Consider the following 144,179-nt stretch of genomic DNA (forward strand, 5'->3'; position numbering starts at 1 on the left):
TTAGAATAAGGGTTTCAGTATGAGCATTATTGGATTCATTTCATGGATGTTGTTTAGTTTATTTTTTGCAAGATAGTTGTATGGATGAAGATATGGATCATTGTACTCTCTTTTTTTGAATCATTCAATAAAAATCTAATAAGAAGAATAATTTGAAAAGGTTTTCCCCATAGTGGAGTTTTCGCTGGTCTCTGACCAATCCTGGTGTCTCTATGTGTGAATTCTTTTCTTCCATTGTTCCTTTATGTTCTGCTGCATTGATGATGATGCTATTGTACTTTCTACATAATTGCATATTTTTCTAAATAATGATGTAAATATGAATAATGTTATGATGTTATGGGGTGAATTTAATGTGTAAATGAAGGAATTCCATTATCAAAGCAAAGAACAATATAACCATAAAAAAAAAAATTAACATGTGGATCAATCTAAAACATTGTGAAAAGTGGTCCACAACAAGTTGAAGAAGGAGGTGGGTGCCTCCACCTAGGTTGGATCCTCAATCAGGTTGAATCCTAAAACAAGTTGACACTTACACATTTTTGAGGTTGGTGCCTACAAATATATGTAATCAAATTGAAGAAGACAAATTTTTTTGTGGTTTTCTCCCATAAGGGTTTTCATGTAAAATATGGTGTTCTCATATGTTGATGTGATGATTTTTACTTGATGCACAATTTTATTCACTGTTATGATGCACGTAATTTTCTAATGCATTTCTTTATATTCAATTATTGATGAATGTGATTTTGAAATGTTGAATTTTCCTTTACACTGATTGACCCCCCCTCCCAATGTGTAGCAAGTGGGATTAGAGCAATTTCTTTCAAGAACAATTAATCACTGAAAGATTAATCTGAGGAAAGATGGCCTCTATCAGATCATTAGGAAAGGCTCCTCAATTTGGCAGATCAACTATGCTTTCACGAAGATAATAATGGAAACTTACATCATATCTTTGGGAGTAGATGCTTGGGAAATTGTAGAGAATAATTATCAAGTTCATAATACTCCACCCACTGATGTAACTGATAAGGCTCTCTATACATCCAATGCAATAGCTAAGCATGCCATCTTTAGTGGTTTATCAGATACCAAATTTTCCAAAGTGATGCATTGCAAGTTATCCCATCATCTATGGAACAAGCTTGAAAGTTGTTATGAAGAGGACAAAAAGTGAAGGAAGCCAAATTATAAAATTACAAGGGACAATTTGAAAGTTTTAAAATGGAAGAGGATGAGAATATCACTTCATAATTTCCTTGAGTAGACAATGTTTTTAACTCTATCATAGATCTTGGTGAAGAAGTCAAAGAAATTGATATTGTTCGAAAAATACTAAGATCAGTTCCTTCAAGATTGAAACCCAAAGTATCTACCCTGAAAAGTTGTTAGATATGGGAAAGTTGAGCATGGTTATGCTTCATGGAACACTCACAACATATGAACTAAGGACAAAAAAGGAAAAATCTAGAATAAACGAAGCAAAATTTAAAGCAGTAAATGAAGGAAGTAAGCATGGAGATAAAAAAGAATCAAGTCATAAATCGTATGAAGAAGAAGCCAATTTCATTATAAAGCTAAAGAAGGAAATTGGAAAATTTAAAGGTAAGAATATGACATTATGCTTCTAAATGTCGTCATGCAAAAATGAATGATAGCGATGATGAAGTGAAATTCAAGTTTATGGATCATAAGAAAAGATGAAATGACAAAAATAAAAGCTTCTTCTCAAAGGAAGAAAGTGATTACGAGAGAAATGAAATTATGACTGATGATGAAGGAGGTGAGATATTTTTCTTAGCTGAAGCAAAATAAATTGAAGCATAATTAGATTATTAAGGAGAACACATAAGTGCATTTAAAGAAATAAAATCTCTTATAAAGATGGTGAATCATCTAGAACAAAAACTACAAAATAAAGATTAAGATGCAGATTCCATTGTGTCTCTCAAAGTCAAACTAGAAGAAGCCAAATGGATAAAGGAGTTTATGTCAGAACAACTGAATAAAAATGAATAAAATCCATTGGTGAATGCTTATTTAAGAATGTAATTACTTGAAATGAAACTTGAAGAAGTAATATTATGTAGGCATGATGATTCATGAGGAAGAGGTCATTGATAAAATAGATAAATAAACTTATTTGCAAGGAAAGTATAATGGTAGTTGTATAACAAGAATCATGTATAGGCAAAGAGCTTATGGAAAAGGAGAGTAGACCATCCATCTCTAAAACATGTTCACAATCAAATAAACAATTAAACATCATTCGATCCAACATCCATTGAAAGAATAAATTGAGAAGTCTAAGGAAGCTAAGGAATTCAGGAGTAGATATTGGGACATTTGTAGCCAATCAAAGGTTTGTGTAGGATGAGATCAAAGGAGTCATTGAAATGATATAAGATGCATGAGGAATATGATTATAGCAATAAGTATTTACAAGATGAGAAGTTATAGATAGGGGGAGATTCACATGACATGGAAGCATATTCTCAGGAGAGGAATTATTTTACAAGAATATCAAGTCCACTTGAAGATACAAGAACAATTATGCATCATGGATAAGAAATCACCATTAGAATATTCCTTTCCCATTAATGTCAAAGGGGGAGAGAGAGCATACATTGAAGAAATATGAAGATTTTGGTGAGAAATCAAACACTGAAGAAGAGAGAGAGAATATTGAGGAAGAAAAGTAGGCTCAAGAAGGAAGAGTTTCACAATCAACATGATTGGGGGAGTTCCCAATAGCATGTCAGGGGGGTTCCAAATAATATGATAAGGGAAGTTCATTTCCATTAGTGTATGGTGGTGTTGCCATCAATTAACAAGGGGGATATTTTTTACCATAATGTCATCATTGATGACAACCATTGTCATTGATGTTGAAAGGGAAGTATAAGGAAGCAACAATGAATCAAAGGAAGCAATATGCCATCTCAATGATCTTGTCTTATGATGTCTAAGTGCCTCTAAGTCTAGTGATTTTTTGGTGAATTTATGATGCTTAAATGAATATATGGATGGTATGGTTGGATAGTCCTCTTCAAGGAATTTCCAATGATATATCACAATTGGAAAAACTCCTGTATGAGAAGTTATGATAGTTTGAAGTTGGCAAATGAAATGATGACAAAAACACCAAATTTTAGTAAAAACACCAAATTGGTTAAAATCTATGCATCTCTTAGAATGAATTGGGATTCACATAAGGAATCAGTGACAGTGGATGATAAACTAGCATGATGATTAACAAGTTAAATATCACACATCTTTCGATAGATATAAAGGCTATGATTAAGTGGAGGAAGATCTACAGTCAAAAAAGCACAAACTTGTGCACCCTTTAATGACAAGTGCACCCCCAGATAGGTATGACACATTAGATTGTTGATGATGTCAAAATGGAGTAGTAATAACATGACACATCAACATGATCATGTTAGAAAATCATGTTGGACCAGTGATAGTGTGACATGTTAGTAGGATGACATCAACGTTGAATTTTTGTAGCATAGAGAGATAACCCCACATGGTAGAGAGGTCTCAAAGGCAAATAAAGAAAATTATTTATTTATTTATTTCTGGAGTGCAAGTCGTCCTAGCCAAGTGAAGGGGTGTCCCTTGGCTTATTTTATTCCATTTTATGAGTATAAATACATGATTTTACATTTCATTTTGATCACCAAGCAAGTGAGTTTTTTCTTCATCTTTCTGAGGGTAGCAAGGAGATGCAACCAAGCATAAGGAGGCCAAGTTAGAAGGAAGCAAGTGAGAGGGCTACAACAAGAGAGAGGGATGTAGGAAGAAAGATGATTGCAAGTTGTAGGGCCATAGGGATTGCAAGCTTGTTTGACTAGAACATTGACCCGCATTGAATTTTGATTTGTTTGACTAGTTTGACCAATATTTGACCATCCTTTACTAGCTAAAGTTTGAACAGGTTTGACTAGTAGTTTGATGATCCGAATTGGATCCATGAAGAAGAGTTACCAAGGAACCATGACTGTATCAGGTCAGGATAGGCTTCAAAGAATTAAGAGCAACGATCAGAAACACCTCTAAACAGTGGTAGTTAGCAGCCAGCGTGGAACGACGAGGACCTCGATCAAAGCATGCTGACCGAGGCCCATGGAGACTATGTAGGAGGCGAAACTAGCCCTTGGGAAGCCCAGATTGAGAAAAGGAGGCAGTTTTTGATGCGTGATTAGTGCTTAATGCTAATCGCACATCACTGGGAAAAACCCCTCGAGAAGGAGAGGCCCCGAAGCGCTTGGTCACATGGAAGCCGGGAAAACCGTGGAGAAAAGCGCTAAAGGCTAAAAGCGGGACCCGCGCTCCAAAACTGGAGGTATTTATTGGGGGCACCCTTAAGCAGTAAGTGGAATTGGAGAAAAGTGAGCGATTCCACTCAGCGCTCGACGTGTGGCAAGCAGAGGAGAGAGAAAACTGGCACTCATCGCGCGCTAACAGTTGAGCAAGTCAATTGCACGAAATGAGCGAATGGCGTCGGATCTGGGGGCTCTAGATCTAATGGCTAAGATCGCACCCGATGGGAGAACCAGATTTAATAGGGGATTAAGCTGCGATATATAAGGATTTGAGGTCCGATTTGACCACTAAGGTGGTGGATGACTCGTTCCACAATGTAACCGAAACACCGAACTAACAAGGAAGAGCAGGTGCAGTTCGTAGGAGGACAAGTGGCCACTCCTTATGAGCCGTTGATGAAGACACAAAGACAGGGAACTCCAAGCGAGAAATAGCAGGCGACTCAATAGGGGATGGAAGGGTAAACAAGTAGTCATGAGACAAAGTGGCTTTAAACCATGAACACATAGAAAACAAAACACCAGAGGAAGAAAGAACAGAAAGAAGAAGACGAAGACAGAGAATGAAGAGACAATGAAGCAAAAAGTAGAAAGAGAGAGAGCCGAGCTGACCTGCAGCATAAGGTAGCATCGAGCCATCCCTGAGAGGATCTGTCAGGGAACTGAGCACCACATTGGGCTCCTACCATTGAAGACTAGAGAGGTTAAGAGCTGGTAGGGAAAAGAGTCTGTGCACTCTAGTGGCTTGGGGAATCCAAGAACCACCTTGCCAAGCAATTCTATTTCAGGAGACTTAGTTTGAGCTCCTCATTGTAATTCTCTGCTTTAAAGACACAATAAAAGAAGGCCACCACTGAAAGCTGGATCAGAGACGTAGCCCTAGAGGATAGGGTTAACTCCTTATTAATTTTTTGTGTTCTTGTATTTGCTTGTTGTGTTTCTATGCTATTTTCTATTTCCAGTGTCTATGTATTTTGCAATCTGATCGATCCGTTGCCTAAAATAACATGGACACACACCAGCACATGAGTTTGTAATACCTTCATTTAATAATTCTTTAACTGAGGTCACTCAAGGGTGATTTTCAAATCATTTGACTTGAATATTGGTACAAATTTCTAGAACAAATTATTGATTTATAAACCTTGCTAAAAAATGATTTATCCTAACGAAAATTTGCTGGGTTTTCTTCCAAGGTTGGGTTACCCAAGGTAAAAGTATTGTCTCTATTGTGCATGGTTGTATTTCTATGATATTTACTATTTTCGCTACATTTATATTGATCTTTTTTGTGTATAATTGCTCAATGATTTTAATGGCATGAGATAAACTCATTGAAGATCATTAGGTAGTAATTATCAGATGAAAAAACTATTTTTCTACTACTCACCTCGTAAATTTAACATGGTATCAAAGACTTCTTGAAAGAGAAGTCATTGAAGTCAACTTAAGAGATAAGTGTCCAATAACCTGATTGGATTTTTAATCTCTTATCAAAATGTGCCAAGTCTTAGAATAGAAGATAGGTTTTATGAGCTTCAAGAACATGTGAAGGAAGTAATTATAGAGCTAAAGGTAATTGAGGAGAAATCCAAGCATAAGAAGAGGTCAAAGGAATATCTCTTTGTCTCCACCCTTTTAGGCACTATTGATAGTGATGTTTGGTATGTGGACAATTTTGTTTCTAGGAACATAACATTTTTTTGGGATTCTCTCTTCGATTTGACAGAGAGGAAAGAATATCCACACTAATGGGATGACCAACCTAGGAATTGGATCATAAGAAGAAAAATAAGAAGGATGTGTCAAAGGTTGACTGCTTCATCTATCAAAATTTTGGACATTATGCCTCCTAGTATCCTTAGAATAAAAGGAAGGAAACAAACCATGCATCGACAACCAATTTTAATGACGATCATGATGAGTTTCCACCTTAGAATAAGTCAAAGAAATTATCCCTTCAGGATCTACTTCCAATAATGTTTTTGGACAAGGCATATCATAGGTTTCTAAGTCTCTTACATTTTTTTTTTCGAAGAAAAATTATAATTTTTATTCAACCTAAAAATAAGGAACAAAATTACATTCTGAAGATGTTGCAAAGAATTCAATCATGTCAGCCTATCAGTTGATGCATACTAAAAGAAAAAACTATAAAAAATTACATAAATTATCCAAGTCTAAGTGTGATAAAAGTCACTTGGCTTCCCCCTTTTTCCTTTCTTTTTCTCCACCTTTTTCCAAATTCATTGTTTAGGAGTGGTTGTCACTATTTCCAATTGAATATCATCTGTCTTCAGGGGGACTTATTTTTCCGAGCCTGAGCTCTTAGATACATGGGATATTTTTATGCCCCACCGATTCCTTTCCCATGATAATTTCCACTATTTGTTGTTTTGATACAATGGGCTCTACTGGTTCAATTCCTTTCTAGCTATGGGTTTTTTATCCTAATTGATTCCCAACACCTCCATTTTGATGGCCACCAAGTTGCGTCTGTGCATCTATGTTTGTTGGATCTCCCATGGACTCTTCTTTTTTGTCTTTAGAAACATTAGGAAACTACCATCCCCTAGGTTGAGAGGCTTGCCTCCTTTTCACTTTTGGGAGCCTTTTTTATTGTGGTCAATTGTTTTGCAAGTGTCCTGTTTTAAAATAGGTTTGACATCTAAAAGATATATTCTCATAATATAACATCTGTGTCCAATGAAGGTTTTCATGATTTAGAAGAATACGATCAAGAAGACCTTTGCTAAGTGCTATCACTACACAGATTCTAAATACGATGAAGAAGACGTTTGCTAAGTTCTATCACTACACATATTCTCGCAAATGCGAAGATACCTTTTATTGTTCTATCCATATCCATTTTCTTGAATTTTCCCAAAGTGTTTATGATGTTATGTAGAACCTACTAGTGCCAGAAAGGAAGAGGGAGGTTTGGTAACCTCACCCATACCAGCATTATTGTTACCATCATGGTTGTAGCATCAAACTTTGGGAACCATGGGGTGATACAAAGTTCGGCTTTACCCCAAAACCATGGTCCTTCGTTTAGGAATTTTTCCATATCTTGCTATGTATCAAACTGTACTATAAAATATCCTTTTGAGAACAAGTAGAGATTATAATTTGATGTCCAAGAGGAAAATATACACTCATATAGCTCTTCAGATCTCATCCATAAACCATTAAACCGACATATTAATGACTTAGTTTTTATGTCAGAAAAATATGATTTCACCTCTAGGGTTTTTACATCCATAGTTGGTGCCTTTTCCATTTGCTCGACCATGTAAGGCCCTGATAGATTTTGGAGCTGACCAATAGGTGCAACAAAATTCCCTTTGAAAATTGTCTATTAGATTTTTTAGAATTTGTGTTAGGGTTTCTGAAATCTGTAGCCCCCCCTCACAACCTGAGATGTAATATTATAGTAGAGTCCTTAGCCACACTAAAATATTTCAATTGGTGGGAATCCTGGAGCACTTTCCCTTCATAAATCAAAACTTGGAGTGTTTCTAGTATTCCTAAATCACTTTGAATTCTTTTCTTCAAATATTTCACTAGATCCAAGCCCCAGATCCATCAGATGGCTGCCTTCCCATTTATATTTTTGAGGAAGATCTAATTTTTTTTCGCCCTCTAATAGTCCTTTGTCTAGATCTGAGGTTTTGAGATAGAGTCGGTGCCTCTTAGACAAAAAATATGGATATAAATGCTTAGGGTTTTCAATTTTGAAAGTTGGATCCATGTAATGTTTTAGATCATTGTGGATTTGTCCACCAACAATGACATACACAAAGTGAAGAGCCTTTGCACATAAAAGAAAATGAGTTGGAGTCTCGTCCTGACCCTGTCCATGTAGATCCATGTACAAACATAAGGTCCTCGATCTAGCCCATGCAAGAGATTGAAATTCATCTCTAAAGAGTTGACGCATCTGTGCCACCCAAGAGAGAAAAAAACCCTTGGTAATATAGGTTTCCTCATTCGTCATCAGATCTATACATACTGATTTTAAAGGAGGCCAGCCATAGACACAATCTGGTATAAAATGCTTGCAAATCTCCCCCATAACTACATACGATCCATAGCGGGGGTTTTGCATATCATTATGGAGATAGAGATTTGACCCTGTACTGCAATCACTGTCCACCTGAAAATAATAAATGTTGAGAGACCTCCGTTGTGATCCCTTAATCCCTACTGCATAATTGTATTAGGCAGTGACACCTATGCAAAGTGCCAAAACCATAGCAGATCTTGATGTTGAGTTCCAAAACTGCCTTTCCCTCAAGCAACTTTCTCATCCTTCTTTCTTTGCTTTTCCATGAAAAATGCATCCTTATCATAAAAAAAACCATTACACACTACCTCAAGGAGTATATTTCAGTGATTTACATGTTATACTGTTATGTTTGCTATTTGAATAGGTTTTTGTCTTTCAACTACGGAACACAGCCACATTCCGTAGCTAATCGGCTGTTCCACAGCCATTTCCATGTTTTTGGAGGTTCTCAGTGTCAAGAGAGGAAAAGGACTACATGGGTAGCTTGGAAAACATCAGGGCATGGATCATATCCTATTCATCCAGCCTAGATCGATGAAGAAGACCCCGGTCAAAGGAAAGTCAAACCAAGAAACCTATGGCAAATGGGACTTTGTTTTGCACACATTTCTCAGAGATAGGAATTCGAAGCAGTTTCCTGAGGCCATAGACTTCATCTTCCACCTGCACAAATAGAATCCAACAACCACTATTAGAAGATTTATGTTTCCAAGCAACTGAGGACAAGAATTCCGCATACTGACCTGTCTGAGGTTTTTGCTCTAGCTTGTTTCTCTCTTCAAAACAGTTGTATATTTCTCCATAAATACCAGCATGTAGAATGCAGAACGAAAAAAAAAAAGTTTTTGTTTATGTATGGAGTTTAGATTTCCTCTTTGTAAACTAAAGAACTCATTCTCTGTTTTAATATAAAAACTCTGTTTCAATGGATACCTGAAGCTTTTGTGAAGTGTTGATTCCGTGCTGAGAATCCGAGACCTTTGCAGAGGGCCCCTGCATTGCCCCTGCGTTGGTCAAGGGTAGATTTTATTTCTGTTTTGTCTTTCATAGTTCAATTGTAAATTCACTGTGTTTTTCCATAATGTTTATAATCATTTTCTAACTCTGTTTATAATGCAACTTGTGTCATCTTTTCACTAACTCAGAGTAGTTTTATTTCAGCGCAGAATAGTTCTTTGGTTTTCACTGCTTTCTAGTTTCTTACCAGTAGCTTTAAGTTGATGTCAGTAGCATAAATTGATTCATTTCATTTGCTGTTCATTAGTTTTTTTAGATTTTGAATTAAGTTGTTCAATGCCATTTTCTTATTAGTTTAGTAACTCATGTTATAAATGAATATTTCCAAAAGCCCTTTCAGTTGATGGTTAATCTTAAAACTAAGTGGTGAAATGTTTCATTTATGAATGAGTCTTTCTCTACATTTTTATGTTTACTTTTCTTAGAATAATGAAGAATGAAATCTCTCAAAATGCTATCACAAGGAGGTATCTCTCCCTAAATTGTGTAGCAGAGTGACAAAAATACTTAATTTAGCCTTGCTTTCATGATAGAATAGTTGCAACTTCATTTTCAATTATAGTTTTTCACTTAGTTTAGTTGCAATTCCATCTTCAGTTGTTCATTAGGTTTTGATTCTGCAATAGATTAGATAGTAGTGGTAATCTTATTTCCAGTATTTCGTTTTTGGTTTATCATAGATAGTTGCAATCTCATTTCTCATTTAAGCTTTGGTTTTGTAATTGAGTAGATAGTAGTTTTAAGTCGTTTCAGTTCATATTTTGGAAACAATCATAATAGCAAGAAGAGAAGCTCTGGTTTCATTTTCTTGTTTAAAACTTTACTTCCAAATTTGGCTTAAAGCACTTTTAGCTCTCATTTCATTTCTCTAGATTCTTAGCAGCAGTAGATTAAGATTTTGTAGATTACATTGCTGAACATTAGGAATCAAAATAGAAAAACCCCAAAACAAACATAAACTCAAAAATCGTGAGGTAAGAAGGGTCATCTAGCACATATAGTGCACTACACTTCATCAATTTACGATACCCAGATTGATAATTTATGTAGCAAATTAGGACACTAAATTGACTGAAAATTTTGGCGCCATTTCTAGGTAAGTGTAACTAGGCAGCCATATTTCTTACATTCATAAAAAAAACAACAAAACAAAAACAATGACATGCATAGAGAAAGAGATTCTAGGGGTAGATTTATAGCTAGGGGCAGAAGTTCAATTCCCACAACTCCATCTACTCCACCAAGAATTAGAAAAGATACACTTCCATCCCAGACTCATACTCCCAGCCATAGGATTCCTGGAATTCAAGGGGCAGAAATTCAATCCGAAGATTCTCCTACTTCATCCACCAAAACAGTCCTAGGAGAGAAAACCTTTTTCACCTCCACAGGGGAGCTTATCGTAGTTGAAGAACTAGGAATACCTAGTAAGGAAGAAAAATTAGGAACTCCCTCTCATAGTCCATTAATAGAAGAACCAGAGGAAGAGGAAATAACCTTGCAGGTTGAGTCCTATACTGACTTTGAAGAAACTATAATGGCAGAAGAAGAACAAGATGGAGAATTCTCACTATTTGGAGGAGGGGGTAGAGGGAGAGGTAGAGGAAACAATGGAGGAGGTAGAGGTAATAATGGAGGAGGCAAAGGAAATAGGGAAGGACATAAATAATTTGGATTCCCTATAGTAGATGAGGAAACAAATACAACAATGAAAAACATTTCACCATCTGTCCTCCCAAACTTTTATGGGTTGAGAAGTGAGGATCTTGAAACATTTTTGTTTGAGTTTGAAGTCTTATGCAGAACCTACGACTATCTAGAAGACTCTCAAAAACTCAAATTGTTCCCTTCAACACTAAAAGGGGCTGGTTTGAAATGGTTTATGGGATTAGTCACTCAATCCATTAGAACTTGGAATGACATGAAACATGCATTTTTCGATAGATACTTGGATTATTGTATGCCTACCAATCATAAGGATGGAGTGTTCAAATTGATGCAAAAGGAAGATGAAAACTTAGAGGATTTGATTGAGAGATTCAACTATAATTTGTAAAGAGAAAAAATGAACAATCTAGATGAAGAAAATTTGAAAGCTATTTTACTAAAGGTCATTAAAGATGAATGGATAGATATTATTAACATGATGGAGAAGGGAGATATCTCTCAACTTCCATTGAGTGACATAGCAGAACTATGTGTCCATCTCTCAAGAGGGAAATCTAAAACTAGGAAAGGACCAAGAGATCCTTCTCTTGTTAGAGCAAACAAATCTGCAACCAGATCTGTAAGTAGGGCAGAAATTAGCAATATGCTTGATGAGTTTAAAATTGATATTTTAGGGAGCCTTAGTGAGCAGCTAGACACCCTCAAAATCCAAAACAAGTAGAAAATAGAGGCTGATGCTTTAGCCATATTTTGTCCAAAATGCAGAAAGAAACATGCTCTAAGGGAATGCCCTTTAGATGCAAAAATTGTAGAAACTTGTATGATTTGTTCAGAAAGTCATGAGACCAAGGGCCGTCCTTCAATCCCAGGTCTTAAGGCTGTCTTTCAAGAAGAAACAGTCCCAAATCCTACATAACCTCTTTGTTTTGTTGCAAGAAAACCTTGGCAGGGGCCACAAAATCAAGAATTTAACAAGCCAATGTACTTTTAGCCCCCACCAAACTGGAATTCTTGGCAGCAACCTTGGCCTCAACCTCAAACTCAGTATCAATCTCAACCATGGGCACAAGGGGTACATAATCCTTATGGGATATTTTCTCAATACTATCAATATCCTCCATCTTATCAGAGCTATTCTCCCCCACAAAATCAGTAGCAAAATCAACAACCACAGCTTCCAAATAAAAACCCTCACCTTTCATTGCCATTTCCACAACAACCTCCACAACAAAGTCAAAATCCTCAACTCTTACTTCCATTTAAACAAAAAACAAATCAACTACCAACCCAACCATTGCCAAACCCCAATAATAAAAACTCTCAAAATGCTTACATAGTAGAAGGACAACAATTTCCTACTTACATGATTGCTCCTCTAGATCTTAATGATGTTCGACTTATATCTGGTAGGATATTAGAAAAGGAAAAACCTTCTATAGTCATTCAAGAACAATATGCTTCTCAGGAGGATTCTCTAAAATTCAATAAAAGTTTTGAGGGAACATCCCTCCAAAACCAAACCATTGAAAAATGAAAAAAAAAAGAGTCAATAAACACAACTCCTATCATTGAGCAACCAACATCTACTTCTACACCTCCTTTTCCTGAGAGATTACAAATTGATAGAGGAGTAGAAAAACATATCTTATTACCCAATTATGACTTCCTAGATGAATTGAAGAATGTTCTCAAAATTCCTTTGTTACAAGCCATTAGAGAAATTCCAATTCTAGCTAAGACAATAAAGGAGTTGAGCATCAAAAGACTAGGAAGAAAACCAAGAGAAACAAAAAGAATTCACCTGGTAGGAAAGATAGCAGATATCATGATGGGAAAGATTGCCATGCAGAAATATGTGGATCTAGGAAGTCCAATTGTCAAGACACATATAAATGGGATTAAAATTCCAAACACATTGATTGACTTAGGGGCAACAATAAACATTATGAGTAGACAAACTATGGAGCAGCTTAAACTTCCTAACCTTCTTTACACACCTACCTTACTACAACTTGTAGATAGATCAGTAATCAAACCAGATGGTGTGCTAGAAGACATTTAAGTCTCCTTAGATTCTTGGGAATGTCCTGTTGATTTCATGATTTTAACTCTCAAGAATAATCTAGGAGGACACCCACTCATATTAGGAAGACCTTGGTTGGCCACAGCTGATGCTTTTATTAGTTGTAGATCTGGTGATATGTACATTTCTGATGGTAATTCAACAAAGAAATTTACTTTGTATCCTCCAGCAAAAGAAATCACATAAATAGATGACAAGGAATGGATCGATGATGAAGATGTTATTCAACCTATCTTTACCATATCAGAAATTAGTGAAGATAGTAAAATTTTGAACACATTAGAAAATTTTGAAACATCTTCAGAATATGATCATGCACAATTCCAAGAAAAATCTAATGTTGAATATTTTTCATCTAGGTAGATGTCTCTCTATTCTATGGAAGCGTTTGGTAGCTCTACAATTGAAATTTTTCCAAGTAGGACATTGAACATAAACAAAAATTTGGAGAAACTACAACAAGAAGAGCTAACCAAAATATTACAAAAGCATTCTACTGCATTTGCATGGGAGTATACCGACATGAAAGGTATTGATCCTAAGACTTGTATCCATCATATATATATTGAGGAAAACAGTAGCCCAATCAGACAACCTCAAAGAAGAATTAATCCAAATCTTAGGGAGATTGTGAAAGAAGAGCTCCAAAAATTACTCAATGTAAAATTCATTTACTCAATCTCAGATAGCCAATGGGTTCCTCCTTTGGTAATTGTGCCTAAAAAGAAAGGTAAATGGAGGGTGTGCATTGATTATCAAGAATTGAATAATGAAACATTGAAAGATCACTTTCCCTTGCCCTTTATAGATCAGGTATTAGATACATTAGTAGGTAAAAAGTATTTCTCATTCTTGGATGGTTTTAGTGGTTATAATCAAATTCATGTAGCACTTGAGGATCAGGATAAAACCACATTTACTTCTCCATGGGGAACTTTTACCTATCGAGTGCTTCCTTTTGGGTTATGTAATGCACCAACAACATTCCAAAGAGAAGTACTAGGAATTTTTTCTGATCTAATACATGATTGTGTAGAGGTATATATGGATGATTTTACAGTCTATGGTAACACATTTGAAGAATATTTGGAAAATTTGGAAAAAGTCCTTAAAAGATGTAAGGAAACAAACCTTTCACTAAGCCATGAAAAATTCTTTATGATGTTTACAGAGGGTATTATTTTAGGGCATCACATTTTAGGAGATGGGATTAAAGTGGACAAATCAAATGTTGAAGTCATCTCTAAGTTACCAATTCCAAATTGCCAAAAAGATGTTAGAAGTTTTCTAGGATTTACAGGATATTATAGAAGGTTTATAGAAAACTTTACCAAAGAAGCATCCCCACTCTTCAAATTGCTTACAAAATATTGTGAATTCAAGTGGAATCCTGATTGCCAACTAGCATTTGAAACCTTGAAAGCAAAAATATCTGAAGCACCTATCTTAAGAGGACCAAACTGGAAACTTCATTTCCATATTTCTACAAATGCTTCAGATACAACTCTAGGAGCTGTATTGGGACAAAAATATTTGATTCCTTATGCCATTTACTACACAAGTAAAAATTTGACTCCCACGGAGTTGAATTATACTGTGACTAAAAAGAATTCTTAGTTGTTGTTCATGCAATTAACAAGCTTAGACACTATATAACAGGCTATGGAACTTTTGTTCATACAGATCACTCTGTAATTAGATATTTGATGAATAAATCTATTACTAATGGCAGAGTTACAAGATGGATTTTACTTTTGCAAGAATTCAACATTACTGTGCAAGATAGACTTGGAAAACAAAACACAGTTGCTGATTTCTTGTCTAGGATTCAAAATATAAAAGAAGACACTCCAGTTGAGGATAAGTTTCCTGATGAATATCTATTTGTAGTAACTACTTAAACTCATTGGTTTGCAGATGTTGCTAACTACATGGTTACAGGGAAGTTACCTTCACATTTATTTCCTAGAGAGAAAAGAAAGATTATTCAAGATAGTGCAAGATATTCGTGGATCACTAATGAATTGTATAAAATAGGGCCAGATCTTATGATCAGAAGGTGTGTTAGGGAAGATGAAATGCCTGATATTCTCAAAGCATGTCATGATGAGCCGTGTGGTGGACACTTTGTGGACAAAAGAACAACCTATAAAATCCTTTCTTTAGGATATTATTGGCCATCCATCTTCAAAGATGCTAAAGAATATGTCAAAAGGTGTGACAACTGCCAAAGGGTAGGGAAACCTTCCCCCTCAAATGAAATGCCATTACAACCTCAGGTACTTATCGAACCCTTTGAAAAATGGGCTTTAGACTTTATTGGACCTATTAATCCTCCATCCAAGAAGAAAAAGTATATATTGGTATGCACTGATTATGTCACCAAATGGGTAGAAGACGAAGCATTACTTTCTGCTAATGAAAAATCTGTAGTTAGTTTTCTTTTTGAGGATATTTTTATTCGCTTTGGTGTTCCAAGAGAAATTATGACAGATCAGGGAGCTCAATTCACATCCAACATGATGGAGAGGCTTACGGAAGAGTACAATATCAAGCATAGGAAATCCACTCCCTATCATCCATAAGAAAATGGTCAAGTGGAGTCTACAAATAAAGTGATTGAAGGAATCCTCACCGAGACTGTGCATCTACATAGAAGAGATTGGGAAAAAAGACTTCTTGAAGCCTAGTGGGCCTATAGAACTACATGGAGGAACACAACAGGACATACACCCTATGAACTTGTTTATGGAAATCATGTCTTGTTCCCAATAGAGTCCCAAGTCAAAACTTTCAAGATGGCAGTCTAGTTGGGGATGGATTTATCGGAAGCTCAAAAGCATAGACTAGAGCAGTTAAATGAACTTGATGAAATTAGACAAGAGGTTGTTCAAAGAACTGGTATAGTTTAGCAACAGAGAGCTAAGTGGCATGACAAGTACATCAAGGACAAGAAGTTTCAAGAAGTTTCAAGAGGGAGATTGGGCATTGTTATTTGATTCAAAGTTTAAGGATTTTCAAGGAAAGTTTCAAACTCATTGGCTTGGGCCATATGAGATTGAAATTTTTTTCAATAATGGAGCAGTAAGAATTAGAATAATAGACGAGAATAAAACTCCTCTCCTTGTGAATGGTCATAGGTTGAAAATTTATCAAAAGCCAATCTCAAAGGAGGAGTTCATCAAGATCTTTCAAAATAATTCTGAAATGAAGTTGGTGAAGAAGAATCCTTCTTCTCCACCAACTTAGTCTTTGTTCTTTTAATCATATCTAAAAAAGAAAATAAAAAAAATTGTATAAGGTTGAAAACCAATCACTGATTGGCAGGCTTATATAGAAAATACATGGTGAAAATTAGAAGACTCTGACACCCTATATTTTCCAAAAAAATGGTGACTCATTATGCATTATGAAAAATTCATTGTTTTATTTCATTTCATTCTGTTTTACTTCTGCAAGTTTCACTTCACTCCACTACCATATTCCACCAATAAATTTTTCTTCTCCAACATTTCTTCCATCTCCATTCTTCATTTTTTCATTTTGTCATATTTTCACCCACACAACCATCTCCATTTCATTCATTCACAAAGTCACATTTTATTCTTTGTTTTACGTTCCGCAGTTGTTCTCATTCCATAGCTAATCTTGTTCTGCAGCCAATCTAACTCTGCAGCAACAGTTTGATCATCAGTTCAAGAATAAAGAGGCCAGTTCATAATAAATTTCATATGCAGGTAATGGAGGAGAGAACAACTTTTGAAGACCTATCACATCTAAGCACCTGAGGAAGCAAACAACGAAACAGTAGCAAGCGAAGGTATGGTTCTAGTGGTAAGAACTAAAACTTATTTCAAAAAGCAATATGAAACATAGATTGTATGACTCGTATAATCACGCTACTCCTTGATTTATCATTATGAGATTTGATTGCCGTGATGATTCCACCACACCTTCCGACTTTAATGCCCAATAGTCTAATGATGCAATCTCCATTTTTGACTCGTACTTAACTGTACTTCTCCAGCACACCTGTTAAACAACTAGATTCATGACATAACCCATTTGAATACGACTCTTCAAAACCTTATTGTTCATTTATTACACCGAGTTTCTCTCTTATACTTCCGCAACCTTCTTGTGTATACAAACACTCTGTTACATTGAGCACACAGTCATTCTATTTTCGTATTCTTTGTGTATAGAAGTGACTCTGCTTTTCACACAGTTTACGTGTGCAGCCACTCCATTTCATATATCTTCTGCACACTCTATTTTCACGCATACAACTTCTCTATTTTCATATACCCTGTATGTACAACCATTTTATTTCATGCTCATAGTCTCTGTCATTTCATCCCCGTATTCATAGCTATCTTTGCTTCCATATACTAGTTGTTCCATTGCCGTATACATAGTCTTCTTTATGCAGTCACTTCATTTCTCAACAATGAAGGGAATTTGGAAAAATAATAGAGAACATAAGTGATGGGTCTCATTGTCAGAATTGAACCCATAGGAGTGAAGTACACAGAAGGTTATCATCAGTTGAAAGGAATTTTGAAGAAAGATGGTTGGTTGAGTTTCATTGAGAAATTCAATGGTCACCATAAAGAAATCACCAAATCATTTGCTAGATCATTTGATGGAATGGACGTGGAGATTGGTGACATAAAGTTTACAGTGACCGAGTATTTTATTGCTGAAGCAACCGAGCTACCAAGAGTAGGAGAGAGGTGGTTCAAGAATAAAGAATTTCATGATGAAACTTGGAAAGTCATTCTCCAAAATCCAGTATGGACACTTTAGTTTTTAGGAGAGGAATTCCCATCTCTGCATTTAAGGGTAAATGGAGTAGCATGTTATTTTTGTAAAAATTTATTACATGCGAGGGAATATTTGGTTCCATGTATGTATATCACATAAGACTGTTGATGAATTTTCTTGAAAACAGAACCCTCAATCTCCCATTTTTCCTGTTGAATAGTTTGAGGAGAATGGTCACTACTGTTAAGAAGAAAATGGAAGCCATAGAAACCAATCTTTATCACCATGGTCTAGTAAAAATTTTAGTTGAATATCACTTAAAGAGTGTAGGAGACACATGGGAGAAATTTTTGATCAGAAACTTTTTCCAAGATGCACTAGAATTTCCTGAGGGAAGTTCTGTAAAAAAGAATAGGAGAAGGAAAACCAGTCTTACCATTCAAAACACTCCTGAAACTTCAGCATAGAAAAACAGTGAAGAAGAGCCCATCTCTGAAACATTAATAGAGATCATAAAGCAGACAAAACAGAGGAGAAAGATGAAAGAAAAATTTGAGGAAATCCATAAAAATACTCCTGAACCTTCATCAGAGAATGAACAATTACTTTCTGAGATATTAGTCAACATCAGGGATTAGTTCAAGAAACAAAAGGAGAAGGGGAAAAGAAGACATGTTATAGAGGAAGAAATCATAGGCTCCCAAAGTTTGAGGAGAAGTTCTAGACTTAAGGGCAAAGTGAAGAAAGCAAAATCAAAAGAGACTCAGTTCATAGATTTGGGGGAAGAAACTCCAACTCAGTCCCAAGACAATATCTCATATGAGCAGAGCCCACAACACTCTCCTCAACAAAACTTTGAAAGCAACCCAAAGAGAACCTCTCTAGGAATTGATCCAATCCAACAATAGATTTATGATTACATTGAGTCACTAGAGAAAAAGAATACATCAGTGGATCAAGGAACTTCATCCAACCCTGAGCAGCCAGCCACATCACAAGAGACTTTGACTAGCTCACTTAAGCAGGAAATCTATGAGCTAGAGGTTCTAAATAGGCACATCTAGAGGGAAAATGAAGCCTTAAAAGAACAAAACAAGTTGGATAAGATTATCCATGATAACACTATGCTTCATTTGGGTCTATGGCACAAGAAGAACAAAAAACTAAAAAGGAAAAACAAGAAGCTAAACAGGGCTCTCTTTAACGTCAAGTATAGACTTCTCATGAGGAAGCCTAGGATGGCAGTTGCAGCAAAGAAAAGCAAGAAGAGGTTGGATGTTTTGGCTGAACTCTAAGAGAAAATGCAGTAAGAGTAGAGAGTTCACAATTTTGATTGCATGGGGACATGCAATAGTCTCGCAGTGGGGGTATGTTGAGTTCCAAAACTGCCTTTCCCTTAAGCAACTTTCTCATCCTTCTTTCTTTGTTTTTCCATGAAAAATGAATCCTTATCATCAGAAAAACCATTACACATTGCCTCAAGGAGTATATTTCAGTGATTTACATGTTATACTGTTATGTTTTCTATTTTAATAGGTTTTTGTTTTTCAGCTACGGAACACAGCCACATTCCGCAGATAATCAGCTGTTCCGCAACCATTTCCATGCTTTTGTAGGTTCCAGGTGTCAAGAGAGGAAAAGGACTACATGGGTAGGTTGGAAAACATTAGGGCATGGATCATATCCTATTCATCTGGACTAGATTGATGAAGAAGACCTTGGTCAAAGGAAAGTCAAACCAAGAAACCTATGGCAAACATGACTCTGTTTTGCACACGTTTCTCAGAGATAGGGATCCAAAGTTGTTTCCTAAGGCCACGAAATTCATCTGCCACTTGCACAAATAGAATCCAACAACAATTATTAGAAGATTTATGTTTCCAAGCAACCGAGGACAAGAATTCCGCATACTTACCTGTCTATGTGTTTTGCTGTAGCTTGTTTCTCTCTTCAAAATAGTTGTATATTTCTCTATAAATACCAACATGTAGAACGTAGAATGAAAAAAAAAGGTTTTTGCTTATGTATTGAGTTAATATTTCCTCTCTGTAAACTGAAGAACTCGTTCTCTATTTTAATATAAAAACTCTATTTCAATGGATACCTGAAGCTTTTGTGAAGTGTTGATTTCGTGCTGAGAATCTGAGACCTTTGCAAAGGGCCCCTGCGTTGGTCAAGGGTAGATTTTATTTCAGTTTTGTCTTTCATAGTTCAATTGTAAATTCACTGTGTTTTTCCATAATGTTTATAATCATTTTCTAACTCTATTTATAATGCAGCTTGTGTCATCTTTTCACTAACTCAGAGTAGTTTTATCTCAGTGTAGAATAGTTCTTTGGTTTTCATTGCTTTCTAGTTTCTTACCGGTAGCTTTAAGTTGATGTCAGTAGCATAAATTGATTCATTTCATTTGCTATTCATTAGTTTTTTAAAATTTTGAATTAAGCTGTTCAATGCCATTCTCTTATTAGTTTAGTAACTCATGTTATAAATGAATATTTCCAAAAGCCCTTTCAGTTGATGGTTAATCTTAAAACTAAGTGGTGAAATGTTTCATTTATGAATGAGTCTTTCTCTACATTTTTATGTTTACTTTTCTTAGAATAATGAAGAATGAAATCTCTCAAAATGCTATCACAAGGAGGTAGTTCTCCCTAAATTGTGTAGCAGAGTGACAAAAATACTTCATTTAGCCTTTCTTTCATAATAGAATAGTTGCAACTTCATTTTCAATTATATTTTTTCACTTAGTTTAGTTGCAATTCCATCTTCAGTTGTTCATTAAGTTTTGATTCTGCAATAGATTAGACAGTAGTGGTAATCTTATTTCCAGTATTTCATTTTTGGTTTATCATAGATAGCTGCAATCTCATTTTCTCATTTAAGATTTGGTTTTGTAATTGAGTAGATAGTAGTTTTAAGTCCTTTCAGTTCATATTTTGGAAATAATCATAATAGCAAGAAGAGAAGCTCTGTTTTCATTTTCTTGTTTAAAACCTTACTTCCAAATCTGGCTTAAAGCACTTTTAGCTCTCATTTCATTTCTCTAGATTCTTAGCAGCAGTAGATTAAGATTTTGTAGATTAAATTGCAGAACATTAGGAATCAAAAGAGCAAAACCCCAAAACAAACATAAACTCAAAAATAGTGAGGTAAGAAGGGTCATCTAGCACATATTGTGCACTACACTTCATCAGTTTACGATACCCGGATTGATAATTTATGTAGCAATTTAGGACACTAAATTGACTGAACACTTGACAACACCAAATTCCCCTAATGGCTTGACTCTTTTACATATTTGTCAGAGAGGAAGCTGACAATTCTCTACAATCCTTAGATCAAGAGATAATTACTTTATATTTTTCTCCCTTGATGATTATTATTATTTTTATTTTTTAGGTCAACCTCTTGTCCTTGTATTTTGTGCTTGGTTCTAATTTTTTTCCTTCCATGGCCTCTTGAGTGGAGTTTTTCAAAAAGAAAAAATTGTGGATACTTCCAATGTAATGATTCATGTAGTAGATGGAAACATCGAGAAGTACAAAGAAAATTTTGTGTCAAGAGTGTTCTCCCAAAAAGAGGGTGTGGACTATGAGGAATTCTTTGCTCTAGTAGCTAGATGGTCAAGTTCTTGTATGGCCTAATGGCTTAAGCATATACTTAGCAATAGTGATGATGTTCGAGAGGGAGGATTGTACATATGGTTAGGACATCCAAACCATGCTAGATAGCTAGAAGAACTTCCATTTCCAAGGAAGTAGATAGTGAGGTAGAGTGAAAGGACCAATCTTCCAAGATGATGTCATGGGTTGAGATTGTCAGACTAGATGCTCAGAAATATGAGGTCTCTAGGAGTAGCTGCCTTCTATGAGGGGACCATGATAGGTAGATGGATATGATTTAGTGACAAAGGGAGCAACAGTGGTAGAGGAGGAAACCATGATTTCCATAGGAGGATCTAATTTAGTGTTAAAGGGAGAACCTAGTTAGAGTGACCAAAAAGAAACTATTTTTATGGATCCAGTGAAGGAAGCTAAGCAATTTATGGTTGAGCCAAGACATGCAATGAAGTATGTGTTGAGGTACCTACGTGGTACTGTTAGACATGGTTTGAAATATGTCTCAGGTGGTGAAGCGAGGCTACAAGGATTGGATCAGGAGTGTGGGGAACAAAAAGAGCACCTTAGGGTGTTTCTGTAGCTTGGGATTGACTATGATTTCCTGGTTTAGTAGGAAGTAGAATTCTATTGCACTCAATACAACAAAGACAAAGTATGTTGGGCCCAACCCAACTTGGCCTAGATTTTGATGAAGACTCTGCATTTTGGGGAGCAGAGTGTGAAGTAAAGGATGAATAGAGCACGAAGTGGACTGCGCAGTGGAGCAGAAAGTGGACTGCGTAGTAGATATACCATGCAGTATATGGGTTTCGAAGCAGGTTGAAGCCCCTCCATTTTTGTAAAAGAATAATATTTTGTATATCATGAATGGTTTTCAGACCATAGTAGCTTGTATTAGGAGCATCCATAGTATATGGACTGTGGTATTGCGATGATATATCCCTCGATGTAATAGTATATATAGGGATGAATAATAAAGAAGAGGGCAACCTAGTCTTGAAGAATCACATCATGTGTTGAATGGTTGTATCTTTGTGAATTGGGGTTTTGGGCAAGAAAGCGAGGCTCTACAGCTGAGTGCGCAGAGGCCTAAGTCTGCAGTTAAGTGCATAGATTGCCTGTAGCTGAGTGTACAGGCCAAGAACTGGTTGTTGTACAAATTCTATTATAAGAAACAATTCTTGTGGGAGTAGTCCCACATTGGGATGAACCATGATAAAATCTGTGTCTTCATGTGTATCTTTTCTATTTGTTGTAGCATAAAATTTTTACTACAGTTGCATTTTATTACAACAAAGTAATGATTAAGGGTTTATATGATATGTTTTAAATGATGATTGTAATGTGAAGTAATCTATGCATGTTAAGTATCATAAAACATTAAAATACCACATTGCATCATCCCTCAAGGTTGCAGAAACATGGTTCTTTATCCTCCCATAGTCACTTCAGGTGAGACTGTGAGCTGCTTGTAGGTCATTGCCGAAAGGGCCAATGATTGGGGGTTTTGTTGGTACACAGTAAAGATTCAAACCTGGGCCAGCCCAACCTAAAAACCAACAAATGGTTCCTTTGCTGGGAACAAGATCTGTTTGAGGGATATGTTTATGTGGCATTTGTCGAAGAAAGAAATTTGAGATTGGGTAGAACAAAAGGAATGAGAATTTGCAGATCAGGAGAATAGAAGCCCTCATCTGTCATTTGAAAGGTGGTTATAGAAGTATCTTTTTGAAGATCAATACAAAATTTTCTTTGGTTCATTTTATGCAGAACTGTACGAGTGGATATCAAGGTTAACCAAAATAAAAGATTGTTTTAAAGGAGACGAACCTAAGGAGTGGACTCCTGAACTAATAAAACGACTCAAGAACATCAACAATAGGATTTCAAGGGATGTTGATTTTTGAATTGATAGTATCTTGGGAGGATTCATTACTGAGTTCATGGTAGACTTGACTGTGTCCTACAATGAAGCAGAATGACAATTTTTAAAAGGACTGTGAGGTAAGTACTTGAGTGATCTAGATTTAAACAGGAACACTAAAAATTACAGAGATAACCATAAACACAGAGATGCAGTGGAAATAATACTTCATTTCATTAATGTAAAATACTGAAATATGCTTACAAACAGAAATGGAAATACACCATCTAAGGCGATGGTAGCTTATCTCTGAGAAGAGATGTGGCGGCTACATGCCTCTAAACTCAACTAAAATGAGGCTCAAGGGCCTTTTTATTATTGAACAATAAGAACAAACCCTAAACAACCAAAACCCTAACTTGAGGAGATGTAACACCAAGAGTTTATGGGCCTCGTTGGGGTGAGTTGGACAACCAACTTCCTGGGGTTGTGACTTGGTCATATTATCTCCGTTTGATGCGCATGATAACTCATTGGAAATATATCTCTGAGGACTACGACGGAAAATATGATTTTCGACAAAAAACCGCTAGCAATAGTTTTCCAAAAAAACATTGTTTAGGGCCTCAAAACGGCTCCAGAAGTTTAGGACCCGAAAAACTGCTAAAAATAGTAAACTGTGATACAATTAAGGAAACTGAAAAATTGAAAGAAGAAATGGTGGGGATCCAAGTGGAATTGGTGGGTGGCCACCAATATCCACTTGGATCATTCCTCCCTCGGTCCCCATTGTGTTTAGTTCCTCCATGAGATGAGGAAACTTCCACTGAACTTGGTCCCTAGTGAGCCACTTGCCCTGGTGAAGGAGTTGGCCTGCTTTGACAACTCGATATAGTTGGATATTCTGCTAGCAAGTGTGATTGATCTATGTCTCCATGATCTAATTAGTTTCAGCTTGTTCCATGCAATTTGGATTTAACTCTGTGGGTGTGAGCTATTTTGCAATGTCGGATGTGTCTAGTAATGGTGGAAAGTATGGCCGAAGGCAGTCCACATTGAACACTGGGTGCAGGCCAATGAATGAGGGAATGATGAGCACAAATGCATTGTCTTCCATAGCCTTGATAATGGTGTAAGGACCATATCGGAGTGGTCAGAGTTTTCGATAAGCTTTGGTAAGGCGCTCATTTTGCAAATGCAACCAGACTTTGTCGTCCACTTGAAACTTGTGTGGCACTCGATGTTGATCATGTCGCCGCTTGTACTTGGCATTTGATTTCTCCAGAATATCATGGACCTGCTAGAAAATATGTTAGATGTGCTCAATGAAGTTGTTTGCCTTATCTGTTTCGGACTGGACATGAGCTGAATCTGTGTGAGTAGCTGCAAATGGCATGACCACATTAATGGGATAGAGTGGCTGGAATCCCAAGCCCACTTGAAAAGGGTTGTGGCCAGTTGAGCTGTGGAGAGCCCAATTGTAGTTGTGCTAAACATAGGGGATGCTCTCGTCCCATGTGCATGGATGCTTTGAGTTGTATATGCGCAGAATGTGTACAATCATCTTGTTGACAACCTCTGTTTGGCCATCAGTTTGAGGATGGAAGGTTGTGGACTTAGTGAGTTTGGTGTCCATCATTGACCAGAGACTAGACCAAAATGTACTGAGGAACCTACTATCCCGATCTAAGATGATAGACTGTGGGATCCCAAAGTGCACCCACACTTGTTCAAAGAAGAGTTTAGCAGTGGCTTCAGCTGTGATATTCTTCTTGCAGGCCACCATAATGGTCATCTTCGAGAACCTGTTGACGACCACAAAAACACAGCCATTTCCATGCTTAGTGGAAGGAAGGCTTGAGATGTAATCCATGGAGATGGATTCCCAAGGTCGACTAGGGGTAGGCAGTGAGGTATAGAGGCCTTGCTTCTTGATGGTCGGTTTGGAAATGGCGTAGGTAGTGCATGATCTGGATATTATGTTGGTGAGTGTGATTGATCTCTGTGTCCATGATCCGATCAGTTGCAACTTGTTCCATGCAATCTGGATTTAACTCTGTGGGTGTGAGCTATTTTGCAATGTCGGATGTGTCTATTAATGTTGGAAAGTATGGTCAAAGGCAGTCCACATTGAACACTGGGTGCAAGCCAAGGAATGGGGGAATGCTGAGCTCAAATGCATTGTCTCCCATAGCCTTGGTAATGGTGTAAGGACCATATTGGAGTGGTCTGAGTTTCCGATAGGCTCCGGTAAGGCGTTCCTTTTGCAAATGCAACCAAACTTTGTCACCCACCTGAAACTTGTGTGGCAACCAATGTTGATCATGTTGCTACTTGTACTTGGCATTTGATTTCTCCAGAATGTCATGGACCTACTGGAAAATATGTTAGAAGTGCTCAATGAAGTTGTTTGCCTTATCTGTTTTGTACTGGACATGAGCCGAATTTGCGTGAGTAGCTACAAATGGCATGACCACATCAATGGGACAGTGTAGCTGGAATCTCAAGCCCACCTAAAAAGGGTTGTGGCCAATTGAGTTGTGGAGAGCCCGATTGTAGCTGTGCTAAACATAGGGGAGGCTCTCGTCCCATGTGTGTGGATGCTTTGAGTTCTACATGCGCAGAATGTGTACGATCATCCTGTTGACAACCTCTGTGTGGCCATCAGTTTGGGGATGGAAGGCTATGGGCTTAGTGAGTTTGGTGTCCATCATTGACCAGAGACTGGACCAAAATGTACTGAGGAAGGAAGGCCTGACATGTAATCCAAGGAGATGGATTCCTAAGGTCAACCAGGGGTAGGCAACGGGGTATAGAGGCCTTGCTTCTTGATAGTCGGTTTGGAAATGGCGTAGGTAGTGCATGATTTGATGTACTTCCCGACATCTTGTCGAAGATTCAACCAATAGAAATACTTCTGCAGTACTGCCACCATTTTCTCGACCCCGAAATGCCTAGCAGCTCGATTGTAGTGTGCTTCCCAAATCATCTTGGCACACTCGCTTGAAGGAATAAAAAGGTGACCTAGGTGGCATAACAGGGCATCCTGGAGGTGAAAATATGGAACATGATGACCCTCCAAGATTGTCTGGTATGCGTGGCCGAATTTTGGATCGCTTTTGTAGAGAAGTGGCCAATCAGAAGTCTCATGCCCACAAGAGTTGAGCACAGTGGTTAATGCCATGATCGGTGGTCAACCGAGGCAATCTACGACATTATTGGTGCTACCCTTCTTATACTTGATATTCAAATGGAACTATTATAGGTATGTGGACCACTTCTGATGGCGATCATTCTGCAATTTCCCTTGGGTCTATATGAACTATAGGGGTCGGTGGTCTGTGTGGATGACCATTTCTTTCCCCAAAATGTAATGCTTCCATTGTCGGCAGGCCTGCACAATGGAATCCATCTCTTGTCATAAGTGGGATACTTCCGGACTGTGTCTGAATGTGTCTCAATGTGATATGCCACTGGATGCCCGTGTTAAGTAAGGACTGCCCCAATAACATAGTCAGAGGCATCTGTCTCAACCTCAAATGGTTGTTGCAAGTCTGGTAATGCGAGTACTGGTGTTGAACATAGGCGATCTTTCAACTCTGTGAATGCCTTCTATTGAGATTCAGACCAAAATAAATTTTCTTTCGCTCCTCCCTTGGTGACTTGACTCAAGAACCAAGTGATATGAGAAAATCCCAACACGAACTTGCGGTAGAAGTTGGCAAGACCTAGAAAGCTGTAGAGCTTTGTCAGAGTGGTTGGAGAGGGCCAATCCCGAATGATTTGGATCTTGGTTGGATCCACATGCACCCCTTGTTCATCAATAATGTATCCCAGAAACTGAACCTAGGTCATGCCAAAAGTGCATTTCTCCAAATTGGCACATAACTTGTGTTGTCGCAGTGTTTGGAGAACCTGTCGGATGTGGTGGAGGTGCTCTTCCCAACTCTGGCTGAAGATCAAGATGTCATCCAAGTATACAACTACAAATGAGTTGGTGAATGGATGCAAGATGTCATCCATTAGCCTCATGAAGGTTGCAGGAGCATTCATCAATCTGAAAGGCATAACCAACCATTCGAAAAGGCCCTCCTTCGCTTTGAAGGCAGTCTTCCACACATCGGAGGGTTCGATTAGTACCTGGTGATATCTTGACTTCAAATTGATCTTGCTAAGATATTTTTCCCCCTTTAGTTGGTCCATGAGGTCATCAATCCGTGGTATCGGGTACTTATTATAGATAGTGATCTTGTTCAGCCCCCGATAGTCAATACAGAGTCTCCAAGTCCCATCCTTCTTCTGTACTAACATGATCGAGCTCCCAAAGGGTGATGAACTCAGACAAATGTGACCTTTCTATAGCAGCTCCTGAATCTAACTCTTGATTTCATCGTTCTCCAGAATGGAGCACCAATAGATTAGTCCATTGGGCAGCAGTGCATCTGGGTTAAATCGATGGATTGCTTGACCTGACAGTGCAAATGAACCCCTACAGGGGAGGTGAAGATGTCCTCGTACTCCTTCATGACCTTGTCCATCTGTAGTTGTCGTAAGAAGGGGCCCTGTCTGGAGGTCATGGCCACCGTCTTCTTCTTTCCTTGAGGGCATATCATTAGGAAAAAAAAAATTCCCAGTTTGGAAATAAACTTACTACATTGTTTTGCAGTAACCAAAGAGATGGCGGTAGGTGGTGCTACCTCTGGTATCCTGTACAACTTATTTCCCAAAGTAACAATAACAACATGGGGCCTTGATTCATACACAACATATCGCTTCCACAAGTATGGTTGTCCTAATAATACATCACAAACTTCAAGGGGAGCAATGTCACACAATACCTCATCCGTGAAGGGCTTGATGTTGTATGGAAGGTGACACTGCTGGCTCACGCGAAGATCCCGTCCTTGGTGAAGCCACCCGATAGTGTACGGTTGTGGATGTGCTGTGGTCGGTAAGCCCAACCGCTTCATGACCTTTGCTGAAATGAGGTTCTTTTGGCTCCCGTTGTCTACAATGAACTATAGCGGGGAGTCTTTTACCCACATCTAGGAGTGGAAGAGATGCTCCTCCTCCTCTGGATCTTCAGGTTCCTCCTTCTGGATCTTTGTTGTAGCAAGTGTGGCGTTGGGCTCCGCATTGATAATCTGCTTCCCTTTGTCATTCCCCTTGTCGGGTTCTGACTCAGAGTTGGAACATGCATCTGATTCTAAAACCTTTAGCTCAGCCACTAGTGACTGCTTGGCCCGACACTCACTTGTGTTGTGAGTGGAGCTCTTGTGGAACTCAGACCACTTTCTTGTATCTTTTTTCGGATTCGCATCAATGTTCTTTGCTTACAGCTTTGGTGGGTTGTCTTGGGCTACCCCGTCTTGGCTTTGTCCTTTGTTCTGCAGTTTGGGGTTACCTTTCCCTTGCTTTGGCTTAACAGATCCAAAGTCTCACTTCTTTTGTTTAAACTATTGCTAGACCTTGACGGCATATCAGTATGCCGTGCCGAGCAAGAAGATGTTTAGGAATTCTATTTCTTCCTAGATTGTTTTTATGCAGGTAGCCATAGTATTTGATTACCAAATCCTTCTCCGAATCCTTGATACCCAACTTTGTGCGAAGGGTATGGAAAATATTGGTAAACTCCGGCACGTCTTGGTCCCTTCCTTGTCGCAACGTGGTCCACTATATGTATTGATCCTCATAGCTTTCGATAGGGTAGTACTACTTCTTGATGGCATCCCAGAATGAATTCCAAGTGGGTGCAGCTAAAAATAGTGAGCCTGTACTTTCATCCTTCTGCTCGCAGTAGGTTTCCCACTAGTCCTTGACGTCGAGGGTTGCTTTGAGAAGAGTGAAAATAATCTTTTCCCGACTGGAAAAATCATGAACAGAAAAATAACCCTCTAGCATATTTAACCATTTATTGACGACATCTACGTCTATCTGACCCTCAAATATGGGGATTTCAAAATCAACTTGTACCTTAAATGGTGTGGCATTTCTAGAGTAGCTGTTGGAAGCCGATGCATTGCCCCTGGGTAGCCGCTGAAGGATCTCAGTAAAGTTGTCCATCATCGCATTCCTTTGTCGCTCGAGGGTTTCTTTGAGCAAGATTTTGATAGGATCTCTTGCCCCCTCGTCTTTCTTTTCATCCACCATGGGAGGCCGTCGGGATTTGTGAGGTTGGTCTTGCAAAGGTTCAACCAGTTCAAGTCCTAACTCATTATATCCCGACCTCGTTGGGGACATGCAAAGAAAAGCAGAGAAAAAAAACAGACCGCTTTGATACCACTAATCCATATTTAAACCGGAACGCAACAAATTACAAAGATAACCATAAACACAGAGATGCAGTGGAAATAACACTTCATTTCATTAATGTAAAATACTGAAATATACTTACAAACATAAATGGAAATACACCAACTAGGGTGATGATAGCTTATCTCTAAGAAGAGATGTGGTGGTTACATGCCTCTGAACTTAGCTACAATGAGGCTCAAGGCCCTTTTTATTATTGAACAATAAGAACAACCCTAAACAACCAAAACCTTAACCTGAGGAGATGTAACACCAAGAGTTTACGTTATAGATCTGACCTACAAATATATGAAATGATACCAATATACCCAATAACTGTAAATAATCACCAAAAATAACAAGATCTGAAGATAGACAAAAATGCTTCTTTATTGATCAAACCCTTAAGGTAGGGCAACACCATACATTCATTCCTTAGGGAAGGAGAGCACTCCACAAGCCATATGCTTTTCCATACAATAATCCTTCACATCTCTCAATGGGGAGTCTCTAGCCTCTATAGAGGCCTCATACATACAATACCATGGGTCATTACTGTTAGTGTGGGTATCTTCATCGCTCCATCAGTGATCAAATTTCTCTTTTTGCGTGCATTTTAGGTGTCCCATCTGATCAGCTGCATTCCATTAGGTCATGGATCATTTGATGGTAGTGGTTCATTATCAAATTTCCCTCATGATTTTTACCTGCTGGCTTGTTTTCACAAATTCAGGTCATCTGTTGTCATTTTTATTTCATTACACTTGCATAAGTCATTTTAGGGTTTTCAGGTCTCATTATGTCTAGGGTTTGCCACCATGGTCTTCAAAAGCTCAATAAAATGTCAGCAGGCACATGAGGATGTTTAATAAATTCATAAAATCACAAATTCTACTGATGATTTTCTCCATAAAGGGTTTTTACCTCAAAACTCTGTTTTGAGGTGAAAACAGGGTTTTTCCATTTCATGTACAAATTTTATGTAATTTTATTGTTTTCATATGTAATAAAGCATCATCTACAGCCCTGGGTCACCTTGCCAAACTCCAACACTCCAGCTACTGCAAAGAGACAAACAAATCCAAGCATTAGTCCATCAAATGACAAAACAAAGAGCCAAACTGCAAAAACAAGGTTTTTAAAAGCAAAGTGAAAAGCAACTTTAGAAAGTGGGTTTTCTAAATGAAAAATTAAAGTCAGTTGTATATAAAGGGATCATTTGTGTTAGAAAACTTCATTTGTGCTAAAGGTGAGAGAGAATAAGAAGAAAATCGTGTTTGAGGAGAGAAAGGACAAAATTTGCAGCAAAGTTCAAGTTTTTTCTTGGCGCGACGCACTGGGCGCAGGAATTACAAAGGATTTTCAACAGGTGTGGTGCACCTGCCAGGCACTACACACCTGGGCGTTGGCGCGGTGCACCAGTCAGCCAAGCTCAAAACTCATCCCATCGATTTTCCAAGCCTATAAATTTTGCAAATAACATCTGTTCAAGTAAGTACATCCTCCCATTTTCCATAGTAAGAGGTTTTGTCATCCTTGATGGTGATTTGAATGGTGAAAAATCAAACCCTAGTTGCTTCAAAGTTGTCATTCAAAACTGTCTAAGGTTTTGTCATTCTTGATGTTTTTACTCCCTTGTATGATTTTCCCACATCCAATCCCCCTGCACTAAATTACCCTAATTCCCTTTTCCCAAACCCTATCATTCCATAAAAACCCTACTGCTATCATCAAAACTCTCCTTTGCACTTATACTCTTAGTCAACCCTTTTATCCCCAAAAGAGAAACAACAATCACCCTATATTTAAGAAAATCTCTTCATACCCATCATCCTACACTCTACATTTGCAATTATGGATAGATTCAGCTTATCTAAGGGATGAAGAAACTGTCAGTGATTCTTTCCAATAGGTTCATGTCACCATTCAACTGAGTGTACTATCATTCAAAGGGTTGTCATCATCATGTCAGGTTCCAATGGCCTAGGTAAGGTTCATTTCCCTCTCCTAGGGTTTTGAAGGTAATTTCTCTTGGATGGTTAAATCATCAACAAAACTTGTATCCTGATGTTCATACACCTTCCCCTATCCTTAATGTACCTTATTAAACACTTCCCATCATTGATATCGCTCAAATTTCTCATTTTCACACAAACCCTAGTTTCTTGCTACAATTTGACAATTTCTAGGCTAGGCCTGTGTTTTTCCCTTTTGGACCCTTTCCCCTCACTCAATATTTGAAACTCCACTTTCCCCTACTTCCTAACATCCCTCCCTACTTCTCAAATTTTTCTCAAGAATTTAGAAGCCCCTTAACCCTTTCTTTTCACTTCATTTTGACAAATCCCATGTTCCACACATCGGGATAGGTTTTACTCAAATGATGTTTCTGAGCAAGGAAAAATGAATTTGGAAAAACTGAGAAAGGTTTTTGTCCACAATAGGCCATGGAAGAAAAATGTTCTTCACTTTTTACACAGGTGTCATGGTTGTAGAGAAATGTAAAAAATAAAGTTGTCTCAGGAGGGTTGCTGCACCTCTGGAGTGGCCTTGGGAAAATCAAGATTTCTCCTAGCTTGGTTGGCCAAATGACTTGCTTGATGAGTCAAATGATAACTGGACACAAAGATATTTCCAATGAACTATCATGAGCTCAATTTGGAGTTGAGGAAGACCTTCAAAAGTTGACTGCAATAGCACTCTGCCTTTAGGCAACCTCATTTTTGCACATTTTGACCGGTCTTGGGAGATTTGACTTTTGATAGGGAAAATGAACTCCAAATTGAAAAATTAAAGTTGTGTTGGAAACTCAATAATATTTTCAACGAGCTATCATGCACCAAATTTGGACACCGGGAAGACCTCCAAAGCTTGATCTGAAAACGGAGCTACGCACAAAATCAGTGGCGCTACGCATAGAAATTTTTAACACAGGCTTTTCCGGCAGGTGCGTAGCACCACCCGGCGTTCGCTTTTGATGGGGACCTCCATTTGAATAAAACTTGGCATTTTTGGATTCCTTATGAAAAGTTATGCATGCTTAGAAATTACTAGGAAATTTTGACAAGTTTTGGACCTCCAAAAGGGCCAAAAACACCCAAAAAATGCCCTTTTTGCCCCTTTTTGGCCACATAGGAAGCAATTTTGGAGGGGCAAATGGACTCCAAATCAAAAGATTCAAGTTTTTCCAAAAAGTAGACTCACAGGAATTTCCAACGAGCTATCCTACACCTAATTTGGACCTCAGGAAGCCTTCCAAAAATAGCTTCGAAAAGGCGCTAAGCACAGGAAAAAATGGTGCTACGCACAGGATGAAAAAGTGCCAATTTTGCCTGTTTGCTCAAAATTTCGCCTAGTTTTCTTCTAGTTTGACTTTTTCTCTCTTATGGTCAAATTCATGATGTGACATGATGTAAATTGATGTACTATGATGTAAAAATGATAAAAATTGACTTGATAAGGTAGATACATCAGTTGTAGGTGGTTTAGAGTTGAATGAATAAGTTTCCTGGGTTTTAGAGGCAAGCTATTCCACTGCCTATTTTTGTGTTCCTAGTTTAGATATGGTTGAAACCACCCCTATTCTCATGGATTTTACCCCTAATGGATAGCACAGGTGGTTTGGAGGTCGATATGATGTGTTTTTTAGTCATTTGTAAAGGTTGGACTCTTGTGAATGCTTTGAACACTATTATACATCATCTCTGCAGTTTGGCAAGGAAATAGACTAGGGTTTGCAGCATTTTGTGGGATTCTTGTGGCAAGGTGACTTAGTATTGTTTTTCCTTCTGTGATTCAAGTTATCATATGTTTATGTGTGCCATTATCTCTCTCTTTTCTGCTTAACTAAATGAATCAAGTATAAAGGTGGAAATCATTGATGTTGCAGTGCTCTACCTTAGGGTTTCATTAGTTTTACATGTTTTATACTGTTTGAAGAGGACTCATGACACATTCATGCCCTCTCCAACTCCTCACTAGTCTCAAGACTTATCATTACACCTAATCTGAAGTACTAAATCATTTGTCTACCTCGCCCCATAGAAAGCTCTGCAAGACTGAGTTCATTCCCTGGACCCAAAAATGCCTTTCACATTTGATCCAGCAATCAACTATTAAACTCAATCAAACTCCTCTGAGCATATACCTAGCCTAAAATTAGTCTTTACATTAGTCATCTTAAGCCTCATTTGCTAAATTTTCCTGAGATTGATAAGGAGAGAGCCCTCTCCTGACCTGGTAGGGCTAGCTACTAGGTTAAGCATGGTTTGATGTTACCCTAGACCTGCCTTTCTTAGCCTGAGGTGGATTTAGGCAATAACAATTACCATGGTTCCCTCAATACCATCTATATAATACCATGGTCTTATTATATTATTGCTAACTACTTTTGGTCCCTTCCATGATACGGGTTAACCACTTTATTTATTATTATGGCCCATCCCATACTATCCCCCCTAGGTATACTACAGTTTATGGGCCAACTTCCTGGTGTCGTGACTTGGTCATATTATCTCCATTTGACGCGCATGATAGCCCATTAGATAGATATCTCCGAGGAATATGATGGAAAATGCAATTTTCAGCAAAAATCGCTAGCGATAGATTTCCAAAAAAACGTAATTTAGGGCCTCAAAACGGCTCTGGAAGTTTAGGACCCGAAAAACTACTAAAAATAGTAAACTATGCTACAATTAAGGAAACTGAAAAAACTGAAAGAAGCAATGGTGGGGGTCCAAGTGGAATTGGCGAGTGGCCACCAATATCCACCTGGATCATTGAGATCTCTGAAACTCTAGATTAAGATGCTTTGTGTCAAAAGGGAGTTTTACGAATGCAATTAGATTATTAGTTTACTTATATTTTGGAGAAGATCCGAAGAAGAGATTGGAAAAACTCGAAGGGGGAAAAGATATAGTATAGACGCTAGAAAGATATCTCGTGGCCAAAATTTGAAGGCTTTCATAGAAATTAACTATAGCCCTCTTTTGAGTGAATTTGAAAGTGAAGAAAGCCTCCCTGAAAACCCCGAAGTAACTCCATAGTATTCAACTTTCCAGCCTGAAAGTTTGTCGAAGCCAGAATCAAGTAATAATCAGGGTGTTTTTGGTTTTCCCCATCCCCTACCCCCTACTTCTTGTCCCCATTCCTTTATGAATCCCCCTCCACCTCCAACAACAAATATGGCCAATGATATTAAGTTGCTTGTTTTTAAAGGAACTGGATCAGAAGATCCAAAACAATTCTGGTTTTTATGCGAAGCAGTATGGACAACGAAGCAGGTCCATGATGAAAATATAAAGAAAGTGCAACTCGTCATGACATTCTAAGATAGAGCATTGACATGGTACATGAAGTATTAGTGCAATCAGATCATATCATTCATAAATATTAAAATAACATTCGTAAAATAATTTTAGAAGTCGAAGTCTGAATCATAATGTATCACAAAGTTAAAGGAGATCAAATAAAGGCCTACTGAGTCTGTTTGGGAATTTGACCAGAGATTCAAAGTATTATTGGATCAGGTGAGCTTTGACATAGCTCCATAACAATATAAGGAATGGTTCATAGTTGCGCTGCTACCACATATCGGATTTCCTTTGATGCAAAAGAAGATATAAACTCAAGTCGAAGCTCTAGAGATTGTGATGAAATTAGAGGCTTCGCCTATAGGAGATACCAATGAAGGTATGCAATAGATTCAGAGTCAACTGGAAAATTTGACTTTGCAGTTACAAGATATGAATAAAAGTAAAGAAGTCATAGAATAAGTGTGGTGTACGAAGTGCAAATTAGAAGGCCACACTAAAGAACAATGTCCTCTCTTCAGAAATTACATGGATAGTGGAGCACCGAATCATTTAAATGCTGGATCCAACCTATGGTGTGAGATATGAAAAACTAGAGGCAAACATAGATCATAAGATTATTATTTATTGCAAAAATATGTGCAGACTCCCAGGAACTTATATTACAAGTTCTGTAAATCGGTAGGACATGATGAGAACCATTATCGAGCTTATGAACTAATGATGGAGCACAATGTTGACACTTATAGAATGCAAGCGGAAGAACATGGACATGAGGATAATGGACAACACAATATTCGAGGTGGTTATCAAGGAAGAGGTCAAGGTGGCGGAGCTGGTCAAGGACATGGACATATTATTTGCTATAACTGTGGCCAACTAGGACACTTTGCAAGAGATTGTCAGAATCCCACTACGACATGTAAGTATTGTAAAGATTTTGACCATGTAATCGAAGAATGTCTGGTACTTATGGAAAAAATGCAAGAAAATAGAAACTAGTAGCTGACATAGAATATTAAGATGGTAACTACCGAAAGGAGAACTAATGATGCTCGAATCAATATTGCTACTAGAAGTGGAGTTGCGACCAGTGATGAAAAAGTAAATGAAAAGAAGGAATTTTAAATTGCATGGCTTAGAAAGATTGCTGAAAAAAATCTTGTCTTTGATATGCAGAAGGAAAAAGAGTTGTTTATGGAAGAAAAGTGAAGCTTTATGGATGCTGGAGCTTTGACATTTAGTGCACAGACGAAATAGAAAACTAACTGCGACATAGCATCAACTTCAACATGAAAACAAGATTTGATAGAAGATCAGGAGTCAATGAACCAAGAAGGTATTTAAAAATATTTCCTGCAAACTTGTATGAAGTTATTAAGAGATTAAAAGGTTGTAGAAGGACTTCAGGAATTCATATATTCATGCGCATCTAAGGAAATACCGTGAAGTGAGTTGCACGTAGTTAATAATTTTCATCAGTAGAAGAGAACATGAAGAGAAATGAGGCTTAGTGCACATATAGGAGACTATGAGATGGATCAAGCTATTTTAGATCTAGGATCTGAAGCTAATGTTGTGACGAAGTAGACATGGGAGTTAATCGGTAAGCTGAAGTTACAGTGGTCACCTATTAAGCTAAGGATGGAAAATCAATAGAATATCTTCCCCTTAGGAAGACTATTAGGTGTGACAATGGACATTGAAGGAGTTCGTACTACTGCTGATTTTGAAGTAATAGGAATTGTGGATGATAATAACCCCTATCCCGCATTGCTTGGACTTGATTGTGAATTTTATAACATGGATATGATCAATATAAATAAGAGACAAATGATATTTAAAGGGAATAATAGGAGGGTAATTGTTCCCTTGGATCCATCAAAAGGAGCAAGGTATCCAAAGCCAGTTAGAGAAGAATACTGTGCAGTTGATATAGATAATATCTATCAATTGACAACAAAGGAACATGATTTTGTTAACCCTACTTTAGAAGGCAAGTTAAATTGGGAGATTGATAGTTCTTATGCATCAGACTTAAAAGAAGAATTTGAGAATTGGAAAAACAAGCTACATGAAGTATCTACAAGGCTCCATGAAAGAGTTACTAAATCATAATAAGATTGTCTTTCAGATTAATCACATTCTTGAGATTTGGTCGACGTTTCGAACTAAGTAATGTGATTCATCCTCAGGACAAAGGTACTGAGGATGAATCACATTAGTTGGTTCGAAACGTCGACCAAATATGTCCTGAGGATGAATCACATTAATTGGTTCGAAACATTGACCAAATCTCAAGAATGTGATTAATCCGAAAGATAATCTTATTATCAATATGGTTCACAAAAGTCTAAGATCTAAAGTTACCAAATAAGTTCGTTGCATGACATCTGAGGTATGTAACCTGCCTTCTTATGATGGCTTAGGTGATGTGAATTTTTTTCCTTATAATTATGGAGAACATGTTCCATAAAGTCAAAGATTGTTAACCTTGGATATAGCCCTAAAAGCTACTCCTGTTAGATGGTGGGGTACACATAAGAAGAATATAGAAGGTTGACAGGAATGTCGAAGGTTGATGTGGATAATATTTGGTCAGAAAAACACAGAGATAGAGCTGAAATATGATGGTGAAACCAGTGCCAGGGAGCATATCCGGTTATGTACTACAACATGGAAGGAGATTCCACAACAAGAATGGGTACATGGTTTTATTCATACATTGGAAAATTTTCCTCAAAATTGGTACTTGAAAACAGAGTTTCGACATGCTACTGCGAGCTGGGCAGATATGGTTGATCAGTTTATATTGACATTTAGCTTTGAAGATGATTGCCCATATATAGATTCAACCCTTCAGATAGTTAAGAAGAAGATCTTTGAAAATACAACTCCAAGGACATGGCAACAACAAGATTGGGCTATGCAGATAGAACATGCACTAGAATGCTACAACCTTATTGCAAAAGAAGAAGAAGATCCTCACAACATTGACATAGAAGAATAAGAAGGACACAACGAAGTAAATGGATATGAGCCAAAGATACCAGATATAACAAAGCTAGTAAAGACAAAAAAGGTGAATATAAGATCAGAAGAGGAACCAAAGTTTACAACTATAGGAGATTATTGGGATAAAGAAACAATCAACAAGGTTACATAATTGCTTCATGAATATAAAGAGCTATTTCCCACTAAATTATTAGAAATGAAGGGTATAGTAGGAGATTTAGGAGATATGAAGATCCCATTTAAGCCTGATACGAAGCCAGTCAAGCAAAGACATTTCAAGATGTTTACAAATCATTTTGCATTAAAGTATTTGGTTAATAAGCCTGTTTTAGGAGGGAATATTTGTATATGGTTATTGTTGTTCTAGGAATATGATTTTGAAATTGTTGTTAAGCCAGGAAGACTGAATGCAGGACCTAATCATTTGTCAAGATTGGAAACAGGTGAAGAACCAACCAGTATAGAAGATAATCTCCATGATGCGCAACTATTTGCAATCAAAATTGCATATGATCATTTTGTAGACATTATTTAGTTTTTTAACATAGGAATGACTCCTTCAAAATATACTACGAAGCAGAAGAAAGAATTAGTGGTGAAGGCAACTGATTTTTCATTAATAGCAGGACACTTATATAAGATGGGACCAGATGAGATACTGCATAGGTATGTTCCTGAACATGAAAGACAAATCATTCTAATAGAGGCTCATGAGGGTGCAACTGGTGGACATTATGTAGGAAAAGCTACTGCGCAAAAGATTTTGAGAGCAGGATTGTGGTGGCCTACACTACATAGAGATGAAAAGGAGTATTGCAGAGCTTGTGATGTGTGCCAAAGAACAGGAAAACCTTCAAGAAGGGATGAGATGCCACTGGTACCACAAGTTACATTACAAGATTTTGATAAATGGGCTATTGATTTTGTTGGACCTATCAATCCACCTAGAAAGAGGACTAGTGTGAGGTACATAATTACTACACCTAATTATTTGACAAGATGGGTAGAAGCATAACTCGTAAGAGATTGCAGTGCAAATACTACTGCAAAGTTCATTTTTGAATACATACTATCTAGATTTTGGTGTCCAAAGAACTTGATGAGTGACCAAGGTTCACATTTCCCGAACAAGACTATTGAAGCATTGACTGAGGAATTTCAAGTTTATCATAAAAAAAGTACTCCTTATCACCCTTAGGCCAATGGAATTGTGGAAGCATTTAACAAGATTTTGGAGAATGCATTGACTAAGGTATGCAATGTAAACAAGATGACTGGGACCTTAGAATTCTAGCAATATTATGAGCTTATAGAACTACATGCAAGAAGTTGATAGTCCAAACACTCTTTAGGTTAGTTTATGGGCAAGAAGCTTTCATGCCCATGGAATACATTATCCCTAGCTTAAGAATTGCAACCTTTACAAATATGGAAAACCCTGACATAATAGAGGAAAGAATGTCGCAGTTGATTGCTTTGGAAGAAGACAAATTTATAGCAGGATTCCATTAGCAAGTACAAAAATCAAGGGAAAAGGCCTGGCATGATAGGCATATTAAACAAAAGAAGTTCCAGGTAGGAGACCTTGTTCTCCTCTATGACAGTAAATTTGTGAATTTCCTAGTTAGGCCCATATGTTATCAAGTATATTAATGATGGAGGCACAGTTCAGTTAGTGAAGTTAAATGGAGACTTGATTCAAGGAAAAGTAAATGGAAGTAGGTTGAAGTTGTATAGGGACAACTTTGCCCCATGCAACTTCGCTCTCAGGAAGGAAGGACAAAAGTCTTAGTGCCACTTGCAGTTGAAAGTGGACACTTCGACGTAGGAAATAACTTCACCACAGTATGGAGTATGTCAAATTTCGTAGAATCCACGACAAAAAATGGGATGTGCACTGCAGTGTGTAATGCGTCGAAGTTCACCAGAAAACAGAAATATGACCATTAAAAGGGAAAAATACGCGAAAATTTACATTTATGAGGACAAATTGGCAAAATCTAAGTATAGATATGCAATTAATGAGCAAATATGAATGCAATATGGAGAAAATCAAATATAATGATGGGGTTCAAAGTGTAGAATTATTATAAATAATATGCCTCCCACCTAGATTAACAACTTTGCTAAATTAACAGCTCAAGTGTTCATAGTGTGAATAAATTTTAGAGAATTTCCACATGAACGTTCTATTGACTGAAGAATTTGTGCGTATATTCTAGGAAAGACGCGTAGGAGTCATGGAAGTAGCCGCCGCAACAACCTTTGGTACACCCACAACATCAACTCAGATGCCCGCAGTAGAAACACCCATAGTGGCATCACCATCACCGTAAAAATAGAGGAGATCCCTGAGAAAGAGTATGGCTAAGGAAGTGAGAAGAAAGAAAAAACAAGATAAGAAACCCACTAAACCTTAGCAAAAACCTAAGCCAGTCAAAGACAGTGAAGAAGAAGTGGAGGAGATACAGGCAAAGGAGGGTGGTGCAATATTTTTATCATCCCTACCACCATACATTCCGTTGAGGAAACCAAATGTCAAACTTGTAAAGGAATCAAAAGATGCGAAGTATGGCACATTTACACCCTTTTTGCCAGAAGAAATACCCTTTAAAGGTGAAGTTTTAGGAAATATTCCGCAGCTCAAGTTCACGGATTATGATTTTAACGACAGGAAGAAGTACCCTCAGTTCACGCCAGACTGATATTTGAAATAGGTGCACTACATGGACAACATAGTGACAAGGCCAGAGCCATAACAATGGGTGAACAGGTTGGTGTAGTTAGGACTGCTGAATATGTTGAACATGCTGCACTTCGATAGAAGTACAATGAGCACAATGTGTGTGAGGCAGTTTCTCGTGCTGATGCATGATGGAAATTTATGGTTGGGGAATAAAATTCCCATAGACCTTATGCTAATATGGAGGATCACAAGATTTCCATACAAAGGATGGAACCTTGTGGAGGAGTTCATTGGAAAGGACCAGGACCATGCTATAGTAGAAAGTATGAAGAAAAATTTCGGGCTAGTAAAAGGAAAGAGGAGCTACGGCATAAATTTGATCAGTGATCAAGCAGTTCACTTCACGACGCACAATTTGGTTGAGAAGATTATGAGGAAATGCCACGTGAATGAAGTTCATGTGTCGGTGGTGTCATTACTTGTGTAGTGTGCCAACAAGGTTCAATATAATTGGGATGGATACCTATGCAAGGAGTTCCTAGACGAATGCAGCGAGGTCCAAGAGAAAGGTACAACTTTCCACTATGCTTGGTTGATTTTGATTATTGCTATGTTGGCGTGGAGAGAACCAAAGGAGTTGTAGTTCCCTCAGGCACCTACAAATACATACCAAGTCGCGAGGTATGCTTCACTATGGTTTACCACCAATGTGTCACATGCATAAGAGAACATAATATTTTTTGTAATGTACCACATGGATTTACACATTCTAGTAAACCAACATCCCTGACTCTCGCCGAGCTTATACGAGAAATATATCTCTGTGGCGAAGTTTAAAGCAGATTTTCACAAGGTGTACATACAGGCGCGTAGGGATGAAAAGAAGAAATGACATACCTTTGCCATATATGGTGAAGACAATCTTGCGGCACAGATACAAGAATGGCCTGAAGAATGGATGACCCCACTGGAAGTAACATGAGACAATGAAACATAAGGAGAAGAGGTGGACACTTTGCAACATGGCGAAGCTAGTGGAAAAGATAAGGAGCAGGATGAACATGAGTCAGAGGGGGAATAGCTACATGATGAGGGTAAGTAGGATCCTCTTGAGGGAGATGAGCAGACTAAGGAGACAGAAAAGGAAGAAACATAAAAAATTACCACAGAGAAAAGGAAGGTAGAGGGCGAAGCCACCTCAAAGAAAAAGAAGAAGCAGAAGGACGACAAGATGAAGGATCTCATGATCCTTTCTAAAGAAGACTTAGATCAAATTGGTGGCAGGATATAAGAAGAAACAAGAGAATCCTGGAATAAAGTTGAAGATCGCTACGATGCACTTTTGACCAATGTTGTAGAGCAGATCACAGAACTAAAGATACTGGCACAAATGGTCAGACAACCTGCACAAATAGAGGAAAGGGTTGGAGTAGAAAGGCTGATAGAGCCTATGATTGTAGTGAGGCTAGCACAGATACCTGTAGGAGCCTTACAATTTGAATCTGCCAAACTGCAACAACATGGTAAAGAATGGAAGCACATCGACATGAACATTGTAGCGTTGCCACTGCCAAGATTACACAAGATGCACATGGAGATAATTGAAGAACTGAAGCTACGAGAGAAACACACATCATAGCTGAATATATAGGTCGAAAAAGAGCAAGCTACGCTGTGGCAAAAGATCGAGTAGGTGAGTGAAGAAAATGATCAAATGGAAGAGAAATTCCAAAAGATCAAGTAGGTGGTCGAAGCCACATGTAAAGAGATTCTAGAAATTGATGTCCGAGAAGAAGAGCTAGTAGAAGAAAAGGTCGTGAAGCTCGGCCTTGTAGTGAAGGGGTATAAGGACAAAATTGCCAAAGTGCAATTCAAGTATGAAATGCAGATTAGTGAGATATAAATGAAGCTGCATCCAACTATGCCACAAGAAGTAAGGTATCAAAGGGAGACTGACCTAAATACTATAATGGCCAACATCTCCGCAACATTAGCAGATTATGGGAAGTTGTTAGATGAAAGTTTGTAAATTTGGACTTCATTGCAGGAAGATCCAAATGTATAGAAGCTGTAGGAAGAAATACAACAAAAGCAATAATAGTTAGAAGAGATTCATGAATCTACGAATACCTTACCAATCTCGCAGAGGCTAGTGAAAATCAATGAGAGTATGACCCTCCAAAATAACATTGAGGAACTAAAGAAGGAGGAGTATATTTTGATAGAAAGGACTCAACCTTGGTAGGATGAGGCCCTTTAGTTATCATAGGAAGAGGATGAGAAACTTCAGAAGCTTTAACAAAGGGAAACAATGTTGGTGCAGAAGGCTGTAGAACATGTGATAGAAACACTGTTGGAGGAAGCACACAACAAGGACAAACAAGTGACAAAAGCTTTGCAACAATTCAATCAGGCATACAAAAACATCATAGGAAAAATCAGAGGCAAAGTAGTTGAGTGACTTGGGATGAGTCACATGTGAGTGTTGGGGACCTGTTGGGTGCAACCTAACTTGGCCTAGATTTTGATGAAGACTTCGCATTTTGGAGAGCAGAGTGAGAAGTAACGAATGTAGCGGAGCGCGAAGTGGATTGCGTAGTGGAGCGCAAAGTGGACCGAATAGTAGATGTATTGCATGGTATATGGGCTTCGAAGTGGGTTGAAGCCCCTCCCTTTTTGTAAAAGAATACTATTTTGTATATGATGAATGGTTTTCAGACCATAGTAGCTTGTATTAGGAGCGTCCATAGTATATGGATTGTGGTATTGCAATGATATATCCCTCGATGTAATAGTATATATAAGGATGAATAATAAAGAAGAGGACAACCTAGTCTTGAAGAATCACATCATGTGTTGAATGGTTGTATCCTTGGGAATTGGGGTTTTGGGAAAGAGGGCAAGGCTCTGTAGCCAAGTGTGTAGAGGCCTAAGTCCGCAGTTGAGTGCGTGGAGTGTCTGCAGCTGAGTACGCATGCTAAGAACTGGTTGTTGTACAAATTCTCTATTATAAGCAACAATTCTTATGGACATAGTCCCACATTGGGATGAACCATGGTAAAATTTGTGTCTTCATGTGTATCTTTGCTTATTATCTGTTGTAACATAACAATTTTATTACAGTGGCATTTTAGTACAGAGAAGCAATGATTAAGGGTTTATATGATATGTTTTAAGTGATGAATGTAATGTGGCGAAGTAATGCTAAGTAATATATGCATGTTAAGAATAAGGAAACATACAAATACCACATTGCATCATCCATCAAGGCTACAAAAACTTGGTTCTACATCCTCTCATAGTCACTTCAGGTGAGACTATGATCTGCTTGCAGGTTGCTGCTGAAAGGGCCAGTGACTCGGGGTTTTATTGGTGCGCAATAAAGATTCGAACCTGGATCAACCCAACCTAAAAACAAACAAATTATATCACAACTAATGTTGTAAAATGAAAACAATGTGGCTTTGGAAGCTACTTACAAGGTTATTTGATCAAGTCAAATCACATTGAGATCAAATATCTCTTCATCCAAGACATGGTTCAGAAGGGAGTAGGTTAGCTCCAATACATATCCATAGAAGAGTAGATTGCAGACATTCTCACCAAGCCTTTGTTTAGAGGGAAGTTTGTATACTTCATAAATAAGGTTGGCATGATGCAGAATCTCTCCCTCTTCTAGAGGGAGTGTTGATGTATTTGCAAGATTGGGAAAACCGTCTCTTGATAAGCCAAAAAGACTTAACTGAGTCATGCTGATTTGACTAGGGGAGATGGACATATTCACATGAGAAGCCAAAAGGACTTGGTTTGGTTATTTGACCATAGGTGAATGGCTTAGGGAAATTGGAGGATTGGACAAATATTCTCCTGAGAAGCCAGAAGGGCTTATCTTAGTCATGTTGATTTGACCAGAGGAGATAGATGAAATTCACCTCAGAATCCATAAAGGAATTTGCCTGGGTCATGCTGATTTGTATAGGGGTGAATGGTCTAAATGTAGATCCTCTCCTGAGAAGCCAAATAGACTTGGTTGGGTTATGATGATTTGACTAGAGGAGATTGATATATTTACTTAAGAAGACATGAAGGACTTTGGTGAGGCCGTGCTAATTTGGCCAAGGGTAACTGACCCAGGATACTCACATTTCCTATGCCAAGATGGAGATCTATAGACGTGCATGTCGGGAGTGACATTTCCTACTCTAGGATAGAGCGATGGAGTGATATTTTCTTTATTATTTACTATTTATTTACTATTACTATCTTTTCTTTATTGTTTAATTTTTATTTACTTATATTTTAATATTATATTATATTATTTATTATTATTAGGGGCATTACAAGTATAGGTTATACATACTTGTGATTATTTTAGACTTGATTCTAGAGAGTTTTGGGTAGTGGCTTGCAGGCTAGCCCTGAAAATGTGGCTTTGAATCTGCAACCACAATCTCTTAACTAAGAAATCTCGACTGTAGTTGCATGGAGGAAAGCCTGCGTGTGTGGATGGAGCCTTTTGGCCGCATGCACAACTTGGAATGTGTGTGGCTGGGCTGAGAGGTCAGGTAAAAATATAGTTCCAGTTTAAGGTAAGATCATCAGTGGATGTTGTATGACATCTAGGTAGTTTGGTGTCCCTAGGAGGTTGTAGTAAGTTTCAAGATGATAGACGCCACTTCCATAACTGGAACTTGGTTGTTTGATCATGCATAGTAACTCTCGTCTCATGTTTACTCTAGTGAGCTTGTTAAAGCAAGTAAATGTGGGGTGAGGTGTTACACATGATTTGTGTCTTTTCACATTCAATTAAGTGATATATTTGAGTTGAATCCAGTGTTATGTATGTCATTGGTTTAATTAAGAGTCTTGTTTTGGTTTCAACCATGACAAATCTTAATATGAGACTGAATTTGATGATAATCAATTCATCATAATAGATTGTAGTTAGTAGGATCGTTAATTCTTGACCACAGGTGTGTGAGAAGGTTGCTTATATAGCTTGCTTGTCTATTTGATGAAATTTTATGCTTTAATGCATGGTTGTGACATGATGAGAGATTTGGAACAAGTTGTTGCTTGCACTACCTAACACTACCACTCTAGATGAACATAGTGCAAGGATTACTAGACTCAAAGATTCATAAGCTGGGCATGTGTACTTGATAAGAATGAAATTACTACTTTTGTAAGTGAAGATAGGCTCTTAAGATAATTTATTAAGATATATATGGACCTATATGTCATCAACTTCTTTGACATGTATCATTTATTATGTTTCATTTATTGAGGATTCCTCCAAAAAGACTTGGATTTACTTTATGACAATCAAGGATGAAGTATTTAGTAAGTTTCAAGAGTTTAAAACCTCGTGGAGAGTCAAATAGGCAAAAGGGTCAAATTTTAAGTTTCAAGAATGGAGAAGGTACAACCCCAAGGACTTCGATGGATTTTGTATGGAAGCATGAATCAAGAGGTAGTTGATAACTCCTTATGACTTGTAATAGAATAGGGTTGCAAAGAGGAAGAATTGGTTCATCATGGAGCTATCAAAGGCTATTATACTTGGACTTGGATTTTATCGTGTTTTTTTAAGCAAAGGTGTACAATATAATTGTGTACATTTTGAATTAATATCCTCATATGGCATTAAAAGATGAGACACCAGAAGAAGCCTTTACAAGTGAGAAAGAACATGTATATCAATTATTTGTATTTGGTTCTCTTGATTATAATATTCACGTGCTTGATGAGGAGATAAATATGTTTGAACCTTGTAGTAACAAGGGTATTTTAGTTGGCATTGTGAAACATGCATGGCTTAAAAAAACTATATTTTAGTGCAATGTAAGATAATGGTAGCTAGGGATGTAAAATTTGATGAGGATGGATGGTCCTCAAGTTCCAGGGAAGTTCCGAGGAACCTCCCATATAGATTATGGAAAGTAAGAAGGTGGTTGATCTGAAGTCTAATCTAGAAGATAAATTATAACCAAATTCAAATCAACAAGATCCTAGTTTAGATGGAGGGGGATTTTACCACTAATGTATGCTAGGAAGGTGAGATGGCTTATCAAGACATTTAAGGAACTAGAGAAACTAAGATGACCTAGCTCTAGTTTTTGGGTAAGTCATCAATTTAGAAGATATTGTTTTTATGTTGCATTAATGTCATCTATCATTGATGCATAAAATTTTAGTTTTGAGGACGGTAATGGAGAACAAGAACAACAATATGCAGTTGAAAAGTATAATTCCATGTCAAAGAATGACGTATGGTAGATTATGTTGAGACCAATGGGGAAATATATGACCGAGTTTAGGTGGATGTTCAAGATTAGGCATGAATGAAATGGGAGTAGAGAGAAGTACAAAGTCAATTTGTAAGTAGAGAATTCTTTGAGAAAGAGGGGTTGACTATGATGAGACTTTTTCCTCTAGTTGTAAGATATGCTTCTAACATTGCCATCATATATGTTGTTGGCCTTTATACAAGATGGGTGTAAATACCACGTTTGTAAATGGTGTGTTTGAAGAGGAAATATATATTAAGCAACTAAGAGACTTACACACACTATATGCATGGTACTCATGAATTGATAAATACTTATTGAATTTCGACAATTGTCATACGTACTAAGCCATTACAAAATTTGCTCTCATCATAATGTCACTTAGAGACAATATTCATAAACACAAAGCCATGACAACAATATTTCTCATCATTAAGTGGGGGAGATAATAATCATTCTACCCAACTGTACAAGATAATCACAATTATAATAAGTTTTGTATGATTCCTTACATATTTTATGAATAACATGCTTATACTTTTAACTAATTTGTAATCAAACTCATACCAATTTATTAAAAGGTTCTTCATGATATGTTGAAATATTGAAGAGCATAATTCAATATAGCATATAGTACTTAATAAACAAAAAATTATTACTATAGAAATTTATAAATTGAAAGTAAGAGATAGGCAAGGAAAATTACTTCAAATTCTTACTAAAATTCAAAATTATATAGATCTTTTCTATTCAATCTTTATGTATTATATACATTAAACTAAAACAAAATACAAAGTATATGATTTATTTTGAAAAAGTATTATTTTATTATATATATATATACATAATAGTTGGCAAATGTTGATAAATATTATTCTATATTAAACATCAAAACACTTATTTCACAATACATACATCTCACATTGTAATGATAAAAAAAAAAAAATCATAAAAAATCAACTTTCAAAATAAAAACACAACTAAATTATAAAATTATTTTAAATTATTATTATTGATTATAAAAATATTATAGTATGACTTAAACATACAACCATAGAAATTCACCCAATTTTATTATAAAGATTTTTAATTTATACATAAACTTTGCAACAATATTATTGGTCAATATCTTAACTTATCAATATCACATGTTCAAAAAATCATTTCATGACATTGGTTCATATAACATTTGTATTTTCATTAATCAATTTAATTGAAAAGATAGAAAAAGTATGACTATTTTTTAAGATAAATCACAATTTTTATTATAACTATTATTTAAAATTAAATCCCTATCATCATAATTATTAATAATTAAATTAAAAATTAAAAAACTTTAGCAGTTTGAAGAATTCTGTGGTGCAATATTTGGGATTGAGAGATTAGAAATTACACATCTTATTAGATTTTGAATCTAGAACAAGATTCATCTTCAGTACTGAATCTACCTCCTAAAGATAAGTCTTGTTCTAAACTCGAAATGTAAATCAAATCTCTCACTCCCTAAAAAACACCTTTTAAATCTAAAACCAGATTCATCTTCACTGAATCTACCTCCTAAAGATAATCTTGTTCTAAACTCAATGTAAATCGGATCTCTCACTCCCTAAAATCCTTATTATTTTTAATTCAACTAGCCTTGACAATTTTTATTAATAATATAATAAAAAATATAAAAAACTGTATTACGTTGTATTCAAGTACACCTCACAGACAGCATAAGCATGTAAATAAATCATTTTAATTCAAAATGATCTCCAACAAAGGGGATTTTATTCACAAAATTTGGAACCAACAAACTTTATAAAATTTCGTTTTCACACATAATTTGGAATCAATAAACATTATAAAATTTAGTTTTAGTACGAGGCCTTTAGGCCTTACAGTTCAGAATTTTAATACGTCACCCTCAAATTATTCTATGATTGATTATATTTGTATTTAAAATACTGTGAAATTCATAATATCCAGGCTAATATCCAGGCTGATTACAGTGGCTACCTGTATTATTCTTGGGGTTGAATGTCCATCGCAATGTTTATATGCGAGTGGCCAGGCAGCGACCTGTATTGACAAATGTCTCGTTAGAGCCGGGATGGAGTCACAACGTAGGGTTTGGGATGATTATTATACTGTTTAGAGTCTAGACGCCACTGACTTGTTCGGGAGCCTTTGGGTAGGAGACAGATGTATGGCCCTCTCTCTCAGCATCTTCTTCTGTATCTTGCCAGTACCAGTCTTCGGAAGCTCCGTCAAGAAGACGACAGCCTTGGGAACCATGTAATGCGGCAGCTTCTCTCTGCAGAACGACACAATCTCTTCTTCTTTTATGATCCTGCCATCGTTGTCCTTCGTCTTGATAAAGGCGCAGGGCGTCTCGCCCCACCGGGGGTGGGGCATGGCAACCACGGCTGCCTCGGAAACAACAGGGTGCGTGTACAGAACGGATTCGACCTCCACACTGCTAATGTTTTCTCCACCTGAGATTATGACGTCCTTTGAACGGTCCTTTATCTCCACATACCCGTCCGGATGGACAACGCCAACATCGCCTGTGTGGAACCACCCACCCGCAAAAGCTTCGGCTGTGCTCTCGGGGTCGTGGAGATACCCCTTCATGATGCTGCTGCCTCTCAGCATGATTTCGCCCATGCTCTCTCCATCCCGTGCCACGCTGGACATCGTCACGGGATTCTTCACGTCAAACTGGTCGAGGCTCAACACGCCCACTCCTTGCCGCCCTTTGAGCACACCCCGTTGGGCTGGGGAGAGCTGCGCATCGTCCCATTCGCTCTTCCATTCGCAGGCGAGAGCAGGCCCGGTCGCTTCGGTGAGGCCGTAACCATGTGTGACGAGGAAGCCCATGTCTTCAACCTTAGACAGAATTGCCGGGGCTGGAGGTGCCCCTCCGGTAAGAACATGAATTCTTCCGTGCAAGGGCTGGGGGTGTGGATGGTCGAGGAGGATGTTGAAGACAATAGGCGCGCAGCACAAATGAGTGACATGATGCTCATTTATGGCTCCGTATATCTCCTCTGCAGAGGTATTGCGAATACAGACGTTGGTTCCGCCTCTGGCTGCGACTCCCCATGGGAATGTCCAGCCATTGCAGTGGAACATGGGTAGCGTCCACAGGTAAACTGGCTCTCTCCCCATTTCCCACAGCAGCAGCATAGACATGCTGCTCAGGTATGCTCCTCTGTGGCTGTACACCACTCCTTTTGGAGCCGATGTCGTTCCCGATGTATAATTGAGGGTTATCGATTCCCATTCGTCCGCCGGCTTTACTGGATCGAAACGCGGATCTCCACCTCGAACCAGCTCCTCGTAGGTCCCGCTGATTACCACACCAACTTGATTGCATAATCCAGCAATGTTAGCAGCCGCAAGGCCGTGGTCATGATCATGTATGAGGATCAGACGAGGAATGATGAGAGGCGATTCAAGGAGGGCGAGGGCGTCCTTGGCGAGAGACAGCAACTCGTAGTCGACCAATAAGACCTTGGCGTGGGAATGAGCAAGAATGGTGGCAACGTTGCGAGCGTCTAGGCGCGAATTGATGGTATTGAGAATAGCTCCAGCCATTGGAACGGCGAAATGCGCCTCGTAAAGAGCGGGAACATTGGGTGCCAAGACTGAGACCACATCCCCTTTCTGGATTTCGAGACGATTAACCAGAGACGATGCCACACGTGTGCAACGCTCCGAGGTCTCGGCCCATGTAAAGCGAACACCTCCTTGATCATAGATTATGGACATTCGTTTCGCATACACCACTGCTGCTCTGTGGAGAAATGACAAGGGCGAGAGAGGCACGTAATTCGCCCCATACTTTCCCAGATCTTCCATCGCCCAACGCGAATTACTTCTCTCTCTTAGATTCACGACTTGGGCCGGAGCAAGCTTTGTGGGACAAGGCTATCGTTGCTTAAAGCAAGCCTAAGGGATACACAGAGAGTCTAAGAGAGACGAGCGCGTGAATGAATGAATCAGTCGCACTGGATTTGGTTTTGCGAGTGCGGAGGAAGCTTGACTTTATATTGTCGTAATAATCATTTTTTTAAATTGTCATATTGATTGATATTTGAATATATAAATATAAATATTTTTATTTTTTTTAATAATATCTCTGTCAAACAGAGCGTGGAAGAGATTTAATAAACTTGGGAATGTGTATTTTTTATATTTATGTGTGGGTGGAATTGAAAAAGCATTTCATGTTGGAATGTCATGTTTTTAGAGACATTATCACAATTATCGTACTATGTTAACATCAATTCTTTGGTATTGGTGAGGAAACTGTAAGAAAATTAAGTAAGTTCATCATCAAGTTAACTAAGAAAATGATTAAATTACAAAAAACAAAAAACTATAAAATTAAGAGTCCCATAGACTATTTTTAATCTATCATTAGTTCATTCATATTGATATTTAAATATATAATTATAAATTAATTAATATTTAAATATATAATTATAAAGTAAAAATTTATACTCTTTTACAAAATATCTTTTTAAAATTATAATAATAATCAATTTTTTCCATATCTTTTTAAAATTATAATAATAATCAATTTTTTCCCGTATCTTTTTAAAATTATAATAATAATCCATTTTTTTTCCATATGGATTGATATTTGAATTTATAAATATAAATACTTTTAAATTTTTTAATATATTTTTATTTATTATATAACTGGTTTGATATCTAAATATTTAAATATAATATTTTTAATAAGATTAAATATATTATTTTGACCAATTAATTCTTATGGAGTGATTTGCAAAATTAAATGATTTTAAAATTTAATTTCAAATTATTTATTTATAATTTATAATAATTAATTTAAATTATGTTTTGTAAGTTTATCTCCCGTGGTTGAACTCTTTCTCTAATTCTAAATTATATTTTGTAAGTTTATCTCCCGTGGTTGAACTCTTTCTCTAATTCTAAATTATATTTTGTAAGTTTATCTCCCGTGGTTGAATGGTTCAATATCGAAGAGATTTTGTCTTATTTTAAATTATGTTTTGTAAGTTTATTTCTGTGGTTGGATATTGAAGAGTTTACTTTAGTTTTAAATTATGTTTTCTAATTTTATTTATGTATATCAGGAAGGTTTTTAGGTATTATAAGTTCAGTTAAATTAGATTTTTTTTCCTAATTTTAAATTATGTTTTGTAAGTTATCTTTTTTGTTTTTTTTTTTTTTTTTTCTTAAATTTAAATTATGTTTCGTAAGTTTATCTCTAATGATTGGATATTGAAGAGGTTTTTTAGTTTTAAAATTTATTTTTATTTATTAATTATTTTTTCTATTTTTAAATTATATTTTGTAAGTTTATTTTATGTATTATGAGTTTTTTTGAGGTATTATAAATTTTGTTAAATTAAAAGTTTATTGATATATTAGGAGTTTTTTTAAGATATTATAAATTTTGTTAATTAGAAGTTTATATATATATTAAGAGTTTTTTTTGAAGTATTACAAGTTTTGTTAAATTAAAACAATAGTATGTATATAAATGGTCAAATGTATCAATTTTTCTTTTGTCATTTATGTTTACAATGAATGATGTCTCTAAAATGGATGTAAAAAGTTTTAGTCTACAAACCTATTAAATTAATAAAAAATTCCTTTATACCTATAAAATACATTCAAATCCCTTGATCACCTAATTGGCTAAGATTTTTGATGGTTAAAGTGCACATGTAACCTACTTTTCAAACCTTATTGACTAATTTCTTTTAAATACTACAATGCTCATGAGCATCCTTCACATACATATATTGAGATATTTTAATAAACATCTATGGTGTTAAACATAATGTGTATTCAGTAATTAATATCTTTACTATTAAAATTTGTAAATATTTAATTTCAATAATTATAATAAATGTGAGAGCAATTAATAAAAGAAAAAATAAATATTAATTTAAATATTCATAAATATTAAAATATAGATAATTACTAAAATATAAAATATAAATATTTTTATTTTTAAAATTTGTAAATATTTAATTTTTAAAAATAATAAATTAATATGAATTTAAAAAAATAAAAATAAAAATAATTATAAGTATTAAAATGTTAATAATATTTATTTCAAATTTTGAGAAAAATGATTATTATTATTTTTTATAAATAATATAATGAAATTTGTTATAATATTTTTATTTAATATAAAAAAACTTAAAATAAAAAATCAGAAATAAAACTATTGCGGAAATAAAAATTTATGATTATTAAAAAGGTTCAATTTATTTTTTTAATTAAAATTTTTGAACAACAATGTAATATAATACAAATACATAAAATAATGTTATGCTAATATTCTTTTATATATCTATATATATATATGGTTAATAAATTTTAAATTTTTTTATTATATTTAGTTAAAATGTTTATAAATATATTTAAATGAAATAGTCTAATTTATAGTTGAAATTGTTTTTTTCTTATATTAATCAAAATTTAGTTAAGATTTTTAAAAATTTGGGTTTGAATTTAAGTTGTTTAATTGGTAGAATTGTTCAATTGTTTTCCAGGACGATGCATTCAAAAATGTATTTTAAATAATAAAAAAATTCAGGGCTAGAATGCATCTCTGCTGTTTAAACAATTGAATAGATGAGTTTTTTCACCTTTGAACCACAGTGAATTGAATAATCCTAAAGACAAGCTCTTTATCAATATGGATCATAAAAGCCTAAGATCTAACAAAAATTCACAATCTTACTTGAAACTGTATCCCCAAATATAAACAATAAATTAAATCTCTACTAATTTTTTTTTTTCTCTAGCCATTAAAATTTACATTCAAAATACCTGCAATTTTTTCATCAAATTCCAATATTGTATAAAATCACTTAATTCTGGTCAAAATTCATAATCAAAATGTCTCGCACAAAAATCCTGATCCAACAAATTCCATCATTGCACGAACCATCTCGAAGATTAGGAAATTTGGAGAAACCACTTCGAAGGATAGAAATTTTGCAGAAAGATCAAAGAAGTGGAGGAGGATGAGAAATTGACAGCTGACCTCTCTGGTCATCGCCGTGGAATGGAGTGCGGGCGCAGGCGCAGCGGACCAAGAGAAGTTGAAGATGGAATTCATTGCCGAACGACTCGGCTTTTCATCCCGGCGTGCTTGCAAGATTTTGATGGAGAAACCTTTTGGTCGCCTTTCACTTTATGGTCAAGAATCCATGTTTGAAACTTCTCCACTGTACAGATTATTTCGCTTCCTAGAAACGGTCAAATGTAATTTTTTCTATTCAAAGATGAATATAACGGAAATTCAGACTACTGCTGGTACAATGGAACTACTCAGTCTTAGTCAGAGTTGAATACATAGGTGGGCTGATGCATAATTTGAGGACTTCACTTTTCTCTATTAAATTTTAGAATATTTGAGAATCTATGATCAAATTAAATTCAGCTAATCAAAATTTGAACAATACTATGGAAAATAAATCAGTGAGGACTGTTGTTAGGAACATAATCTATAATGTTTTTGTATATGGGAGAGATTAAAATTAATATACATTTATTTAAATAAAGATCTAACACAAGTAGAGAAAAATCTATTTTTTTTAACACAAGTAGAGAAAAATCTATTTTTTTTAAGAATAATTTTTTCAACTATATAAAATTATACATCATACTCAACTATAAAATAAATTTCTAAATCAATACTCCGTTAATAATGATTTTTCAGAAATAAATTATCTTTATCCTGTGTTACCATTTGCGCACAATCCTAAAATGAGAACGAATAATTTGGGCGAATGTAATTACCATTCGAGGCCTGTATTTCAAACAAAGGCTACTAGATTGGAGAAGTCAAAGCAATAATTAATTTTTGATTATATTAAACAAACCGTTTATGTATCGATTCTAGTGAAAGTGTCTTCTAGAAACAGAGCTTTTAAAAACTTTAATATTATTTACATGGAAACAGAGCTCTAAAAAGCATTAATATTATTGGCATGTGAGCCATTAAAGGAAATCCCTGCTGTAAATGTAAAAATTTCTTAAAAAAATTTATAAATATTCAAATGCGGAAGTTCTTTAATTTTTAATACTTTTATTATTTTATAAAATTATGTATTTTAATATTAATATTATAATAATTATATTATTATTATTTTATAAATGTGAGATTTTTATGTTAAAATCTTAATGGTTTAAATCATTATGTTTATGTATTGGATTTTATTGAAAATAGAAATAAATAAAGTTAAAATTAAATGAAATTATTATTATTTTTAATTGTTTTTGAAACTAACATTTTATATTAATCAAAATCTATTTTACATGGAGTTACAAAGATTTCCATAGTGATCATGGAGGATGCATTAAGACCATAAACTCTAAACTTTAGACTTCATTAGAGTTGAGACTATAGACTCCAAACCTTAGACTTCATTAGAGCCAAGGCCAAAATTGGCCTACAACATTACCCCACATACCCACACAAAGATAGCATACATATTTCCAAAAAAACCATCAACACCCACGACCTTACACCGCAAAGTGTCAGCGCAAAATACATGAAACCAAACTAATTTTTGTTACTCATTTACAAAATAACCAAACCAAGATAATAATCTAGGGCTAAAGTGTTGTAACTTGCCGAAAAACATACAACAAGTGAACTAGAATAACTGCCATATGCCCACCATATTGGGCTAGGACCAACCACGTAGACCAACATGCAACAAGGAATCCATAAGAAATGTCACACACCCATATGAACAAGCCAAGAGCCGACACAAAAATACATCAAACTGCACCTCAACCCACTGTGCTCTCTAATCATTGTTTGAAGAAGAGATGTTTGCCAGAGCCCTCACGTTAGAACTAGGAGGACCCATCAAGTCTCCCACATCTGATTCACATGCTATGTGGCTTTCTACATGAGCCAAAAGAGAGATAATTATATCTAAAAAAAATCGTTGGTTCCTGAGTATCCTCTTGACATCTTCGAGGGATGCAAAGATATTGTACTTCTCCACTTGTTTGTCCCTCAGGACCAAGCCTAGCAGGGTTTTCATTTGCCAATGAAGAGCCACTAAGACAAGCTATTGTTTCTTCTTTTCCCTAGTGTGCCTAGAGTCAAGAACCAATTTGACATATCCTCCATGAGTTTTGAACCTAAGAGGGATTGTCTTTCAATCCCCGCTTGTGTCTCAAACTTATGGATTTATCTGTGTGTTTTCGGCAGAACAACGTTGAAAAAGGTGGCAGCTGAGTCATGTGAAAAAAGACGAGCACCATGTTGCCCTTATTGGGCTTGACCACCACCCCCCTACTTGCTCCTCCCCCTCTGTCTCAATGGCATAGATGAATAAGGGTCGAACTTCCTACAATTGCGATGAGTACCTTTACTTGCAAAAGAACATAAGATTAAACTAGACCCAACACTAACACAACTAGGGAACTAATAGGCTAAATCATCATAGTAACTCTAGGCACTTGACCTAGAATCCATGTATGACCCAACTACTAAGATAAAAGGAGCGAATACCTCCTCCATAGACTTTTCCCCATTAACCATTGAACCCAAAAACGATGAAGAAAGGACCAATGAAATAAAAAACCTAAAGGAGGAAAACCACCCACCAACTTTTATAAACTCAAGCTTATCCCCCCAAATACCATACCAAAACCCACAAAGCATTAGTGAATTTCTTCGAACAAGGCTTACAATCCCAGACTTGTGACTTGAATGTAGACCACTAACCAAGATTCGGAAGAAAATTGACACCAAACCCTGAACTAATACTACAACCCAAAATTTGGTGAGACACAGAGATTCATAACCTAAAACTCTAAGACTAAACACAACTGACTACCAAAAGAAATAGACAAAGAGAAAATAATATAGAACCAGAGAATTCACTCTGCATAAAAGGTTGAGCACCCTCAATGACCCTCTTGGAAAGCAATCCTCTAATGACTGAGCACAAGACCAAACGTCTAGGAAGCCTAATTCTTTCAGGCTAGACATGCGCAAATAAGCATGTTTTCCTCTGATGCTTTCAAAATCATACACTTGCCATATCACGACCCGGATTACACAATCAAGCTTCTATGAGAAGCAAAACTAAGAGGTTGAGGACCATTCCTTGACTACTCTCCATTCACCATCAACTAACATCCCGTCCCTTGAAGCCATTTAATAAACACACTTCGCCATCTGTTAAACTGCATGCGCATGCATGTGAAGTGAAGCCGCGACCTGCCCCTATTAATGCTTAATGGAACTATGGGGCGGTGGGCCTAACCTATGGGGTCCCATTAAATTCAAATTAACACTCCATCCAGGTAAATTAAGTTATTATCATTATTTTATAAAAATATCTATATTCATCTTAACGTTATATTAATTTATGATAAGAATCATATTATAGTTTTGATTACTTTTACTAATTTTTTTTTTTATAATAAGAATAATATTATAGTTTTGATTACTTTTACTAATTCTTTTATTATCATTATCGTTATATCGTTATGTTGGATTTACTCAAAATTAAAAGAAACATATGTAGTAAGTGTTTCCTTTTTCTTTAAATATTTTTTAATAAAAGATAATAATTAAATTGATAAAAATGTGGAAGAAATTAAAAATTAATAATTTAATAAAGGATAACAATTAAATTGATAAAAATTGGAAGAAATTAAAAATTAAAATTATTAAATACTGACGGAAATAAAATTATTGAAACAAATTTTCTAATAAAGAAAAATATTTAAACCAATAAAAATATAAAAATAATTAAATATTGTGAATTGATTAAGTCAGGTTTGTAAAATATATAATATTTTAATAAATTATATTGGAAAAAATATATAAATAAATATAAATACATAAACCTATGATAATAAATTTGAAGCATTTTCAAATGAGTAAATAAATATAAATGCATTAACATAAACATGACACTAATTGAGAAGACGATTAATGAAAGAAAGGTCAAAACATGACACTAATTGAGAAGACGATTAATGAAAGAAAGGTCAAAACAGCGGTTCAATTATACAATTACTGTCCATAAAAAGAAATTTAGAACTAAAACTCTAACACCATCTACAAGTTATCTTAGCAATTTCTATTTACTGTTAAACACACATGGACAGTAAAAACAATAGGAAAGATAAATCAGTGAGTGCTATTTTTATTAACAATTGATTTACATTTATAGTACAATATCTGACTCTTGGGTTTCAGATCCCAAGGTCTCTTGGACTGCTTAGTCTTTTCGGCTTCCACACTAACCCTTTAGGATTAGGTGTCCAACATTCCCCCCCTTAATTCGAAGGGTTATGTATGAGTCCAAGAAAAGAGCTGTAATACAAAATGTGCAAAACATACATGGCAGCACTAGGCTGAATGTGCTCTATGAAATGTTGGTAAAAAGGGCGGTGGTTTAAGGATGACCACCAACACTGGAACGCTTAGTGCAGTTCCCGGAACTCTTCCAAAACTGGCAAGAAACTGAAGTTTTCTGCTAGAGGAAGTGATCCTATTGTTTTAAAGAGGGAAACCTTCAACCATAAAAGGGAGGTCTCACCCCACATAAAAGGTAAAACTTCAACCTGAAAAAGGGAAGTCTCAACCTGTGATGGTTTAAGGATAACCAACAACTCTGGAATGCTTAATGCAATTCCTGGAACTCTTCCAAAACTGGCAAGAAGCTGGAGTCTTCTGCTAGAGGAAGTGTTCTTAATCTGTGATGGTTTAAGGATGACCAACAACTCCGTAATTCCTGGAACTCTTCCAAAACTGGCAAGAAGCTGGAGTCTTCTGCTAGAGGAAGTGTCCAGATTGCCAACTGAAGGCATGTTCAGGCATCTTTGTCTCTGGCTACAACTCTGGATCTGGTATGGCAGGTTGTGGCTCAGGCTCGCTTGATGTGACTTTGAAGCTTGTAGATGACCATCATTTCCCCCCCTGTCAGGTACAAGGTGAGAAGATGGAGAAAACTCAACTGCAAGACTGTTCAATACTCTAGAACAAGTTCTAACATGCGTTTGGAATATCTTCTTGGCTGTTGATGCCCATTGCCAAGAAGCGATCCATCCTAGGTGAATCTTTGTTCTTGCAGGATGTTTGTTTCTGAAGCATCTGTGTGAAGAATGACTGGTTTTATGACAGTGCTTACATGGATGAAGATCAAAACAGTGATCTTTCAGATGGCCAACTCGGTCACAGTGTTGGCATTTCACGATCTGTTGTTGTTGTTGCTGTAGAAGAGGGGCAGAGTCTGAAACAGCTGAAGGTGAACTGTCATGAGGAACAAGTGAACTGTCATAAATGAATCCAACACTCTGAAACTGAATGGGCTTGGCATAGTCTAGAATATGAAAGGACAAGTCCTTGTCATATCCAAGACCAGTTCTGTGCTTGTTGTGGACAAGCTGTTCCCAAGGTCTGATGATGGGCTTGGGAAGTGCAGATTGAGTTTCTGCAGCTGCATGTACACTTGCTGCTTTATTGGGTACTGAATCTGAATGAACTTGAACAATATTGACTTGCTGTTTATGGGAGTCTGCTTCATTGTTCTGAACAGAAACAGGTTCAGAATGATGACTCCACTGCTGTAATTATTCCTGCTGTAGCTGTGATTCAAGCTGCAAAAACTCTATCTTTTCTTGTGCATATTGCAGACATGTTTGAATGTCTGAAAGAGAGGCTTTGTTAATTTTGACTGTGCTGTTAGCAGTGGACATGATTAGAGTTATCAATAATTCTAATATTCTTTCAAGCTTAGCCATTTTTCTACACCTTAAAAATCTCCAAATCCCACAGAAAAATGTAAGCTGCTAAATATCTTCAAGTTGCATAAGAGAGCCCTATAGCTTAAATTGAAAAATCAACCAGAGATATCTTGAAACTGTCAAAATTATACAAATATCACCAGACTTTCAGAGATTCTGTTCTTTAAATTCTGTAGAAATTTCACAGCAAGAATGAGAGGCTCAAAGTCCTTCCAACACAGATACAATAGATATGTTTCACCCTTAAAATGCTCAGGTATACCAAGATACGCTTTGTATGGATGCACAACTAGATGACTTCTTCCTTCTTTGAAATTCGAACTTCAACTACAGGAATGGATTACATATACCTCTGATATATCAACTCGAATAATAACAGAGATTGGAAGCATCTAATATTTCAGTGAAGATTTGCTCAAGAGATTATTAGAGACTGATGAACTAATAACTCCAAACAAATCAATACATCACTGAAGTTTGTGTTGCAACCCTCATGAAGATGGAGAATAGCCTATGCATATTTTGATGCATCTATGCCACTGTTCAACTCCGGGCAGAGCTTCCGTCCTGACATCTCTGTTGATTCATGTACTTCATATAAGGTAACAGCGGGTGGAACTTTACACTTGCTGAGTAATTCGTGTGGAGAGATTATACCCACAGATACACCAGAGTCTATATATTCTCAACCTTCTCTTTTGCTAGCAACAAGTTCAACTTCCGAGGTGGACAAGGAGATCTTGCAGAAGTTAAGTTACACAGCTTCCGACATGGAATCTACTTTGGAGGTGTTTAGTCAATGTAGTGTTATCTAAATTGCTAGTATTAATTGTCAACCTGGGGCTCGTAAGCTGATGAAGTGAAGGTGTACTATATGTACTTAAGCAACCTCTTAGAGCTTTTTATCGTTGGGGGGTGTTGTTTGTGGTTAATTTATCTTCCTAAAATGGAGTGGTGATTTATAAACAGATGAGTGATAGTGTGTGTGGAGTGAATTCTAAATGAGTGAGAGTGTGTGATTAGTGATTGCTAACTACTTGCTTGAAAGGAAATGCTTGAAAGAAATAAATAACTTGAAATAACTTGAAAGCAAAGAACCACTTCCAATGGCACTAGACACCATTCATGCTGCTGCAAATAAAAGAAAAGAAAGTCACTTTTAAAACCAAAGATAATGATTATCTCTCCCTAACTCCCTGCTTCAAACACATAGTGCTGTGTAAAACACGGTTAGGTAGTAGCTCAAGTTGAATTAGAAAAGTGATTAAAAATGAGAAAAATCTACTTTAAAGACTAGTGATAACATTTGCTCTTTCTAACTCTCTACTTCTGCCATATGTACTATGCAAAGTATGATTAGAAAGTAGTGAAAGGTTAGTCTAAAAAGCACTCAAAGCCAACTGTAAGTTAGTGGTATTCTGATCCTTAAAAGATAACAATTTATGATAAAAGATCATTCATGGGTTAGCAGAACTTTGAGAAATAAGACTAAAAATCAGCTATGAAAAGCAAAGGCAGCAACTTGAACCTGTCAACTTCAAATACCATTAGTTTGTAAAGCAAATACATAAACATAAAAACAAATCCCGGGCTAAAAACCTGCAAGGAAGTAATACTGATCAGCTTAAAAGAAAAGAAATCAAATAAATCAAACTATACATGTTTAAAGAAATGTTGAATGAGAAAATAAAGAAATGCTGAACATAAAATACTTTACAGAGGCTAACATGAACAGGGGCCCTCTATTCATTCAGCCACAAGAAGACTTAAGGAACTGAAAGCTTCAAAACAACACTATTTCTATTGCTCCATTTGCAGAAATATACAAAACAGAGTGCTAGAACAACACTATGAAAACAGAGTTTGCAAAAGCTCTTAAAATTATCAGAAGTTCGGAAAGTACAGCAGCTAAAAAGTAAAATAAGCGTACGCAGACGCAAGTATATATAGGCATCTGAAGGATGGCCTAACACGTACAACTAATAACTGAAAAACAACTAACTGTAATGCGTATTTAAGGTTCATTGACACATCATAAGGCTGCGTGGATGAGCTGGAGGTTCTGTCGTCATGGGCAATGAATCCAGTGTTGGATCATGTCCCCTACCACCTGCAAAACGCGGACAAGTCACCATTTGAGCTGACGTGACCTAACAGCTTACAATCACCGTTAAGCTGCCTTTATTTGACCATAACTTGACCAGTTTTGACCGGAGGTACGGATGACGTGGATGGTTGAACAAATGGCACAGGAACCTCGAGCATGTTGATACCTAAGTGCCCATGTGGCTCATTTGGCAAACTGACACGTGGAACCTTGAGTTTAACAAAAAGGCTGCGGGATCATCAGATGGCTGCGGGATCGCTGAATGGCTGCGGGATTGCCAGACAGTTGCGGAATTCCTGCAAGTAAGTCAAAATCTAAACAAAACAGTCACCCATTAGCAAAACTCACTTGATCATGCTTAATGACACCTAATGTAATGATCTGGGTGGTTTTACAGTGAAAATGAGGCAAAAGTGAAGAAAAGATGAGGAAAAATTGAGGGAAATGGTAGACAAGTAGGTGTAGAGTAGAGGCTCTACATACCCCCACTACGAGGGTATTGCATGTCCTCATGCAATGAAAACATAGCTCAATCCACCTGCTGGGATGCCTCTGCTAAGACATCCAATCTCCTCTTCTTCCTCTGTGTGGAGACATTGACTTTTGGTCTCTTGAACATGCATCTGAATTTCAAATTGATTAAGGCTCTGTTTAGCCTTCTACATTTCTTCTTGAGTCTCCTGTTTTTCTTCTGCCACATGCCCATGTGAAGCATGGTGTTATCTTGGATTGCTTTGTCAATATCAGCTTGCTGCTTCATTTTTTCATTTTCCTGCTTAATGTGGCGATTTAGCACCTCAAGTTCATAGATCTCTTGTTTGAGTATATCTATTTGCTGCTCATGAGGTATGATATTACTTGGGCCAGCAGTGTTCTGCTCCAATGTTTCAAAATAGTTGTACACCTCTTGCTGAACTGGGTCAACAATTGGTGACTTTCTTGGACTGTGTTCATGCTCAATTCCAGTTTCAAACTCCGGCTGAAATGGACTGTCCTCCCTTGGAGGAGTAGCTGCATCACGTTGTGGACTATCCTCAAGGTCTGATTTTATAGCACCCTTCTCAGGTGTGCTTAGATCAATGAAAAGTGTCCTTGTGGCTCTCCCTTTATTCTGCAATCTGCTGCTCCTTCTTACATTGGTAACACTCTGTGTTTCTTTTTGTGCCTTTTTCCTTGGTTTTTGCACTTTTACTTTCTTGGAAAGGGCAGTTTTTTCATGGAGTTTGACCAACCTTTGTGCTAAGGGTTGACTATCTTCCTCACTAGAAGTCTCTGGAGTTTGATAAATTTCTTGAACTATGGATTTTCCCTTGTCTTGCTTTTGTTTCTTCCTATTTTCTTTTATCTTCTGGGCAGCTTCTTGGGCAAGTTCTGAGAGGGTTTGTGTGATAATCCCTTGAGCTATTGGATCACTGTCCACAGTAGGTTCAGGCTCCATCTCATGTTCAGAATGATGTATTTCAGTTTCCTCTTCAATCTGTCCTTGGACAGTTCCCTCTAAGATATCAGTTTCAGGGGTATCCTCTTTTCTTTTTCTTCTACTTTTTCTAGGTACAGAGGTTTCTCCAGGTTCTTCAAAATGATTTCTCACAAGAAATTTCTCCCATGTGTCTCGTTTTGCTTTTAATTGTTCCTCCACTAACATCTTAACAAGACTATGATGACAGAGATGTGCTTCAATGTTTCGTGGATTCCTTTGGGCCATGGAGCACATTTTTCTAAGGCTTTGGAATAGAAAGTAGGGAAGATTTATATCATGTTCTCCTTGAAATTGCAGCATAACTTTACCATGATAAACATATAAGACCCCAAATCTCCCTTCACAAGTGAAAATTTTTTGCACTAACAACAGTAAAATTTTCCATTCTTCCTTAACATAAGTGACAGGAATTCCTTTTGTGAAGACACTGGTATCCATACCTGGGTTTTTTAAAATCTGCTTCCATTGTTGATCTTGAACTGAACGGTTTTTAAACCACCTTTCACCGGTTTGTGGGAGAGATGTAGCTTGTGCTATGCTGCCCTCTGAGACTGCAAACGTTAAATCACCCACCTCCACTTGACTGTCTTTATCTCTGAATGACCTTGCAATGGCCTTAGTGACCTCCTTGTGGTAGCCTTTAAATTTCTTGATGCACTGCAGCCAGTTGGCTTTTTGCAACGCCTCCTTAACTTGAGGATATGCTTCCAGGAATTTTGAACCTTCTGGTTCAGCCCTTAAAAGTTTCCCCATTGTCTCTACGGCTCTGTTCTAAGACACGGCTTCAATGGTGGCTTTACACAGTAAATTCTCGGCTCTTTTCCAGAATTTTGTGGAGAGGAGGTTGTATGGCTTCAACAATAGCCTTAGACACGGTGAATTCATGGCTTGAACACAGTGAAATGGTGGATTACAGCTTTAACACAGTGGAACGATGGCTTAACAGTCATAATATAACCGTAACATACGTTCACTGGTTATATGTATTCACTGTTTCTCAGAATTAGCAGAGAGGAAAAACAGAGTATGGTTTATGGAGACAGCGTAGTGAGTGGAACGAAATGAAGGAAATGAGAGAATGGAACAGCGTGAAATGAAGTGTTATGAGCGTAGGAGGGTTTCAAATAGAAACGGCTAGATCCTTAGATTTCGGCTGTAGGTTTACACATGGCTGCGGGATGAGGACTTAGAGAGTCGTAGTACATTAGGCTACGTCACTAGGGTACGAAAGCCTTAATGACAGAAGCAGCCGCAATTGATTTTTAAAATCGTGATAATCAAGGACTGATGGACTTGGGAGATACGTAGATATATGGTCGCATGGTAGGGAAAATGGGTAATCATTACAATTAGTGGCAAAAAGACATAACCCGGCAAACTTTGCGTAACGAAATAACTGTAAGCTTAAGATTAAAACATACCTCAGATCCGCGTTTGGTTTGCCTTTCAATGATTTGCCATTAACCCTTTGTTAACTTATTGCTGTTACATGACTCTTTCCTCCTTGTTATTGGTGATTTTTGAACTGTAAAAATTTCTCAAACAGACTGTGTTTCTTTGTGCAGGTGCAGAGGGCTGCGGAAAGGCTAAACGGCTGCAGAATTGCCAAATAGCTGCGGGAACTGCAATGGTGTCCTCCAGCTGCACAAAATAACCTTAGTTGCCTGAAAAAAAACTTTTATTAATGAAATGAAATGGAATGAATGGATGAATGGGTGGAAAGCAGTGAGGTGAAGTGAGAATGGTTAGATGGAATGAGATGGTGAAATGGAATGGATGAAATGGCGAAATGAGATGAAAGAGAGAGCGAGATTTTTTTTTTTTTTTGGAAAACATGTGGTGTCAGGTGACCCTGATTTTCACCTCAGGTTTTCTGCATGAGACTGCCAATCAGAGATTGGTTTTCAGGCTCATACATTTATTCCTTTTTTTTTTTTTTTTTTTTTTTTTTATTGAAATTGAAAGAAACAGAGATTAGGCTAATGGAGGAGAAGAATTCTTCTCCACCAGCCTTATTTCAGAATCGTCTTGGAACAACTTAACAAAATCCTCTTTTGAGAGTGGCTTGTGGTAAACTTTCAACCGGTGGCCATTCACAATAAAGGGAGTTTGAAGTTCATCAATAGTCTTCATTCTAACTGCTCCATTATTAAAGACTTCATCAATCTCATATGGCCCAAGCCAATGAGTTTGAAATTTTCCCTTGAAGTCCTTAAATTTGGAATCAAACAAGAGTGCCCAATCACCCTCTTGAAACTTCTTTTCTTTGATATGTCGATCATGCCATTTGATTCTTTGGTGCTGAACTAGATCGGTCCTTAGAATTGCATCTTGTCTCATTTCATCTAGTTCATTTAACTGGTTCGTTCTGTGCTTCTGGGCTTCTGATAAGCTCATCCCCAATTGAACTGCTGTCTTGAAGGTCTTGATTTGGAACTCAATGGGGAACAAGACTTCCTTCCCATAAACAAGTTCATAGGGAGAATGTCCTGTGGTGTTCCTCCATGTAGTTCTATAGGCCCTTAAGGCTTCAGGAAGCCTTTCTGCCCAATCTCTTCTATGAAGGTGAACAGTCTTTGTGATGATGCTTTCAAGAACTTTATTTGTAGATTCTACTTGACCATTCGCTTGCGGATGGTATGGAGTAGATGTTCTATGCTTGATATTATACTCCTCCATCAGCTTCTCCATCATCCTTGATGTAAATTGGCTCCCCTGGTCTGTTACAATTTCTCTTGGGACACCAAAACGAGTGAAAATATCCTCAAAAAGAAATTGAACAACTGAATTTTCAGTAGCAGAAGTCAATGCTTTAGCTTCTACCCACTTAGTAACATAATCAGTACAAACCAATATATATCTCTTTTGCTTGGATGGCGGATTGATTGGTCCAACAAAATCTAGAGCCCATTTCTCGAAGGGTTCGATGCATACCTGTGGCTGTAGTGGCATTTCATTTGAAAGAGTTGGTCTCCCAACTCTCTGACAATTGTCACACCTTCTAACATATTGCTTTGCATCCTTTAAGAGAGAAGGCCAATAATATCCTAAAGAAAGGATTTTATAGGCTGTCCTCTTATCAGCAAAGTGTCCGCCACAAGGTTCGTCATGACATGCCTTAAGGATGTCAGGCATTTCATCCTCCCGTACACATCTTCTGATCATAAAATCTGGCCCTGTCTTGAACAATTCATTAGAAATCCAAGAATAATGTGAACTCTCCTGAATGATTTTCCTTTTCTCATTAGGAAATAAATGTAAAGGTAACTTTCCAGTAACTAAATAATTAGCAATATCAACATACCAAGGAGTTTTGGTAGTTACTGCAAACAAACACTCATCTGGAAATTTATCCTCTACAGGAGAATCCTCATTAGTGTTTTGAATTCTAGACAAGAAATCAGCTACTGTGTTCTGTTTACCTGGTCGATCTAACACAGTTATGTTGAATTCTTGTAAAAGCAAAAGCCATCTTGTAACTCTACCATTAGTGACTGGTTTGTTCATGAGGTATCTAATGGCAGAGTGATCAGTATGGACAAAGGTTTCATAGCCGGTTATATAATGTCTAAACTTGTTTATAGCATGAACAACGGCTAGAAATTCCTTTTCAGTAACAGTGTAATTTAACTCAGTAGGAGTCAAATTCTTACTTGTGTAATAAATGGCATAAGGGATCAAATCCTTTTGTCCCAAAACAGCTCCTAAAGCTGTATCTGAAGCATCAGTAGAAATGTGGAAAGGGAGTTTCCAATTTGGACCCCTTAGAATGGGTGCTTCAGATATTCTAGTCTTTAAAGCTTCAAAGGCAGATTGACATTCAGGATCCCACTTAAATTCACAATCTTTAGTAAGGAGTTTGAAAAGAGGGGATGCTATCTTAGTGAAGTTTTCAATAAATCTTCTGTAATAACCAGTAAACCCAAGAAAACTTCTAACATCTTTTTGGCAATTTGGAATGGGTAACTTAGAGATGACTTCGAATTTAGATCTATCAACTTTGATTCCATCTCCTGAAATATGATGTCCTAAAACAATCCCTTCAGTAAACATCATAAAACACTTTTCATGACTTAAAGAAAGATTTGTTTCCTTACATCTTACCAGTACTTTTTCCAAATTTTCCAAAGCTTCTTCAAATGTATTACCATAAACTGTGAAATCATCCATGTATACCTCTACACAATCATGAATCAGATCTGAAAAGATTCCTAGTACAACCCTTTGAAATGTAGCGGGTGCATTGCACAATCCAAAAGGGAGTACTCGGTAGGCAAAAGTTCCCCAAGGACAAGTAAATGTGGTTTTGTCTTGATCTTCAGGTGCTACCTGAATTTGGTTGTAACCACTAAAACCATCCAAGAATGAGAAATACTTTTTACCTGCTAAAGTGTCTAGTACCTGATTAATAAAAGGTAGAGGGAAATGATCCTTTAAGGTTGCCTTGTTCAATTCTCGATAATCAATGCAAAATCTCCATTTACCATTCTTTTTGGGCACTATAACCAAGGGAGAAACCCATTGGCTATCTGAAATGGGGTAAATGAAGTTTACCTTGAGCAATTTCTGAAGTTCTTCTTTCACAATTTCCCTAAGATTTGGATTCATCCGTCTTTGTGGCTGCCTAATAGGTCTGCTGTTTTCTTCAATATAAATGTGATGAATACAAGTCTTAGGGTCGATTCCTTTCATGTCAGTGTATTCCCATGCAAAGGCAGTGGAATGTTTTTGCAACAATTTAGTTAATTCTTCTTGTTGTGGTCTTTCCAAGTTCTTGTTAATGTTTAATGTTTTTCCTGGAAAGATTTCAACTGTAGAACTACCAAATTCTTCCATTGAGAAGAGAGACATCTGTCTAGAGGAGAGATATTCAATGTCTGCATCTAACTGAAACTGTGTAGAGTCATATTCTAAGGGTGTCTCAAAATTTTCTAATGTATTTAGAATTTGACTGTCCTCACTAATCTCAGAGATGGTTAGAACAGGTTGAAGAGTATCCTCATCATCGACCCACTCATCTTCTCCTATTTCTGTTATTGCCTTTGCGGGAGGATACAAGTTGAATTTCTTGGTAGAATTACCATCTGATATATACATGTCTCCAGACCTACAACTTATGAAAGCATCAGCTGTGGCCAGCCAAGGTCTTCCTAAAATAAGAGGATGTCCTCCTAGATTGTTCTTGGGAGTTAAAATCATAAAATCAACTGGATACTCCCAAGAGTCTAGTGAGACTGGAATATCTTCCAATACACCATCAGGTTTGATGATTGATCTATCTGCAAGTTGAGCAAAGTAGGTGTAAAGAGAAGGTTAGGAAGCTTTAACTGATCCATGGTCTGTCTACTCATGATGTTGATAGCGGCTCCTAAGTCAATCAAGGTATTTGGGATTTCAACCCCATTAATATGAGTTTTAACAATAGGACTACCAGGATCCACATACTTTTGCATGGTAATCTTACCCATCATAATGTCTGCAATTTTTCCAACTAGATGTATCCTTTTGGTATCTCTGGTTTTCTTTCCTGTTTTTTTCAAACTCAACTCCTTTATTGTCTTTGTTAGGATGGGAATTTCCTTAATGGCTGTTAACAAGGGAATCTTGATACAGACATTTTTCAATTCATCTAGAAAGTCATAGTCAGGCAACCAAATTTGTTTTTCCACCCCCTTGTCAATTTGTAACCTTTCAGGGAAAGGAGGTGTAGTTGAAGATGTAGGTTGCTCAACTATGGGAGTTGATTCTTTTTCTTTTTCTTGAATGCTTGGGTTTTGAAGGGATGCTTCAGAACCCTTATTGACTTTGAGAGATTCTTCCTCAGAAATGCTTGGTTATTGAGCACTTGTAGAAGGTTGGTCTAGGATTCTACCTGATCTGAGCTGTACCTCATTGAGAGGAACAACCATATAGGTAGGGAATGGTTGACCTTCCATGAGTGGTTGACCTTCCATCACATAAGCATTTTGAGGATTCCTATTATTGGGGTTTGGCTGAGGCTGAGAAGGAAGTTGATTTGGCCTCTGTTGAGATTGTAGCAAGAGTTGAGAATTTTGATTTTGTGGAGGAGGTTGTTGTTGTTGTTGAGGGAATGGCAATGACAATTGTTGACCTTGATTTGGAAGTTGGAGAGCTTGCTGATTCTGAAATGATGGAGGATATTGATAGAATTGAGCAAATCTCGCATAAGGATTTTGCATGCTTTGCAACCATGCTTGAAAAGAATTTTGTGGTTGAGGCCAAGGTTGTTGCCAAGGGTTCCAATTTGGTTGGGATTGAGAATTCATAGAGTTGTTAAACCCTTGATTCTGTTGTCCTTGCCAAGGTCTCCTTGCAATAAAACAAAGAGATTCAAGCGTACTTGGATCTTCTTGAAAGACTGATTTGAGCCCAGGGATTGAAGGACAATCCTTGGTCTCATGGGTTTCTGAACAAATTACACATGTTTCCACAACTTGTGCTTCCAAGGGACATTCCCTTAAAGCATGCTTCTTTCTACACTTCAGGCAAAAGATAGTCATAGCCTCGACTTCTGCTTTTTGTTTATTTTGAATCTTAAGGGTATCAATTTGTTCACTAAGACTCCCTAAGATGTCAGTTTTAAATTCATCCAGCATATTACCGATTTCAGCCCTACTCACTGATCCTGTTGCAGATTTATTTGCCCTAAGGAGAGAAGGATCTCTAGGCCCTTTTTGAGTTTTTGATTTGCCCCTTGAGAGATGGATACAAAGTTCTGCTATATCATTGAGAGAAAGTTGAGAAATATCCCATTTCCCCATCATGTTTAAGATATCTATCCATTCATCCCTAATGGCTTTTAATAAGAGGGCTTTTAAGGTATCTTCATCCAAGGTACTCATTTTTGCTCTTTTTAAGTTATATTGAAATCTCTCAAGTAAATCTTCTAAGATCTCATCTTCTTTTTGCATCATTTTGAAAACCTCGTCCTTGTGATTAGTAGGCATACAATAATCCAAATACCTATCCAAAAATGTCTGTTTCATCTCGTCCCAAGTCCTAATGGATTGAGTGACTAACCCCATAAACCATTTCAAGGCTTGATCCTTTAGTGTTGAAGGGAACAATTTGAGTTTCTGGGAGTCATCCAGGTAGTCATAAGTTCGACACACCACCTCAAACTCAAATAAGAATGTTTCAGGGTCTTCAGTCCTTAACCCATGGAAGTTTGGAAGGACAGATGGTGATATATTTTTCATAGTGGCTCGGGAATCCTCATCAACGATAGGAAACCCAAATGAGTTATCCCCATTTCTATTTCCTCCAATGGGACCTCTACCTCCTCCATTATTATTGTTATTTCCTCCTCCTCCTCTACCTCTACCTCTACCACCTCCTTCTTCCTCTGCCATGATGATTCTCCTAGGGATTTCAAAATCTTCTGGTTCTTCTACAAAGGGTGAATGAGAAGAGATTTCTCCTTCTTCTTCAGGTGAGTCTATTTCCTCAATTACAATTGGTTTTCTTGTAGGAGAAAGAGAAGAGTCTCTTCCTGGTTCAAACTCAATAGAAGGTGTAGGAGAGTCAACTCTTGGCTCTTGAATTTCAGGAATTCTAGGACTAGGAGTTTCAGTTGGAGATAAGGGAGGTGTCTCTTGTCTATCTCTTGAAGCAGATGGACTTGTAAAAATTGAACTTCGAGCTCTAGCTAAAAACCTTCCCCTAGAATCTCTAGCTCTATGCATGTCATTTTTTATTTTTTCTTCAAGTCAAGTTAATAGTTCTTTTTCTGATCTTCCAGTTCACTCTAGGTGCAAGAAGAGAGCATACTCAAGAAACTATCAAATTAATAACTTTCTCTTTTCTGATCCTCCAGATCACCTTGCAGTGCAAGAGGAGAGCATACTTTGATAGGTTATCAACTTCTTTCCTTGAAATTTTTATGTGTTTTTTTTTCTTCTAAGAATATGGCTACTTAATTTCACTTCCCCGGCAACGGCGCCAAAATGTTTAGTCAATTTAGTGTTATCTAAATTGCTAGTATTAATTGTCAACCCGGGGCTCGTAAGCTGATGAAGTGAAGGTGTACTATATGTACTTAAGCAACCTCTTAGAGCTTTTTATCGTTGGGGGGTGTTGTTTGTGGTTAATTTATCTTCCTAAAATGGAGTGGTGATTTATAAACAGATGAGTGATAGTGTGTGTGGAGTGAATTCTAAATGAGTGAGAGTGTGTGATTAGTGATTGCTAACTACTTGCTTGAAAGGAAATGCTTGAAAGAAATAAATAACTTGAAATAACTTGAAAGCAAAGAACCACTTCCAATGGCACTAGACACCATTCATGCTGCTGCAAATAAAAGAAAAGAAAGTCACTTTTAAAACCAAAGATAATGATTATCTCTCCCTAACTCCCTGCTTCAAACACATAGTGCTGTGTAAAACACGGTTAGGTAGTAGCTCAAGTTGAATTAGAAAAGTGATTAAAAATGAGAAAAATCTACTTTAAAGACTAGTGATAACATTTGCTCTTTCTAACTCTCTACTTCTGCCATATGTACTATGCAAAGTATGATTAGAAAGTAGTGAAAGGTTAGTCTAAAAAGCACTCAAAGCCAACTGTAAGTTAGTGGTATTCTGATCCTTAAAAGATAACAATTTATGATAAAAGATCATTCATGGGTTAGCAGAACTTTGAGAAATAAGACTAAAAATCAGCTATGAAAAGCAAAGGCAGCAACTTGAACCCGTCAACTTCAAATACCATTAGTTTGTAAAGCAAATACATAAACATAAAAACAAATCCCGGGCTAAAAACCTGCAAGGAAGTAATACTGATCAGCTTAAAAGAAAAGAAATCAAATAAATCAAACTATACATGTTTAAAGAAATGTTGAATGAGAAAATAAAGAAATGCTGAACATAAAATACTTTACAGAGGCTAACATGAACAGGGGCCCTCTATTCATTCAGCCACAAGAAGACTTAAGGAACTGAAAGCTTCAAAACAACACTGTTTCTATTGCTCCATTTGCAGAAATATACAAAACAGAGTGCTAGAACAGCACTATGAAAACAGAGTTTGCAAAAGCTCTTAAAATTATCACAAGTTCGGAAAGTACAGCAGCTAAAAAGTAAAATAGGCGTACGCAAGTATATATAGGCATCTGAAGGATGGCCTAACACGTACAGCTAATAACTGAAAAACAACTAACTGTAATGCGTATTTAAGGTTCATTGACACATCATAAGGCTGCGTGGATGAGCTGGAGGTTCTGTCGTCATGGGCAATGAATCCAGTGTTGGATCATGTCCCCTACCACCTGCAAAACGCAGACAAGTCACCGTTTGAGCTGACGTGACCTAACAGCTTACAATCACCGTTAAGCTGCCTTTATTTGACCATAACTTGACCAGTTTTGACCGGAGGTACGGATGACGTGGATGGTTGAACAAATGGCACAGGAACCTCGAGCACGTTGATACCTAAGTGCCCATGTGGCTCATTTGGAAAACTGACACGTGGAACCTTGAGTTTAACAAAAAGGCTGCGGGATCATCAGATGGCTGCGGGATCGCTGAATGGCTGCGGGATTGCCAGACAGCTGCGGAATTCCTGCAAGTAAGTCAAAATCTAAACAAAACAGTCACCCATTAGCAAAACTCACTTGATCATGCTTAATGACACCTAATGTAATGATCTGGGTGGTTTTACAGTGAAAATGAGGCAAAAGTGAAGAAAAGATGAGGAAAAACTGAGGGAAATGGTAGACAAGTAGGTGTAGAGTAGAGGCTCTACAGAAGGTCCAATGCATCATGAATGCAGAAAAGTAATATCTGAAGTGGAGCAAAAGATATCAGATCCTAATAAGCAAAACTTTCTAACTCTCTCTTTAGCTAAGCCTAACAGGGAGCAGCAGTCAGTGAAGAAGTCTGACAGCGAAGTGGTTGATTTAGGTGCAGAAAAGCTTTCACTCCAGAATGTGTATCCAACATCATCTCAGGCATGTATTGCTCTGCATTGTGGCACAGAAAGTATGGGTGGTAGTCTGGAATCTTCAAGAAGCATGTCTAAAGAAATAGATTCAGACAAGTGTCCCCATTCACCTAAGGAAAATGGGCAGAAGATACTGTGTACAGATAACTTACAAGAGGAAGAAATCACGGGATTCACAAAGATTATTCCCAGATCAGCAAAAGAAGGGCCAAGTACGCCTCAGCAGCCGGTAAGACATGCCTTCAGTGTTTTGAAATGTGAAGATACACTAGGAAGCACTTTCAGACGGGAGTATAACTCACCATGTGGAAATATGAAGGATAAATCATGCACAGCCAACACCAAAAGTATAACTCACCATGCGGATGGTCAATTCAACGAAGAATTAGATACAAAAACGACCGCATGTCTGTCTCTGGCTAAATATGAAGGATAAATCATGCACAGCCAACACCAAAAGGAGCAGCCGAAAGGCGATCACCAAATGTTGGGACTGAGTCGTTCTTTATTGGTAGCGGTCTTCACACTCTCACGGTCAACTTTAACATATTGTATGCAGAGAAACGACCAACACATTCACGGTCGTCCACTGCGGTCTTCTACTGTGCATTCCTCCAGCAATATGTCATACAATATATAAAGAGCAAGGGGGCCAAGCGTGGAGCGATGAAAGGAGATATCATACTCTGTGTCAACCAACAATGGACAGCGTTCAAGAACGTTCTTCAACGTAGCAGAAGCATTTGGAAATGATGCGTTATGACAGATATGTAGCTCAGCGTTCCAGACAAGAAAAATACACGGAGAAAATTACGTAACAGCGACCGAATAACCTTACTTTGAGTAGCTGAATCCGCCTCTACTTAACAATACCGTTGAGCATACCTCATAACCGCGTGGGGCAGATGCATTCCGTAAATCAATTCCTGGTGGAGTGGACGAGCGGAGTTTCATATGGTGGCCCCAGGGTTGACATTATGTTCTGAAACTTTCCTTCCCTTCTACAAATTCACGAAAACCCTTTCGATAAGAGCATTAATGGGAAGATGGATTTTCTCTGCACAAAATTTTAAACCTGGGCAAAGGATTTTCTTTCAACGACAGTTTGAATCTTCTCTGCGGCTCTCGGATTATGATCTCCAACAAAACAAACGTATGGTGAAAAGCAGCAGCACGACCTTCAATAAAACAAACGTACGGTGAAAAGCAGCAGCACGACCTTCCAAGGAAAGCACAAGCAGATAACTAATCTGGTAATTAAACTGTCTTTCACTTCGAACGATGCCATTAGCAATGATGGGCACGCAATCAAACTCTCCGAGTCTTTGTGGGTCTGCCGATAAATCAACATCCAGCAGAGGAAAACAGGTTTTGTTTGGACATAGACTGTAGCCACGGCAATGGGTTTGCCAGCGGATAAATGGAAGAAGAAGAGCAAGAGCTCTTCATTTCAGGGCGGCAGCAGCTGCAATAGTAGATGTAAACTCCAGGTGTGCACAATCCTATTTATCTGCTTCCTCTTTTTCTCCAACAAATAACATTAACCTCGGGTACTTACACTATAAGCCACATTTCGGGTTACAACCAGATGAACGGTAAGTCTGAGATTCCTGTGGTCTACGTAAACGTTGCAGAAACAAAACCAGAAGGTGTCAGTTCTGCTATGTCAGAACATCAAACGTTTATGGACAGTCGCCTGGCAGACAGAGAGCGCAGGTATAAGGGCAGCGCAAACGCTTCAAAATGACAGCGCTATTCACAATTTTTTTATTTTATTTTATTAATGTACAACGCTCAGACAGGACATGTGGAGCAGGCCAGCGTTCAGAAATAAAACACATATGAGCGTTACAAAGGCAGCGCTGGTGCGCCAGAGAACGTCATGGACTGACTGGCGTTACAAAGGCAGCGCTGGTGTGCCAGAGAAAAGGAGTTACGACTATTCTGAGGACTGGGACCTGTGCTCAAGTCAGAATGACAAAGGCCAGTGCTCAGACCAGTTGCACAAAACTACACAGGCCACACATCATGGCTCTGATACCATGTTAAACACACATGGACAGTAAAAACAATAGGAAAGATAAATCAGTGAGTGCTATTTTTATTAACAATTGATTTACATTTATATTACAATATCTGACTCTTGGGTTTCAGATCCCAAGGTCTCTTGGACTGCTTAGTCTTTTCGGCTTCCACACTAACCCTTTAGGATTAGGTTTCCAACATTTACTATATAGCTTTTTATCTCTCTTGATGATGGCCCTCAATGATGAGGCTTGAAAGGTTTTAGTTAAATAATTATGGATATTGTTATTTTGGAAGCCTTTCTACTTAATATGAATTTTTGCAGGAGTCTAAAATATAAGAAAATATATATTTATGTATAGTTAAATAATTATGGATATTGTTATTTTGGAAGCCTTTTTACTTAATATGAATTTTTGCAAAACTATATATATTTATATATTTATGTATATATGAGAGTGGGAAAAAATAAATTTTAAAGAATTTTTATTTTTTAAAAGCAAATAATTTATAATAATAAAGGATGGTGCTAAATTTTAATATTTTTTTTTAATAAAAATGTTGTATGTTTTATTTCAAAAATAGAGATTTAAAAAATATTTAGGCATAATTGCCATATGAGCTCTGACTAAACACAAATCTATTATATATCTCTTTTTGAACCACAAGATAAAGAGAAGGATTCATATCTAGAATTAAGGAAAATACATCAGAGTGAACAATCTACAAAGCATCCTTGCAAACGAGACATTACCAACAAAACCAAAGATAGAAATCATGAAGAGCATAGAGATTAAGTGGTAAGCATATCATAAATCTACCCAAGAGCCAAAAGCACTCTATATCATCCAACAACCAGTACTAAAAAGACTACTGAGAAAAAAATCTATCGCCATTCCATTCAAATAAAACACACACACAATAATCGAGCACAAATGTAGTCTAGCCTACACCATATCAGTGATGCGTACTAGAGAGAATTCCAAGCAAGTGAAACCAAGAGATATGTTGATAAACCTTTGCGTACCCATAAAAAATATAAAAATCCTCGAAACAAATATCATACTATCCCTTTATTGAAAACATAACTGTCATAACAAGAGTTGAGAACTTAATAGAGCAAACAATAGCCATACTAGCTCCCCAAGAGCCATTCTTAACTAGAGAACCAAAACACGATCATATAATTACTCATGATATGTAGAGGGTATAGTAGGAGCCAAAGAGCTATCGCTTGTTGGAGGGTCTGTCAAATCTCCAAATGTAGAATCACTTAGAAAAAACCCTTCCATTTTTGACAAGCGAACATCTACATTATCCATGCATAAAGACATATTATGAAGCATCTGCTTCATATTCTTTAAAGCTAAGAACAAATTGTAGTTGTTGGACTATTTGTCTCGAAAGACAAGTTGTAACAATGTCATGAGCTGCTGATTAATATCTAAGGAACTCAGGAAATACCACCACTGCTGTCGAAACTTTCCAGGAGCTAGTAACCACTTCTCCTCCTTAGACACTAATTCAGAGTCCGGAAAGTAAGGGTGGCCACTCGCTTCCTTACTCTCCAGAATGAGGATCTCGCGATGTACTTCCAAAGGGACCGCATCGAAAGCAAAAGCTACAGATTTAGAAGCAAAAGGGCACACCCTTTTATAACCATACTGATTAAAACCACCCTTGCAACTGATCATCCTTTGTCTTGGAGGCACGAGGATTGAAGAAAAAAGACACACATGACATTGACTCAACAACCCACACCTAATGAAAATGTGCAAGGATGGAAGCAAAGAACCTTCCAAACTAGACCAAAATACTATAATGTCATCACCTACAGAGCAAACATAAGGACGATCACCCAAAAGGTTGTCCAATTCCCTATATTAAAGACTCATAAATCGCGAAGATAACCAACCAACCTTGAAAACACTTGAGCAAACCAGAAAACAACTGCCACAAAATAATTGGACAAGGGGAATTTCTAGAACAACATAATTTTCATTCCAAAATCCACTATACACAAAAACGTTGCTGTCAAAAGACTCAAGAAAATGTCTGCCACTAAATACAAAAATATTTCAGATGCTGAAGGACTAATTACCCTACAAACCCATTGAATGACCCAAATGAACCTAGATGCCCAAACCTAGAGAACAGGGGGTGCTAGAGACCCTAAGATTATCTTACTACCATATATAGACCCGTAGAAATAACATACTATATAGATCTAGATGATTAAAAGAGAAAGAACTAAATTCAAAAATCGACATGAAATTGAAGATACCAAAAGGCTCACACAATACAAATGCCCAAAGAGCTAAAAAGGTTCCACCAAGCTACTAAGGCACCACCTCCCCAAGAAATACGGACCAAGACTCTGACCAAAAACCACTAAAAATAAAGACTAACACCAAGCTACTAAGACACCACCTCCTCAACAAATACGCACCAAGACTCTTACCAAAAACCACTAAAAATAAAAATTAACACCAAACTACTAAAACACCACCTCCCAAAAAAATACGCACCAAGGCTCTCACCAAAAACCACTAAAAATAAAGACTAAAACAACCACCCTTCCCACCCTTCCCTGGAGACACGCCCCTATCTCATAAACACAAACTTAATCAGAAAATAATGCTACCCTTCTTTACAACGAAAGCAAACACCAAAGAGGACGAGAAGGAATCCTCGCCAACCCGCATGAATAGACTACCTCCTTCCCTAATACTGCCTCGTATATAAATAGAGTTCACGTCGACTTAGGAAATGGCTTTTATTGCCCTCATCAAGTAAAAGGATGAGTTTGATGAGACGATAGTTCACAATTTTTTCGAGAATTTAACACCACTAAAAACATTTGAGCATATCAATAGTTTAATAAAATCCCATTGCGAATGAGAAATAGATAAACTTTTTGGATAATCCACCATAATTGTGCTCATAAAATATATTTCCATGTCAAAAGAATTTAATTATAACATGGAAAGGATAGACCTTGAATCATCGTGGTTATAAGGAACGATGAGATGTTTGGCTTCTCTCACATCCTTGAAAATAATTTCTAATGGTGCCACTAGTTTAAAGTTTTAAACATATGGAGTGATAATTTTATAATCTTATTATGCGGTGGCTATAGTTTAAACATTTTGAATAATGATTTTATTATATTGATAGTTATGATGAAAATTTAATGGGTGGGAAGACAATGTTCTTTCTTTTTCGGTTGTAACATGGCACACATTTGTTGTTTTCTAGAATACAAGCGTGTTTAAGGAATATATTTTTATTTAAAAAAAATTGAAGTTTAATTACATACAACCTAGTGTAGCATGGAGTCCATGTCATTTTAAAAAAAAGTACATTTATTAAACATGCACATGTTTGACGTATGCATTTGTAAAGTGCATTTATTTTCAACACGTGTACATTTTTTTATTAACAATGATGTTATTTTATGTCCAGGAAAGAAATATTAAATTTATTAGGGTAGTGCTAAATTGTAAAGGGTCTTTTCGCCGAGACATAACTGTTTTAAAAAGGAAGAAGATCTCTTGAAATTGTATTAAATTTTTTCATCTTTCTATCTTGTTAGTGAATAATGTTCATCTGGGAAATAGGAGGATGGATAGGAGGGTCGTAGAGCTAGGGTTTTCAGGGTCGTAGGTGTAGAAATTTATGGAACGCTGCAAAGGAGGGAGCTACACTCCTTCCTACAAGCAGGCAATGGCAAGTTGAGGTAAGAAACCATTAGAGAATGTCAGAGAACCTTCAGGAGAAGGGTTAAGGAATACGGAAGAGGAGCAAGGACTAAACAAGTCAAGGGAGAATAACAACAATAAAGAAAGGGAGGAAGAAGACAAGGAACAAGGAGCAAAAATCAAAGCACAAAAGGGGCCATGTAAACCCAAAGCTGAGGTCACACCCAGAGTAGTTTTAAATGATCCTGCTCTGCAGGCGCACAGGGACCACATGCAGACTTATGCTATCATTTGTAAATTCATGGGATTATGGCCCACTGAAAAGGCTTTATAGACATGGATTAAATATAATTGGAAACCAAAAGGAAGCATTGACCTACATCTTGGGTCTAAGGGTTTCTTTACTGTAGTCTTCACAAATATTGAGGACAAAGACAGGGTGTTTGAAGGAGGGCCATACTTCTATGCAGCAGCAGGCCTTTACATGTGGTCGTGGATGATGAATTTTGTCCCTGAGAGAGAAACTTTCACTTCGGTCCCGGTCTAGGTAAGAATCTACTCGCTACCTCTTGATTACTGGCAAACAAAATCGTTATCTACCATAGGAAACAAATTAGGGCGTTTTGTCAAAGCTTCTGAGGCCACCAAAAGGGGAAAGTACACTTCCTTCGCACGAATATGTGTGGAGATGGATCTCTCTGGAGCTCTACCAGATGAGGTCATCTTGGAAGTTTTTGATGAAGAATGGGTGCAAACAGTAGACTATGAACATATTCCTTTCAGATGCCGGAAATGCCATGAGCATGGGCACCTATTTAGAGACTGCCCTCTCAGTAAAATAGAGAACAAAAGTAAAGCAAACACAATGAAAGATACTGAGGGCTTTCACAAAGTGGTTCATAGAGGAAAAGGAGGCAAGAGGGGGCCAAAGCAACATCAAACAGAAGCACCACAGACTAATCTGAATAAGTTCCAAGTACTCGAAGAAGAAGAAGAGATAACAAAAGTAGATCAGGTAATGGAAGGAAGCCTAGTGGAGGAGGAAAAAGAGGGAGATACAGTCCATATTAACAAACAGAAAGAAACTATGCTGAGTGATGCAGAACCAGAGATGGACCAAGAAATGACCCAGAGTGAGATGGAAATGGAGGATCATGAATTACAGGAGATACTTGACAGGGAACACCTAGATCTGGAAGTGTTCTTGAAACAGGGGACCATGAGTGGGGTAGACTCATTACCGCTAGAAGAGTTCAATAGGGTGCAACAACTGTTTCTATGGAAAACTCAGGCTAAAGGGCTGGACAGGCAAAGAAAAAATGAAAGGCAAGGCAACGAGGGTGTGAAAACTATGAAAATCACACTGGGATTAGCACCCTGAAATCCAGGAAAGGAAAGAGGCAGGAAAAAGCAAAATGAGTTATTGATGGAATGTGGAAAGCTAATGATAGATTCAGGTAAGATGAAAGATCTAACTAGCTACTCCTTTATGAATCTTTAATAATGAAATTTACATCTTGGAATATCAGAGGACTAGGTAGTAAAAGAAAACAAAGAATTCTTAGTAATAGAATGAAACAAGAAGCTCCAGATATGATCTTTATCCAGGAAACTAAATGTTCCATTCAAAAAGTAAAAGAAATTCACAACAAATGGCTCAATTGTTTTGAGTTTCTTGAAGTTAAAGCAGATAACACAACAGGGGGCATCCTTACTCTTTGGAACCCCCAAAAGATTGGTATAATAGATGTGGAGGCATCTAGAAATTATTTATCAGTGGTTATACAACCAGTGGGAGACAGGGAGATCTACAGTTAAGCGCGCTTGAGCCAGAGGAGTTCTGGGATGGGTGACCTCCTGGGAAGTCCTGGTTACCGGGTGCAAGCCCCGGAAGTGATGATTGATGCTATGTGATTCGTTCTCCACATTTCACTAGTTTCAATCCCACTTCTTCACCCCTGTGAGCATCACCCGATGCAATGAGTGCTAAGTGAACTATTCAAAAATCATGAGAAATTAGTGAGTTACGACTACCTCTCATGGAAATGGTCATACGTTTGAATGACTTACTTAACGCAGTTGAATCCCAAAAATGATATCTAATATAATGCACTGCGTAAATCCCCCATACTTAAAATTCAAAAAGAGTCAAGGGATCTCTACTTGAATGGTTCATGAGGCACAATACTTGCTAAGGTTTTGCAAATGGGGTAGCAAGCTAAGTGGGCTTGATTGTGGGAAAAACTCCACAGTTAAGCGCGCTTGAGCCAGAGGAGTTCTGGGATGGGTGACCTCCTGGGAAGTCCTGGTTACCGGGTGCAAGCCCCGGAAGTGATGATTGATGCTATGTGATTCGTTCTCCACATTTCACTAGTTTCAATCCCACTTCTTCACCCCTGTGAGCATCACCCGATGCAATGAGTGCTAAGTGAACTATTCAAAAATCATGAGAAATTAGTGAGTTACGACTACCTCTCATGGAAATGGTCATACGTTTGAATGACTTACTTAACGCAGTTGAATCCCAAAAATGATATCTGAGATCTATCTGGTCATGAATGTATATGGCCCTCAAAGAATCGATGACAAACTAAGATTTCTAGGTTCTCTTATGGAGCTAAGAGACAGACATGTTGATGTACCATGGATCTTGTGTGGGGACTTCAACATGATCAAATCACTTTCAGAGAAAAAAGGGGGAACTAGAACTTTAAGCAGAGATTCTACAACTTTTCAAACCTTTATAGATAATATGAAGCTTGTTGACACTGAAATGAGTAATGGCCTTTTTACTTGGAACAATAAAAGAGGAGGAGAATCTCAAGTAGCCTCAAAGTTAGACAGATTCATAATTTCAGAGGAACTTAAGCTCACCAACAAGGAAATGATAGCAAGAATTCTACCCTTTGGAGGCTCGGACCATTGGCCTGTTCAACTTGAGGTTCAGGGAATTGGTACTCCCAAGAACAAACCTTTCAAATTTGAGAATATCTGGCTCACCCACCTGGACTTCATCAGCAACATTTCAAAATGGTGGATAGAAGACCTGCATATTCAGGGCACAAGGATGTTCTAGCTACACAAAATACTGAAGCACATCAAGCTCAGACTTAAAGATTGGAACAAGAATGAATTTGGAAATATTTTTATAGTAAAAAAAGCTGTCGAATATAAAATGCGGGAACTCAATCAAACCCTTATCACAGAAGGCTTTGATAAAGATAGAAATGACCAAGTCACCAAACACCATCAAGACTGGGAGAATTTATGTAAACAAGAGGAAATATTTTGGCGACAAAAATCTAGAGTTCAATGGCTGAAAAAAGGGGAGCGTGACACTAGATTTTTCCACAGATCTACCATAGCGAACATATCCCACAATAGTATCTCTTCGATTAAGGATGAGGGTGGTAATCTTCATAATTCCCACAAAGATATAGAAGATGTGTTAGTTCAACACTTTCATGGAATAGCACAGGAAACTATTTCAGACAGAGAGCAATTTATTAAGGATATAACAGGGCATATTCCTAGAGAGGATAATTTCAATCTCAATAGGCCAGTGACAGAAGAGGAAGTTAGTGAGGTCATAAAAGAAATGCAGAATGGTAAAGCGCTAGGCCCTGATGGTTTCAATGTGGATTTCTTTAAAGCTTGTTGGAATATAGTCAAACAGGATATTCTGAACGTAGTGGAAGATTCCAGGTTGAATAGAACTATTTTAAAGGTGCTCAATACTTCCTTCATCTCCCTAATCCCCAAACAGGATAATTCTCAGACTCCAGATAGGTTTAGACCCATAGCCTTGTGCAATTTGGTTTATAAGATAATATCCAAGGTTGTTGTTGCTAATAGACTCAAACCACTTCTTCCTACTCCAGTTTCTGTGGAGCAATCTGGTTATGTGGAGGGCAAACAAATTCTCAATAACATCATTCAAGCGCATGAGGTGGTGCACTCTTTGATAAGCAATAAGAAGGCTGGAATGATTACGCAATTGGACCTAGCCAAAGCTTATGATAAATTAAATTAGATCTATATAAGGAAGGTCCTTATGGCTTTTGGATTTGATCATAATTGGATTAGATGGGTCATGGCCTTGGTAACTTCTTCCAGCTTCTCAATTCTAGTTAATGGTTCTACCTCCAAGACTTTTACTCCTTCCAGAGGCCTCAGGCAGGGTGATCCGCTCTCACCCTTTCTCTTCATCCTTATGATGGAAGAACTGGGTCGATATATCAAGAATGCGAAAGAAGTTGGTAATATCAAAGGCCTACAACTTTCTGAGACTGGTCAGGCTCTGACTCATCAACAATTTGTTGATGATACTATGCTGCAAGGAATCCCCATAGTTAAAGAAGCTTTAGCGTACAAGCATATCCTGTCTGAATTTTCCATGACTACAGGTATGGAAGTTAATCTCTCCAAATCTAATTTTTTTTCTTTAATACCAATATTGCTATTCAGAAAAATATCTCCAGGATTCTAGGCTTTCAAAGGGATTTCCTTCCCTCCAAATATTTGGGAGTTCCTCTTACTAATAAGCCTTTGCAAAAGGACATTTGGGAGCCAGTGATCAATAATATGTAGGATAAAATCATGAAATGGACCTTTAGATATTTAAACTTGGCTAGCCAGTTAGTGCTTACAAAAGCTTTTCTCCAATCAATTCCTGTCTTCATGCTTTCAAACCTTCCAACTCCAAAAGGAGTGTTGCAACAGTTTAGAACCATTCAAAGAGACTTTCTTTGGGGTAAGGGGGAGGAAAGAAAGAAATGGGCCTTGGTAGCCTAGGAGAAGATATGTAAACCTAAAAAGTATGGGGGACTTGGACTGGATGATCTGGAAATACTGAGTAAAGTTTTAGGGGCGAAATTATGGTGGTGCTGGGTAAAAGAACCAGAGGCATAGTGGGCTAGAATCTAGAAAGAAAAATATGCTAGCAACTGGAAAGATAATGATCTAATAAGGATGTCTGGCATCATAAAGGGCTCACACATCTGGAATAAGGCTTGGGGAAACAGAGGATTAGTACAAAAGAACAGCTTTTGGGAAATCAGAGATGGTGATCTAGCTCTGTTTTGGGAGGACAAATGGCAACAAGAACCCACACTGTTAAGCGAGAACCTTATGGACCTCAAGAAAGAAACATATACCAAAAGATTACTTAAGGTAAAAGATTTTTGGGATCAAAGCAATAGTGAAGGAAAATGGAGAACCTGTAAAAAGATGGACTACAGGGAGGATGGCCCACTGAAAGCCAAAAATGAGGCACTTCTGACAATGTTGGAATAGAGGGAAATTTTAGTGACAGGGGGGCATGACCATCTTAGATGGGGCAAAAATATTGCAGGCACCTTCAATCTCAAGGAGGAAAAACACATACTCCTTGAGACAGACTCCAATGAACCGAACAAGGTTTTGGCAAAACATATGGAGACATCAAGGATGGATGAAGATTAAACTCTTCATTTGGCTAGTCCATCACAGGAAAATTCTGACTTGGGATAACATTCGGAAGAGGGGTGTTATGGGCCCTTCGAGATGCCAACTCTATGAAGCCCAAGAGGAAACAATGGAGCACCTTCTCAATAATTGTATTTTCACCTCTTGGTTGTGGGATACTTTTGCCACTATCTTCCAGTAGACAGACAGAGACAAAGGAAGCATTATAAATACCCTAATCAATTGGAGACGCAACTTCTCTGAGTTTGAACTTCTTGGCTCAGCCTGGGCTTTAACACCAAGCTTCATAATATGGACTGTCTGGAAAGAAAGGAACAACACAATCTTTAAGAATGAAAAAATTTCATCCCAACGCCTTCTCAAGCAAATCTTAAGACAACTTAAGGAGACAATAAGCACCATTGTGAGGACTCTCCCTAAAATTCCAACTTCAGAAGCTAAATTGCAGATACTTCTTAAATTAGGTATGTAGGGGCTTATTCCACAGGGCCTGGATAGGAAGGTTTTGAAAATGGATTCTAAGCAGGAGCATTGGCATCCCCCCCCTCAGGGTTTTTTTAAATTCAATATTGATGGGGCCTCCAAAGATAACTCGGGTAATGCTGGTTGTGGCGGGGTTCTAAGGGATGAAAATGGTTGTCTCCTTTTCATTTTCCATCGCCATTTGGGAAAAGCCACTAACAATATGGAAGAATTAATGGCTCTTGAGCAATGTTTAGAATTCCTGAAGCAGGATAATCTCTAGAATGTTATTGTCGAAGCTAACTCTGAGTTAATCATAAACTCGGTCAAAAGAATCAGCTATGGCACAGAGCCAGAAAAAGTCTCTAAACAATGGAGACTACTCCAGGTCTTTCAGAGGATTCAACTTCATCTCCAGGGATTACGTACTATGAGTTTTAACCATGTGAGAAGAACAGCTAACAAATTGGCGGACATCCTGGAAAATCATGGAGTTCTTAGTACTAAAAGCAGGGTTGCGCTGAGTTGGCCTGAGATGCCTCTGAATAGATTAAAGACACAATGTCATGACCAGGCGGATGAGGACATGATGGTGTTTCGAAACAAAGACACAGAGGTGGTGTCTAGTTGATTTGGTTTATTCATGTAGTGTTTTCTCCGAAGTACGAACATTTTGGGGATGCAGGTTAATGTCGGCCTCCCTAACCTTCGACAGTGCAGATGGGAGTTGTTGAGCAGATGGGAGTTGTTGAGTAGATGCAGTTCCATGGATGGTCGGCTAAAAGCTGGATATTCATTTTACACGGGCTCTTGACCACAAAGAAGGGATATTGATAGGGGTCGGATTTCCGGCTTTCACGGCAGCCTGAATACCCCTGTTTTCCTTTCGGTAGCTTCAATACCGCTCGGGAGGTGGTTTGGCATCCATCGCACGCCCTTCACGTAGGAAGTGGTTTTGTGGAGTTGGGAGCGATTCCACTCACCAAGCAACACGTGGCATTGTACGGGGGAGGAATACCGCCCTCATCGCGCACTATTCTTCGGTGTGTTAGGCCCGTGCGATATGATCCTCGGCCGTCAGATCTTGCAAGATGGATCTACGGCTAGGAAAAGTCGTGCTTGTTTGTGGGGCTATGTTGGCTATCGCGTGATTAACCGTTGGGCTACTGGGCATTGCAATATTATCCTCCACCATAGGATCTGACATGGAGGATCGACGGTCAAAGATAATGGCGCGGATTAGGAAAATTATCTTCCGGGCAGGTTATGTATCTTGTTGGGTATCAGTGGCTATCACACGCTCCACTTGCACAAGAGTTATCTGGACCTGAAATCTGTTTGCTTGTTTCCCTATTTCTTCACTGGGTCTGTTTTCCTTTCGGTAGCTTCAATACTGCTCGGGAGGTGGTTTGGCATCCATTGCATGCCCTTCATGTAGGAAGTGGTTTTGTGGAGTTGGGAACGATTCCACTCACCAAGCAACACGTGGCATTGTACGGGGAGGAATACCGCCCTCATCGCGTGCTATTCTTTAGTGTGTTAGGCCCGTGCGATATGATCCTCGGCCGTCGGATCTTGCAAAACGGATCTACAGTCAGGAACAAGCGTGCTTGTTTGTGGGTCCAGATTGGCTATCGCATGATTAACCGTTGGGCTACTTGGCATTGCGATATTATCCTCCACCGTAGGATCTGGCATGGAGGATCGACGGTCAAAGATAATGGTGCGGATCAGGAAAAATATCTTCCGGGCAGGTTACTTATCTTGGTGGGTATCGGTGGCTTTCGCGCGCTCTACATGCTTGAGAGTTATTCAGACCCCAACGCTGTTTGGTTGTTTCCATACTTCTTCATCAGGTCCGACTCCAAATTTTAATTGTTATTTTTGTTTGCTTTTTGTGGACTTTGTAGTATTGTGGACTTTGCAGTGTCTAAGCCTTCAGTTTGAGGCTCTAGGCTATAAGCGATTGCTTTGTTTGTGGCCCACTGTTCCTTGGAAAGGTGTATATTTTGTAAGTTGGTTTAATATTTAATGTAATAGAAGGTACGACTCTTGCTTTAGCAAAAAAAAGAATAATGTTCATCTTACTCATTTTAGATCAAGGCATGTTAGACTAATTCTTAGGATCAACCGAGCAAAGGAAGGAGAGGAGAGGAGCAGGGACACGAAAACAACCATAGTTAAGCATAGCTTATTGTTGCAAATGTCATTTTTGTAGCAGAAGAAAAACCTATATCCCCCATTGCAGAACCAACATACATAGAAAAATTAATCAGTGGGTAGCCATAGCTCAAAGAACAAGAGAATCTAGTTGAAGAAACCAAAAATATTAGAGGGATCTATTTCCTCTGAGGAATCAGTAGTATAAAGCATGTCATTTTTTTAATCCTTTGAACAACATGGAAGTCCTGGTTCTTGATTTAATCCCCTCAAATAAGTTACTAGAAGGCCAGGCCTTGTCCCTTGATTTACTCCCCTCAAAGATTGAGAAATCCAATTAGAATCTAAGGGGGTTAAGGGTAAATATAATTATTTTCTTGTTGCTTCAGCTATAACCTCATTCTATTCCTTTTGATTGTTATGGATAGATGGCATTTCAAGTGTTAGTACAGGGGCATTGGGTAGTTGATGGGAGGTAATGTAAGATTGGGGTATTTATCAAGCTAGTTCTATACGTGAGATGAAGGAGGGGTTTTAGTATATGCCCATTTGTGGTGTGATAGCTACCAAATGACAATGTTTATCCAAAGGTAGAGATCAAGACACTAGAGTTTCTTTATACATCTACACACATTGAGAAAGCCATCAAGAAATATGCCCAAGAAAAGAATAAAAATAAAAGAAACAAGGCTCAGTTGGTGGAGCATCAAGATTTTAACTTAATAGTTCCTTGAGGGAATAAAATAGGGTCCCACTACACTAGTCCAATATTCTATGCCCGGGTCCCTCTAACTTCATAAGATCCAAGGTGTCAAATTTTCCCTCAAAATACCATGCATATAGATTCATGAAAGTTTCAAGAGTTGATGAACACTCCATCACCAAAAATGAGAACTTGTTGGCACAAAACTAACCAAAAGCCCAATAACATTATGGACAACTAGTTGAACTAGCCCCTTGTGTGAGATAGATTGGCTAGCAAAAATGAGGTTTTAGGAGCCAATTTAAGATGATAATGAAATTTAAATTTGTAAGTGTTGTAGAACCCAATACTTTACTTTCTTACTCCAAATCGATTGATTCATACAAAGTAATTATACTTGTCCCCCCATCCCACTCCCCAACCATTCCCCACTTGAAGTGGTTTCAACTTATTTTGTCTCAACATGAGCATTGTTTTGTTAACTAGGCCTAATCTTGGCAATAACAAGTGGGATGGATATTGACATTATTGGCATTCAACATTGTGAAGAAAGGATATCTCATTTATATGTATATTTTATTTGTTGTTAGTTTTATATTTGTTAAATTATAGAAATTTACATAATTTTAAAAAATATTTGGTTAGTGTTTAATTGCAACTATTATTCGGCCATATGGAGAAAGTTTATTATTAAACCCAAAACCCCCTCTAACCACCCCCTGACCCCCAACCACCTCAACCTAGAGATAGGAGTCTAGCCACTAACATTATGATATCAACCTTGACACATGGTATAGTTCAACATAACACCTTTGTAGTAGCTTGCCATTAATAACCATTTTTTGATGATGTTATACCTGTAGATGTAGGGCCTTCAAGGCACATTGATTTTAGATCATACACTACATTTTCCCAAGTTGGCCATTTTGGTTCTAACCTAGTTGTTTTGCATTGATGCTCTCATTGTGAGTATACTTGTCATTGCCTGATATATGATTCTGTTTAGGATAGTTTATTGGACAAGGTAGTATTACATATTTTGTATATTTTCATAGTTTCTTGGGTGAGGTTAGTATGGTATATTTTGTACATTTTCATTGATTATATATTTAATTTTGCAATTGAAAAATATTGGGCAAACATGACTTTAAAATATTTGTGGCTATCTTTTATTTTTTAACATTTACAACTCTTGCTAAAGAATACATTTGTGTCTAGGTGGCAAGGCACATATTCTTTCGGACTTGATATAGTGATTGCATTAGTGTGTTTGATTAGAACACCTCACGCACACATATTTCATCTTTGTGCGTTTTTTCCTCAAAAGTTGAATTAAAGTTATAATTTAGAGATGCATATAAGTATAACCATAAATAACTTACAATAATTAAATGTGTTATTTTAATTAGACAATAATTAAGAGTAATGCCATTATATATTGGGGGATTAGAGTTTTTATCCTTTCTTTATATGAATATGAATAAAAACCATGTAATTATTTTCTTCAATCTCAATTTCAGTTACATTTTGAATATTTGAATTCCAATTCACTCATGGTCATTAGAAGTTCACTTTATGGATCTTGGGGCAAATTTGTTTCCTTAAATAAGCGAGTTAAATTACTAGTGTTTAGCCTTCTGTCCTTATGATTTGTATTGGCAACCCCATCTTTTTGTAATGTTTAAGGATTTTAGTGCATATATAATCCATGCTACTCATCTCAAGGAAGTGGGAAATCCCAAATTCAATTAGTCTCCTCACTTCTTCCTTATATGCAAGAGGTTTTGACAACTCACCTCAAAAACATGGATTGGTGACAAAGACCTTTCCTTATTTGATAATTTTTTTTATCTTCTTACGAAGAAATCCCTTGTCATTTTGTTTTTTCCCACCTCATCATTCACCTTCATCTTTCTCTTTGTATTTTTCATAGAAGTTTGCCTTGTGTTTCATTTAGTGTTTGGCATTCCTATCCAGTGGCTTGTCTTGAAAGGCCCATATTTTTTCAAACTATAAAGATGGTGGCATATCTATTCCATGCCAGTTGTCTCAAGGAAGTGAAAACCCAAAATTTATTCAAAATATTACATTATGTGATGAAAGACATCACAAAAAAACTAAAAGACCTAACCTCAAATTGTGGACCTTAATAAAAATCACGTATCATGTGATAGAGCTTATATCATTCTTCATTAGATTTGAGCCAAAGAACCATATAGTGTATCTAAATTTGATTTTACAATTATGAAAAATGCTTCACCGTTTTCTTACATTGATTAGTAACATGAAATTAACATTCATAGGAAACCATGTTTCCTCTAATAGAATCATATTAAAATAAGGCACTTAAACCATGTTAGAAAAAGAGATAATCATAAAGACATCACTAATAAATGTAGACACCAAATTTATAGTAGAAAAAACCTCATTGTTAAAATTCTCCACTCCAACCAAATGTTCAATTACATGATTTTACAATATATTACATTAACCATATATTGAAACTCATAGTCATTCATTGGAATTTTACATGAGTCATGCAATCCTTTAACATTTTAGTATTAGTCATCTTTAAATAGTGGTTTTAGCTCTAGCATAAATATTGCATTAATTACAGACTAATAGACCACCTTCTAATTATTATATTAAAGAATAAACATTATGGTCTTCCATCAATCACTTAATGTCCACTAAGTCAATAACTCAAAAATCATAAATCAAGCATATATATATAACACTTTCATAAAGGACCAAAGATGTAAATGGTGGCATCCTACATTTACCTTGATGTTGGACTCTACTTCATTTTTCATCAAGATACTTGTAGTATAATAAAAATTAAGGATAAACTACACAATGAAAAAACCACAAAGAGATAATGCTTGGAGCATTGGTTTCTAGATATTCTATGTGCTATTTTTTCCTTTCACACTTTAGTGACACCTTTCCACCTCTATATTTGTGACATTTAGAACATATGAGTCATATGAAGAAGGTGCTCATTACTTTGTTTCAAAACTTATATATATGTAAAAAGAACAATAGTGTACTCTACTATCTTCCTCACACCCATAATTTTCCATTTTGTGACCATGGTGCCCATTACTTAGTACATGGTAGACTAATAAACAATCATTTATATCTCTCTAATCATGAATGCCAGTGCTTGTGTAGATATGTTTTTCTTTTCAAGGAATATATGGTTGGTATTCATGTTTTTTTGTTTTATATAGGTAGGAACATTAGTTATTAGCATGTGCATGTTAATAACATGCATTCAATGTTGTTACAATGAGTAAAAAACTAACCCTTATAAGATCAGTTAACTATAGGTTGCAATAAGGAGAGTTTTGAATCAACTTAGATTCAATTCAATTTAAGAGTAAGGTAATTATAAAGTCAAAGGTGAGAGTTGACCAAATCAATATATCCAATTCTATTGTTTACCAATCACCACCTCAAGGGTGTTATATGTGCCAGTGACTATGTCAATAACCTTGAATGAGTCCTTAAACCTTCTTAGGATTAAGAACCTTGAATGAGTCTTCGAGCCTTTTTAGGACCAAGAGCATTAAATAAGTCCTCAAATCAAGACGCGATTCATTTGTAGGTGTTGTTTGTAGGCCTTTATGTGGCATAGGCTCAACTCTTAAATGTGACTAAGGCCTTTTACACATTTGAATGAAACAAAAATCTCGTTGATACCATTGGTAAAGTTTGAAAGGTTAAGAATGATCCTTGATAATAATGAACATGATTGTAGTGAGAAGGTTTTGTGCAATGGAAATGGGTTTCTATGCCTAAACATGGTAAGAGGATTGAACATGGGAAAGTCGTAATTTAACCTTCTCAAGCTCAAGTTCCATGAATAGATACTATACATAGCAACAAAATCCCTCAATAGGGGGTCTTTTCCCTAGGATTTTCATATGGGTGCCATTAACATGTTTCAAGCACCATATATGGGTCTTAAGGCCTTGACAATAAGTATAATAGAGGAAAAACATCCTAGGCCTTGGGAATTAGCTAGAGGATGGAAATAACAACTTTGGTTCCTAAGAATAGCTTCTTAGACTCAAGTTCCATGAACACATCCTTAGACCTTCACATGGGAGCATGGATGGTTTATGGGGCCTTGACCATCATCGATGACTAAAATAAATAACTTAGAATCCTATTGAAGCTTCTTAGTATCAATAGCCTTGAATAAGCACTCGAACAAACATGCAAGAACATTTTGGGGGGTTTTTCTCCTTTGAATGGGATACAAACACCATGAGTAGGTTTTATACAATGTTGGAAATGTGCATCAAGGTGTAAGCATGGTTATTTGGAAAAAAGTATCCTTAATACCTATAGATCCTTATTGATATTGAGAACTGAGAACAATACCTAGAAACCACAACTCCATCCCTCTTTAGAGAATCCTTAACACGTAAGTTGAATAAGGGTTTCATAATGATGTCTTGGGGATCATTGATGGGTCTCAATTCCATGATCATAGTTGGGAGAGGGAACCAAGAGCTTATATCCCTAAACATCACTTCTTAGGCTTAATTTCCATACATGAATCTTCAAACCTCCACATTTTACATCTATTGGTTATTAATTATGTCGAAGAATTCCATGGGAACCATTAGTAGTTTAGTTGTGCGACAAGAATGTTTCTAGAAGTCTAACCAAAGGAAAGGGAGGAGAATAATGTAAGAATAATGGGCCTTATTCCCTAAACTTTGTTTGTTAGGCTCAATTTCCATGAAAATCACCTACTACCCACAAAACGTCTATGGGTATAGTATTGAATGCATCACCAGAATACCACACAAGGCACTTGTATGGACCTTTTTCCTAGTAGAGTGATACATGATCCATTACTAAAGCACATCACATGAACAAACTAATAATGCGCCATAGGTCCACTCCTAAGTCATTTTCAATGCCATGGTTAGGTTCTTGTTGTGGTATATGCAGCAAGCCCCCATTTGTTTCTAAAATAAATGGGGACCCTACTAAAATTTATTACTTATTTAGCCATTGATAAATTAATCTCAATGGTTTTCTTATGAAATATCCATGTTTAGGTTTGATTTTGTATAGTTTTGTTTGAAATATATCAAAATCTATATCTGAATCGCCTTTGGAGCAAATAAATAAGTGAAATCATGATCCCTAGATGTCACTTAATTATTAATACTAATACACTCATCCTATATCCGCTTTGTCCTAGAATAGGATGTTCCTTGGCCACCCAAAATGCCCAAATATGCAGATTGTCCTTATCTCTTTGTTAAATGAATTAGAGCTGCCACTATTTATGTTATATTTTATTTTATTTGGATTTCATCTCATGTATCAACCCATCCAGGTTAGCGCTATACCTAGAAGGATTTACCCACTTTTCTCTCCAAATTCTTGGATTAATGTGTTTGCTTGATTACTTGGGAAACACTCGAAACTTCACCGAAGTGATTTGCATTTAATTAAATTTTGAACTACATTGATATCTGCCCATCCAATCTTGCACGATGAAAAAAAATATTTACACTTTTTGTTCCTCGAATGACTGATTATCCTCATAGTCGCAATGATTAACTTAATCGAGCTTAAATATCAATTTATTAACGAGTAGTTATAAATATTCCCATCTAGTCTCTCATTCGAACATGAATACTTTGCATGCCCCAGACCTCAGATGATCAAAGTTTGTATTAAGACCACTTGATCATAATATTAGGTAAATTGAGGTTTTTGATCACAATTGAGTAATAACAAATAAAATATGGTATCGAGGCCATTGCTCTGGTTGATACCCCTTGTAGAAATTCCTATGTAGATTTAAAATTGATTATGTAATTTACTAAAACATAATACTCAAATCTACTCTACTCATATGCGGAAAGAAATTCATGATCGAGAAAGGAAATCATAAACATGCGACATGATTCAAGAAACATACACAAAGATTTATCTAGGGGAAGAAACTACTCAAAATCCCTTCTTATTTTTATTGCATTAATCAAAGAATATGGATGAATACAATATGCTTGCTTAGTTCGAGCACAACCTGCACCCACATCTTTTGTCCTGCTATTTCACCGACTGACTCTAGACAACACTTAGCCAATTTATCAGCCTTCCAAGCTCCTATTTCCTTACGATGTTCCTTTAGGAATGTTCCCTATTAATTATGGAAATTTCTCATTGAGAATTTCACAATTCCTTTAGGCCCTTCTTCAACTGCATGCCCCACTTGTACAACTTGGAATAGTTAACAACTGATAGTACACTACCCTTGAACTCCAATATCAACTGGGTAACTCAAGTTTTCTGCATGTATTAGTTATTCTGGGTCGATTGATTAATTAATTGGTTGATAACTGAAGTACACAACCCACCACTGGACCTCCCACTAGTTCTCTAGCAGTTAAAACTAGTTTAACTAATCATAACTCAATTTGACTGAAATAGATTGCTAAAAATTAGAAATCGATCATACTGAACTGAAATCACATGTCTCTAACTCGAATTAATTGAGTTAATTGAGTGAAAAGTTCCATGTCACCTCAGGTAACTACCTCCAAGTATTTTACTGAAATTAGGAATTTGAATTCTAATCTAGTTTGACCAAGGTAAAGTTAAAATTAGATTTTATTGTTGCATTTTAAACACTCCCTCTCAGTAAGAAATGGATTTTCTGATACCTTGATCCTGCCTCTATGGAACTCAAATTTTCCTTTTGACAAAGCCTTTGTCAAAATATCTACATCTTTCTACTCTATAGTAATGTATTCCAACAACATGATCCACCTCTGCAATAAATATTTTAGATGGTGATACCAGATGTCGATATGCTTGGATCTATCATGAAATACAAGATTATCAGAGAGTTTGATACAAATATGATTATCATAGTAAATCACAGTAGGATCCATATTTTGACCAAATAACTCATCCAGATAGCCTAACATGATGCTTGACTTGCAGCCATGTGCTCTGCTTCTGCTGAGCTTAGTGCAACAAATATCTACTTCCTGATGTACCAAGAAACCACTATTGAGCCAACACTAAAAATTCCTGGTGATGTGCCCTTCCTGTATGATGGACTCCCTTCCCAATCTGCATCTGTGAAGCCTTGCATATTCACTCTCTCTTTCTGTCTGTACCAAAGACCAAACTGAGTAGTGCCTTTGAGGTATCTCAACACATGCTTGACTGCCTTCCAATACAATTTGGTTGACTTAACCATAACTTGACTAGGCTGGTTAACTCCATAACACATGTATGGTCCTGTGTTCACCAAATACATAAGTGAACCCACAAGCTGCCTATAAATGGTAGCCTCCACTTCCTCACCTAAAGTGACATCCTCTTTCCTCCAACTTCCTGCTAGAGGAGTGTCCATGGGTTTGCTACTCTCCATGTGGAACTTCTTCAATATATCATTGGCATACTTGCCCTAAGAGACAAACTATTCACCATTTCCTTGCCATACTTCAAAACCAAGAAAGTAATGCATGAGTCCCATGTCTTTCATCTCAAATTCTCTTGCAAGATCCTCTTTACAAGAACTGATAAGCTTCTCATCACTGGTAAAAAATAAATCATTGAAATATATAATACTATAATCAATATTTTACCTTCAACAAAACATGGTAAAGGTTTGCATTTGCTTCACTTTTGGTGAAGCCCAACCCGGTAAGATAATTGTCGATCCTGGTGTACCAAGCATGGGGTTCTTGCTCCAATCCTTACAATGCTCGCTTGAGTCTACACACATGTTACTCTCTGTCGAGGGTCTCAAAACCTTCCGATTGTTCAATGTACACCTCTTACTTAATCAATCCATTGAGGAATGTTATCTTCACATCCATCTGATGGATCTTCCATCCCATATGCGTTGCAAGTGCTAGAACTGATCTGATTGAAGAGTACCTTGCAACTGGAGGAAAGGTATCCTCATAGTCAATTCCATCCACTTGAGAGAACCCCTTGACCACAAATCTAGCCTTGTTAATAGATATAAAATGTATGCGATACAAATAGATTAAGCTTAATAAATATGGGAAACCTTTTGGAGATGTTAATGTATGGATTGGAGAAGATCGTCTGGAGGAGGCATTGAACGAAGAATTTCTTCTGCATGTTTTCTGCGAGCAATGTTTTTTTGTAGAGAAGGGAATCATGAAATTGTTGTGAATGTGAGACCTAGACGTTTAGTTTTTCCAATGTCATACACTCCAATCTCAATCGGGTAACTCGAGTTTCTCACATGAATTAGTTATTTAGGTCTAATTTATTAATTAACTGGTTGATCACTGAAGTACACACCCCACTACTGGACCTCCCACTAGTTCTCTAACAATTAGAACTAGTTTAACTAATCATAACTCAATTTAACTGAAATAGATTGCTAAAAATTAGAAATTTATGATACAGAAATGAACTCAAGTGTACCCAACTTGAAATAACTAAGTTAACTGAGTGACAAGTGCCATTTCACCTCAGTTAACTACCTCCAAGTATTTTATTGAAATTAGGAATTTGGATTCTAATATAGTTTGACCAAGGCAAAGTTAAAACTAGATTTTCTTGCTACATTTTGAACACTCCCTCTTAGCAAGAAGGGGATTATTTGATACATTGATCCTACCTCTATGGAACTCGAATTTTCCTTTTGACAAAGCCTTTGTCAAAATATCTGCATCTTTCTCCTTTTTAGGAATGTATTCCAACAACATGATCTACCTCTGCACACAATATCGTAGATGGTGATACCAGATGTCGATATGATTGGTTCTATCATGAAATACAAGATTCACAAAGAGTTTGATACAACTCTTATTATCATAGTAAATCACAGCAGGATCCAACTTCTCACTAAATAACCCAGCAACAATCATTCTAATCCATATAGCCTCACATGCTACTTGACTTGCAACCATGTACTCTACTTCTGGGTAGCTGAGTGCAATATATATCTGCTTCATGCTGAACCAAGAAACTGCTGCTAACCCAACAACACTAAAAATTTCTGCAGATGTGCTTTTCCTGTCTAATGATCTCCCCGCCCAATCTGCATCTATGAAGCCTTGCATCTTCACTCCCTCTGTCTGTCTGTACTAAAGACAAATTTGAGTAGTGCCTCTGAGGTATCTCAACACATGCTTTCCTACCTTCCAATACAGTTTGGTTGGCTTAACTATGGATTGACTAATATTGTTAACTGCATAACACATGTTTGGTCATGTGTTCACCAAATACATAAGTGAACCTACAAACTACTTATAAATGGTAGCCTCCACTTCTTCACCTGAAGTGACATCCTCTTCCTCCAACTGCCTATTAGAGGAGTGTCCATGGGTTTTCTACTCTCCATGTGGAAATTTTTCAATATCTCATTGACGTACTTGCCTTGAGAGACAAACGGTTCCCCATCTCCTTGCCATACTTCCAAACCAAGAAAGTAATGCGTGAGTCCATGTCCTTCATCTCAAATTCTCTTGCAAGATCCTCTTTGCAAGAATTGATAAGCTTCTCATCACCTGTCAAAATTAAATCATCATTATATAATACTATAATCAATAATTTACCTTCAACAACAATATGGTAAAGGTTTGCATCTTCTTCACTTTTTGTGAAGCCCAACTTGGTAAGATAACTATCGATCCTAGTGTACCAAGCACAGGGTTCTTGCTTCAATCCTTACAACGCTCGCTTGAGTCTGTACACATGTGACTCTCTATCAAGGGTCTAAAAACCTTCCAGTTGTTTAATGTACATGTCTTACTCAATAAATCCACTAAGGAATATTTTCTTCACATCCATATGATGGATCTTCCATCCCATCTTCACTGCAAGTGCTAGAATTAATATAATTGAAGAGTACCTTGCAACTGGAGGAAAGGTCTCCTCATAGTTAGTTCCCTCCACCTGAGAGAACCCCTTGGCCACAAAGCTGGCCTTGTTTTTCTTGATTATTCCATTTGATGCTTGCTTCACTTTGTAGACCCATCTTGAACCCACCACAGAGTGGTCCTTTGGTCTTGGGAAAACTTACCAAACACTGTTTCTGATAATGGAATCATATTCCTCTACCATAGCATCAACCCATACTGGTTGCTGCACTACTTCCTTGAATGAGGATGGTTCAGTCCCTACAAGCTCGCTCATCAGAGCCATGTAGCCTGTGTACCGATCTAGTGACCTTCTCTACCTGCGTTGTGATGTGGGTGCTCCCACATGTTGAAAAATGCAATAAGAAAATCCTAATTTAATTTTTTCCTTGAATTAAATTGTAATTCTAATTCTTAGCAAGTTGTAATAGTTAACTAAGTTAATTTGACTTATTTGGCTCAGTTAATTCGAGTTGGGAGTCTATCTAGAGCCATGTAAAGTGGTTCCTAAATTTTAGGGGCCTAGGTTGAGTTCTTTTGAGTTGTAATTATTTAATTCAGTTTAACTAAAAAAATTTTAGTTAAACTAGTTCTAACTAATGGAAGAATTAGTGGCGTAGTTTTTAACCCCGTACAGAAATTACCTGCATACGAATTCTAAAACACAGAAAATAAACAATGCGAGAGAATAACACATAAAACACATAGACACAGAGATTTTCCCTTGGATCCCAAAACTAGGACTACCAGCTTGATTTTTCATTATGTTCCTTTCAATGTTATAATACATATTTATACATGCCGAAGCATCCAATACCATGGACCAAAAACCATCACGTCCAATACCATGGACTGAAAACCATCGCATCCAATACCATGGACTGAAAACCACCGCATCCAAAAAACATGTGCGAAAATCATGCACAAAACCATAGGTGGGTCCGCCCAACCTAACATAGGGTCCAAAACCAAAATTTTCCGGGGCGTTGCCCCGGACCCCATAAAGTGGGGTTACAGGTATACCTCAAACCCCCTGTGACTGCCCCCCCCACTACACAATCAGCACAACAAAGGGGGGCTCTGCCCCGCCTCTAACTCCCTGGTTAACTACGAGAGCTAGTTGTGGAAAGAATATAACACAACCCAACATTCTCCCACTTGTTGTTTTCTTTCCACAGGGGGGCCACAAGAGAGCTTAGTCATTTTTCCATCCCTGAAATGCCCATTGTTTCTCTACACCAAGAGAACTTCTTAGAGCTCACAAATTTTTTCAATGCATCTGCAGTATTCTTCAAAGTATCCACCTTTACTAGCAACACCTTTTTGTCTTCTATCATATCCCTCACAAAGTGATACTGAACATAAATGTGCTTTGTCTTTGAATGATAAGCAAGGTTCTTTGCCAATAAAATTGCACTTTGGCTGTCACATTCTATCCTTATAGCTCCCTATACTAACCCCATACTTGAACACAATCTCTACAACCAAACTGCTTCCTTGCTTGCATGAGTAGCTGCCATGTATTCTGCCTCTATAGTTGATAGTGCCACTACAGATTGTTTCTTACTCATCCAACTGACTGCACCTCCAAATAGGTTAAACACATACCCACTTGTAGATCTTCTCTAATCAAGATCTCCAGCCCAGTCTGCATCAACAAAGCCACGAATATCCAACACTCTGTCTAATCCTGGTCTTCCTTGGTAGCACAAACCATAATCACTAGTGCCACACAAATACCTGAAAACCCGCTTCATTGCTGTCCAATGCTCCTTTCCTGGTTTTGACATAAACTTGCTCAGTAGTCCCACTGCATGTGCAATGTCTGGTCTAGTACAGACCATTGCATACATCAGGCTACCGACTGCACTTGCATATGGAACACGGGACATATCCTGTTCCTCTTCTTGTGTCTTGGGACACTGTTCAATAGATAACCTCACACCTACAGGAATAGGAACCTTCACCAGTTTACTATCCTGCATATTAAACCTCTACAATATTGTATCGACATACTTCCTCTGGTTTAACCAGAGCTTCGTTTTTGTCTGATCTCTTTTAATTTCCATGCCCAAAATATAGTTTGCAACACCAAGATCTTTCATGTCGAATTTGGAGGACAATTGGGTCTTCAAATCCTGTATAATTTCTTTGTCATTTGCAACCAGCAACATGTCATCCACATACAAGACCAAATAAATAACACGGTCACCAATTAATTTAAAATACACACAGTGATCTGCTTTGCTTCTGGTGAAGCCAAGTACCCGTATAAATGTATCAAATTTCTAATACCACATCCTTGGTGACTATTTTAACCCATACAGAGACTTCTTTAACTTGCATACCAGTTCTTTCTTACCCTTCACTGCAAAGCCTTCAGGTTGCTTCATGTATATTTCCTCTTCCAGATCCCTATGAAGAAATGTTGTCTTCACATCCATCTGTTCTACCTCAAAATCAAAAGCAACAACAATAGATAAAAGTAATCTAATAGAGGTTACCATGGCAACATGAGAAAAAATATCACCAAAATCAATTCCCGGCACCTGGGAATAACCTTTTGCTACCAACCGAGCTTTATATTTCTCCACCTTTCCTTCTGCATTTGTCTTCTTCTTGAACACCCATTTGCTGCCAATGGGTTTCCTTCTAGCCGACAACTCCACCAGATCCCAAGCCTCATTTTTATGCAAAGATGCCATTTCATCAACCATGGCCTCTTTCCAGAGTTTTACATCCTCTGAATCTACTGCTTCCTTCACAGTTCTGGGATCATCATCAGTAATAGATAAAGAAAAATTTGAACAGAAAGTAGATGGACTATACCTTTTTGGCTGCCTTCTTTCTCGAGCTGATTTCCTTATACTCGGAGTTTGTGGCTCTTCATCTTCTGATTCCTCCTCTGCTGTAGACTCTGATTCTTCCTCCTTTAGCTCAAACTCTACCTTCTCAGGTTCCTTTGGTTGGACTTCATGTTAAATAACATCTTTTGCCTCTCTGAACACCACATCTTGGCTATACACAACCTTCCTTGTTACTAGGTTGCAAAGCTTATAACCATTTAAACCATCCTTATACCCAATAAAGTTGCACTTTTCAGATTTACTATCCAACTTGGTTCGTTTCTCCTTTGGAACATGTACATATGCATCACATCCAAACACCCTCAGATGTGAAAGAGGGGGTTTCTTACCAGTCCATACCTCTTGTGGAGTCTTATCCTCCAACGCTAATGAAGGTGATATGTTGACCAGGTAAGATGCTATCTCCACTACCTCTGCCTAGAATTCCAGTCCTAACCCGACACCATTGAGCATGCTTCTTGTCCTTTCCATCAACATCTTGTTCATTCTTTCTGTGACTCCATTTTGCTGAGGTGTATATAGAGTAGTCTTCTATCATGCTATACCACACTTCTCACATAATTCTTCAAATTCCTTGCTGCAAAACTCTCCACTGTTATCTGACCTCAACACCTTTATCTTCTTCTTTGTCTGGTTTTCCACTAGAGCCTTAAATTCTTTAAACCTGTCAAAGACTTTAGATTTCTTCTTAAGGAAATATATCCATGTATTCCTTGAGAAGTCATCTATAAATGGTACATAGTACATAGAATTACCCAGTGATGGAACCTTCACAGGTCCAAACACATCATTGTGCATGAGCTCTAATATTTGTTTCGCCCTCTTACCACCAGAGGGGAAAGTCACCCGATTCTGCTTCCCATATACACAATTTTCACAGAAATCAAAATCCAGAGAGCTATTACTCATACCTTCTACCATACCTTTACCATGAAGTATTCGAAGGTCCTTCTCTCCAATATGTCCAAGCCTTTGATGCCACAACATGGTCTTCTCTCCAGAGACCACTAGATTTTCTGCTCCACTTTCAGGAACCACAGAACTGTTGCACCCATCAATAACAATGCTACCTTGCAGCTTGTACAGAGTTCCAATTCGAACTCCCCGCATCAATACCAGTGCTCCCTGAACCATTTTGTAGGTATCCTTCTCGAACACTGTTTTTACACCTGCATCATCCAACTTGCTTATAGAAATCAGATTTCTGGCCAATGCAGGAATATGCAGAACACCCAAAAGTGTTCTAACCCTTCCACCTTGCAACTTCAACTTTACTTTTCCACGACCAACGATTATAGCCTTCCTATCATCCCCTAAGAAGACATCACCACCATCATATTTCTCATACTCGTAGAACCACTCTCTATGGGGAGTGGAGTGAAAGAATGCACCTGAGTCAATCAGAAATGCCTCATGATCTACATGTGTACTTGAAGAAGCCAAGTACACATCCCCACCTTCATCTGAGGTGGTTTTCACCTCTGTAGAAGGAGCATCATCAGATCCCTTTCCTTTATCAGGAGCTTTAGATTTACAGTCCCTTTTGTAGTGCCCTTCCTTTCCGCATTTCCAGAACACCACCTTTATAGGTTTTCCTGTAGATTTAGATCTCCCACTCGATGACTTATTTTTGTTTCTGTTCTGGGACCGTCCTCGTACAAACAAGGCATCACCATTCTGGCTCTCCATATTTTTCCATCTCATCTCCTCCATCAGCAAGGATGCGACTATTTCATCAAACTGTAAGGTAGTTGCATTGCTACCCATTGCAATAACTAGACTATCTCACGAATCTGGTAGAGAACACAACAAACTGATGCACTTATCTTCATCTGAAATTTTAATATCAACAGATGCTAACTGACTTACCACAGTATTAAATGTGTTCAGATGCTCTGTCACCGAGTCTCCATCTTTCATCCTCAGGTTATACAGTTTTTTTCGCAAGAATAGTTTATTCACCAGAGACTTAGATTGGTACAAAGTCCCTAACTTGTCCCACAAAGCCTTCGCCGTAGCTTCCCCTGATACATTCAGCAATACTGAATCTGAGACACACAATCATATTGTGCTCTTTGCCTTCCGATCCAACTTCTTCCATTCTTCATCGGGCACTCCCATTGGTTTAGTACCCAGATCTACCGCGATCCATTGATCTTTATCCACCAACAGATCCTCCATCTTGAGCTTCCAAAACTCAAAACTCTAACCATTAAATGTGTTGATCTCTATCTTTCCACTGCACGCCATCTTCTTTCACCACCAGAATTGATCTTGTAGATCTCCCACTAAACAGGCTCTACGACAAGCCCGAGCAAAACCCCTCAGCAACAAAGACATCTCCTTGAAGCCAAGACATATCTAATAACAAATGTAGGTTTTAACCCCGTACAGAAATTACCTTTATACGAATTCTAAAACACAGAAAATAAACAATGCGAGAGAATAACACATAAAACACATATACACAGAGATTTTCCACTGGATCCGAAAACCGAGACTACCAGCTTGATTTTTCATTATGTTCCTTTCAATGTTATAATACATATTTATACATGCCGAAGCATCCAATACCATGGACCAAAAACCATCGCATCCAATACCATTGACTGAAAACCATCGGGTCCAATACCATGGACCGAAAACCATCATGTCCAATACCATGGACTGAAAACCATCACGTCCAATACCATGGACCGAAAACCATCGCGTCCAAAAAACATGTGCAAAAATAATGCACAAAACCATAGGTGGGTTCACCCAACCTAACATAGGGTCCAAAACCAAAATTTTCTGGGGTGCTGCCCCGGACCCCATAAAGTGGGGTTACAGGTACACCTCAAACCCCCTATGACCCCCCCACCCCCGCTACACAATCAACACAAAGAATGTTGGCTCTACCCCCCCTTTAATCCCCCGGTTAACTACGAGGGCTAGTTGTGGAAAGAATATAACGCAACCCAACAAGTGGGAGATCCAATAGTGTGATGTAACTTGCAGTAGTGGTGTGTAACCAACACTACTCAACCAGTAAACTAAAGATCCACTCATAATTAACTCATGCATCTCAGATCAGAGAAAGACCCAATTGAGATTGGAGTTCAAGGACATTGTACTATCCGTTGTCTAATCATCCAATTTGTATAGGTGGTGCATGAAATCAGAGGAAGACCTATGATGGATTGTGTAGTTATGGATGAGGAATTTCCCAATTAAATATGGGTTAATTCCCCAGGAAACTGTGCAAGGAAATAGGAGCTTGACAGGAAACATATTTGACTGGAGTTTGTTTCTGAAGTAATGAGATAGATTGAGATAATGCAGAGGTTTCTAGGGCTTGAGCAGAGCATTGTAATATTCTCATATTTTATGATTAATGCAATATACAAATAGCAGGGGTTTTTAGATGTGGATTTCCATAGAAAATTATTGTGTTATGTGTGATTGAATTATTTCTCTTCTATGCTTCGCGATTTCATCGATTTTTTATTGTTTTTGCTGATGAGTAGAATAGATTCAAGTCTATTGTTTTAGCATATTAAAATTAACAATTTGAATCTACAAAGAATTTATACACCACATAATCTCTAGCATCATGCACTAATCTATTAGCTTCCCTGGTTCACTTCCTTCCTTCTGTGGATGTCTCTGCCTGAGTGGGTGTCTCCACTCTATGTTCCTCTGCTTGTGGCCGCTCCACAACTTCTTGAGGTTCTTCCTTTGGAGCTAAAATATCTTGATATGAATGAAAACGTGACTCCCTCTCAAGTAAACACGTCATTGCCTTCTCCTCATTGAACTTCACACATCTCCTAACAACTATCATCTTGAGAGATGGCATGTACACATGATAGTTGTGAGGTGTTTGTGTGTACCCCACAAATATACCCAATTCAGCTGTAGGCTCTATATTTTTCCTTGATTCCTTAGAAACATGAAACTGATGATCCAAATATCCTGAATTATGACACATCTAGTTTCTTCCCTGTCGAGTTCCTTCTTTTGCACAAAATTTCTTAAACTCATTCAATACATATTCTCCACCATTATCACTTCGGAGAGCCTTCACTTTCCTGCCAGTGTTTTTTTCAACAAGTGCTTTAAATTCAACAAACTTGGAGAATGTCTAGTCTTTCTTTTGCATGAATAAAACGCAACACTTCTGTGAAAAATCATCTACAAATATAGAATAATACTCGTGCTTGGTTGTGGAGACTGTCAAGAAAGGTCTGCACACATCAGAGTGGAGCCTTTCAAGGACTGCTTGCACTCTACTATCCCGATCATTGAAGGTGGATTTTGCGTACTTCCCCAATGTACACCCTGTGCATGTACCCCATTGCTCTGGTGTATCTTTGGGGAGGCTTGTATAAATATTCTACATGATATTCAAAGCTCCATGATGCAAATGGCTAAGTCTCCTATGCCACAATTCACCGATGTATCAGCTCTGCACCTCTTTGCTTTTGTGCTCAATGCTGCACAATTTACCACATCTAATTTGTAGAGGTTCTTCACCCGAACCCTGATATGATTCACTTGGCTTGTGGAAATATGTTTCAGAAAATCCTTGCCTTTATTGAATATCACATCATAGCCACGGTCTTCCAACACCGCTACAAAAACTAGATTCTTCTTCAGTCCCAATACAAACATCACATCCTTTAGCTTGAGAGGGGAACTAAACTCCCTCTAAAAAGTAATTGTACCAATATCGATTGCACTATACTTTCCAACATCTCCCATCTCGATGTGCATTTGGAGATCCTTCTCGTCCAAGTCACTGAAAACTTCTTTGTTCCCCACCATGTGGAACGAGGCACCACTATCTAGATACCAAACACTACCCATCACTGTGCTTGCCATGCAAGAAATGAGGGTGAATTCTAACTCAAATTGGGAAGCCAAAGATTCTCCTACCACTCCTCCCGAGGGCTTATTTTCCGCCTTCTTGTGTGGACACTTCGTGGCATAGTGTCCTAGATCATGACAATGAAAGCACTTGATTTTAGAAAAGTCTTTCTTCTTTCCACCTTTACCAAATTTGGCTTTGGATTGGGATTTATTCCCTTTCCCTTACTTTGCCTTTCCAGCTAAGGGATAGTTCTCCTCATCATCACACTTGGATGCGGTTCCATCTCTGGTGTTCCACCTTATTTTTTCTTGCACCAAATCTGCCCAAAGGCGCTCCCAATTTGGTAGCTTCTCCCTCCCATTTACCAAATCTTGGTAGCTCTGCCAACTCTTGGGATGGCCTAGAAGTGTTAGGCTTACCAAATCATATTCTACAACTGTAACACCAACACCCCCAAGTTCATCGTGACATTGTGTGAACTTTCTCAAGTATTGTGGTATTGTGTCACCCTTTTTGCATCTTGATATTACGAAGCTTGTCCTTCAGTTCCAGCTTCTTGTGGTCACTACTATTTTGAAACAAATATGTAAATTATTTCCACATTGCATACAAAGTCTCTTTCCTGTGGAAATTAGAGAAAATATGGTCTCCCTCCAATATGATTCTCCGAGCCTTAGCTACACACTTCTCTCATTCAGCTAGATCTTGAGCATCAACTACAAGCGGTTTTGGGGTCTCCTTCTCAATGAATTCCTACAACCCATTATCTTCCAACATTGCCTCCATCTTGTCCTTCCAAGAAACATAATTCAAGATACCCTCAAGGGCATACTCGAGTCTCAGTCCATAGAAAGACATCCTGCTAGCTCTGAAGAATTGATCCTAGAAACTTGATCTTCCTACAAAGACAACTTCGAATTCTCTTCTCGACTGTAATTACTGCTTCAATACCATGTATATATTCCTATGTAGATTCAAAACTGATCATGTAATTTACTAAAACATAATACTAGAATCTACTCTACTCATCTGCGAAAAGAAATTCGCAATCGAGAAAGGAAATCATAAACATGAAACATGATTCAACACACATACATAGATATTTATATAGGAGAAAGAAACTACTCAAAACCCCTTCCTATCTATATTGCATTAATCAAAGAATCTAGATGAATACAGTATGCTTTCTCAGCGTGAGAACAAGCTGCACCTGTATCTTCTATCTTATTGCTTCACTGATTGACTCTGGCCATTACTTAGCCAATTTCTCAGCCTGCCAGGCTCCTGTTTCCTTGTGTTGTTCCTTGAGGAATTCACCCCTATTAATTAGGGGAATTTATCATTGAGAATTTCCTAATTCCATTAGGCCCTTCTTCAACTGCATGCACCACCTATACAACTTGGAATAGTTTACAACTGATATTACACTTCCCTTGAACTCCAAGCTCAACTGGGTAACTCTAGTTTCCTGCATGCATTAGTTATTCCAGACTGATTGATTAATTAACTGGTTGATCACTGAAGTACACACTCCACTATTCGACCTCCAACTAGTTCTCTAACAATTAGAACTAGTTCAACTAATCATAACTCAATTTAACTGAAATAGATTGCTATAAATTAGAAAACAATCATACGGTACTAAACTCAAGTGTCTCCAACTCAAATTAACTAAGTTAAATGAATGAAAAGTTCCATGTCACCTTAGTTGACTACCTCCACATATTTGACTGAAATTTGGAATTCGAATTCTAGTCTAGTTTGACCAAGGCAAAGTCAAAACTAGATTTTCTTGTTGCATTTTCAACACCCCCTTCACCTACCGAACCCCAAATGATTGGATGATATCTTAAACTTGTGATTAAAGATAAACATGTTTAACTATAAACACCCAAATCGGACATCTAGGCCAAACAAGTGAACAAAGCTTGAAAACCTCGCTGGACCTTAGATGCCCGATTTAATGGTTCTATTCACCAATCACTAAGGAATGATTAGACATCCATTTAATACTGAAATGAATTCACAAGATTTCATTTATAAAATTTATGAGGAATATTTCCCTCATTAAGAAAACACTTAAGGTTATTGATATCCTCGTAAAAGCAAATCATTCCCTCTAAATATTCATTAAACATTCTATCACACCTATCTCCCACCGTATCGCCTTAAAAGGCCATTACCTAGTATTCCTGGTTAGTTTAGTTTGCAATTTTATGAATTCTTTGTTTTAGGTGTCTTTTCAATATTTGTAGCACTTACAATTGCTAAATTTGTAAGAGTAGGTAAAATGGGGAAAAGGGGCAAGCCAAGAAGTTAAATGTCATCGCTTAGGATTTGAAAGGGAAAGCCCAAATTGAAGAAACCAATATAGAGGAGAAAGATCCAGTTGCAACATTTTATATAGATACGACCTATAAAATAGGGATGCAGGGAGCTATGTCTTGGGAGGAAATTTTCAACTTCTTCGAAAGAAGAATTGAGAGCCTATTTGAGGGAGGTATTTCAAAAGAAGACTAATGTTTAGACATATAAAATTACATCAAAATTGAAAGAACCAGACTTCATAAAATTGCAACCAGGCTACCCATGCTACTATACTATTGTAGGTTTTAAACCCTTATAGAAATTACTTGCATATGAATTCTAAAAATAGAAAATAAATAATGGCGAGAGCATAAAGCATAAAACATATATACATAGATATTCTCCCTTGGATCCAAAAACCAAACTGCTAGATTGATTTTTCATTATATTCCTTTCAATGTTACAATATATATATACATCCCAAAGCACCCATAAACCCCAATACATTAACCCTAGATTAGAACATAACCGTAGTTCCCTTGACCGAATCTACAAAATACCATGGGAATAAAACCATCATGCCCAAAACCATGTGCGAAAAGCACGCACAAAACCATAGGTAGGTCCACCCACCTATTATATGGTCCAAACAAACATTTTCCTCGAGGTGCTACCTTGGATCCCATAGAGGGGGCTACCGACCCCCTTAAACCCCTCGACAGGGGGGTCCCCCCCATGTGACCCCCCCACACATGGGGCAGTCGTGGAAAGAATATAACACATACCCAACATTCTCCCACTTGTTTTTTTGTTTCCACATGGAGCCACATGAGAGCTTAGTCATTGGTCCAACCCTGCAACGCCCATTATTTCTCTGCACCAAGGAAACTTTTTCGTGTTCACAAACTTTGTCAATGCATCTAAAACATTCTTGAAAGTTCCCACCTTTACCAACAACACCTTTTTGTCCTCAACCATATCCCTCAAAAAGTGATATTGAACATCAACGTGCTTGCCTTTGAATGATAAGCAGGGTTCTTTTCCAAGAAAATTGCACTTCAGTTGTCATAGTCTATCCTTATAGTTCACTGTGCCAACCTCATACTTGAACACAATTTCTGTAACCAAGCTGCTTCCTTGCTTGCTTGAGTGGCTTCCATGTATTCTGCCTCTGTAGTTGAAAGTGCCACTACAAACCGTCTCTTGCTCATCCAATTGATTACACCTTGAAACAGGTTAAATACATACCCACTTGTAGATCTTCTCTCATCCATATCTCCAGCCTAGTCTACATAAAAAAATCCACAGATGTCCAAAAATCCATCCAATCTTGGTCTTCCTTGGTAGCATCGACCATAATCACTAGTGCCATGCAAATACCTGAAAACCATCTTCACTACTGTCCAATGCTCCTTCCCTGGTTTTGACATAAACCTGCTCAATATTTCCACTGCATGTGTAATGTCTGGTCTAATACAAACCATTTCATACATTAGGTTACCGGCTGCACTTGCATATGGAACACAGGACATGTCCTCTTCCTCTTCTTGTGTCTTGGGACATTGTTCAACAGATAAATTTACAACTACAAGAATATGAACCTTCACCGATTTACTATCCTACATATTAAACCTTTGCAATATTGTCTTAACATAGTTCCTCTAGTTTGACTAGAGCTTCCTCTTTGCTCTATCTCATTTAATTTCCATGCCCAAAATATAGTTTGCAACACGAAGATCTTTCATGTCGAATTTAGAGGACAATTGGGTCTTCAATTCTTGGATAATTTCTTTGTTATTTCCAATCAACAACATATCATCCACATACAAGGCCAAATAAATAACACGGTCACCAATTAATTTAAAATACACACAATGATTTTCTTTTCTTCAGGTGAAGCCAAGTCCCCATACATATGTATCAAATTTCCGATACCACATCCTTGGTGACTATTTTAACCCATATAAAGACTTTTTTAACCTGCGTACCAGTTCTTTCTTGGCCTTCATCATAAAGCCTTTAGGTTGTTTCATGTATATATCTTCTTCTAGATCCCCGTGAATAAATGTGGTCTTCACATCCATCTATTCTACCTCAAAATAAAAAGCAACAACAATAGATAAAAGTAATATAAGAGAATCTACCTTGGAAACAGGAGAAAAAATATCACCAAAATCAATTCCCGACACTTGGGAATAACATTTTTCTACCAACCGAGCTTTGTATTTCTCCACCTTACCTTCTGCATTCATCTTCATCTTATTAACCACCCATTTTCTTCTTATGGGTTTCCTTTCAACTGACAACTCCACCAGTTCCCAAGCCTCAGTTTTGTGCAAAGATGCCATTTCATCAACCATGGCATCTTTCCAGAGTTTGCCATCCTCTGAATCTTCTGCTTCCTTGAGAATTATGAGATCATCACCAGTAATAGATAAAGAAAAATTTGAACATAAAGCATCTGGACTATACCTTTCTGGTTGCCTTCTTTCTCGAATTGATCTTCTCAGAACTGGAGTTTGTGGCTTTTCATCTTCTGATTCTTCTTCTGTTGTAGAGTCTGATTCCTCCTTATTTAGCTCAAAATATATCTTCTTAGGTTATTTTGGTAGGACTTCATGTTTAATAACATATTTCACCTTTCTAAACACCACATCACGACTATACACAACCTTCCTTGTTTTTGGGTTCCAAAGATTACAACCTTTTAAACCATCCTTATACCCAATAAAGATGCACCTTTTAGATTTACTATCCAACTTGGTTCTTTTCTCCTTTGGAACAAGTACATATGCATCACATCCAAATACCCTCATATGTGAAAGAGAGGGTTTGTTACCAGTCCATACGTCTTGTGGAGTCTTATCCTCCAACGCTGATGAAGGTGATCTATTGACTAGGTAATATGTAGTCTCCACCACCTCTGCCCAAAATTCCTATCCTAACCCGACACCATTGAGCATGCTTCTTGCCTTTTCCATCAACGTCCTATTCATTCTGTCTGCAACTCCATTTTGTTGAGGTGTGTATGGAGTAGTCTTTTGCCATGCTATACCACACTTCTTACCGAATTCTTCAAATTCCTTCTTGCAAAACTCTCCACTGTTATGTGTCCTCAACACCTTTATCTTCTTCTCTGTCTCATTTTCCACCAGAGCCTTAAATTCTTTAAAACTGTCAAAGACTTTAGATTTCTTCTTGAGGAAATATATCCATGTATACCTTGAGAAGACATCTACAAATTATAAATAATACACAAACTTACCCAGTGATGGAACCGACACAGGTCCAAACACATAATTGTGCACAAGCTCTAATATCCATTTTGCCCTCTTAGCATCAGAGGGGAAACTCACCTGATCTTCTTCCCATATACACAACTTTCACAGAAATCAAAACCCAAAGAGAAATTAGACATACCTTCTACCATACCATTACCATGAATTATTCAAAGACCCTTCTCTCCAATATGTCCAAGCCTTTGATGCCATAGCATGGCCTTTTCTCCAGAGAGCACTAGATTTTCTGCTCCACTTTTAGGAACTATATAACTATTGCACCCATCAATAATAGTTCTACCTTGAAGCTTGTACATATTCCAATAAAAAGTCCCCACATAAATACTAGTGCTCCCCTAACCATCTTGCAGGTATCTTTCTTGAACACTATTTGCATCATCCAACTTTCTTACAAAAATCAAATTTCTAGCCAATGTAGGAATATGCTGAACACCTAGAAGTGTTCTAATCCTTCTACCTTGAAACTTCAACTTGAATTTTCTGTGATTGACGATTCTAGCCTTCCTGTCATCCCCTAAGAAGTCATCACCACCATCATATTTATCATAATCATAGAACCACTCCTTGTGGGGAGTGAAGTGAAAGGATGCACCTGAGTTAATCAACCATCCCTCGTGATCTACATGTGTACTTGAAGAAGAAGCCAAGTACACATCTGCACCTTCATCTGAGGTGGTTTTCACCTCTGCAGAAGGAGAATCTTCAGATCCCTTTTCTTTCTCAGGAGCTTTATATCTACAATCGTTTTTGAAGTGCCTTTCCTTTCTGCATTTCCATCCACCTTTATAGGTTTTCCTGATACTTAGATCTCCCTCTATATTTAGATCTCCCACTTGAGGATTTATTTTTGTTTCTGTTCTAGGACCATCCTCATACAAACAAGGCATCACCATTCTAGCCCTTCGTATTTTTCCTTCTCATCTTCTCGAACAACAAGGATGAGACTATTTCATCAAACTCCAAGGCAATAACATTGCTACCTATTGCAACAACTAGACTATCCCATGAATCTGGTAGAGAACAAAAAATTGATGCACTTATCTTCATCTGAAATTTTTATATCAATAGATAACGACTATTTTACCACAGTATTAAAGACATTCATATGATATGTCAATGAGTCTTCACCCTTCATCCTTAGGTTATACATCTTTTTCGTAGGAACGATTTATTCACCATAGACTTAGATTGGTACAAAGTCCCTAACTTCTCCCACAAAGCCTTCGCCGAAGCTTCCCATGATACATTCAACAATAATGAATCTGAGATACACAACTGTATTGTTCTCTTTGCCTTTCGATCCAACTTCGCCTAGTCTTTAGCTGACATTGTCATTGGTTTAGTACCCGGATCTACCATGATCCACTGATCTTTATCCACCAGCAAATCCTCCATCTTGAGTTTTCACAACTCAAAAATCCGACTATTAAATTTCTCGATCTCTATCTTTCCACTGCTTGCCATCTTCTTTCACCACAAGAATCGATCTCACAAATCTCCCACTAAATAAGGTCTACCACAGGCCTAAGAAACACCCCTCAGCAATAAAGGCGCCCCCCTTGAAGACAAAACAACTTTGATAAAAAATGTAGGTTTTGACCCTGTACATAAATTTAATACCTGCCTACGAATTCTAAACATATAAAATAAATAATGGCAAGAGCATAAAACAGAAAACATATATACACAAATATTTTCCCTTGGATCCCAAAACTGGGACTACTAGATTGATTTTTCATTATGTTCCTTTCAATGTTACAATACACACACACATATATATATATATATATATATACATGCCAAAACATTCATAAAGCACAACCCATTAACCTTGGTTTAGAACATAACTATAGTTCCCTTGACTAGATCTATAAAATACCATGGGCATAAAACCATAATGCCAAAAACCATGTGCCAAAAACATGCACAAAACCATAGGTAACCCACCGAATATATGGTCCAATTTTTTTTTCCACAACGTGTTTCCCTGGACCCCATAGGGGGGGCTACTAACCCCTCAAACCCATCGACAGGGGGGATTGATGCACCCCTGTGACCCCTCTGTTGCGCTCGATGCAACGAATGGGGGGGGGGGAATTTCATGCCCCCTATGACCCCCCTACACGTGGGGCTAGTCGTGGAAAGAATATAACACACACCAACAACTATGACATGGTACGTTGGATTATTTCACATGCTAATCTTGAAACATATACTATTGTTAGTGATGCTGGAAAAAACGTTGGTTCTTGGAGGCATAAAACCTTATAAAAGATATATAATTTAGATGCTCCTTAAGTCTATCTTAACGTAAAATACATGGTTGAATTTGAAAAGAAGGCATTAATTAAGCGTAATATTGAGCTAGCCCATTGCATTAAAAAATGAATAGTTGATTCCCAAGGTTTTAAATAAAAAATGAACAAACTATATATATCCTATTGGGAGATTAAAGTCTCCACATTCCCTTGTAGTAGTTATGCTTTCCAGGTTAAATGGTTAACCAAAAAAAAATCATTTCAGTGAGCAATGGGTTCCTTTGTTTCATGGTATTGTTCAAAAGTAAAAGATATTTAATTAGGCATATATCTTATCTCATAATTTTACCAATGTAATCATGGTATCATTGTATTTTCCACTAGGTTTTGGAAACCCTTTTTCATGTCCACTTATCTCATGGTTTCTATAATACTTTTAACACTGTTTCCTTCATTAAAATGGATTTGGTCAGATAAAGAACAATCTATCCCTCAATATTGTTCTATTCTTTCAAGTAGCCAAAATGCAATTCATATTTATGACATTTGTGATAATTTCATGGCATCATTATACCAACTATTGCATGGTAAGCACCCTCTCAGAATTATCAAAGATATTTAGAGTGCTTTACAGGGAATTGGATATTGACTTATTGAAGAAAGGTACACCTACTTCAAAATTTTTAGCTGTGACACTACACCTCACCTACTCCCTACATATGTTCTTGATAAATTGACACTAAAGGAAATTGCTAATCAGGCAACTATGCATGGAATAACCAAGCTACTATTTAAAAACTTCAAGAAGATATTTCCAATCTTCCCCACCAAAATTGGTCTCTATTCTCTTCTTGATAGAGGCCATGGAGTAGATGAAGCAAAGGGTCTAAAGGAAGTTTGGCTTTATTCAATCCCATTTTATAGATATGATCCTGATGATATAGTGAGTGCACATTTAAAGGCATTTATGTATTCTAAAATTTATGATCATTAGGATCCCCCTTTTGACAATTTATTGAGGAATGTTTTTTCTTTTAAAGAGGTTAGCCTGAGAATATTTAAATTGAATGACCTTGTGGTTAAGAAAAAATTTCCAAGCCTACATGGAAGAGTTGTATATGTCTTCCTCTGAGAAAGGGGCATAATATTGGCTGTTCCTCTTGCTAAACTTTGAGATAGAGAAAATATTAATTCACTGATTCTTCAAGACGAATAGGAATTTGATGTCATTATAATTTGAACTAATGACCATGATACTTCAAAAAACATGTCTCTAAGTACTACAATTGATTTGAATCTGGCACATCCAAAACATGAAAATGAACAAAATCAATAGGGAAAAATATTAGATCATGAACATATTTTAGAAGCTAAGTAAGGAAATCCTTCAGTTGGAGCAGTAGCAATAAATGGATGTAATGCTCATTATTGAACAAACAAATGTTACAAAGCATATATATGAACTTGTGGCTTCACTCAGAATACAGATCAATATTTGAATGATACCAATGTTAAAAGTCCAATCAACTCAAGTTAATGACACAAGTTGTTTCTCTCACAAGTTTTGTAATCCCACTAGCAGTTAATCCAAAGTGTTTTTCCTTTTTATTTATCAATATCGATCAAGTGGAATCAATGAATGAGTCAGTAATTTCAATGGAAAATTATAGTTTCAATTCTCAACTAAAGGTTGTAATTAAAAGATCTAGGAAAAGAAACACATATACAACCTTGCAAGAGATTACATCAACAACCTAGTATCCTACTAGAGAACTAGTTGAAGTTGCAAAGGAGATTACATCTGCCTTAGTGGCTTTTGCTACAACCAATAAATGACTTGTTGATGAATTGTCTAAATAGTTGGATCAATAAAAAAATGGGATTAGTGCTCTTGAATATGAAATACAAGATTTAAAAAATAGCCAAAACCTATAACTGTAATTGAATGCCAAAAAATATATAATATGTTTTGCAAAATATCACCTGCCACCCCCACACTCATATATGAATTTGGTGGGTGGTATTCTGTAAAACATATAATATCACCTTCCACCCCCACCCTCACCCTCATATCTGTGTACATGTGTATACATATTAATATTATATATATGATTGTATAGTAATGTATAAAATGAAGTTATCTATCTATCATACATTTTGGAGTTTTTGGTCAGAATTGGGTGACATTTATTTTGGTTAAATTTTGATTTTTGTTGTTTAAAATGAATTCCGCACCTTAAAAAATTCCCAAGAGACTCAGATTGTGGAAAGTGCATAATATTACTCATCACTCCTGCAAAACATATTATATGTTTTGCATAATACCACCATCTACCCCTAGCCTCATATGAGGGTGGGGTAGGGAGTGATATTATATGCAAAACATGGGGGTGAGGGTTGATATTATGCAAAACATATTATCATCCCCATATGAGGGTGGGGATAGGCATTGATATTATGCAAACCATGGAGATGGGGGTAATATTATGCAAAACATGTTATCATCCCCCACTCCCACTCTCATAAACACGTGGACACAACTCATTTCTTTCCAATCTACTTCAGATTTGATTTGCATTTTCTCAATTGCAAGTTGCAGCTACGACACATTTTAGGACATTAAAGGAGCAATTAACAAACAAATTCCTTTGAGACAATATAAAAACGTGAGAGCCGAAATAATAAATTAGCGTTATTTTCCTTGAATAACAATAACAAATTAGTGTGCATTTACAAATTGAAATTGATAATAACTCTCCCACCATTAATTTGGCGACTAAATTAAAATAAATTTTCTAATATTTTATGTATAACTAAATGAACTTGAAAATATATGATTGTAATCTCCTTCCGAAAATACATGAAGAGCATCATCACATCACAAATCATGTAGAGTGCAACTCTACGTTACAGGATGGCACATTGTTGTAAATTATTGTGTATCCTATATATATTGGAAAAATAGGATTATTGTGGTATTTTCGCGCGTAGAAGGGATAACTAATAAACCAATTTTGGTCGACTAACGTTGCTGGCATTGTTATTGTCAGCTTTGCTTTTTCGACGTTGTGAAGGGTGATTTTTTTTAAGTGTTTACTTGAAAATTCAGGCTCTCCAAACAATATATACAAGATTCGAGTTGTTCTCATCATTAAATTAATTCATTAAATAAAATGCCATACTAACATGTGGTATGACATGTTATTGGGCATGTGGTATTATATGAAAAACTATTTACAAATTAAAAAATTTTAACTGGAGGTGAATCTTTACATGTTTTTAAAAATGTATACATTTTAATATATATTAATTATTTTTATAATTATTATTAATAATAAAAACACAAAATAAAGTTATAATTGAGTTAATTTTTATAATTTTTAAAATCTAGACTAGATAAAATGTTTAATAAGTTAATATTTTAATGCTTGTCGACTTTTGCCAACAATTTAATTTTTATAATTACACTAACATATAACTAAATAAAATATAATTTAATTTATATAGCTATATTAACCTGTAACTAAATAAAGTAAAATATATATAATTTTCAGCCTCAATTTAATTTATTCAACAACTTCATTACCCACATTAATAATAAATAGAATTGTTTATATAAACCTCAACTCAATTTACTCAACAACAGTATTAACGACATTATAAAATATAAGAATAATTAACAGTAGTTTTTTTGGAAATCTAAATTAAATTAAGTTAATATATATTAATAAATTATATTAATATATTTTTAGACTTTATGGTTTTGTGATTCATGATATATTGTTCAGATCTTCCTGAAAAATCACATTGAGAACAAAAGGTCAACACATTTCGAACCTAAATCTAGGATCATCATCATAACCAGGATGAAGAGGAAGATTAATTGACAGAAATTTATAGATCTTAAAGGTGAAACGGTAAATTCCAACTCCAAGACCAAAATCAAATCATATAATTTTTATATTTATTTTAGTCTATTTTATTTTAATTTTTAAATTTAAAAGTAGATCTAACAAAATATATATATATATATATATATATATATATATATATATATATATATATATTCATTAATTAATTTAATTAGATTCTAATTTTTGTTAATAATAAATTTTAATTAAAAAATAAATAGAATCCAGATATAAAAATATATTTTATATTTATATATATCTAAAATAAATAAAGGAATAAACACCTAAAAAGGAAAGAAAAAGAAATAAAAGAAATAAAAGATATAAAAAAAGAAATCTTTTTAAATAAATAAAATCAAGATATAAAAATATATTTATATATATCAAATAAATAAATGAATAAATCAATAGAATGATAGATTAAAAAAAAAGGGAGGGGAGAGAACAAAGAGAAGGGACCCACGAGTTGTTTAACTTCCATCCATTGTCTCTATTAAGAGTTTTTTTCCTCTTTTCTATTTCAATGGATTCTCTTAATTTTCGGTGATGGAAATAATCAACCCTCGCGAGGACCTTAGAATCCTCTAAGAAAATATGGTGCTTCGTTAATTTAGCATGTTCGGCTAGAGCAGATGAGCGGGTCCTACAATGATTAAGGTCCACCGTGTGCTCCTGAATCCTTTGTGAAATGGAACGCCTAGTCTCACTAATGTAGGGGGTTCCACATGAACATGGGGTTAAATAAACACCCTTCATGCATTTGGGATCAATAGGGTCTTTGATAGATCTTAAAGAGCTACGAATGGTTTTAAAAGGTCTAAAGGTGGCGCCAATCTTTTGCTTCTTAAGAACTATAGAAATTTTGTCAATCGTCCCTTGGATAAAGGGAAGCTGTACATTAGAGTCCAACCTAACCTCTTTATTAGAATTAGGTCCCCGACTAGCTTTTAAAAAGGCTCTGAAACCTTGCAACTTGCTATAACCATTCTTCTTGAAGACATTGAAGAGATGTTTTTTCTCATCCATAAGATGGTTTTCATCCGAAACCTCAATAGCCCTAGTAGCTAGAGTATTGAAAACACCTAGTTTCTGGGCTGGAAATTGATGAATTAGCATGAAGATACTACTCACTATGGGTTTTCTTACGAAACACCTAGTGGGAGAAAGAACCATCATCCTTTCTTGAAATGAGAACATCAAGAAAGGGTAAGCTTCCATTAACCTGACATTCCATGGTGAATTTAATGGAATCAGACTGGTTATTAAGATGCTTAAAGAAAGAAGCTAGTTTTTCCCTACGATAGGGTCATAAGTTGAAGGTATCATCAACAAATCTTTTCCACAATTTTGGTTTAAAGCGAGCAGAAGCTAAAGCTTTAGATTCAAAGTCTTCCATAAAGAGGTTAGCAACCACAAGAGAGAGGGGGGAACCCATCATTACTCCGCACGTTTGCTCATAGAATTCACCATCGAAACTAAAGAAGGTCAAGGTAAGGCAAATCTCAACAAGCTTAACAAAATAAGGATCCGTAAAAAGAAACTATTTCAAAACTTACCATATAATCATCATGATCAAACTCAATTTATTTCAACTCATTAACAAAAGAGAATTAATATATATTAAATTTAGTTAATATATATTAATTTAAGCTATATATATGGATATATATATGTAAAAGGTAGAGATGTTAAAATATGTATATACAATTTTTTTTAAATTTTAATTTTATAGGGATGAGAAATTATATTGTGTATATTCATATTTATAACATTTTTTTCATAAAATAAATTAATTTTTAATTAAAAAAATCAATAAATATAATATTTTTATATTGATAATATGTTTTATATAATACATTTTCAAAAAAATGATATAATTTTGAATATATATATGTTTTTAGAAATCATTTATATCATTACTAATTTAATTCTCAAAATTACTAGTTTAAATCTTCCATATGAGAAACCAGAGTTGTTGGTTGGTGTCAAAAGCAAAAAATGTCGACATAACTGACAAAAAAATAATTAAATAAAAGACTAAAGCATGATAACCTGCAAAGACATGACCAAAACATAATACCAGTTCAAGTGTCTAATGATGATAGTTGAGCCAAATCCTTCACACTCGAACCACATGGCATAGAGGGCTTGAACTCACATTGGACGTGCCTTTCAATGTGAGCTAAGCATGCTTCCAATATGTTCAGACTATCCTTGTTGGGTTGTGTTATATTCTTTCCATGACTAACCCATGTAGTTAACCAGGGGTTAGGGGGGGAGGTCATAGGGGTTTTGAGGTGTACTCGTAACCCCACTTTATGGGGTTCGGGGCAGTGCCTTGGAAAATTTTGGTTTTGGACACTATGTTAGGTTGGGCGGACCCACCTATGGTTTTGCGCATGATTTTTGCACATGTTTTTTGGACGCGATGGTTTTCGGTCCATGGTTTTGGATGCGATGTTTTTCAGTCTATGGTATTGGATGCTTCGACATGTATAAATATGTATTGTAACATTGAAAGGAACATAATGAAAAATCAAACTGGTAGTCCCGATTTTGGGATCCAAGGGAAAATCTTTGTGTATATGTGTTATTCTCTCACATTGTTTATTTTCCGTGTTTTAGAATTCATGTGCAGGTAATTTCTATACGGGGTTAAAACCTACATTTGGTATTAGAGGTGTTTTGGCTTCAAGGGGGCACCTTTGTTGCCGAGGGACTTCGCTCGGGCCTGTGGTAGACCCTGTTCAGTGGGAGATCTATGAGATCGATTCTGGTGGTAAAAGAAGATGGCAAGCAGTGGAAAAATAGAGATCGAGAAATTTAATGGTCAGAGTTTTGAGTTGTGGAAACTCAAGATGGAGGATCTGTTCGTGGATAAAGATCAGTGGATCACGGTAGATTCAGGTAATAAACCAACGGGAGTGTCCATTGAAGAATGGAAGAAGTTGGATTGGAAGGCAAAGAGCACAATATGATTGTGTGTCTCAGATTCAGTATTGCTGAATGTATCATGGGAAGAACGATTTGTGGGACAAGTTAGGGACTTTGTACCAATCTAAGTCTTTGGTGAATAAACTGTTCCTGCGGAAAAAGTTGTATAACCTGAGGATGAAAGATGGAGACTCAGTGATAGAGCATCTGAACGCATTTAATACTGTGGTAAGTCAGTTAGCATCTGTTGATATTAAAAATTTCAGATGAAGATAAGTGCATCAGTTTGTTGTGTTCTCTACTAGATTCGTGGGATAGTCTGGTTATTGCAATAGGTAGCAATGCAACTGCCTTGCAGTTTGATGAAATAGTTTCAGCCTTGCTGATGGAGGAGATGAGATGGAAAAATATGCAGAGCCAGAATGGTGATGCCTTGTTTGTACGAGGATGGTCCCAGAACAGAAACAAAAATAAGTCATCGAGTGGGAGATCTAAATATAGAGGGAGATCTAAATCTCCAGGAAAACCTGTAAAGGTGGTGTGCTGGAAATGTGGAAAGGAAGGGCACTACAAAAGGGACTGTAAACCTAAAGCTCCTGATAAAGGAGAGGGATCTGATGATGCTCCTTCTATAGAGGCGAAAACTACTTCAGATGAAGGTGGGGATGTGTACTTGGCTTCTTCAAGTACACATGTAGATCATGAGGCATGGTTGATTGACTCAGGTGCATCCTTTCACTTCACTCCCCATAGAGAGTGGTTCTGCGAGTATGAGAAATACGATGGTGGTGATGTCTTCTTAGGGGATGATAGGAAGGCTATAATCGTTGGTCGCGGAAAAGTAAAGTTGAAGTTGCAAGGTGGAAGGGTTATAACGCTTCTAGGTGTTCTACATATTCCTGTATTAGCCAGAAATCTAATTTCTGTAAGAAAGCTGGATGATGCAGGTGAAAAAACAGTGTTCGAGAAGGATACATGAAAAATGGTTCGGGGAGCACTAGTATTGATGCGGAGAGTTCAGATTGGAACTCTGTACAAGCTACAAGGTAGCACTGTTATTGATGGGTGCAATAGTTCTGTGGTTCCTGAAAGTGGAGCAGAAAATCTAGTGGTCTTTGGAGAGAGGACCATGCTGTGGCATCAAAGGCTTGGACATATTGGAGAGAAGAGCCTTCAAATACTTCATGGTAAAGGTATGGTAGAAGGTATGAGTAATAGCTCTCTGGATTTTGATTTCTGTGAAAATTGTGTATATGGGAAGCAGAATCAGGTGAGTTTCCCCTCTGGTGGTAAGAGGGTGAAACAAATATTAAAACTTGTGCACAGTGATGTGTTTGGACCTGTGAAGGTTCCATCACTGGGTAAGTCTGTGTACTATGTATCATTTATAGATGACTTCTCAAAGCATACATGGGTATATTTCCTTAAGAAGAAATATGAGGTCTTTGACAGGTTTAAAGAATTTAAGGCTCTCGTGGAAAATCATATAGAAAAGAAGATAAAGGTGTTGAGGACATATAATGGTGGAGATTTTTGCAACAAGGAATTTGAAGAATTCTGTAATAAGTGTGGTATAACACGGCAGAAGACTACTCCATATACACCTCAACAAAATGGAGTTGCAGAAAGAATGAGCAAGACATTGATGGAAGGGGCAAGAAGCATGATCTGTGGTGCCAGGTTAGGACAGGAATTCTGGGCAGAGGCGGTGGGTACTGCATGTTACGTGGTCAACAGATCACATTCATCGACGTTGGAGTATAAAACTCCACAAAAGGTATGGATTGGTAAGAAACCCTCTCTTTCACATCTGAGGGTATTTGGATGTGATGCATATGTACATGTTCCAAAGAAGAAACAAACCAAGTTGGATAGTAAATATGAAAAGTGCATATTTATTGGGTATAAGGATGGTTTAACGGGCTATAAGCTTTGGAGCCCAGTAACAAGGAAGGTTGTGTAAAACCGAGATGTGGTGTTCAAAGAGGTGAAAGATGTTATTAAACATGAAGTCCAACCAAAGGAACCTGAGAAGATAGAGTTTGAGATAAAGGAGGAAGAATCAGACTCTACAACAGAGGAGGAATCAGAAGAAGAAGAGCCACAAATTCTGGATGTGAGAAGATCAGTTTGAGAAAGAAGGTAGCCAGAAAGGTATAGTCCATCTGCTTTCTATTCAAATTTTGCTTTGTCTGTTACTGATGATGATCCTAGAACTGTGAAGGAAGTAGTGGATTCAGAGGATGGAAAACTCTGGAAAGAGGCCATGGTTGATGAAATAGCATCTTTGCACAAAAATGAGGCTTGGGATCAGTGGAGTTGCTGGCTGGAAGGAAACCCATTAGTAGAAAATGGGTATTCAAAAAGAAGACAAATGCAGAAGGAAAAGTGGAGAAATACAAAGCTCAGTTTGTAGCAAAAGGTTATTCCCAGGTGCCGAGAATTGATTTTAGTGATATTTTTTCTCCTGTTGCCAAGGTAACTTCTATTAGATTACTTTTATCTGTTGCTGCTGCTTTTGATTTTGAGGTAGAAAAGATGGATGTGAAGACAACATTTCTTCACGGGGATTTACAAGAGGAGATCTACATGAAGCAACCTGAAGGTTTTGCGGTGAAGGGTAAGAAAGAATTGGTATGCAAGTTAAAGAAGTCTCTGTATGGGTTAAAACAGTCACCAAGGGTGTGGTATCAGAAATTTGATACATTTATACAGGGACGTGGCTTCACCAGAAGCAAAGCAGATCACTGTGTGTATTTTAAATTAATTGGTGACCGTGTTATTTATTTGGTCTTGTATGTGGATGATATGTTGCTGGTTGGAAATGACAAAGAAATTATCCAGGATTTGAAGACCCAATTGTCCTCCAAATTTGACATGAAAGATCTTGGTGCTGCAAGCTATATTTTGGGCATGGAAATTAAAAGAGATCGAGCAAAGAGGAAGCTCTGGTTAAACCAGAGGAAGTATGTTGAGACAATATTACAGAGGTTTAATATGTAGGATAGTAAACCAGTGAAGGCTCCTATTCCTGTAGGTGTGAGGTTATCTGCTAAATAGTATCCCAAGACACAAGAAGAGGAAGAGGACATGTCCCGTGTTCCATATGTAAGTGCAGTCGGTAGCCTAATGTATGCAATAGTCTGTACTGAACCAAACATTGCACATGCAGTGGGAGTATTGAGCAGGTTTATGTCAAAACCAGGAAAGGAGCATTGGACAACAGTGAAGCGGGTTTTTAGGTATTTGCGTGGCACTAGTGATTATGGTTTGTGCTACCAAGGAAGACTAGAATTAGACAGAGTGTTGGATATTCATGGCTTTGTTGATGCAGACTGGGCTGGAGATCTGTATCAGAGAATATCTACAAGTGGGTATTGTTTAACCTATTTGGAGGTGTAGTCAGTTGGATGAGTAAGAAACAATCTGTAGTGGCACTATCAACTACAGAGGCAAAATACATGGTAGCCACTCATGCAAGCAAGGAAGTAGTTTTGTTGCAGAGATTGTGTTGAAGTATGGGGTTAGTATAGGAAGCTATAAGGATAGACTGTGATAGCCAAAGTGCAATTTTCTTGGAAATGAACCTTGCATATCATTCAAAGACAAAGAAAATCGATGTTCAGTATCAATTTTTGAGGGATATGATAGAAGACATAATGGTGTTGTTGGTAAAGGTGGACACTTTGAAGAATACTGCAGATGCATTGACAAAATTTGTGAGCTCTGAGAAGTTCTCTTGGTGTAGAGAAACAATGGGCATTTAAAGGTTGGAAAAATGACTAAGATCTCTTGTGGCCCCCTATGGAAAGAAAACAACAAGTGGGAGAATGTTGGGTTGTGTTATATGCTTTCCATGACTAGCCCATGTAGTTAACCGGGGGTTAGAGGGGGGGAGGTCATAGGGGTTTTTAGGTGCACCCGTAACCCCACTTTATGGGGTCCGAGGCAGCGCCCTGGAAAATTTTGGTTTTGGACACTATGTTAGGTTGGCTGGACCCACCTATAAATATGTATTGTAACATTGAAAGGAACATAATGAAACATCAAGCTGGTAGTCCCGATTTTTGGATCCAGGGGAAAATATCTGTGTATATGTGTTTTATGTGTTATTCTCTCGCATTGTTTATTTTTTTGTGTTTTAGAATTCGGATGTAGGTGATTTCTGTACGGGGTTAAAACCTACAATCCTGCTGCTTCAACTGATTTTGCTGAATGTGTTGAGAAAGGAGATACTGTTGTTCTTTTCCTCATGCTTGTCCTTTAATACACGTCCAAGTGGAGTCTTTAACTTCCAATGGAACATAACCACATGCAAATACTAATTTGTTCATCCCCTAGTATGACTAGGGTTAGGAATCCACTGAAACACCTCCTCTAAAAGTTATAAATACGAATAAGCTTGTTGCTCTTGTGCTACCTAGGTCTCCAATATCATAATATTTTCTTGAGTACTATGGGAGGTTGCAGAGCGATAATTGATTGCCACCTCTTGTGACTATGATTGGGCATGTGACTGTGTGGGATGGACATGTCCACCAACTCCACGCCACCCTTCCACATTATACAAATGCATAATTCTCCCCACAAGGAATATAACCACATAGTACTCTAGCAGAAGACACCACCAATTACTGACTCCACACCTCATCAGCCTCTCTTCTGATCCAAATACAAAATCCAGAACCATACGCAGAATTACCCCTACAATCACTAATAGCTACTGAGGCCAATACGAACTTCTACACACCATCCTAGGTGGGCCCAAAAACAACCAATATAGACAAATACCGAACCCACCTTGAGACTGAGGTTTGACATTGGGAGAAGAGTTCCACGAAACCTTATGTTGAGAGACAAAAGAAAAAGAAACACAAGTCCTCTCTTTAAGCAACCAACCTATCCAAAACAAGAAAGACATAACAATAACATACCACCAACCAAACCCTACAAAAATAGAAACCTCAAGTAGACGATAGAATAAAACATAGGAAATTGCAGTACTGGGCAGGGGAGAAAGACTACTTGTTTAAGCCATGTAAATGCACCAAGAAAATGCTGGTATGATTTATTTCATGATAACAATAAACTTATTTTATGCCTTTTTCTCTTATCAATACACTTCATTTAGTGAGGCATGAATTCTAAAAATTTAAGTGACATTAGTGATGATTTCATGATGATGTGTTGCTCACTAGGTCTTCCATATTGCTTGTCTGTCTATCCATAGCAGATGCCATGTCAACACTCTTAGATTCATCAACATCTAGATGTGTTTGTTATGGCTTCGTATTCATTCCAATATCTTTACTACATCACATGGCTAAGTCCTCAAGAAAAACCACCTTGGCCCCTTTTTGGTTTTGTGCCCCCACTTTGTTGGTTTCAAGTTTTGGTACGTGGGGCCCTGTAATAAATCTTGACCATTGATCTTTGATTAGTTGAATTTGACTACCACCAACCACGACTCCCCCTCTGCAAACTTTGACCCAAGGAGGGATTTCACACTCGTTTCTACAATGTTTGATCATGTAGCCCATAAATGAATGGTAGCGCTAGATTTTAATACACCAATCAATTTCACATTAATAAACAATAGTTTCCATTACCATTTCCATTTCCTATCTTTCAAGACCTTGGATGATTGTGGAGCTAAAATATGCTAAGAAACATTGCTGGTATGCTGACACCAACATAGCACAACCCAAGCTGTATTGAACATGCCATGAAAGATAGAATCATGGACACACAGATCAAGAACACTTGCCAGTAGAAGATCCAACTATATCAAGTTGTCAAAGCTGGCCAACTCTTGCACCAAGGCAACCGGCTCACGAGAGACCAAGTTCAACAAAAGTTTCCCCATCTCGTGGAGGCACTCAACGAAATGGGGGCCATTGGTTCCTGGGGGGACTGATCTAGGTGGATATTGGTGGCCACCTGCCTATTCCACTTGGACCCCCACCATTGTTTCTTTTAGGTTTTTTAGTTTCTTTAATTGTAGCACAATTTACTATTTTTGGCAATTTTTCGGTCCTAAACTTCTGGAGCCGTTTTGAGGCCCTAAACGACGGTTTTTTGGAAAACAACAAAATTTTTACAGTTGAAAGTTTTATTCGTGGGACATATCTTTCTAACAAGGAATTGTGCGTTTCAAATGGAGATTGCATTCCAAAATTATGACCCCATGAAGTTGATGTACGAATTTACCCCAATGGGGACCACAATTTTGGCGCTTCATCTCCTAGGGTTAGGCTTTTGGATTTTTAGGTTTCCCATTATGTCTCAATAATAAATAGGCCTTCAAGCCTCATTATATACAATTTTAGAGGCATGTAGCCCCTACATATCTTCTAAGAGATAAACTACCATCACTTGAGCTAGTTTATTTCCATTATGTATGTAAACATATTTCAGTTCTTTGATATTAATGAAATGAAGTTTTGTTTTTGTTGCATATTTGTGTTTATATTTATATCTATAATTTTTTTTCCTACATAGTCCATATTAGTGGTATCAGAGCATTCTTCTCTTTATCTTCTTTTCTTTTTATTTCCCCAACTAGGTAAGGATATAAGGAGTTAAGTCTAGAACAAATTGAACAATTATAAGGCCAGCCTCGCAAACCCTAATGGACTTCCATGGCGGAAGAAAAGAAAGACGAGGGAGCACAAGATCCTTTCAAAATATTTCACGAGGAAGCCCTCGAGAGATAGAGGAACACAATGATGGATAAATTTTCCACGATACTTTGAGGGCTACCCATAGGTGAAGCATCTTCATCCAACAACCACTCTAGAGGTGCCACCCCTTTTAAGGTACAAGTTTACTTTGACATTCCTATATCTGAAGGCTAGATAGATGAAGAAGGCATAGATAGATGGTTAAATATGTTGGAAGGATTTTTTTGGTTCATGACTTTTACAATTGGGAAAATATTACTTTTGCACTCCTCAAAGCTGTCCCCCATATCAAGGACTGGTGGGAAACCTATTATGAACAAAAGGGGGATGGGGAATCCTTGTTGTTTTCAGCCACACCCACTTGGAATTGTTTCTAAGATTCCATCAAGGAACAAAATTACCTTGTCGGGAGCTATGAAGATAAATACATAAAGTGGACCACACTATGACAGGGAAGGGACCAAGATGTGTTGGAGTTCACCAATAATTTTCATACCCTTCGCACGAAGCTGAGTATTAAGGATTTTGAGAGGCATTTGATACTCAAAAACCACGATTGTGTACATAACTACATCCAGGACGTGATGGAGTTCTTGGATATCTCCTCACTTAGCATCAACTATGGATACACTATTAAGATTGAGAAAAAATTTAAATATAAGAAGAGAGACCTTGGATTTACGACTCTGAAGCAAGGGAAGGGTGCCCCGAAACTGCAGAACAAAGGATAAATCCAAGGCAGGGCAAACCAGGAAAACCCACTGAAACTGCAAGAAAATAACAACACCACGAAGGAAAAGAAGGAAACAAGGAAATAATGTGAGTTCCATAAGATCCCCACTGACAGCACAAGTGAGTGTCAAACCAAGAAGTCATTAGTGGCCAAGTTGAAGGCTTTTGAATCAGATGCATGTTCTAACTATGAGTTAGAAAATGATAAGGGGAATGACAAAGGGAAGTAGATAATTGATGCGGAGCCTAATGCCATCATTTCCACCACCAAGATCTAAAAGATTGAGCCCAAAGATACAGAGGAGGGGGAGCGAATCTTCCACTCACATATGTGGGTGAAGGGTTTTCCGTTGCAGTTCATTGTTGATAGTGGAAGCCAAAATAACCTTATTTCAGTAGAGGTTGTGAAGCGGCTAGGTCTACTGAACACACCACATACGAAGCTGTACACCATCGGGTGGCTTCACCAAGGGCGTGATCTTCGCGTCAGTGAACAGTTCTGCCTTCCCTACAACATCAAGCCCTTCACAGATAAGGTATTGTGTGATGTTGCTTCTCTTGAAGTTTCTGATGTATTATTAGGCCAACCATAATTGTGGAAGCATCATGCTGTGTATGAGTCTAAGCCTCACACTATCATTATTTCTCTGGGAAATAAATTATACAGGATACCATAGGTAGCACCGCCTATCATAATCTCTTTGTACTCTACAAAGAAATGTTGTAAGATCATATCCTAGGCTGAGACATTTATTTTCCTTATGATTCACCCTCAGGGCAAGAAGGAGATTATAACCACATCCACAACCTCCATACAGGGCTCCGCTGCACAACAACAACATATGGACAAGGTCGTGGAAGAGTACAGGGACCTCTTTACCTCACCCATAGGGGTACCCCTGCACTGTTAGGTGAAGCACTCCATCAATTTGACCTCGAGAACATCACTTCCCAGTGGACCTCTCTACTGACTCTCTATTCTAGAGAATGATAAAATTAAGAGGAAGATTCAAGAGCTGTTGTAGAAAGGGAACATTAGGTCAATTTTATCACCTTGTCGGAGCGTGATCGTGTTGGTACAAAATAAAAGTGACACCTGGAAACTCTGTATTGACTATTGGGCACTGAATAAGATCACTTCTCGGAATAGGTATCCAATCCCATAGATTGATGACCTTCTAGACCACCTCAAGGGGCCAAATATTTCAACAATATTGACTTAAAGTTTGTGTATCATTAGGTACCAATTGAAACCTTCGATGTGTGCAAGACTATCTTCAAAGCCAAGGAGGGCCTTTTCAAATAGCTGGTCATGCCTTTTAGGTTGACTAATACCCCTGTGACCTTCAGGTAGATGATGGACGACATCTTCTGACATTTTACCAAGTTTTTCATGGTAGTTTCCTTGGACAACATCCTGATATTCAACTAGAGTTGGGAAGAAAACATACACCATATCCCTCAAGTCCTCTAAATCCTACGACAATACAAATTGTGTGTGAATCTAGAGATATGCACTTTTGGTATGACCCAGGTTCAATATATGGGCTATATAATTAATGAGAAGGGTGTACATTTGGACCCAACCAAGATACAAGTTATTTGAGATTGGCCAGCCCCAACCACTCTAACATAGCTCTGCATCTTTTTAGGTCTTGCCAATTTCTATCACATGTTCATGTTGGGATTCTCCCATATTAGTTGGCCTTTGAGTCAAGTCACTAAGGGAAGAGTGAAAGCAAAGTTCTTTTGGTATGATTACTAAGAGAAGGCGTTTGTCGAATTGAAGCATTGTCTCTGATCTACACCAGTGCCAAACCCACAACAACCATTTGAAATTGAGACAAACACCTTCGACTATTCTATTGGTGTAATTCGTACCCAATAGGGGCATTCAATAGAATATCACAGTGAGACACTTTCAGATACAGTTCGAAAGTATCTGACTTATTACAAAGATATGTATTCTATTGTGCAGACCTACCTACAATGGAAGCATTACATTATGGGGAAGGAAACGATCACCTACAAAGACCACTGACCCCTATAGTTCATACAGTCACAAGGGAAGTTGCAGAATGATCGCCACCGGAAATGGTCCACATATTTGCAACAATTCCATTTGAACATCAAGTATAAGAAGCGTAGCACCAATAATGTTGCAGACTATCTCAGTCAACCACCAGTTATGGCGCTAACTACTGTGCTCGACTCTTGTGGACACAAGACTGCAGTGTGGCTACTTCATACAAGAGCGATCCAAAATTTGGTAACATATACCATATGCTCCTGGAAGCTAAGCAAGTTCTAAATTTTCACCTATATGGCGCGCTGTTATGCCACCTGGGACACCTATGTGTTACTAAAAACAAGCATGCCAAGATGATTTGGGAGGCACACTATAGTTGGGTCGTTGGAAATTTTGGAGTAGAGAAAATAGTGGCAGTGCTGTAAAATTAGTTTTATTGGTTGAACCTTCGACATGATGTTGGGACGTACATCAAATATTGCACTGCCTATGCCATTTCCAAACCAACAATCATGAAGAAATGGCTATATACTCCTTTTCTTACTCCTAGTAAGCCTTGGGAATCCATGTCCATGGATTACACGGCAGACCTTCCTTCTACTAAGCATGGAAAGGGCTACATATTTGTGGTCATCGATAGATTATTTAAGATGGGCATTTTGACAGTCTGCAAGAAGAGTATCATAGCAGAAGCCACTACTAAACTCTTCTTTGAATGAGTGTAGGTACATTTTGGGATCCCATAGTCCATTATATCAGATTGGGATAACAGGTTCCTATGTACATTTTGGTCAAGCCTCTAGTCGATGCTAGATTCCAAGCTCGCTAAGTTCACGACCTTCCACCCTCAAACTGATGGCCAAATAGAGGTCATCAATAGGATGATCATGCACATTTTGCACATGTACAACTCGAAGCATCCATGCACATGGGATGAAATCCTCCCATATGTTGAGTACAACTAAAAGAGAGATAAGGTTAAGAATCAAATCAATTTAGGTGTTACCGATTGGTAAATTGAGGTATTTTGTTAATTGTAATTCAGAATTATGGCTGTGGAGAATCCAATTCTACCCACTGATAATAATAATGTCTTACTATAGTGATGCTGTTTTTGTTGAGAAGGTTGTCTAGAAGGTTTTACATTTTCTGTGTAAAGCACATATAGATATATTTTAAATGGTAGTTGTTCTTGTCCAATATATTTGTGAAAGATAAGTTGAATATATTTCTTAAAAAATATAAATATAAAAAATGGAGTCTCTGTATTTGCTTAGTTATTATTTTTTGAAATGATAACCATTTTATTTTTTTATTGATTTCTAATTGATATTAAATAAAATTATATATATATATATATATATATATTTATTTTATTTCTTAAAATTCATTTCATTTACATGCACTTAAATCAAATTTTGTAATAAACAATAAATACTTATGTAAATGGTTTTTATTTTTAAAATGAATGTATAATAATTAAATGATTTTATATTAAATTTTTAAGTGTGTAACTACTTTTAATATATATTAAATAAAAAATTGTTGTTTGAATCAATTTTCACTTAATTATTAACAAGTTTATCATGTTGTATTTGTTTATGAACAATGTTATTTAATTTCACTAATAAAATTTTAAAAAGTTACATTTTAATTAATTAATGGTTAAGAAGATTTCATTTTGGTTTTATTAGTCCTTGGCAAGGTTGGATTCTAATAGTTGGTTTGCTTATTGACCACTATCAACTTCGCATTGATCAATGCAACTTATAATGTTTAACTTTTCAAACATTTGATTGGACCATAACTTAAGGTCTTATTGCAACCTTTGAACAAGATGATGTCATATAGATAAATGCCTCACATATTTTATAGTATAATATATGGATATAATTGCAATATTCATGCATTATTTTTACACAAAAATATTCTTTTGTCGAATTGAGTTAGAAAAATTTAGGCAATCCAATATTTCCATTTTCGTCACTAGTGATTTGATTTTTTTTTTACCGTGTCTCCTTTCCGGATCACAACCTTTAGTTTTTCATCTGACAGAGCAGGAAGCTACTGGTTTCATCGTAAAAAAAGCATGCTAGCCATGAGCCCAACCATTCGGTGGCAGATTTGCTGGAAAACAAAAGAGTTGCTAGAATTATATGCCGACACATTTATTTGTTTAAACACATATTCTCCGCGCCACGCCTAACCTAAGTGTAGGCTTATACATGGGTTGAGTACTACAAAATATTTACTTGGTACTATGGAATATTTATACATGTACTACATATTTACGCTCACCGTTGATGCATTCTTCACAATATTTTGTGGGATCTGCCACAACTATAGATGGTAAGATTTTTCTGCATACAAACTGTTTCTGTATTTTTTTTTTAAATTCCTTTTACAGTAGGAAGTAGTTATCGTTATGTATGCATATATATGATGCATATACCAACCATATATTATTCAATGGGCCATAACTCGATGCACAAGGATTACCCTTAATTGTGTTTGTGCTGTTTTCATTTCCCGTGTTTGCGTTGTTTGTATGAATAAAAATGTTGTATTTTCTTGATGGTAGAATTAATTGTTTGCATGAATAGATAGCTGATGGTGGATCTTTTTGTTCCAACTTTGATTTAAAGTTATGCTTCCCAATGGAAATTTCGAGGAATGGATCTAGTTACTCACTCCTCTTAAATGTGGCCAAGACCTGCTGGAAGTCTAAAAATTTGAATGTGATAGTGCTACCATATTCTCAAGTTTTGACCATAATTACAAGTTATGACAACAATGGGTGGCATGCATATGCTTGGGTATTCAAAGTTGGTGTTGAGACCCATGAGGTTGTCTTCCCGAATCAAAATGAGGATTAAGATAATCCTAATTGTGGGCCTCTCATATGTGGTGTGTCAATCAAAGTGATAATCCCATCTAATTCAAAAGGAAAAAGAGGTGATCTCATGATGATTTTTAGATTTTATTAAATTCAAATTGTCCCATTTGAGATCTTCCTGCAAGTAAGGTTTGTCCTGTGAACAAATTTGACATAAATCTCACAATAATTTTAGGAATTTATTTGCTGTTTTACTTTTTCATTGCCAATAGTTTCATTTTATTTTTTAACCATGCGTGTAGGTAATCTGGTAAACAATGGAAACTTTGAAGAGGGGACATATGACTATCTCAACATTACCAACAACATCCTTCTTCCCTGATCCATTTTTAATCCTTCTCCTCTGCCCGGGTGGATCATTGAGTTGTATAAGTCCTCCAGGTACATAAACTCGACCCATTTCAATGTTTCGGAGGGACGCATCATCGAGCTACTTGTCAGCTTGAAAAGCATCATCTCATAAACTATGGACACTGTTTAATCTTTGCCATGTGAGATAGGAAGAATCTATATAAAGGACCCATGACCGTCCAAGCCACTGTCAGTAAGAAGACCTTTAGGGTACCTTACGAATCCAAGGGAACCAGAGACTTAAAGTATGTCAAGTTCATGTTCACACTACAATATACATCTACTCACATAATGTTAATGAGTTTGTCACACGTCATGAAGAGTGGTATCTTCGGTACTGTGTGCGGTCCAGTGCTGGATCAGGTTCAAGTAGTTATACTGCTACATTGATGTTGATGTTGTTGTGAGAGGTTATGATACTAATCTCTCACAAACTATTTTGTGAAAGATATTTATATGTTATACTGCTATGTTGCTGTGAGAGGTTATGATATTTCATGCATTTCCACTCCACCGAACTCAAAAGGCATATTTTGTTATGAAAGTATCACATTAGCTGATTGCGATGGCAGGTGATGCGAGTAGTAGCAGAGGTGGGCAGGAGACACTCCATGAAAATCTGTACATGGTGATGCGCTTACTAGCAGTGATAGAGGAGGGAATGGATTGCATCGAAGACAATTTGGCACTCTTGCCCAAGATTTATCAGGCAATTCAGGGAATGCAAGCACGAGAAGCTACCAGAAGTACTGGCCTCGTAGGCTCCTCCAATTCTGAAAAAGACATAATCCAGGCCTCGGATAACTAAATGATCTTTTGGGAACCAACTTAATTTTGAGCAGAATGTCTTTAAAATTTAATTTTGTATAAACAATACATATTGAGTCCCACAGCTCAATCTAAGTACTTTTAATGGATGTTACATTGTAAAATTTTAACTTATTATGTATATGATGTTAAGGACAATATGATAGACTCATGAGTAATTTTCCAAAAGAAGTTTATTTTATTATGACATGAAGAATTCAGATATTTATTTTCTTTGAGTAAGAATGTGTAAATTTGGTTAGAGAGGGAAAAAATATTCTTCCTTTGTGGTTTACTGCAGATTATTACATATTGTTTTTTAACTCCTTTCAATTATGTTTCATTTTCTGCATATATGCGGTGTAAATGGAAACTTTGCGTGTGGTTATCACAAAATCGTTCATAAGCTAGAGTTATATGGGTTTAGTGATAGAAAACACGACTTGTAGTAGCGGGGTGAAGTGGATGGATGTTAGCGTCATCTGAAGGCTTAATACATGTCTAACTAGATTGCCTATGAGGGGACTAGTGTGTCGCAGTAAACATATCTCTGGGTTGAAAATAGTGAAACACAAGATTTTAGGACACCCTTGCAAGATAGTTACGATAAAACTTTGGTTCACTGCCAACGAGTGTCCATAGAAATGACAGAGTCATTCACTGCCCCATAAACAAGATTTTCCTTTCCTTCTTATTTATCGAGATCGTTGGGTTCATTGTGTATTCAATTTTTTCCTTTCATTGATTTCACTTTTGCAACTTAGAGGGAAGAAGCCACACTGGAAGGTTTCAGTGCCACTAATGTCGCTCCATTTCCAACAAGCGTCCATAGCCCCGATAGAATCATTAGCATACCCCGCAAAACCACATAGCCCCGATAGAGTCATTAGCATACCCCGCAAAACCACAATGTGACGGAATGAGTAGGTTACGCACTGAAATTTCAGTACCATTAATCTTGCTCCATTTCTAACGAGCGCCCATAGCCCCAGCAGAGGCTGTCATCATACCCCATGCTAAGAAGAAAGGTTAATGATCAGTGAGAAACAAACTAGTGATGGCATTTTCTCGTGGAAGAGGAAAGCAATCTATCCTACAACTCCAAGGTTAAACATGATTGTAACACAGAAGATACCTTGCCGGACTTTTAAAGAATGCGTAGATGTATAATGTCCTTCAGAGATATGGGATAATAGAATTAGATGGAATTAGATTCTGTCTTGTATGTAACTCGCATGACCCTAAAGTTGTTATACTTAAGAACTACACATGGCTTACCATAAGCAGAGGTATTATAAAAAATTTCGCTCTTGTTTGATCTTTACAGTGGGAAACAATAATCTTAAATGATGCAATTAATTCTATTTTGTGTGCATATCCCTTTATATCTTTGGATTATGTGAATTATATGTACAAATTTCAAGATTTTGCTTATATAAACATATGCTACAATTTCTTGCTAGTGCTTATTTGATTATAGTTATTTCATTCATTTTTTAACATATCTCTTTTTTATTTTAATATATGCACACACACACATATTTAAGGAAAAGAATCAGTAGGTAATATAATGTTTGAGAAATTGGCCGTTAACAACACAACCAACTTCTTCTCCTTTGAAGTTCTTAAGAGAAAAATATTTTTTTCCCTCGACCTTATTGACTCCAAATGGACCTAACCATAGGTTATCAAACTGACCATTTTTGCCTGGTTCCTCATTCCTTTGATCCCATTTGAGGATCCAGTCTACAGGGAGAAAAATTCTATCTTTGGCACACTTGTCAAAGATTTGTTTGATCTTTTCCTGGTGCTAATTAATCCTCTCATACACTAATTCCCTTTCTTATTACAGCTGAACCATTTGGTTGATACACCTCTACAAGTCGTTAGGCTCCTCGTTCGCTTCTTGCAGAGTCTTAAAAACTTTGGTGCCTAAGTATAATGAGAAAATATCATCTAGGCCATAGACCAGCTTAAAAGGAAAAGTTCCAATGGATTTAATAGTAGTGATTATGTCCACCCAGATAACATATTTTAACCCTACATGCCAATTACGCTTCTTTGCATACAAATATTTTTTCAAGATTTTAATGATATTTTTGTTAGTGGACTCATAAAGCTCATTTCCTTGAGGGTAATAGGTTGTTGAGTGCCTAATATTACTTCATAATTATTGCAAAAATTTTGGAAGGCAACCAAAAAAAATGTTTGGTGTTACCTGCTGTGATCTTTCGAGGGAGACTTAGGCGAGAAAATATATTTTCTACTAGAAAATCCATCACCACCTTGTCATTAAGTTTCCTTAATGGGGCGGCTTCAACCCATTTTGTAAAGTAATCACTCACAGTGATAATCTAGTGATGTTGGCCACTGGAAGGAGGGTGGATCTCTACGATGAAGTCCAAACCCCATTGTTGGAAGGGTGCTTCGGCTGCGATAGGCTTGAGGGGTAATGTTGCAAGATTTTTTTTTCCAACAAATGTTTGACGCTGGTGGCAAGCCCTCACTTTCTTGTTTACATCTCGAAAGATGGTAGGCCAATAAAGCCCACTCAGGATTTTAGGATTTATGGTTTAGGTTTATAACACTTTAGTAAACAGTTAAAAAAACATTACAAAACACTTGTTAAAATTGTTATAAAATGATTTGGGTTTAGGGTTTAAAATGTTATAAAATTCTTAGGGTTTAGAGTTGAGGGTTTAAAATGTTATAAAATGTTTAGGGTTAAGGGTTTATAACATTTTAGTAAACAATTAAAAAAAGTTACAAAACTCTTATTAAAATGTTATGAAATGCTTATGGTTTGGGGTTTATAACACTTTAGTAAATGCTTTTAATACACTTAAAAAAGTTACAAAATTCTTGTTAAAATGTTATAAAATACTTAGGGTTTAGGGTTTATAACACTTTTAGTAAATTCTTTTAATAAAAACTTAAAAAAAGTTACAAAATGCTTGTTAAAATGTTATAAAATGTTTAGGGTTTAGGATTTATAACACTTTAGTAAATGATTTTAATAAACACTTAAAAAAAGTTACAAAACACTTGTTAAAATGTTATAAAATAATTAGGGTTTAGGTTTTAGGGTTTAAAATGTTATAAAATGCTTAGGGTTTAGGGTTTAGGGTTTATGGTTTAGGTTTTATAACACTTTAGTAAATGCTTTTAATAAACACTTTAAAAAAAGTAAGAAAACGCTTGTTAAAATGTTATAAAATGCTTAAGGTTTAGGGTTTAAAATGTTATAAAATGCTTAGGGTTTAGGGTTTATGGTTTATAACACTTTAGTAAATGCTTTTAATAAACACTTAAAAAAGTTACAAAACAATTTTTAAAATGTTATAAAATTCTTAGGGTTTAGGGTTTATTGTTTATAACACTTTAGTAAATTATTTTAATAAACACTTAAAAAAAGCTACATTAAAATGATATAAAATTCATAGGGTTTAGTGTTTAGGTAGTCAAATTGGGAAGGAAGAACAAAATTCAAAATAATTCCTAATGGGTCTTTCTAGTATAGCTTACCATCTATAATACAATAATTTATAGCCTTTAACTTAAGTAAGCGTCGCGCAACTTTGCTCAAGGAATTGGGCAACTGCATAGTTTGAAGGTAACTTATGATATCCATGTACCATTCATATGATACGAAATCTGGATGAACAGTAGTACGGTCTAAAAGAGGTAGTATCAACCGTGGTTTCTTATTTTGTTTCCATTCACCTACCCCTGCCAAGTTTTCTATAGCATATAGGTTGATGTCTAGTGCATCAAAATTGGCCTCAGTTAACAACTTAGCTAGTCCTTTCCCCTTAATGATTTTGATGGACTTTAGCTTTAGATCATACTACTAATTTTTAGCGATCCATTTTCCTCTCCTTCCCTCAGTATCGTGCTGTAAGAGTATATCTCTTATCGCAGGATGCAGAAGATAAGCTATAGACTTGGCTAACAAAATATATTCCCTAAAATCCTTAAGGGTTTTAACTAAGCATAGGCATACTTCTCTATGATATTATACTTAAGCTCTACATGTTGAAGGGACTTACTAAAGAATGTTGCTAGCTACTCGTACCCCTGTTGGTTCTTCTGAAGCAGGACAACAATGATGGTATGCTCTAAGGAAAAAGGGAAGATTATAAATCTTTTATGTAGTCCAAACTAATGAGGATAGGGGCCTCCATAATGATGGTCTTAACTATTTCAAAGGAATACCTTGACTCTTCATCCCACTTAATATCACTACCCTTTTTTAGCATCTCGGTGATATTCTTTACTATTTTTGTGAAATAAGGGATAAATCTTCTCAAGAAATTGATTTTTCCCAATAATGTCTGAACTTATTTCTTCGTACGAGGTAGGGAAATGTCTTGGATTGCTTGCACCTTTTTCAGGTCGATCCTCACACCATGCTGAGACATTATATATCCCAGTAGTTTCCCTTCGGTCATATCGAAGAAATATTTCTTGGGGTTCAGGGACAAACCAAAACTGCGACACTTTCGGAAAATTGCTTCTAAATGCTTGAGATGTTTATCACCACTTGAGGAGAACACAAGCATGTCATCCAAATAGATAACTATGAACATATCCTTTTCATCAGCGAAAGGAGTATCCATTTCCATTTGGAAGTTTGCTCCAACGTTCATCAATTAGAATGGGATTTTTTGAAACATGAACATATGAAAATCGTCTTTGTGGACAGTTATTTGGTTATAGCTAGAAAACCCATCCGTCATAGAGATGCGGGTAGCACTGACTACTCGCTAGACTACAGAATCCATCTCGGGGAGAGGATAATTTTCCTTAAGTGAGGCTCGATTGAGGTTCCTAAAATCTATACGTAGCCGAATCTCACCATTTTTCTTTCTAATGGGGACTAGATTGGCTAACTAGGTAGAATAGCATAATGGAACAATTATCTTTGCATCTAAAAGCTTCTTAATTTCCTTTTCAATGGGAGGGAGTAATAGAGGATTAATGTGATGGAGATTTTGCCTAAAAGGCTTAACCCCTTCCTTTAGAGGGATTTAATGTTCTATTATGCTCTGGTCATAGGCTTTAAGATCATCATAAGACCAAGAAAAGACGTCAGTATATTTTGAAAGAAGATGAATGTATTGATCTTTAACATGGGGTGGAAGTAGCTTGGATAAGTTAACTAATTTAGCCTCAATGGTGGGGGAAATGTTCACAACTTCTATCTCCATATTTGGAGGCTTAAGGGCTGGGTTGGAAACAACGTCATTGCGGTCAAAAATTTTCTCCAAAGGAATCAACCCTCTGGGGATGTAATTATTTTTCAACTGAATGACATCGTGCTTACCGGTTTTTGTTTTTAATGGAGTAGTACTGGCATTGGCTTGGCTAATGTCTTCATCTTCATCTATGGAATGATCTGAAAATTTTGCAACCAATTGTATAAATCTCTTGTTTGTCTTCAAATACCTAGCAATGTTTGATATTATCGAGTATTGAGGGCTTATAGAGGACTTCTATTTGAAATTTATTTTTGAGTCCAGAGGGAGGAATGAAAGTAACTATTGTAACAACAAGGGCATATAATTATTGGGTCTGTTCTCTAGGAACAATGGTAAAGTTGGTAGCTGAAAAGAAATTGTCTACTAGGTCCTAGACTTGGTTTCTGTAGGAGCAAACAAGGGTTCTTGATTTGGCACTTGTTCATCACTTGCTTGATTACTAATTCAGAGTTTTCATATATCAATAAATTATGAATATTAAGATTGCATTCCATCTCTAACCCTAGAACCAGGGCTTCATATTCGACTATGTTATTAGTGGTTTCGAAGTTCAATTTGAAAGAAAAGGAGGTATTTATTTGAGAGGGGGGTATCAAAATGACATCGACACCAGACCCTACTTTGGAAGAGGCTCCATTGAAATAAATTTTCCAAACCACATTAGGGTCTGGGGGCAAGGAGACATAAGTGTCTTTTTTGGACCTAAGAACCTTCTCTTCCTCCGAGACAACAAACATGAAGTTTCCCATATTGTCTTCAAAAGTATATACTAGGGAGTTCTCAAGTTGTTGTTCCAAACTAATGGTATAAGTCAACCTAGATTCCCTATATAAGCAGTGAGTACCTCCTCCAAACACAGGGATGGTGGCATAAGAGAGATCTAGTTGTAGCGACCCACTGAGCTTTGCACCCCATCTCCTAGACAAGAGCATCCCATAATTAGGAGGGACATCAGCCATGACTACATCCATGACAATGCTCTTGACTGGAACCTAGGCCAGAACTACCACTAGATCTTTAATTATGCCCAAACACTTGACTCTGCGGGAATCAAAGGAATACAAATCATGATATTCTTGGGTTATATTTAGTCTGAGTTTATCCATGATCTCCTTAGGCATAAGGTTATGGGAGGCACCTGAGTCTAGCATGTAGTTGTGAAGGTTCCAGTCATGGATTTTTAAACTAATATAAAAAGGAGGGACAAAATTACCATTTTTTTGATTCATGGGGCTGAGAGAGATCTTAGGGGCATCATCCTAGACGTTAATAACATCTATCAATCCAATTTCTTGAGGTGGCTGGTGAGATTTTTTAAAGAAGGATTTAATTTCTTGTTTATAATTAGGTAGCTTTACGACTTCAGTTAACAACATACTAATCTTGAGCCTGTTTAATTCATTTTGCAAGATGATTTTTTTAGAGAGAGGTGTATCTATCTCAACAGGATTAGGCTTTGGAGGCAATAAGGGTTTATCCTTAATTGAGAGAGGTTGTTGGGAAGGTTCCTTCTAAGGTAACTGATATTTTTCTGGGCCTGAGATTATACTTACGTCGAAACTAGGCTTCCAATCATTCAACGAAACGTTGAAGTTGAGGGTCCAAGAATTCCTATTCTAGATACTCAGGGGAATCTTGAAATTTCATGCTGAAGGAATTTATAGAATCTACATTAAAATATTCTCCTTCCTCATGGTTCATCAACTGACTAGCTATGTCGTTGTCGTACTCATCGACGAGATTGGAGTTATTCCTAAGAGAAGGATGAATAGGCGGCTCATCTGACCTCCATCCTCTTTGCAACATTTTTTGAGGATGAGGACAGTTGAAAGGGGCTTGATTCCTAGGGGGAAAGTTTGGATTTCTATTCAATGGATTAGGATGGAAATTAGGTTGCACTAAGAGATTCGCGGGAGGTAGAGGAACAAATCTATTTCCTACCTCCAAGCGTTGGATTATATTAGCGAAAGATTTAATGATCTTGGAAATTTCTTCGATCTTCTACTCATAGGAGGAAGAAGTAGTAGGAAGTTGAGGTGAGGTGTGAATGACCTTCTTCTTCCCATCAGACCTAGTGTCTCGAGAGTGAAGTTTTCCTGTAGCGATAAGGTTCCCTTCACAAGCACAAAATTTAACTTGGGCATTAGATAATGTGGCAGGTTCCCTTTCTCGCAAGGCATATGATAAGTCATCATCGAGCATTATAGAATATGCAACTATGATAACAATATTAGAAGGACGAACAACGACGGGCAAGTGGTTATAACATTTGGTGTATCTTTTATTGAAATCAGAGATGAACTCGCGAGGTTTTAGTTTAAGGGTAGTTAAGCCATAATTGGTTAGTTTTCTTAACACCATACTACTGTGAGAACAACTAAATTAGCCTATCCATGGTATTAATACTATTTTAATCAAGGATTCTGAACCATTTCCAAGGCTCGCCCTCCAGGATTTGCACAAACAATCTCATGCAAATATCATTGTACTCAGTGCCTAGGTTCTTGCAATAGTCTTGGAATTAGAATACATGTTCCTTAGTGGTTCGGTATCCCTCGTTGTCAAACCATGGAAATTTTTTTTCATACTTTTGTGGGAAATCATGTAAATCCCCTTGTAAGTCAAGGGGACAGTAACGTGCGTTCACCCAAGCATTCATGGGTGGAGGAGCTGGCAGGGAAGGAGGGGAAGGAGGTAAAGACTAGTATGGGGAGGGAGGAGGTTTGTTTAGTGACGTAGATAAAGGAGGGAAGGATGTCCTGTAAGACTGAGAAGATGATGATGAAGCTATGGCTCACGAATTCGAGTGGAGAGAAGCAGAAAATTCTGATATCCTAGGATTAGGAGACAAGGGTGACTCTGCCTGATATCGTTAAGGCGTCTCCTTCTATTTTCTATGGCGACTAGCAATTCAGGGTCCTCTAGAGGAGTGTGATTGATGTTAGATGTGGATCTAGTCAACCTCCAGGGAGTATCCAGATGGGAAGGAAATCGAAATGAAAAAAGACCAAAATATTTAACTATACAAATTTACATGTTTATTTTCAATTAACTTTATATGAGATATATAAGGCGTGTTTAATAGAGTACCTGGGCAATGATGGATGTGTACTTCTATTGCAAGCTCATACCCTCAGTGGTTGTCGTTGTCTAGGGGCGTTTGGGTTTGGTTGGGATAGCTTGTCTTCTTGCGCTAATACTTCCCAATTATGACAGAGTTCTTGGTGTGTCCAGGAAAATTGCAAGGAGAGTTCATATAAGTTGTTTAATATACTATGTTGATCAGCCAAACCGAAAATAATATGTGGTTGAGCATGGTTAGAATTAGTCATCCATAGATTTAAACTAGTTTCCTACCTGACAACGACGCTAAAATAATGTGAGTTCTCAAATCGTCCCCACATATGAACGAATTGAATATGAATTCACTGAGGACTAGGAAGTCCTCCTACTCTAGGTGTTATGTCTGACCTCCAATGCACCACAGGGGGTAACCCTAATAATTTATTATACGATTTTCAATAAGCAAATAAAATAAGGTCAAATACGAATAATTATTTGTTGTAGTAAATCACGACATTAACAGAAGTGAGTGATAAAACTTAAATTCAATAACAATCTCAAAAAATGCGATCATAATGATATGAAGAAGCTAACATACAAATTTGGGAGAAGGTAATTGGAGAGTTGAAAAAAAAAAAAAAAAAAAAAAAGTTAAAAGATACTAGTCATTTTCACTATTAGATAAAGATGTATGAAACAAGTACAAACATTCTTAATGTTCTCCTTCAAACCTTTGCAGATGGGTGAATTCAATAATAAATATTGAAACTGGAATCTATAAAGACATAGAAAAATTTTATGATTTCTTAAACACTAGTGATATTAAACAAAACAAATTATAGCATAACACTTTCACAATTGCTAATGTAGAACATCGATTATTGCTAAGTCAAAGACACACTTTCAACTGACAACATTCAAGCATAGGTAATTTAGTCCTATGTTTGATAATATATATATCATGACATCAAAACCAAATGTATTGTCTCCTAAATGAGGGCAAGCCTTTGATTTAGTTTCTGCAATTGGCAATCAAAAGATAAACGACAAGAAACAAACAAGGCTTCTTCAAAGAATAAGGATTGAGTTCATAGATGTAAAAATAAAATTGTGTAGCATGTATAGGTAGTTCAAAAAAAATTAGAAAAATCACACTTCTGTCAACAACCCCCCATGATGGGAAACATGGTTTTATGTAATAGTTTAAAGAGTAAGTGTCTTAAATGTAACGAATTCACCTTCAAATTAGAATAAGATAATTTAAAAAATGAAATAACTATTCGTTGTGGCACCTTCGCGATTTAGAAGATTTGAATTTTTTCGTTGAGCACGTGGGGGAGAATGAGTGGGCTCCACACATCCTGACAGTTGGTGATTGCATGGTGATCAAATGGATTTTGCCCCAATCATCCAGTTGCTTTGTCATGGAATATATTGAATGTATTGGCTAAATGGTTTGTGATGTGGAAGAGACTTGCTTTATCACAAGATTTCTTTTAAAGAGATTCCTCAACTTAGTGAATTTGTCCCACTACAAGGTAGACAACCAGGGCACATTCTTATATTTGGTGATTACCACTAGCAGCCGAGATCTGATCTAATACCGAGCAATAGGAAGATTCTGTATAATCTTATTTATCCAAGCCATAATGGTAAAATCCCTGCAGAGACGGTTTACAACTATATATGAAGAGAATGTTTCCTCGCCTTGCATAGCTAGACATCTGAGATCCTGTTCTATATTCTTTAGTTGATTGCAAAGTTTTCCTAAGATACCACCCAATTATCATTTCCCTATAATTAAGTCATGGCAATCATCTCAAGATAATTCTAGTTGGTCTTGAAATCATTTATCTCTTTAAGAACCTTCTTGAATTCATCCCTCATTATTTCCATAGAAGTTTTTTTCTCCTTTAACATGCGGAGGGAGAAAATAGACTGATCTTTGGGAGGTAGATCTAGTCCTTCCAAAGTGTTATCTTCTAATGTATTAATGAGGTCAATGAGGGAGTCAATATATTTCAATCTTTCATCAAGCACTGTGACTTTTCTCTTTGCTTCCAGATTCACACTTTTTATTATCGCCTTTTCACAATTTGAGAGGATCTCTATATAAGCTTTGTTGTTGAGATCTTCTGCCAGATATCCCTCCATA

General features: G+C 37.1%; 1 pseudogene; it reads right to left on the reverse strand.

Moving 5' to 3' along the window:
* Positions 1-49,164: 49,164 nt before the first annotated feature.
* LOC149143645 (trans-cinnamate:CoA ligase, peroxisomal pseudogene) lies at positions 49,165-50,877 on the reverse strand (annotated as a pseudogene).
* Between the last annotated feature and the right edge of the window lie 93,302 nt (positions 50,878-144,179).

This window comes from Pinus tabuliformis, chromosome X (assembly GCF_031772625.1).
Source record: "Pinus tabuliformis cultivar Carrire ecotype Pingquan chromosome X, CPIR1, whole genome shotgun sequence".
NCBI lineage: Eukaryota > Viridiplantae > Streptophyta > Pinopsida > Pinales > Pinaceae > Pinus > Pinus tabuliformis.